The 141174-nt window shown below is 46.5% G+C and overlaps 5 protein-coding genes and 1 pseudogene across 5 annotated transcripts in view; 2 read left to right on the top strand and 4 right to left on the bottom strand.

The window, feature by feature from the left end:
* Positions 1–40375, top strand: part of DUOX2 (dual oxidase 2) — a 63971-nt gene extending 23596 nt beyond the window's left edge. The window contains exons 11-33 of the mRNA XM_060259975.1: positions 1103–1275; positions 3032–3198; positions 5502–5620; positions 8184–8321; positions 10673–10786; positions 11574–11776; positions 13591–13776; positions 15536–15761; positions 17830–17923; positions 19212–19387; positions 20452–20521; positions 23287–23367; positions 27375–27556; positions 28561–28791; positions 29571–29670; positions 31588–31637; positions 31759–31886; positions 35062–35215; positions 37049–37281; positions 38386–38544; positions 38708–38863; positions 39081–39209; positions 40243–40375. Of these exons, the coding sequence (XP_060115958.1) occupies positions 1103–1275; positions 3032–3198; positions 5502–5620; positions 8184–8321; positions 10673–10786; positions 11574–11776; positions 13591–13776; positions 15536–15761; positions 17830–17923; positions 19212–19387; positions 20452–20521; positions 23287–23367; positions 27375–27556; positions 28561–28791; positions 29571–29670; positions 31588–31637; positions 31759–31886; positions 35062–35215; positions 37049–37281; positions 38386–38544; positions 38708–38863; positions 39081–39209; positions 40243–40365 (3392 nt within the window). The 3' untranslated portion in view covers positions 40366–40375. The remainder of the gene's footprint in view (positions 1–1102; positions 1276–3031; positions 3199–5501; positions 5621–8183; positions 8322–10672; positions 10787–11573; positions 11777–13590; positions 13777–15535; positions 15762–17829; positions 17924–19211; positions 19388–20451; positions 20522–23286; positions 23368–27374; positions 27557–28560; positions 28792–29570; positions 29671–31587; positions 31638–31758; positions 31887–35061; positions 35216–37048; positions 37282–38385; positions 38545–38707; positions 38864–39080; positions 39210–40242) is intronic.
* A 2100-nt stretch (positions 40376–42475) lies between these two features.
* Positions 42476–42595, top strand: LOC132587986 (5S ribosomal RNA; annotated as a pseudogene).
* A 13917-nt stretch (positions 42596–56512) lies between these two features.
* Positions 56513–81919, bottom strand: SORD (sorbitol dehydrogenase). The gene is made up of 9 exons (XM_060260288.1): positions 81708–81919; positions 77146–77179; positions 71505–71669; positions 70140–70299; positions 64553–64671; positions 61761–61826; positions 59123–59298; positions 57323–57444; positions 56513–57023 (listed from the first exon to the last, which is right to left on the bottom strand). The coding sequence occupies exons 1-9, from the start codon at positions 81768–81770 to the stop codon at positions 56858–56860; spliced, it is 1071 nt and encodes a 356-aa protein (XP_060116271.1). The 5' UTR covers positions 81771–81919; the 3' UTR covers positions 56513–56857.
* Positions 81920–96682: 14763 nt separating this feature from the next.
* On the bottom strand, positions 96683–104223 carry TERB2 (telomere repeat binding bouquet formation protein 2). Its single transcript, XM_060260268.1, has 7 exons — positions 104128–104223; positions 101808–101889; positions 100713–100852; positions 100323–100384; positions 98858–98931; positions 97077–97165; positions 96683–96844 (listed from the first exon to the last, which is right to left on the bottom strand). Exons 1-7 carry the CDS (start codon positions 104189–104191, stop codon positions 96705–96707), a joined length of 651 nt encoding a protein of 216 aa, XP_060116251.1. The 5' UTR covers positions 104192–104223; the 3' UTR covers positions 96683–96704.
* A 1279-nt stretch (positions 104224–105502) lies between these two features.
* On the bottom strand, positions 105503–119934 carry TRIM69 (tripartite motif containing 69). The gene is made up of 8 exons (XM_060260019.1): positions 119800–119934; positions 117199–117294; positions 115604–116116; positions 114517–114612; positions 112979–113212; positions 112599–112621; positions 110894–111018; positions 105503–108478 (listed from the first exon to the last, which is right to left on the bottom strand). The coding sequence occupies exons 2-8, from the start codon at positions 117256–117258 to the stop codon at positions 107934–107936; spliced, it is 1596 nt and encodes a 531-aa protein (XP_060116002.1). The 5' UTR covers positions 117259–117294; positions 119800–119934; the 3' UTR covers positions 105503–107933.
* A 4990-nt stretch (positions 119935–124924) lies between these two features.
* On the bottom strand, positions 124925–134348 carry B2M (beta-2-microglobulin). The gene is made up of 4 exons (XM_060260160.1): positions 134037–134348; positions 128096–128371; positions 126068–126101; positions 124925–125809 (listed from the first exon to the last, which is right to left on the bottom strand). The coding sequence occupies exons 1-3, from the start codon at positions 134110–134112 to the stop codon at positions 126091–126093; spliced, it is 363 nt and encodes a 120-aa protein (XP_060116143.1). The 5' UTR covers positions 134113–134348; the 3' UTR covers positions 124925–125809; positions 126068–126090.
* Between the last annotated feature and the right edge of the window lie 6826 nt (positions 134349–141174).

Below are 141174 nucleotides of genomic sequence, written 5' to 3'. Positions count from 1 at the left end.
AATGAGTTTGACACCTCTGCTCTACAGGGTCACCCAAAGTTAGCTGTGACTTGATAGCATTTTACACACACACACAAATGCAAGATCTTTCTCACTGTACACGGAGAAAATGAGGTTTGCTCAGTCAGCAGCTGAAATTTTCTTCCAATGACTCACCCAATCATTCCCATCTTAAATTGCTTTAATAATCAAATGGTCCAGTGAGCCCAAACAACTCATCTAGAATTATATTCCACTTTTCCCTCCTGTTGGTGTTCAAAGTGCCTTAGAACATCATTTTCCCCTCCTCCGTTTTCTCATAATGACCCTGCGAAATATACCAAGCTGAAAGTTTGTGATGGGCCTGAGGTTACCCCGCCAGCTTTCATGGCAGAATTGGAATTTGAAAACAGGTCGCCTGGGGTCCTAGCCCACCACTCCATCCCCTACATCACGCTGCCTCATCTGCAGAATAGGCTGTGTTTGCTGTATGTGTTGCCCTGGGGTCGTCTGCTTCCAGTTAGCCTCTGATCATCTGCTGCGTTCCTGCACTGAATGTGATTAGATCAAGCCTGGTGCAGAGACATGGCAGAAGTATCCTTCCTCGGGGAAGGATGAGTCATCATTCTGGACTTGGAGACCATTTGGAACAGAAGTCCATGCAGAAAAATGCGGTGGTCTCCTCTGTGTTATAAGAAAGAGGCAAGCCTTCGATTTTAATTTAGAAAACAAGCTGTGTTGCAGTTGTTGAATTGTCAATATTATTTCAGCTAGCTTTTAACTGACACCTCCGAGATATTAAACTTAATTGGATGTCTGAATGCCGTCTGTAACTAAATGGAATTAGCACCAAATTGTTTAAACTGTTCTAATTTAATGTTTAATTGAATGGTTTTATTGTGACTTTACAGTGTATTGTGAGCCGCCCTGAACCTGCTTGAGCAGGATATAAATCGAATAATCTAAACTAAGTGCTGGACTTGCCATCGGCTAGCAATCCCGTCTCTTCAAAAAGAGAGAGTATTAACCTGGGGCCTGCTAAAATCATGAGCACCTTTTGCAGACAGAGAATGTTCCTGTCCCGTTGTGACAACCTCATGCCCCGTTTGTCTTTGTTCTGCAGATTACTGGTATGGGACAGTGAAGTACTCCCGCACCGACTTTGTGGCTAGCTGGATCCAGCGTGGGCGGGACCTTGGCTTATCCACCTATAAGAAAGCCAGAACATTCTTCCAATCTGACACTGCTAACGACTGGCAGAGAATCAATGCAGAAATCTTTCAGAAGAGCCAGACGGTACAGAGCTAGCACTCTAAGGAAGAGGGGGGGCTGGGGCCAAGGAGTACAAGGGTCCCTCAAAAGTGATTGAGGATGGAGGTTCTTCTCAAGGACAGCTTCTCCCTGGGTTCTGTCTTTGTTCTTGCCTCACTTGATGCACATGAATTGGGGGAATGGTGGGCAGAGGAGCTTGACAGCAATGGAAGGGGACCAGTGCCAGCATCAGCATACTAGAAGAGGGAGTGAGGTCCAAGTGATATCACCAGAGCCAGTTTGGTGTAGTGGTTAAGTATGCGGACTCTTATCTGGGAGAACCGGGTTTGATTTTCCGCTCCTCCGCTTGCAGCTGCTGGAATGGCCTTCGGTCAGCCATCGCTCTGGTAGAGGTTGTCCTTGAAAGGGCAGCTTTTGAGAGAGCCTCTCAGCCCCACCCACCTCACAGGGGGATCTGCTGTGGGGGGAGAAGATATAGGAGATTGTAAGCCGCTCTGAGTCTCTGATTCAGGGAGAAGGGCGGGGTATAAATCTGCAGTCTTCATCTTCTAAGAGAAGGACTCCAAGGCAGGTGGAAGGCCATGAGGATGGGTGGGAGGGAATGAGGGTGTGAAGAGGGACAGGTGATGGGCAGAGGAGGGGAGAAAGGCCCTGGGGCTTCTGAAAACTTGGAACCAGCACTGGAGGGGAGGGGACCACAGCCCTGGTCTAAAGCTGGTAGGCAGGGCTGCTGAGAGCCTCCAAAGCCTCCTAGAAAAAATATCCCTCCCTTGGTCCCTGTAAATTCCTCTCAGTGTGCATCTTTTAAAAGAAAGACATTTGCATAATGGGACAAAGAGAAGAAATTTCATGGGTCCTTGTTGGAACAAAGGAGCGAAATGTCTCTCCCGTAGCCCTTTTCCGAACTGGAAAAATGTAACAAGCTGTCTCTGGCTGCTTGCTGCGGGTTCAAGGCAAGCAAAGTATTAGTACTGATATTTACAGGTTGACTGCCTCTATACGTAGAGGTTCCCTTGAGTAATTTTGGCTGTAGGGTTGCCAAGCTCTGGGTGGTGGTTGGAGACCAGTTCACCTTATGGGTGCCAGACCTGACCCCACCCTCCGCCCAGTGGAGGCAGGTGTTCTCCAGCCTAACGGCTTTGCCTGCCAGCCACCAGTCAGCTGCCTGGCAGAGGAACTTAACTGGAGAAGGAGAAAAGCCCAGGCCATGTCACTGGTGCCACACAGGAATTGGCATAATCACACCAGCAACATCCAGGTGACACTCTGGTATTTGGGCAAAAACTTTATAGTGGAAGCTGGTTTGACCGTAGAGTTTTCACCCAAATATCAGAGCACCGCCTGAACATTACTTGATGTGATGACATCACTTCCTGTTTGGCGCCAGCAACAAGACCTTTCTCTTTCTCCTGGTAAGTCCCTCCCCATCCCCCAGGAGAGACCTGGCAACCTGGAGAAAATGGCTGCTTTGAAAGGTGGATTCTGTACCCCATTGAAGGCCCTCCCCTCTCTAAACCCCGCCCTCCTCAGGCTCCACCCCCAAAATCTCCAGGTATTTCCCAACCCAGAGCTGGCAACTCAAGCTGGTAGCCATTGATGGACCTCTCCTCTGTGAATGTGTCTAATCACCTCTGAAAAGCATCTACGCCAGCGGCTACCATTGGCAACCGATTCCACAACTGCATTGCTTTTGAGTGAAGAAGGACTTCCTTTTGTTCATTGTGAACATACTGCCTGAACAGCTTCCCACTAACCCTGCCCTTACGGTTTTGTTTTTTAGCTAATCGAGAGACTGGCGGCCCTCTACGGAAATGACACGGACCGCCTGGAGCTGCTGCCTGGGGCTTTGCTGGAAGCTGATAGAACCCTTTTCCACGCTATCGTGAAGGACCAGTTTGTTCGGCTGAGGGATGGAGACCGGTTCTGGTTTGAAAACACCAAGAATGGGTAAGGGCCAGTTGGCCTTGCAAGAACGCTCTCTAGAACAGGGGTGTCGAACATTTGTTATGAGGGCCGGATCTGACCTTAAATGAGACGATGTTGGGCTGGGCCGGGCCATGTCGGGCCGAGCCATGTGTGTATCTGGTGTGTATCTAATTAGGATTAGGTAGCAGAGATATAAACTTTTTAAAGGACACAGACAAACGTGACTTTAAAAAAACCCTTAAAATAAAACATGTTTAAAACATTAGCACTTGTTGGTCTTAAAGGTGCTTTCTTTGTATTTCTCCCGTGGGATCCAGGGAACTGGGCAAAAGAAGCTCTGGCTCTTTCCCTCCCTCCCTCCCCAGGGAAACAGGAGGGGGAGGAGCCTCAGCCAATGGAGAAAAATCGAGATTTTGCTCTGTAGCTCCTGTGCGATTGATCAAGCCTTGCAAAGTAAGTTGAGATGCAGAAGGAAGCAAAAGAGAAGGAGAAGGAAGCCGACAAGAGCCAGTTGCCCAGGGGTCTGATAGGAGCTCTCCGGGGGCCTGATTCAGCCCCCAGGCTGTATGTTTGACACTCCTGGGCTAGAACATAGTGTGTGGCAGCAGGCTAGTTCACAAAGACAGTGCAGGGATTCGTGCCCCTTGGTCTCTGTCCCTGGAAATTCCCACTTCCCAAGGTGAGCTTTGGTGCGTCCACATGATAATGAAAGGGCCATCAGCTAAGTCTCAGTTTTTGGCAGCCCCAGACTTCTTCCCTGTTCTTTGCTTGGAAGAGGCGTGTGTATATTAAATGCTATCAGGTCACTTCCGACTTACTATGACCCTCTGACAATGAATTCCAAAATTTCCTATCCATGATAGCCTTGCTCCGGTCTTGAGAACTTCCTTTATCGAGTTAATCTGTCTTGTGTTGGGTGTTCCTCTGGTGGGTAGGCAGAACGGAGCAGCAGTTGCCATTGAATTATGGCCAGGAGCTAAAATTCCATTCCAGAAGTAGTGTTGCTTTTAAAAGATGGGGATTCCCAAAGGGTGGCTGAGCCAGGATTGAAAGTAAAGAAGGCAAAACATGTTGGAGTGAGTGACTTAGCATGCCTGAACATTGGGGGTAGGGAGTACATCATTCTAAGGGTGTGTAGGTGTGTGATCTCCTTGAATGGAATGCCTCTCATTGTCTTAACCTGGGAGCAGCCCTCTGGCCTCTCCTCTCTCTCACTCACTTTGTCCTCTCGCTCACCTCACATGGCCTTCCATGGAGATCCATGTCTCCTGTAGAGACAGTGCCCTTATACTCCCATACACATGATGCCAGGCAAGCTGTCCATTTGTGAGAGGGAAAATACTCTTTAGATCAGGCTTCTTTCTCTCCTTTCAACTGCAACTTGAATGATCTACTTGAATAAATTTAAGCTTACCTTTTTTTAAAATATCCTTCTTGGGAGATTTATTTACTGCACTCAGTATCATGCTTCTGTGATTGGGGAAACTCTGCTATATTAACCAACTATCCCAATAAGGAGGACCTTTTCTTGGAGATGATAGGATAAAGGTGCGGCGGATGGACGGACGGACAGACAGACAGATCGACAGCACTGCCATAGGAGGTGGTGGCGGCTACAAGCATAGCCAGCTTCAAGAGCGGATTGGATAAAAACATGGAGCAGAGGTCCATCAGTGGCTATTAGCCACAGCATATTGTTGGAACTGTCTGGGGCAGTGATGCTCTGTATTCTTGGTGCTTGTGGGGGGCAAAGTGGAAGGGCTTCTAGCCCCACTTGTGAACCTCCTGATGACACTTGGGAGTGACACAGAGTGTTGGACTGAATGGGCCATTGGCCTGATCCAACATGGCTTCTCTTATGTTCTTAGTTCTAGCCTAACCCAGAAGCTTTTGCCCTTTACAGCCCAGAAAATTGTGTCTCCTTGGTGGCCCACCACATAGCATTATGTCAGATCTGAGGGCTGCAGGTTCTAGTCCCAAGAATTCCAGTGCTGAATTTGAGAGGTTTATCAGTAAACTTCCTCATGGGGAAGGGAGAAGACCTCAGGCTGGGACTTCATCAATGCATATTCCTGGCTCCTTCACAAGAGCATAAGAGAAGCCATGTTGAATCAGGTCATGGTCCATCCAGTCCAGCACTCTGTGTCGCGCAGTGGCCAAAACCCAGGGGCCATCAGGAGGTCTACCAGCAGGGTCAGAACTCCAGAAGCCCCCCCACTGTTGCTCCCCAAGCACCAAGAGTGCAGAGCATCATTGCCCCAGACAAAGTGTCCCATCTATACCTTGTGGCTAAGAGCCACTGATGCACATCTGCTCTCTCACAGGTTATTCTCTTCTGAAGAGATCGAGGCCATTAAACGCACATCGTTCCGTGATGTCCTTGTTGCTGTCACCTATGGGGAATCAACCCAAATCCAAGCAGAAGTGTTCCTCTGGAAAGATGGTGGGTATTTATCATTTGCAGTGTTTTGGATTGTTTCTGTTGGACCACTTTATTTGGACTAGTTTCCCAGGTTACAGTTTAAGTGGCCCAAGAACCTTTTGGGACCTTGAATGATGCTATTCAGCTTTTAAAGCTGTGGGGGTGAAACGATTTTGCTTTTACATTCGCTGCTTTGAGCCTTTTGAATGAGATGAGTGAGGGATTCCTTTCCTGAAAGGCTTGCAGTGGAGTCTGGATGGAAGATACGGGCAGCAAAAATCTGTTGTTGCTTCCGTGCTAGTTATTCCCTGCACCCTGCCCTGAGATTTATTTATTTATTTTATTTATTTATTTTGAGATTTATATCCCGCCCTTCCCACAAGTGGCTCAGGGCGGCTTCCAGTGATAGATCCAACAAAATTACAGTATTTAAACATATAAAGGGATCAGCATTTAAAACAGATAAAAACAGATAAAACCATGGTTATCAATAAATATTAATAAATATTTCAACTATATATAAAAGAAGTCCGGCAAGTTACATTAAAATTCTCAAGCTAGGTATAGGCTAGCTGGAAGAGGGTCGTCTTACAGGCCCTGCGGAACTGTACAAGGTCCCGCAGGGCCCTCACCTCTTCCGGCAGCTGATTCCACCATGTAGGGGCCATAACAGAGAAAGCCCTTTCTCTGGTGGATTTCAAACGGGCAATTGCTTTGGGGCAATGTTTCACTACATTCAGTCCATCTTGGGGTAAGAGGTTTATAAATTTATCAAATGGCAAAATCTTGTGAGTAACTGCAGTCATTTCCTGAATTACAACACATCACCTCTGCTTATCCATACCTGTAAATCCAGATCTGCTGAAATGCAGACCTTTCCTCTGCAGAGAGAGAGAGAGAGAGAGCACAAAGTGAAGCGCTAAAACCAGGGCTTGTTTTGTAGCAGGAACTCCTTTGTATATTAGGCCACACACACCCTGATGTAGCCAATCCTCCAAGAGCTTACAGGGTTCTTTTTACAGGGCCTACTGTCAGCTCTTGGAGGATTGGTTACATCAAGGGCGTGTGGCCCAATATGCAAAGGAGCTCCTGCTATGAAAAAAGCCCTGGCTAAAACACTAACTTGCTGGCTCTTCAGCAGCCAGCCATGATCAGGGTAGAAATTAGATAATAAGTGGAAGTTATGAAAGAATTGCATTACCAGAGCACTCAAGGCACGTTTACACAGCCAAATATGCATTAGCCGCCTGCTTGGGAAAATAAGGTCACATTGAGCATTTTTTGTACTTTAGCAAACTAGTAGGAGCCCGTAATTGTAAGGAACTCTCCTCTAGACAGGATGATGTAGAAAGACCATTCTAGGTTAGCTGGCTAAATGAGGAAGGAAGGAAGGAAGGAAGGAAGGAAGGAAGGAAGGAAGGAAGGAAGGAAGGAAGGAAGGAAGGAAGGAAGGAAGATAGATAGATAGATAGATAGATAGATAGATAGATAGATAGATAGATAGATAGATAGATAGATAGATAGATAGATAGATAGATAGATAGATAGATAGATAGATAGATAGATAGATAGATAGATTGATTATGGGGGAGTGACCCCATGATTTCAAGATGAAGACAGAAAGAAGGCGGTGACAGAAAGGGAGGGAGGGTTCTTTAATAGCAGGGTCCCCTACTTTTTTGAGCCTGATACTATATGGTAGGCACTAGGGCTTTTTTTGTAGCAGGAACTCCTTTGCATAGTAGGCCACACACCCCTGATGTAGCCAATCCTCCTGGAGCTTACGGTAGGCCCTTGTACTAAGAGCCCTGTAAGCTCTTGGAGGATTGGCTACATCAGGGGTGTGTGGCCTAATATGCAAAGGAGCCCTAGCTACAAAAAAAGCCCTGGTGGGCGCAACCACAAAATGGCTGCCACAGCTTACCTTCAGCCACACAGGGAAGATCTTTATGCTGTAGTGCCAGCTGCTGTCAAAGCAACGTTCTTAAAAATCTTCATAGCCTGTCAAATCTCCAGTGGTCAAACAGAAACCTTGCTGGGCACCTGTCCAATCCCACTTTATAAAAACACTTGGCGGGAACCAAATAAGGTGTTGGTAGGCAGGCATCGCGTTGGAGATTCCTGCCCAAGGTTATCTATTTCAGGGGTGGAATTCTTGCAGGAGCTCCTTTGCATATTAGGCCATGCATCACTGATATCGCCAATCCTCCAAGAGCTTACAAGACTCTTTTTTGTAAGCTCTTGGAGGATTGGCTACATCAAGGGGCATGGCCTAATATGCAAAGAAGCTCCTGCTAGAATTCCACCCCTGATCAATTTATACATCAGATAGCATCAGAGGTGTAGAAAGGAAGGGATTTGAAGGCCCTGACCTATCTATCACTCTGACTGTCTATCTTTCCCTATGAAGCCAAGAGACAGCACAAAGTCTCGCTTCCAACAAGTTACAGTTCGGGGAAAGTGGTAGGGGAGAGGACAGATGCTTGCTGGTTTGTGTGCAGTCTTCCAGTCTTTTAGGGAAATCTCAGGAGAACAATGAGACAAAAATAAGTTAATACTGCTGTCCATTCCCTCTTTTTCCCAGGAGATCTATGCCTCCAGCCTGAGCAGTTAACTACGCAACATCTGCCGCCCTGCAAGCCCCTGAGCACGCTGGATTACTTTGAAGGGAGCGTGGCCGGATTTGTGATTGTCATCATTGTGCTCTGCTGTTTACCTTTACGTATGTTCCAGGCCACTTTTTAAAAATTTTCCTGCAAAGCAGATGCTCTACTCCTAAGCCGTGGCCTTTCCTGAATGGGCCCTGCGCTCTCTATATTTGTTTGGTGTTGTGGTTAAGTGTGTGGACTCTTATCTGGGAGAACCAGGTTTGATTCCCCATTCCTCCACTTGCAGCTGCTGGAATGGCCTTGGGTCAGCCATAGCTCTGGCAGGAGTTGTCCTTGAAAGGGCAGCTTCTGGGAGAGCTGTCTCAGCCCCACCTACCTCACAGGGTGTCTGTTGTGAGGGAAGAAGATAAAGGAGATTGTGAGCTGCTCCGAGACTCTGATTCAGAGAGAAGGGTGGGGTATAAATTATGGTCTTCTTTGTATGAGGTCCTGTGTGGCCTTTGTAACTCCATCTTTGCAAGAGGCTAGTTGAACTTTTAGTTGTTTTTTGTGAGGATACGGCCGCCAGACCGCTCCCGAGAGAATATTTCTCTCTCTCATACTTGTTAGCCTTTATCTTCAAAGCCTGATTTGTTTCCTCTCACCACTAGATACCAGGTCTGGCTCAGCTCAGTGTTTGGGATTTCTTGACTGGGAGCCAGCAGTTAGGGTATAAGATGCTTAGTTTTAGCTGTGCATCTTGTCTCAAGGTCTGGTTAAGTTTTGCTGTGCGTGTGTGCACTCGAGACCCAGCGGATGGGAGCTTAAGCCTGCTATTTTGGCTTTGTATTTAGCAAGGTGAGTTTACCTAAAAAGAAGAAGAAGAAGATAGAAGAAGATATTGGATTTATATCCCACACTCCACTCCGAAGAGTCTCAGAGCGGCTCACAATCTCCTTTATCTCCCTCCACCACAACAGACACTCTGTGAGGTAGATGAAAATATTGGATTTATATCCCGCCCTCCACTCCAAAGAGTCTCAGAGCGGCTCACAATCTCCTTTACCTTCCTCCCCCACAACAGACACCCTGTGAGGTGGGAGGGGCTGAGAGAGCTCTCACAGCAGCTGCCCTTTCAAGGACAACCTCTGCCAGGGCTATGGCTGACCCAAGGCCATGCCAGCAGCTGCAAGTGGAGGAGTGGGGAATCAAACCCGGTTCTCCCAGATAAGAGTCCGCACACTTAACCACTACACCAAACCGGCTCTCCACCTAACTGCTCCAGCTAGTGCCTTTATTTATGAGAGCCAGTTTGGTGTAGTGGTTAAGTGTGAGGACTCCTATCCGGGAGAACCGGGTTTGATTCCCCGCTCCTCCACCTGCAGCTGCTGGAATGGCCTTGGGTCAACCATAGCTCTTGTAGGAGTTTGTCCTTGAAAGGGCAGCTGTGCTGTGAAAGCTCTCAGTCCCACCTACCTCACAGGGTATCTGTTGTGGGGGAGGAAGATAAAGGAGATTGTAAACTGCTCTGAGTCTTTGATTCAGAGAGAAGTGTCTGATTCATAAATCTGCAATTCTTCTCCTTCTTTTTCTTCTTCTAGCTTCATCATTGCTTATTAAAATTTCTTTGTAAGCGAACCTGGATCTTGCATATTTTCTCCTTGGGACTTCTGTGAACCTGGAACTCCTGGCCAGAGCCCCAAACAGATCCACAGAGAGTGGCCAGCTCTGGGTTGGGAAATACCTGGAGATTTGGGGGGGGGGGGGGTGGAGCCTGAAGGGGGCGGGGTTTGGAGAGGGGAGGGACCTCTGCAGGGCACAATGCCACAAAGTCTGTCCTCCAAAGCAGCCGTTTTCTCCAGGCAAACTGATCTCTGTCATCTGGAGATCAGATATAAAAGTGGGCGACCTCCAGAGCCAACCTGGAGACTGGCAACCCTAGATCCATAGCCGTGGTGCTACCCGGGCAGGGAAAACAAAGGCACTAGCTGGAGCAGTTATGTAAACTCACCTTTGCTAAATACAAAGCCCAAAATACGCCTCCCTTAAGAAAGGCCCAAATCTAGCTATTGCGACTTAACATGCCATGGAACTTGGCGCTTCAGGGCAACAGTGGGAGGGCTTCTGGAATTCTGGCCTTGCTGGTGGATCTCCTGATGGCTCCTGGGTTTTGGCCACTGTGTGAAACAGGGTGTTGGACTGGATGGGCCATTGGCCTGATCCAACATGGCCTCTGTTATGTTCTTATATCCATCAGTGGCTATTCACCACAAGGTATAGATGGAACTCCATGTCTGGGGCAGTGATGGTCTGTATTTTTGGTGCTTGGGATGTGTGGGAGGGCTTTTACATTTCTGGCCCTACTGGTGGACCTTCTGCTGGCACCTAGGTTTTGTCCATTCTGTGACACAAAGTGTTGGACTAGATGGGCCATTGGCCTGATCTTGTGTTCTTATAAAGGCTTATGGCATTCTTCTCTTTCCAGTGAGCTTGCTCATCGCTTGGATTGTCGCCTTCGCCCGAAGAAGAGACTTCAAGAAGCTGCAGAAGAGGCAAAGCCCCAGTGAGCGATCAGAAGCCTTTTCAGAGGGTATCTCAGGTGAGGCTCTGTTACTCAGATCATCAATACACAGGCAGCCCCTTTTATCTTCTCCCTTAGTAGCAGGTAGTTTGCTAGGGAAATGGGTTTAAACTGTGTCTGTACCAGTGTCCCTCTAAGCTGAGTTAGTGTGAGCAAGCTCACAGTTTTTTAGCCTCTGGCTCACACATTTTTGTCTTGACTCAGGAAAGGTGGCCCCAGAGCAAACTAATTTATGCAGCAGCTCATGACTTTGTATTTAATTGTTGGAAGTCGCCCTGAGCCCTGCCTAGTGGGGAAAGGAGTAGGATAGAATGAACAAATGTCTCTTTAATCTTGGTAGGGCTCTCTGTCTGTGAAATCAGAACCCCTTGTTTTTTGAGGTTCTCAATAGCATAGCGAGAGCCCTACATTATTTACTACTTACTCCATTTACATTCACTTACCTGGAAATTTTGGGGACCCAAAACAGCTTACATTGCTCACCTTTTCCTCCATTGTATCCTAACAACAGCCCTGTGAGGTAGGTAAGGCTGAGAGTGTGTGACTGGCTCAAGTTCACCCAGCAAGCTTCCATGGCAGAGCAGGGATTCAAACCTGGGTCTCCCAGATCCTGACACTCTAAGCACTGCACGACACTGCCTCTGGTAAAGATGGCTGTGCACTCGGTCTTTTTCTGACCCTTGGTTAATGTGTGCAGGTCGGGGCAGGGCCTGTCTTGCATGTTCATTGTCCCGCATTTGAGATGAAGGTCGCCCGAGGGCTCCTGTTGGAGAACTTTGAGCTTGAACAGGCTTTGTTCCCCCAGCTTTTGAATGGCAAGATCCCAAGACCGCCACTTCCCAAGTCTACCTTCAGTTGCACGAAGACAAGGTGATCCGAGTGCTGGACGGCAAGCTGGCCATGGTGCGGAGTATCAACCTGAAACACCAGCAGCAGGTGGAGACGATCCTGTCCAACAACAAAGGCAACAAGTCTTTGCTCCTGAAGATCCCCAAGGAGTACGACCTGGTAGGTGGCTTGTGCCATGCAGAGCAGTGATTCCCAAAGAGAGGAGTCAGGGGTGTTGGAGGCCCATTCAGGAGCTACATCACCTGATAAAGTGATGCTCTGTATTCTTGGTGCTTGGGAGGGCTTCTAGTGTCCTGGCCCCACTGGTGGACCTCTTGATGGCACCTGAGTTTTTTTGAACACTGTGTGACGCAGAGTGTTGGACTGGATGGGCCATTGGCCTGATCCAACATGGCTTCCCTTGTGTTCTTATGTACGCAAGCATTTGGGTGGACCTCAATTCTGCACCAATTTGCAGACCTTGGCAAAGATTCTGCATCTCCCTCTGTCTATAAAAAACAAATGACAGGTATGTGCTGCCTCAATTTGCCTTGGAGCCGTGTGGGAAAGAAAGGAGGTTTAACCTCGCAGTCCCTGTTCAGGTTGGGTAACTGAAACCAGCTCCCTTTCAGTACCAGGAGCGTTTCATTTTTTATTATTGGTGTGTATTTCACAAAATGTATGCAAATATGTATGTATGTATGTATGTATGTATGTATGTATTTATTTATTTATTTATTTATATTTAAAGCATTTATTAGCAGTTGTTCTTCCTCACAGACCCGAAGTTGGCTTACAGCAGAAATAAAATATGTAGAGCGCACAAAAAAATACATGAAACCAAAATTTAAAATCACAACTTAAGACTGCTAGTAAATGAATTAAATGCTGTCTTAAATTAAGCTGTCTTCGGCTGTCTGAGGGGCCAGGCACACCTTTATGGGGAAGTTGTTCCATAATTGTGGGGCTACCACTGAAAAGCCCTGATATGGTTAGGCCAGGCTAGCCTGATCTTGCCAGATAGTGGAAGCTAAGCAGGGTCAGCCCTGACTAGTACTTGGATGGGAGACCTCCACAGAATACCAGGGCTGTGATGTGGAGGCAGGCAATGGCAACTGCCTCCCCAAGTCTCTTCCCTTGAAAATCTTATACAGATGCCGTAAGAAGCTAAGCAGGATTGACCCTGCTTAGTGCTTGGATGGGACACCGCCAAGGAAGTCCAGGGTTGCTATGCAGAGGCAGGCAAATGGCAAACCACCTCTGTTTGCTTCTTTCCTTGAAAACTCTTCTCACGTTGCTGTAGGTTGGCTGCTATTTGACATTCAACCTTTTTGTTCCTGTTTGGTAATGATAATTGAAACTTATGGTTATTGCGGGGCTACCACTGAAAAGCCCTGACCTGGATAGCCCAGGCTAGCCTGAAGTCATCAGATCCCGAAACCTAAGCAGGGTCAGCACTGACTAGTATTTGGAGGGGAGCCCTCCATGGAACAGCAGGGTTACGACACGGAGGCAGGCAACAGCAAACCACCTCTGAACATCTCTTGCCTTGAAAACCCCACATAATATGGTTATGACCATCAAAACCCTTGCTGTCAGGGGTGGAATGCTAGCAAGAGCTCCTCTGCATATTAGGCCACACACCCCTGATGTAGCCAATCCTCTAAGAGCTTACAAAACTCTTTTTTGTAAGCTCCAGGAGGATTGGCTACAGGGGTGCATGGCCTAATATGCAAAGGAGCTCCTGCTAGAATTCCACTCCTGCTTGCCGTTGTTAGCATTTGAAACAGAGAGGGGAGAATGCATGCCTTTTAAAAACATGTCCTCTTCTCCCCTTTACAGTATCAAATAACAAAGCAGGGAAGCAAGTTTCAAATGCCCAAACCAAGTGGGGATAATATTTACGAGGCACCTGAGAAACCTACCTGCGGGTTTCCAGTCTGCAATGGCACCCCACCAGAGCTGAGAACCGCTCCATTGCCTTGTCTCCTTAGGTCTTGCAGTTCAGCAGCGAGGCAGAGCGCAGGGACTTCCTTGGGCAACTCAAGGGCTACCTGGAGAGGAACCAGCTGACTCTGCAGGCATCCGAGATGAAGGAGCAGCAGTTGCTGAAGAAAGCCGTCACCAAGGAGCAGAGGAAGAATATCCTGGACTTATTTTTCCGGCATTTATTCGCCCAGGTAGGCCACAGAAGCAAGACATTTTTCCTCCTTTTAAAACCAAAATAATGGAACAAGAAACAGTAAGAGCATTTAGCGCAGAGGCTTCAGAAACGACACGTGGCCTTTAAACGCTTTCTTCTGTCTTCTGTTTGCGCCCTTTTCCTTCTGTCTTTCATTCTGCCCTACAAAATGGCATCTGAAGGCATAGCTGAATGAAGCCTGCCAACTCTGGGGTGGGAAATTCCAGGAGATCTGTGGGTGGGGGCAGCCTGGGGAAGATGGGGATCGGGCAGGAGAGAGGTTTAAAAAAGAGACGATTAAGCGAGGATGGGGGGACACACGATAGAGGTTTATGAAACGATGCATGGGTTGGAGAGAACTTTTTCTCCCTCTCCCAAAATGTTAGAACTCAAGGGCATCCAATGAAGCCGATGGGCAGGAGGTTCAGGATGGACAAAAGGAAAGACTGCTTTATACAGAGACCGATTGAAATGTGGAATTTGCTGCCAGGGGATGTAGTGATGACCACAGGAATAAACAGCTTCCAAAGGGGATTAGATAGATTCATGGAGGAGAAGTCTATCAATGTCTATTAACCAGGGTGACTGAGGGGAACCTCCACATTCAGAGGCACTAATCCCCTGAATCCCAGAGCCAGGAGGCAACATTCTGCTTCAGCCTCTCTGCCCTGTTGTTGGCCCTCCAGAGAAACTGGTTGGCCGTTGTGTGAGACAGGATGTTGGGCTAGATGAATCTGAATCTAGCAGGGCTCTTCTGATGTTCTTACGAAGACCTTGGCCTCGGTGTCCTGTTGTTGGCTGCCCAGAGGAACTGGGCTGGCCACTGTGTGAGACAGGATGCTGGACTAGATGGACTATTGATCTGATCCAGCAGGGCTCTTTTTATGTTCTTAAATCAGGGATAAACCAAAGAGGTATAGGGACAGAACCAATGGAAAAAAAACATTCAGAAAAGCCCAGAAACATATTTTTCATGCTTCTTTCCAAAGATTGCACAAACAAGCTGTGTGCAAATCAGGCACAGATGCAGAGGACTACTGTAAGGCTGTTGGGGAAAAGACAATGTAAATGGGCTGAGAGAGTCAAAGTTCCAAAGCCAAATGGGGTTATGTTGCCAAAATATAGCATGAAAAGAACTTGGTCTTCAGCAAAACTATTCCTTACGTCTTCTATCATGGGAAATCAGTATTACCACCAGGGCTTTTTTTTTTTTAGCAGGAACGCCTGGCTTAGCGGCAGGGGGTGTGGCCTGATATGCAAATGAGTTCCTGCTGGGCGTTTCCCTATAAAAAGCCCTTTGTGAAACAATGGTGACATCAGAGGGTGTGGCCTAATATGCAAACGGTTCCTGCTGGGCTTTTTCTACAAAAAAACCCTGATTACCACACTTGTTTGTTGAAGACTAAGGTAGTATTGGCACGTCCTGAATTATCAAACAGAATCTTTAGGACTGTCACTATGTCAATAATCCCATCAATGTTCTATGCCGCTGAGAAATAAACAGAGCTCTTAATGAATCAGTGGTTCCCGCAACTAATATTTACAGGACAGGGCAAGGCAGCAAGAAGACCAAAGAGTTTTGCGTTGATTTCCTTGTCTCTATTGTAGAAGTGTGGAATAGTTCCTGGAATCTAATATTTGACTCTTGCCCTTTTAGATGTGTACCGGGGAAGTGTGCGTGTACACAAAAGCGTGTACCTCGAATAAAACTTTGTTGGTCATAAAGGTGTCACTGGACACAAACTTTGTTCTTTTAGGTCTTGGACATTGACAGATTGGATGCCGGGGAACTCAGCATGGAAACGTCTCAGAAAGTCAAGGAAGCTTTGAAGTGTGAGCTGAGCCGGGCCGAGTTTGCTGATGCCCTAGGGCTGAAGCCCCAATCGGTGTTTGTGGACTCCATGTTCTCGATGGCGGACAAAGACGGCAACGGCTATATCTCCTTCCGGGAGTTCCTCGACATCCTGGTGGTCTTCATGAAAGGTGACGCTTTTGTGACGCCGACTGGAAGGACAGGGTGGAAATGGTCCGACATCGGGACATTTGGAGCCCCTTACTAGAAAAACGTTCAAAATGTTTATTAGCAAAATCAAACACGTATTTTCCTATCTGACCACATAGCTCTACCTGCCAAGTAAGAGATAGCAGAGAACCCCTACATGTAGACTTGAACAAATGTGAACACACAGGAAGCTGCCTTATTCTGAATCAGACCAGGACATTTTTTTGTAGCAGGAATTCCTTTGCATATTAGGCCGCACACCCCCTGATGTAGCCAATACTCCAAGAGCTTACAGGGCTCCTGGTGCAAGGCCTACTGTTAACTCCAGGAGTACTGGCTACATCAGGGAGTGTGACCTAATATGCAAATGAGTTCCTGCAATAAAAAAACACTCTGCATCAGGCCATTGGTCCATCAAGATCAGACTGGCAGCGGCTCTCCACCTGCTACTCAATCCTTTGAACTTGAGATGCCGGGAATTGAACCTGGAACCTTCTGCATTCAAGGCAGAGGCTTTTTCACTGAGCCACAACCACTCCTTTATAAGTGCCGTCAGGTCTCTGCTGAGTTAAGGCGACCCCAGCAAGGGGCTTTCACAGCAAGCAAGAAGCAGAGGCTTTAATATAAGTACATTCTTAGCCTGATGTTTCTCCACTGAGCCCAAGGCAACATATACAGACCCTTCTTCCAGCATTTCATCCTCTCAGTAATGAACTGAAAGATTCATCCCAGGTGAGGGGTGGCCAAACAGCAGCTCGGGAGCCACATGTGGCTCTTTCACACATATTGTGTGGCTCTTGAAGCCACCACCACCTCGTTGGCCAGCTTGAAGAAGGCATTTGTCTTTTTAAGTCTCTTCTCCAAGCCAAACCAGCTGGCAGCTTGGAGAATGCATTTAAAGTTAAAGTTGCTGTCTTTCCATCTCTCTATTTTCTTTTCTTTCCTTCCTTCCTTCCTTCCTTCCTTCCTTCCTTCCTTCCTTCCTTCCTTCCTTCCTTCCTTCCTTCCTTCCTTCCTTCCTTCCTTCCTTCCTTCCTGCCTGCCTGCCTGCCTGACTTTCAGCTCAAACATCTGATGTTTATTCTATGTGGCTCTTATATTAAACAGGTTTGGCCACCCCTGTCTTAGGTCACATAGCAATTAAGGATTTGAACTCAGGTCCTCCCTGGTCTTAGTCCAAAACTTATTGGCTCTGATAGAGGACTGTACCCCTCTGCCTCTCTCTTCAAAGATCTCCACCTTATCCCCCAGAGTAAAGTTGTATATTGGCACTTCTCTGAAGCCTCATGAAGAATCTCTCGATCATATTTTATTCCAGAGAGCTCAGGGGGAAATGCACTGCTATCTGTGCCTTCATTTTATCCCTGTGAGTTTAGACTAAGCAAAAAGAAAAGGAGCCCAGTTCCCTCTCTGGAATCACCCACTGGAGAACAAAGGGGAAGCTGAGCTTTCTCTTTGCCATCTGAAATGATCAGAGAGGGAAGTAGGGACGCCAGCCTCCAGGGGGTACCAGGAGATCCCCTATTATTACAGTTTATTTCCAAGTGACCAAGCTCTCTGCTCACGACCTGAGTTTGATCCTGGTGGAAGCTGGGTTCAGGTAGCTGGCTCCAGGTTGACTCAGCCTTCCATCCTTCCGAAATCGGTCAAATGAGTACCCAACTTCTGGGGGGAAAGTGTAGATGACAGGGGGAAGCAATGGCAAACCACCCCGTAAAAAGTCTGTCGTGAAAACATCATGATGCGACGTCACCCCAGAGTCGGAAACAACTGGTGCTTTCACAGGGGATTACCTTTACCTTTTTAAGATAGTTACCCTGAAGAAAATGGCTGCTTCAGGTGGTGGACTCTATGGCATTATATTCTGCTGACATCCCCTCCCTTCTCCAAATCCCGCCCTTGCCAGGCTCCGCCCCCAAATCTCCAGGTGTTTTCCAACCCAGAAGAGGATAGAACTGGATTCAGAAGAACCCTCCAGGTTAACTGGTGTTCTGAGATGAGCAGCACTTATCCTGATGGTATTTTTGTTTCTCCCTTCATCTTTCCTAGGATCTCCACAAGAGAAGTCCAAACAGATGTTCACAATGTACGACATTGATGGAAACGGCTTCCTTTCCAAAGAAGAGTTCTACCGGATGCTGAGGTAATTCCCCTTGTCAACCACCTTAGGCATCGCTTTGTAAGCACTGCTATGTCACAGTTCCTGCCCCCCCCCATCCCCACGTTGCGATGCTGGAGAAAAGTCTGAGTGGGGGGGGGAAGCATATGCCCTATCACTCCAAACCACTCCCTCTGCCAAAGTTTTCTTACTGGTTTTCCAATTCTAGTTTTACATATTCGTAGTTTTGGTCCCAGGTGCCAAGGAAAGAGAGTGGTTCCTTTTCTCTGAGTTCTAGAAACAAAAGATGGACAGATTTAGCCTTGACCTGGATAGCCCAGGCAAGCCCGATCTCATCAGATCTCAGAGGCTAAGCAGGGTTGATTGTGGTTAGTACATGGATGGGAGACATCCTTGAAATACCCAGTTGAGAGGACAGGGGCAGGCCCTATTCAGTCACCTCTGAATATCCCCCAGGGTCAGTCACTAGAGGTCAACATGACTTCCAGTTGCAGACACGCACACACCTAAAAATATACCAATAAAAGGACAGATTTAGACTGTCAAGAAAAAAAGGTCTGTCTAGGGGGAAAAATGCTAGAATTGCCATCTTAGTGAGGTTAACGAGAGAAATAGAGATTTGAACCCTAAACACTATCAACGCTCATGAGGTGAGATGTAGAAAATATCCAAGCCTCCTGAAGGGGAAAGGGAAGGGGGCGCCATCTCCAAAATGGCCACACCACTTCAGGTACTCAGCTACTGAGCAGCTGGAGAAACCCAGAGCAAACTGGTGACGTCCAAGGCTTTCTGATTTAGATTTATACCCCACCCTTCATTCTGAATCAGAGTCTCAGAGCGGCTCACAGTCTCTTTTACCTTCCTCCCGCACAACAGTCACCCTGTGAGTTGGGTGGGGCTGAGAGGGCTCGCACAGCAGCTGCCCTTTCAAGGACAACTCCTGCCAGAGATATGGCTGACCCAAGGCCATTCCAGCAGCTGCAAGTGGAGGAGTGGGGAATCAAACCTGGTTCTCCCAGATAAGAGTCTGCACACCTAACCACTACACCCAACTGGAGTCCCCAACATGGCGTCCATGGGTGCCATGGTGCCCAACAGCTTTCCTGATACTCCCAAAGTGCTTTTAGAAAGTGGGAGGGGTCAGGTGGGGCTTTATGCCCAGCAAGGCTTCTGATTGGCTACGCAGAGTTGAAAGACATTGCTTTGGCAGCAGCTGCTGCAACAAGGATACTCCCTTGCATGACTCGAGTAGCTGTTTTGTGGCTGAACCTTTTGTCGGAGATGAGAGCATGCCGCCTCCCCTCTGTCCTAGGTCCTTCATCGAGATCTCTAACAACTGTCTCACGCGAGATCAGACCGAGCAGGTCATTGAATCGATGTTCAGGGAGTCGGGCTTCCAGGATAAAGTGGAGCTGACCTGCGAGGATTTTCATTACATGCTCCGTGACCATGACAATGAGCTCCGTCTCACCCAACTCTGCGTTAAGGGTCAGCAAAGCAGGGAGTCCCGGCTAAGCCTTGGATGGGTGGTGGTGGGGGGGTGTCTTTGCTTGGTAATGCCATGCTGTGGCAGCTGATGTTAGGCAAACGAGGTCTCGACTGTCCCTTTGTTCTGAGGAAAGTACATGTTTGCTGGGGAAACAGGTGGTGTGAAAATCTGTTGCAGCCTGACAGACAGCCATTGGCTTAGCTGCCGTGATGTCAGAGCAGCCTTGCGCTATGCAGCTAAGTTCTACGTTCCCTGTGTTCCTCAATTTTGTAACCCAATTAACACATGGTGCAAATTTTACTAATTTTATTGCACTGTTTTCTAACTGTAATGTGTCTCAAATAATCTGAGAGAGGCAGACTATAAATTCAGTACATAAAACAAAGGTTCAGCAACTGAGTTTCACCCTCTCAGAGCAGATAGAGCGGTCAATATCTTTTTTGCATCGCTGGTGCCTACCACTAATGTTTCTTTCAGAAATTAGGGTCAAATACCCTATCCTATGCCATTAACAGCAAGTGTCATTTATCAGTTTTCTTTCCTTCAGACAGTTCTCTAAATGTCTTTTAAAATCCCATGGCCTGGAGACAAAAAAGACAACATGAATTAATAAATGCATATACGGTATTTACTTTAAAGAAAGATAGGATGAACCTTGGAATTCCAGTTGTAAGTTATCCTTCTCCTGGAAAGCTGCTGTGACATCACGGCATCCAGGCCAATGGCTATCAGGCTGCAATAGCATTTCGTGCCGCAGCCCCATGTGACAGAAGAGATTGGTCACTTTGCCACCAGATGATACCCCAACCCCCATAGGCTGCGATCTACTTGATAACAACAAGTTAAAACTAGCCTGGGGAAGAAGCACATGGAATGGGGTAAAAATGTGTTCCACCCTTTGTGGGTGTTCTGAATAGTCCCTTACTAATCGTTAATTTAAAAAATTACATGGCTCTCTGAAAAACCAACTAAAGGGTTCAACCCCCCCATCATTTTCTTCTCCATTCCTGAGCCCTGAAGCATTTTTGACAACAGACTAAACTCCTTTTTCTGTCTCCCAAAGGAGTTCCAGAAAGATTCAAACAAAACTTGAACAATCGGGTCTCTTTCATAAACAAGGACAAAGAAACCAAGTAAGTTATCCGACCAGCCCCTGAGCTGCTGGTGTCCCTAAAACGTTCCACTTGCAGCTTGCGATGGTTGATTTAATTTCTTTGATTTCTAGCCAGCCCTTCCTGCGAACAGGCTCAGGGTGGGTTACAACATAGCCATAAACGGTAACATTTACATTTAAATATATTTTAAATTATCTCAATTAAAACTAATTGTGTCAGACTAATGGTTGTCAGCTGGGCTTTTTTTTGAGCAGGAGCGCAGTTCCGGCTGGCTTGGCATCAGGGGGTGTGGCCTGATATGCAAATGAGCTCCTGCTGGGCTTTTTCTACAACAAAGCCCTACATGAAACAATGGTGACATCAGGGGTGTGGCCTAATATGCAAATGAGTTCCCGGTGGGCTTCTACTACCAAAAAAGCCCTGGTTGTCAGGCCCGTACTTAGTGGATCCCTCAAAACAGAATTAAGTAACACAATCATTTCACCGGCCGTTGAACAAAGTTTGAGTCCAGTGGCCCCTTTAAGACCAACAAAGTTTCATTCAAGGTATGAGCTTTCATGTGCACGTACACTTCCTCAGATACGATGAAATGGAATTTAGCAGTCCATACATATAAGGCAGAGATAGAAGAGCAAATTAGTACACAGCATAATGATGATATTTAAACAGATGCAAACAGGAATAACAGGCTAAGTTTATAAGGTCACCATTGTTTGGATAAAATTCTGGGGGAAACAGTGAAGCAATCTCTCTGATTTTGACATATTTATTTGCTTCACTAGTTACCCCCGGAAGTCAATCCAAACAATGCTGATGTAAACTTAGCTTGTTATTCCAGGTTGCATCTGATAAAACATCTTTATAGTCTCGTAAGCTTGCTTGCTCTTCAATCTCTGCCATTATATGTCTCTCTCTCTCTCGGCTTGGCTTCGCGAATGAAGATTTAAGAAGGGTGCAATAGTCCACGTCTGCTGCAGGCTCGCTGGTGGCTGACAAGACCAATGCGGGACAGGCAGGTCCGGCCACAGTGGCTGCAGGGAAAAGTCTGATTTAGGGTTGGTGCTGTAGCAGTGCGATTCTTCCTCAATCTCCTTTTGTCCTCAAGACCAGCTATGCGTGCGTTCTATGTATGGACTGGTAAATTCCACTTCATTGTATCTGAGGAAGTGTGCTTGTACACGAAAGCTTATGCCTTGAATAACGCTTGGTTGGTCTTAAAAGGGCCCCTGGACTCAAAGTTTGTTCTGTTGCTTCAGACCAACACGGCTGCCCACCTGGATCTATTTCAGCAGTCGATAATTGAAATGAAATATTTGCACAGTGTTCTTCATTGCGCTTTGGTTTTGTACAGTGAACGGCAAAGCACTTTTCCAAAGCTTTATCAATGCAGAGAGGCTACTTCTGGACAACCTGTTCTCTTAGAATAAATCCCAGTGGGCCTGCAAACTCTTGATGCTGCAGCAAATGGTTTATCAATGCAGACTGGAGGAGGTTTTTTTGTAACAGGAATTCCTTTGCATATTAGGCCACACCCCCTTGGTGTATCCAATCCTCCAAGAGCTTCCAGTAGGCCCTGGAATAAGAGCTCTGTAAGCTCTTGGAGGATTGGCTACATCAGGGGTGTGCTACAAAAAAAAGCCCTGCAGACAGGGATTACTCTTAGGTTGCTTCCAGACATTCTTTCCTCTCAGGTCAGATCCTGAGAAGACTGCAAGTTCCTGACAATACAGCAAATTATTTGCCAGTGCAGACAGGCATTACTCTTTGAAGGCGTTTCCAAACCTTCTGTTCGGTTAAGACAGATGCTTCTGTGAGGCCTAGAAGCAGAATGGATAGACACCTAAAACCATGTTTTGTTGTCATCCATCCACTGGCATTAAGAAGTACATGGCCTCTGAGCATGAAGGCTCCACTTGGCTAATATCTGGTAGATTGATTTCCATGGATTTCTCTGATCCCCTTTTAAAATTGTCAAAGCCGGTGGCCATTGCAACAGCCTGTACCAGTGAGTTCCACAAGCAAAGCACGTGCAGTGCAAAAATAGGTGCTTTCTTTCACCTGGTCTGAATCTGTCATCCACTGGTTTCATTGGGTGCCTCTGACCTTCCAAGCATTACAAGGAATGGCAGAAAAATTCACCTTCGTTCTTCAGTGACTCCCCAGTGACACCCCATGAGAGAGGGTTCTCATGAAAAGGAGTTCTACCAGAAACGGAGGGAGCTCAAAGAAGTGGCCTCCCCTGGGGATGGGGGACACCATTTTTAGAGGGTACCCGTGGCCCTGTTCTGAATGCACTAGAGCGTGGGTGGCCAAACTTGCTTAACATAAGATCCACATAGAATAAACATCAGGTGTTTGAGAGCTTCAATGAATCATATGTTTGAGGGGAGGGAGGGAGGGGGGGAGGAAGGAAGGAAGGAAGGAAGGAAGGAAGGAAGGAAGGAAGGAAGGAAGGAAGGAAGGAAGGAAGGAAGGAAGGAAGGAAATAGATGCAGGGGGAGGAGGGAGGGAAAGAAAACAACTTTAAATGCATTCTCCAAGCTGCTGGCTGGCTTGGCTTGGAGAAGTGATTTAAAGAGAGAAAAGCCTTCTCTAACCTGGCCAATGGGATGGTGGGGGCTTCAAGAGCCACACAATATGTGTGAAAGAGCCACAGTTTGGCTACCTCTGCACTAGAGTGACCCATCTCTGGGGAGCATCTCACTCTTTAGAGAGCATCAAGAGATTCTGTCGTTCGTAGAGTAGTTTCTCTTTTGGATCAGCATGTCCTCCTCCCTTTGCAGCTTGCTCCTAAACCAAGACGGCCAAGCGGCACCACCGACAGAATCCACAGGGCCAGAACTGCGGAAGCGGCCGGGCAAGAAGTAAGTAGCCTTCCGCGGATACCGACACTGTTTTTTGATAGACCCCGATGCAGGGGGATGCCTCTCTGTGCTAAGCCTAGGATGAGTCGGAAGCAATGTGCAGCGCACATGTGCAGAGCGGCCTGCTGTGGAGTTTGGATCCGCTGGGTACATGGCCAGCCAGCAGCTCTCAGGCAGAGCCAGCTCTCTGCCAAAACCTGAGATTCTTTAATGGCCAGATCTAATGCTATGTCATCAGCAGTTCTGTATGCTAGATTCCAAAAGAAGAAGAAAACGACTGCAGATTTATACCCCGCCCTTCTCTCTGAATCAGAGACTCCGAGCGGCTTACAATCTCCTAGATCTTCTCCCCCCACAACAAATACCCTGTGAGGTGGGTGGGGCTGAGTGGGCTCTCAAAGCAGCTGCCCTTTCAAGGACAACCTCTGCCAAAGTTATGGCTGACCCAAGGCCATTCCAGCAGCTGTAAGTGGAGGAGTGGGGAATCAAACCTGGTTCTCCCAGATAAGAGTCCACATACTTAACCACTACACCAAACTACACCAAAAGGTAGCCCACTTTGCTAGACTTCGCCCGCGCAAGTTAATATGTATTGAAACAATCCCACATACCCTCTTTTATTGCCCTTGACGATTATCATGATTTGTTTTAAGTATCTTGACCCTGTTCTTGAAAATAAGGTGGAATTGCCTGATCATATTAATGTCCAATATATTTTGAGTTATGCTTTTCCCGGCACAACTGAGAAGGGTGCTGCATTTCTTCAGTGTGCCGTAAAGATCCGTCAAGATACAATGTGGTGATGATTATATTTAAATTTTCACTGGATAACTCTTTTTTTTCTTTCTCCACTTATTTGTGACAACACTGTACCTTGTCCTAGTTCACTCTGTCTGCCATTAAAGGATCGATGGATTTATTGATGGATTCTTTAATGGGAGATGCCAGGGCTTGAACCCTTCACCCTTGCGTGTGGAGACATCACGCCTGAAGCTGCTTACCCCCTCTGCAGCCCAGAAAGGAAACAAACCGCGGGGCTGTGTGCGTGTAAATAGCTGCAGGGCTGATTTGCACTTTTCTGATTTATATAATATAATAATATAATAACTTTTTATTTGTATCCCGCCCTCCCCTCAAGCAGGCTCAGGGCGGCTCACAACATGTCCACACCTGGGAACGCGGGGCCATTAGATTTTTGCATTACCCTGGGAACGCGGGCCATTAGATTTTTGCAGCGTTTCCCTGTTGCGGTAAGCACCTTCAGAGCTGACTGTCCCCGCCTGAGGTTCAGCGTTGTTCTTCCAAGGGCTTGTCGTTTGTTTCTGGGTGACTCAGCGGGAGACAAACACTTTGCTGACACGTTATTAACACTGACAGAGTCGGCTGGCTGCCAGCAGCTCTTTGGCTGGCTCCTGGCCACTGTTTGGCATGGGGTCAGCTTCTTAACCGCAGAGCAGGGCAGGCCGGTGGTGAACACCTGTGTATGTTGCTCTTTCCATGGCAATAAAGCCTGCCAGGGCAGAGGAAGCGTTCTAGCTGTATCACCTGCAGTTGTCTGACGCGTTGACATCTGAAGCTGTGCATGGATTAGGTCAGTAGGTGAGGAAGTGGCAACTCTCAAGCTGCTCCAGCTCTGATGCTTAAAGCAAGCGCCGGGATCGGAGGGCGGAGGGAGCGATCCTGGCGCTTGCTGGAAGAAGCTGGAGCCAGGCAGGCAGGCGCGGGGGAAGTGCCGGGATCAGAGGCGGAAGCAACGGATTCCCCCCCCCCCCCCCAGGAAGGTACCTTCGCTCCATAAGACGCACACACTTTCCTCCCCACTTTTTTTGGGGGGGAGGAAGTCCATCTTATGGTCCGAAAAATACGGTAATTAAAATAACGGCTGAAATAGGTGAAGAAAAGTGGTTGTCATGTAATCAATTATTAAAAATACAAAGTGGCAAAGTAGAATTGAAAACTGCTGAAGAGTTGAACAATAAATATGATTGGTTCCAAATGCAACAAATTAAGAGCTTGGTGGAGAATGATATTAAAACTGAAGGGATAAGAAAAGAACAAACGGAAATGGAAATAGTTCTGCTTGGAGATAATGAAAAATTAATTTCAAACATATATAAATTACTGTTAAAATGGTCTACGGAAGATGAAGTAGTGAAATCTCAAATGATTAAGTGGGCAATTAATGTAAATAAAGAAATACAGATGGAAACTTGGGAACACTTGTGGAAAAATTCTATGAAGCTTTTGACGTGTCATAGTATTAAAGAGAACTGTTTTAAAATGATGTATAGATGGTATATGACTCCTAAAAAATTGGCAAAGATGAACAATAAGATGCCAGACAGATGTTGGAAATGTAAAAAACATGAAGGTTCTTTCTGCCATATGCAGTGGACTTGTGAAAGAGCAAAAAAGTATTGGCAGATGAAGTGGAAAGTAAAAGGACATTGGACAATTTTTGATAATGATTAAGTTTTAGAAGAAGAAGAAGAATGTAAGTTTTTGTTTTAATAGTTAAGGGTACCTTTAAATATTAGCGTTATAAGTAAATATCACCGGTGGGGGTCAAGTAACGAGGGGAGGGGTGGGTAAAAAATAATATATGGGGTAGATAAAAGAAGTTGTTAAGATTTAAGAAATAATTTTGTTACCATATGTTACCAATAAAATTGTTTTAACCAAAAAGATTGGCTCTTGCCATGATGTATTCTGCAACCTTTACGCTTTGAACTGTTCTGCTCTGAACCTCTAGCTTGCCCTGTAGTAGCCTCCCAGTCTCATGACCACGACGACTGATGACTGCAGATTTATACCCTGCCCGTCTCTCTGAATCAGAGACTTAGAGCGGCTTACAATCTCCTTTACCTTCCTCCCCCACAACAGACACCCTGTGAGGTGGGTGGGACTGAGAGGGCTCTCCCAGAAGCTGCCCTTTCAAGGACAACTTCTGCCAGAGCTATGGCTGACCCAAGGCCATTCCAGCAGCTGCAAGTGGAGGAGTGGAGAATGAGGAGAGGGTTCTCCCAGAAAAGAGTCTGCACACTTAGCCACTACAGCAAACTGGCTCTCAGCTATGCATGCTATCTTTTGCATGCATGGCTGAGACTGGGAAATTACCACAGGGCAAACTAGAGGTTCAAAAGAGGTTGCCATGGCTCCCACTGCTGTGATTTATGCTATGACATTTGCCCTGTATGGGGACCCCAGTGGGCCCCTGGTGGATGCTAGCCCAGCGCTCAAGTCCCTTGCCAGTGGTGGAAAGTGTTATTAAGCTGTGGCCAACTTATGGCAACCTCTGTAGGGTTTTCAAGGAAAAAGACATTCAAAGGTGGTTTCCCATCGCCTGCCTCTGTGTACCAACCCTGGACTTACCCGGTGGTCTCCCATCCAAATACAAACCAGGGCTGATCCTATATCGCTTTCAAGATCTAATGAGATTGGGCTAGGCTGGGCCATCCATCTCAGAGTGCCCTGCTGTTGCACCAGCCAAGGGACGTTCAGAGGTGTTTTCCCATTGCCTCCCTCTGCATAGCAACCCTGCACTTCCCTGGTGGTCTCCTATCCAAGTACTAACCAGGGCTGGTCCTGCATAGCTTCCAAATTCTGATGAGATTGGGCTAGCCTGGGCCATCCACCTCAGGGCGTCCTGCTTTTGCACCAGCCAAGGGACATTCAGAGGTGGTTTGCCACTGTCTGCCTCTGCACAACAACCCTGTAATTACTCAGTGGCCTTCTATCCAAGCACTAACCAGGGCATCCCTGTAGGGTTTTCAAGACTATAGATGAACAGAGGCGGCTTAGGCATTGCCTGCCTCTGCTTAGCAACCCTGGACCTCCTTGCTGATCTCTCATTCAAGTACAGAACCAGGGCCAAGCCTGCTTCTCTCCCACGTTCTGATGAGATCAGGCTATCCTGGTCCATCCGGGTCAGATTCATATCTTTGCACCCCATTCATCTTCATTTTTGTCTCATCCAAAAAACTCCGTTCGTTCCCCGTTCATTCCAGATCGTCTTTACTAACTCAGCCGCATCTCTACACCGAGGCGCGAAGGGAGAAGTACCACCGGGGTCTAGTCCACCAGAAGATCCAGCAGTTCAAGCGCTTCATTGAGAACTACCGCCGCCACATCATTTGCGTGGTGATCTTCTCTGCCATCACGGCCGGCGTCTTTGCGGAGAGGGCTTACTGTGAGTTGCCGGGCGACCCATGGGCGCAGAGTCACCCGCTAGGCCCGGGACCTAGAGTGGCCAGCTGGGGCTCGAACTCCACATCCTCATCCAATGAGGAAGGAGGAATGCCTGTCTCCAGAGCAGGCAGCCCGTGGCAGCCACACCCGAGAGTGCCACGTACGTATCTGCTTGCGGCGCAGACTAACGCCAAAGTAGAACCGAGAAGCCTGCCTGCAAGTAGAGCTTTATTAATGGGTAACGAGGGAAGTTTGCCGACCAAACTTCCCGGTTCTGCTTTGTAGTGGCTGCTTTTGTGACTCAGGCCTGTAGAGACTGGCTTTGCGGGGCTAGAATTCTTCTTAGTCCAAATAGTGTTGCTGTAAAAGAGCGGGAAAAGTGACTCGCCTATTGCACTATAATCCAAACCCCACCCTATTCCGCAGTTCACCATTTATTATAGCTGCTTCAAGCCCTTGACGGTAGTTTTGCCAAGACGGTAACAAAGGTAAACAAGGCATGAAACCTTAAATCTCTTTAACCCAAGCATCCGGGGAGAGGATAGAAGCATGCAAAGCAGGGGTCCCCAACTGTTTTCACCCTGTAGAATTCTGACACAGGATAGATGGGCACAGCCACAAAATGGCCACTGCAGGAGGCGGAGCCGTCCACAAAATGTCTGCCACAGGAGGCGGAGCCACACACACAGAGGAAATTCGAGCACAGGGGAGAAGAGGGGTCATTAAAATATACTGGGAAAGAGGGATAAGAGAGAGAATAAAACCGACACTGTGGTGGGCAGCTGCCATTGAAACAATATTATTTTAATCTTCACGGCCAATCAGATCTTCACTTGCAAATCAGAAGGCCTATAGGACAAAGGCACCTGCTGGCCCCACCCATTTTCGAAGAACACTTGGTGGGCGCCAAGAAAGGTGTCAGTGAGCACCATGTTGGGGACCCCTGATGTAAGGAATCCTGGGTGTTATCGTTTCCGGGACCAACTGGTTTTCCTGTGTCCGCAGACTATGGGTTTGCAACCCCTCCCACCGGCATCGCTGACTCGACCTTTGTGGGCATCATGATCTCGCGGGGGGGAGGGGCCAGCATCTCGTTCATGTACTCCTTCATCCTGCTCACCATGTGCCGGAACCTCATCACCTTCCTGCGGGAAACGTTTTTCAACCGCTACATCCCCTTTGACTCCGCCGTGGACTTCCACCGTTGGATCGCTGCAGGGGCCCTGATCTTTTCAGGTAGATTTTGGGAGACACACACACACTTCAGCAGGGGGCTGGGGGTAGGTTTGCCAGATCCTGGTTGGGATGCTCCTAGAGATTTGGAGATGGAGCTCGGGGAGGGCAGAGACCTCAGCAGGGTACAAGGCCATAGAGTCCATGCTCCGAAAGCATCCATTTTCTCCAGGGGAACTGTAGTCTGGTCTGGAGATGAGGTGTAATCAGGGGAGGAATTCTAGCAGGAGCTGCTTTGCATATAAGGCCTCCCCCCCAATGTAGCCAATCTCCCAAGAGCTTACCAAAAAAAGCCTTGTAAGCTCTTGGAGGATTGGCTACAGCAGGGGTGTGTGGCCCAGGGGTGGAATTCTAGCAGGAGCTCCTTTGCATATTAAGCCACACACCCCTGATGGAGCCAATCCTCCAAGAGCTTACAAAAGAAAAGCCTTGTAAGCTCTTGGAAGATTGGCTACAGCAGGGGTGTGTGGCCTAATATGCAAAGGAGCTCCTGCTAGAATTCCATCCCTGGGTGTAATACTGGGGGATCTCCAGGTCCCACCTGGAGGCTGGCATCCCTCACACACACACTGTCATGGTTGACAGAAAGTAGCATTCGGTAGGCAGGCGTGGCTTCCCCCAAAGGAGCCTGGGAACTGTAGTTCTGTTGAGAGTGCAGATGATTCTTTGCTTAAAGTTGTAGCTCATCATAGCACTAGGTGTTCCGTGGCATTTGAAACTGCTTGTTTAAACATTAGCTGTAGAGACACAACTCTCTGTCTCTCTCTTCTGATATCCTGCAGTCCTTCATACACTGGGGCACATCGTCAACGTCTATATCTTCACAGTTACGCCCCTCAGCGTCCTGTCTTGCCTCTTCGCCGGAGTCTTTACGGATGACGGGTGAGTCGCAGGCCCCTTTTGGATCTTCTGACAGTGGCATCCTTGGGTTGCCAGCTCAGGGCTGGGGATTTCCTGGAGTTTTTTGGAGGGTGGGGCTTGAGGAGGGCAGGGTTTGGTGAGGGGAAGAGCCTCAGTGAGGTAGGATGCCATAGAGTCCTCCTTCCAAAGCTGCCATTTCCTCCAGGGCAACTGAACTCTGGAGTTTGGAGACTGGTTGTAATTCTAGAACTCACCTGGTGACATCCCTAAGAAGAAGAAGAAATTATTATTATTATTGTTATTATTATTATTATATTTATATCCCGCCCTGCACTCCAAGTCTCAGAGCAGCCTACAATTTTCTTTATCTCCCCCCCCCCACAACAGACATCCTCTGAGGTAGGTGGGGCTGAGAGAGCTCTCCCAGAAGCTGCCCTTTCAAGGACAACTCCTACGAGAGCTATGACTAACCCGAGGCCATTCCAGCAGCTGCAAGTGGAGGAGTGGGGAATCAAACCCAGTTCTCCCAGATAAGAGTCCATGCACTTAACCACCACACCCTTCTAAGCTAGGGCTACCAATCCTCAGGCTGGGGCAGGGGTCAGGGATCCCCTGGTTTGGAGGCCCTCCCTCCGCTTCAGGGTTATCAGAAAGCAGGAGGGGGAGGGAAATTCCACTGGGCACTTCATTATACCCTATGGAGACCAGTTCTCATAGGGTCTAATGGAGAATTGATCAGTGGGTATCTGGGGGGGGGGCTGTTTTTTCAGGCAGATGCACCAGATTTTCAGCATAGCATCTAGTGCCTCTCCTAACCCCCCTCCCGAAGTTTCAAAAAGATTGGGCCAGGGGATCCAGTTCTGTGATCCCCCCCTCCCCAAAAAAAGGTGCCTCTATCCATTATATTCAAATGGAGTGAAAGCATTTAAAAGGAGCATGGTCACTTTGAATGTGATGGCCAGAACTCCCTTTAGAGTTCGATTCTGCTTGTCACAACCTTGCTCCTGGCTCCACCCCCAAAGTCCCCAGATATTTCTTGCGTTGGACCTACAGATAGCCTATCCTAAGCCCAGTGACTTCAACAGACTTAGAAGATGTAACCCTGCTTAGAATGGCAGTAAATCTGATCTCCTTCAGGCATGCTCCATTGCTTCTCTCCAAGTAGGGAATTTCCCCCCATTGGTATTTGAAGGGAGACTTTGAACAGATTGCATTTCATCCGCCTTTCCCATCGTCAGGATTATTTGCTGCCCCATTCTAGGGGGGCGGAGTTCCTAATTTTTTTTTTTTTTAATGCAAGGCTGAAGGAGAGGGGTCCGCTTCTACACTGATATAACTCCACCCCAAACTTGCTCTTTTATTTATTTGTTTTAACGAAAGCTCAGACTCTGCCACAGAACCTTGCAGGGTGACCGCAGGCCTGTCGCACGCATTCAGTGTAACCAACCTCACAGGGCTGTTTGTTGTGTGAATAAAAGACAAGAGACCATTGTAATGAGGGTGGCAGCTTCCTGGTGGCACCTGGAGATCTCCCCATTACAGTTGACATCCAGACGATCAAGATCAGTTCCCTGGAGAAAATGGCTGATTTGGAAGATGGGCTCTATGGCATTGTACCCGTATTGGCAGCTCTGCTGTGCAGCTCACTGGCACCCTTGGGCAAAAGCCAGGGGTTGGTAGCATATTTGTTCCAGTGACAGCTCTGTCCTGCATTGTTTGTGCCAGGGCTTTTTTTGTAACAGGAACACCTTTGCATATTAGGCCCCACACCCCTGATGTAGCCAATCCTCTTCTTCCAGGGCCTACTATAAGCTCCAGGAGGATTGGCTACATCAGGGGTGTGGGGCCTAATATATAAAGGAGTTCTTGCTACAAAAAAAGCCCTGGTTTGTGCCAATCAAAACATTAAATTGTGTCTTTCCCCCTTCTTCTTTCCAGGTCCCAGATCCCCCCTAAGTACTATTGGTGGTTCTTTGAGACAGTCCCAGGTAAGATGGTGATGGAGGTTGCTGGCAAAGATGGATCATGCGGGACCAGCAGAAATGGACCGTGCTGGTTGGTCCTTAAACGTTGCCTGGAGTTTCACTTCTTCCTGTCTCTCTCCCTTAGGCATGACCGGGGTGCTGCTGCTGGTCATTCTCGCCATCATGTATGTCTTTGCCACTCACTACTTCCGACGCATCAGTTTCCAGGGCTTCTGGATCACTCACCACCTCTATGTGGTCCTCTATGTCTTGGTAAGACACTCCTGAGCCCTGCTTCCTCCCTGATAGAACTGCTGCAATTGTATGAACATGTGGAGAGCTCTCCGCTACGCATTTGGTCAGGCAAATGAGTCCGTTTGGCCTGTGTGTGTGTAAAGAGCTGTCAAGTTGCAGCCGACTTGTGACAACCCAACCAGGGGCTTTCAAGGCTTTCAAGTGAGAAGCAGAGGGGGTTGGCCATTGCCTGCCTCTCCAGTCTTCCTTGGTGTTCTCTCTTCCAAGTACTGACCCTGCTTAGCTTCTCCCAGCAAGGGGCTTTCAAGGCAGGTGAGATGCAGAGGTTGCCTTCCACTGCAGAGCCTTCCTTGGTGCTCTCCTTCCCAAATATTAGCTCTGCTTAGCTTCCCCCAACAAGGGTCTTTCAAGGCAGGTGAGAAGCAGAGGTGGTTGGCCATTGCCTTCCTCTGCAGAGCCTTCCTTGGTGGTCTCCCACCCAAATAATAACTCTGCTTAGCTTCCCCCAACAAGGGTCTTTCCAGGCAGGTGAGAAGCAGAGGTTGCCTTCCTCCGCAGAGCCTTCCTTGGCGCTCTCTCTCCCAAATACTAGCCCTGCTTAGTTTCTTCTAGCAAGAGGCTTTTCAGGGCAAGTGAGCAGTAGAGGTGGTTTTCCATTGCCTTCCTTCCCCTCCAGAGTCTTCCTTGGTGGTCTCCCATCCAAGCACCAACCCTGCTTAGATTCTCCCAGCAAGGGGCTTACAAGGCAAGTGAGAAGCAGAGGTGGCTAGCCATTGCCTTCCTCAACAGTGCCTTCCTTGGTGGTCTCCCATCCAAGTACTAACCCTGCTTAGATTCTCCCAGCAAGGGCCTTTCAAGGCAAGTGAGAAGCAGAGGTGGTTGGCCATTGCCTTCCTCTGCAGAGCCTTCCTTGGTGGTCTCCCATCCAAGTACTAAACCTGCTTAGCTTCTCCCAGCAAGGGGCTTTCAAGGCAAGTGAGAAGCAGAGGTGGCTGGCCATTGTTTTCCTTTGCAGAGCCTTCCTTGGTGGTCTCCCATCCAAGTACCAACCAAGCTTAATTTCTGAGATCTGACAAGATCGAGCTATACCATGCCACCTTCCCTCCCCTGTTTGACCTACCTGTTTAATTTTTTTTCTCTCAGTAGCAAAGTATAGGTTGGGGGTGGAGGAATTCTAAAATTGGTTGCATGATTTTTAGGTCACATGTTTAGTAAAGGAATGAAAGAACAAGGCTTAGGAAACATTAAGGAGACCAAGGGAGGAATAGGAAGGAATAGTTCAATTAGTAGGGATGCCAGCCTCCAGGTGGGACCTGGGGATCCCCTGGAATCCAGGCTAATCTCCAGACTACAGAGATCAGTTCCCTTCAATAAAATGGATGCCTTGGAGGGTGGACTCTGTGGTCTTGCACCCTCATGAGCTCCCAAAGAGTGCTTGTGAATGGTTCCTCATCCTCTTGGAGAGGAGTGACAAGTGGAGTGCCTCAAGGATCTGTCCTGCGACCTGTTCTGTTCAACATCTTTATGATTAGGATGAAGGAATAGAGGGAATGCTTATTAAATTTGCAGATGATACTAAATTGGGAGGGGTTGCAAATACAGTAGAAAACAGAAACAGGATACAGGATGACCTTGACAGGCTGGAAAATTGGGCTAAAATCAATAAAATGAATTTTAACAGGGATAAATGTAAAGTTCTGCATTTAGGAAGGAAAAATCCTATGCATGATTATAGGATGGGGGAGACTTGTCTTAGCAGTAGTATGTGCAAAAAGGATCTAGGAGTCTTAGTGAATCATACGCTGAACATGAGTCAACAGTGTGATGCAGTGGCTAAAAAGGCAAATGCAATTTTGGGCTGTATCAACAGAAGCATAGTGTCCAGATCACGTGATGTGATGGTATCGCTTTACTTTGTTCTGGTAAGACCTCATCTGGAGTATTGTGTTCAGTTCTGGGCACCACATTTTAAGAAGGATATAGACAAGCTGGAACAGGTCCAGAAGAGGGCGGCGAAGATGGTGAGCGGTCTGGAGACCAATTCTTATGAGGAAAGGTTGAAGGAGCTGGGGATGTTTAGCCTGAAGAGGAGGCGGCTGAGAGGTGATATGATCAACCATCTTCAAGTACTTGAAGGGCTATCCTAGAGAAGATGGGGTGGAATTGTTTTCTGTGGCCCCAGAAGGTAGGACCAGAACCAATGGGTTGAAATTAAATCAAAAGAGTTTCCAGCTCAACATTAGGAAGAACTTCCTGACCGTTAGAGCGATTCCTCAGTGGAACAGGCTTCCTTGGGAGGTGGTGGGCTCTCCTTCTTTGGAGGTTTTTAAACAGAGGCTAGATGGCCATCTGACAGTAATGAAGATCCTGTAAATTTTGGGGGAGGTGTTTGTGAGTTTCCTGCATTGTGCAGGGGGTTGGACTAGATGACCCTAGAGGTCCCTTCCAACTCTGTGATTCTATTCCCTGTCCTCCCCAGGCTCCATCCCCAGATCTCCGGGAGTTCCCTAACCTGCATCTGACAACCTTACCCCCCATCCCCTGTGGGTGGCCAGAAGGGACTGGACAACCCTCTCCAGGGCACATTTTGTAGCAGGAGTTCCTTTGCATATTAGGCCACACCCCCTGATGCAGCCAATCATCCTGGAGCTTACCGTAGGCCCTGTAAGAAGAGCCCTGTAAGCTCTTGGAGGATTGGCTACATCAGGGGTGTGTGGTCTAATATGCAAAGAGTTCCTGCTACAAAATGAGCCCTGACCCTAACAGTCATATACAGGGCTTTTTTTGTAGCAGGAACTCCTTTACATTATTAGGCCACACCCCCTGATGTAGCCAATCCTCCAAGAGCTTACGGTAGACCCTGTAATAAGAGCCCTGTAAGCTCTTGGAGGATTGGCTACATCAGGAGTGTGTGGCTTAATAAGCAAAGGAGTTCCTGCTACAAAAAAAGCCCTGGTCATATATATAAACATTTGGAATTCTTTTATACCAAGGCAAACTATTGGGAGTGACTGTGGTTCAGTGGCAGACCTCTTTGCTTTCAGGTTCAGTCCCTGGCATCTCCAATTTTTTAAGAAAAGGATCAGGTAGTGGATATTGTGAAAGACCTCTAGTTCGGACCCTGGTTGCCAGGATCTTTGTTTTAAAAGATGCAGTATAACGACTGCTGTGTTGGGCGTTGTGTCCTTCCCAGGTTATCGTCCACGGCAGCTTTGCTCTGATCCAGCAACCCCGTTTCCATATTTATTTCCTCGTCCCGGCTCTCATCTACGGGGCAGACAAACTCGTCAGCCTGAGCAGGAAGAAGGTGGAAATCAGCGTGGTGAAGGCCGAACTCCTCCCTTCAGGTAGCGTGGGGCCATTAGCCCTTCTGACTGAACTTCCGTGGGGGATTGGTTCCTGGCAGAGAGAAATACTGCTGGTCTTTGTGCCCTGGGTTTTTCCTCACCCTGCATAGCTTGGCCTGTTCCTTGCTTTTGCTTCTGTGACTACTTCATCCCTTGGTGTTAGATTCCTCTTGACAAAATGTGTTTTGCACCCCTGGTTGGGGGGGGAGGGCAGCTGTGGCTCAGTGGCAGAGCATCTGCTTGGCACATAAAAGGTCCCAGGTTCAATCCCCGGCATCCCCAGTTGAAAGGATCACATAGCAGGTGATGTGAAAGACCCTGACCTGAGACCTTGGAAGTTCTAGGGATGCCAGCCTCCAGGTGGGACCTGGGGATCCTCTGGAATCACAGCTCATCTCCAGACTACATAGATGATTTTGCCTGGAGAAGATGGAGGCTTTGGAGGGTAGCTTCTATGGCATTTTATCTCACTGAGGTCTCTGCCCTCCCCAGACTCCATTCTCAAATCACCAAGAGTTTCCCAACTTGGATTTGACAATCTTACCCGCCCCCTCCATCCCCTTCCGGTGACCAGGGGGGACCTAACAACCTTAGTAGAGAGCCACTGCCAATCTGAATGGACAATCCTGACAATGGACGTGCAGATCTCCAGCCACAACCTGAAGGCTGGCAACCCTAGAGTTGGCAGTCTTGCCCAGGTCTCTTTTTTTATGCCCATTTCTGTATCACTGCAGTGAAAGTGCATAGGTGCATCCACAACCCAAAGAGCACCCAATTCTGCCTCCCGTCCTAATGCATTGAATATATTGCTTCAACTGTGCTTTCCCACTAGATGCAGTCCCAATTGCCCAGCACCCATTCCTGCGAAACCACTGGCCCGATTTTTCTCCCGTTACATTTTTATCTCCCCCTCCTCTGAGCAGCATATATGCTTCTTTCCCCATTCCATTCTCATAACAATTCTGCAGCAGATTAGGTTGATAAAATAATATTAGCTTAAGGTCACCCAGTAAACTTCATGGCTGAGTGGGGACTTGAACCCAGGTCTTCCAAATCCAAGCCTGATACTCCACCACTACACCGCACTGGTTCCCACACTTTTGGAAACGCTTTACTAAAAATTCAGTGGCCTGAGCTACTAGAGTGTGTTGGGGGGGGAGGTAGTTGTAAATTTCCTGCATTGTGCAGGGGGTTGAACTAGATGACCCTGGAGGTCCCTTCTAACTCTGATTCCGTGTTTAGCTGCCTCTCGGTTGGGGTGGATCAACAATACTGCAAGTAGCTTTTCTCCAGCTTAAGGAGTCTTCTTCCAATTTAAGCTGCTTTTCCTCCCATGGAAAAGCCATTTAACCTGGAAGAAGAGCAAGATTCGAATCCTGAAGCACCTTAAAGGCTGATAAGATTTTCCAGGGTCTGAGCTTTCAGGAGTCAAAGCTCCCTTTGTCAGATAACTGGAGGAACAGCTGTGGTGTCATGGTTAAGAGCGGTGGGCTCTAATCTGGAGAACCAGCTTCAATTCCCCACTCCTCCACTTGAAGCCAGCTGGGTGACCTTGGGCCAGTCACAATTCTTTCAGCCCAAAAACAGACCTAGCTTGCCACAAAAAGAACTAGAATTTCAGGCTGCTATACAGTCTTCAGATCTCCTGGCTATGCTACATCCACTGTTGTACAAGAATGGTTAGTTATTCTTTTGATAAATCAACTTTGCTCAGTGGAGTAGTAGGCTAAGGTAAGATCTGCACCAGTGTCTTTAGAAGGTACATTTCCACATAGCTTGTGCCTTGATGGAAGATCCTCAGGAAGCCTCTTTCTCCCCCTTCCCCTGGTGTAGGGGTCACTCACCTTCAGTTCCAGAGGCCTGAAGACTTTGACTACCGGTCTGGGCAGTGGGTGCGAATTGCTTGTCTGTCTCTCGGCACCACCGAGTACCACCCCTTCACTCTGACCTCCGCTCCCCATGAGGACACGCTGAGCTTGCACATCCGAGCAGCTGGACCCTGGACGACCCGACTTCGAGAGCTCTACTCCCCGGAAAGCGTGGCGGAGATTGGCAAGTATCCCAAGGTAAGACTACGAGGTTTTCATCTCTCCCTGCCTAGAGCTTAATTCAGGGGAAGGAGACTAAACAGAAACAGGCTGTTTGCTCTATTTATGTAATTAATTTTCTTAAAACATTCATTAGCCGACTTTCTCCCTTGGGGAACTCAAGGCGGCTTACAATGTAAATAAAACATTATTAAAAACACAATTAAAACAGCAATGATTAAAAAAAATATTAAAAGTCACAAATTTTAAAACTCCAATCTGAACTGCCAATAAATAAATAAAGAAGAAGAAGATGATATTGGATTTATATTCCATCCTACACTTGGAATTTCAGAGTCTCAGAGTGGCTCACAATCTCCTTTATCTTCCTCCCCCACAACAGACACCCTGTGAGGTGGGTGGCGCTGAGAAAGCTCTCACAGAAGCTGTCGTTTTCAGGGACAACTCCTGTGAGAGCTATGGCTGACCCAAGGCCATTCAAACAACTGCAAGTGGAGAAGTGGGGAATCAAACCCGGTTCTCCCAGATAAGAGTCTGTGACTTTAACCACTATACCAAACTGGCTCAGATGCAATCCTAAATAAAACAGTCTTCAAATGCCTCCTGAAGATTATCAATGAGGAGGCCAGGTGCACCTTCCTAGAGAGGCTGTTCCATAATTATGGGGCTACCACAGAAAAGGCCTTATCTTGTGTGCCCACAAGACCAGCATCTTTGATTGGTGGAACAGCCAGGCGGCCTCTTCCTTGCCTTGGCAGGCTAATCTGCACATGTGTTGATTATCTCATATTTAGTCAAGAACCAATTACCTTTCTAGATAGTAATCATATGATAAAATTAGCTTCTACCATAGAGTTTTTGCCCAACAACTAGAGCATCACCCTGATGTGCCTATGTCACTTCCAGGTCATGTTGGAAGTCTCATAGGCACGCCCCTAAAATGTCAGCTAGACCCTCTTTAGGGGGGCCAGTTCCCCCTGCTGGCCAGCTGAGTGGCAGCAGAAATGTAGGAGCTGGTAGTGGGGGACCCCTGCCTCCACCCAGCCCCACAAGTCAGCCAACCCTCACACTGTGTTGTCGGAATGAGGAAGCAGTTGAGGTTTTTTCTTTGCCTCTTTGCAGCTCTACCTAGACGGGCCTTTCGGGGAAGGACACCAAGAGTGGAATAAGTTCGAAGTGTCTGTGCTGGTGGGAGGTGGCATCGGGGTGACCCCGTTTGCCTCCATCCTCAAAGACCTGGTCTTCAAGTCATTGGTCGGCTCCAAGATCCCCTGTAAGAAGGTGAGGTCAGCTGGACGGGAGATGTTCAGATTGGTGAACAGTAGAGTGCCGCTCCCAGAGAAGGCGGTGTGCCTCCCACATTAGGCACAGATCAGCCAAGTTTGTGGTCTTGGTTCCTTGAGGGCTCCAGCAATCACCATGCCCGTCTTCTCCTCCTTCCCAGATCTATTTCATTTGGGTGACCCGGACGCAGAGGCAGTTTGAGTGGGTGGCCGACATAATCCGCGAGCTGGAGGAGAAGGACCAGCGTGAGCTGGTGTCCGTCCACATCTACATCACCCAACTGGCGGAGAAATTTGACCTGCGCACTACTATGCTGGTGAGTCTGAATCTGAGCTTGGGGGCCCTGGATGCTTCTCTGGGGAGGGTACACATCTAATTCCCTCTAGGAAGAGGCCACAGCAGTTCATCCTGACGAGGCCTAATTCCACTCTGGTTTTCTGCGACCTCATGGAGATGTAAACGGTGGCAGATTCCAGGGCAAGAGATGGCGTTATGCTCTGCATTCTGACTCTCTCTCCCCCTTTTCTTTCCAGTACATCTGTGAGAGGCACTTTCAGAAGGTCCTGAACCGGAGTCTGTTCACAGGCCTGCGATCCATCACGCATTTTGGACGGCCCCCTTTCCTCCCCTTCTTCTGCTCCTTGCAAGAGGTGCATCCAGAGGTCAGTGGCAAAAACAGGCAGAAGCGTCTGGAGGGTGGAAGCAGACAAAGAGGCGGAGCCTTTGTAAGGGATTTTGCAAGAGGCCTCAACCATAAATGGATAGGATTAGGGGCTGCCAGCCTCTGGGGGGAACTAGGAATCCCCTGGAATTACAGCACATCACCCAACTGCAGAGATCAGTTCCCCTGGAGAAAATGACTGCTTTGGAGGGTGGACTCTATGGCACTGCGCCCCACTGAGGCTCCTGTCCTCCCCAAGCTTCGTCTCCAAATCTCCAGGAGTTTCCAGCTGCCCTGAGCCTGCTTAGGCGGGGGAGGGCGGGATACAAATAAAATTTTACTTACTTACTTTCCCAACCTGGATCTGGCCACCCTACACCCCCATTCCCATTGAGGTTGCCAGCCTCCAGGTGATGGCTGGAGACCTGCTATTACAGCTGACCTCTAGGCAACAGAGATCAGTTCACAAGGAGAAGAGGGCCACTTCGGAAGGTGGACTGTAGAGCATTGTACCCCACTGAAATCCCTCCCTTCTTCAAATCCAGGGCTTTTTTTGTAGCAAGAATTCATTTGCATAATAGGCCATGCCCCTCCCCCCAATGTAGCCAATCCTCCAAGAGCTTCCAGGGCTCTTCTTACAGGGCCTACTGTAAGCTCTTGGAGGATTGGCTACATCAAGGGTGTGTGGCCTAATATGCAAAGGAGTTCCTGCTACAAAAAAAGCCCTGATGGAGACAATGAACACATAACGCTTCCTTATACCGTGTCAGACCCTGAGTCCATTCAAGTCAGTATTGCCTACTCTGACCGGCAGCAGCTTTCCAGGTTCTCAGGCAGAGGACTGTCCCAACACCTTTTCCTTCTAAGTGGAGATTCTGAGGATTGAACTCGGGTCCCTTCTTGCCTGCCAGAACAGATGCTTTTTCACCACGGCTTCTCCTAAGTTTCGAGCCCCTCTTAGGGCTGGATGTGAGTTTTGCTGCTGACTCTCCTCTCACAGCTCCCTCCTTCTGAGCTCTTTTCCTCACTTTCAGGTGAAGAAGATCGGGGTGTTCAGCTGCGGCCCCCCGGGCATGACCAAGAACGTAGAGAAAGCCTGCAAGAAGATCAACAAGCGGGACCAGACCTATTTTGTCCATCACTACGAGAACTTTTAGGCCTTCGACTGACTCATGTCCTGATGTCTTTCTTGGGGAGTGGCTGCCATGCAACTGTTTCTTGTAAACACCACCCCCCACCCACCCCCCACTCCATCTATTTTTGTAACAGACACAGCCTGTCACGTTTCCCAGATGGTCTCCCATCCAAATACTAACCAGGCCCAACCCTGCTTCAATCCCTGGCATCTCCAAAAAAGGGTCCAGGCAAATAGGTGTGAAAAACCTCAGCTTGAGACCCTGGAGAGCCACTGCCAGTCTGAGAAGACAATACTGACTTTGATGGACCAAGGGTCTGATTCAGTATAAGGCAGCTTTATATGTTTCCAGCAAGAGAGGGTTTGTGGGGGCTGATGTTCCCATCTTTAGTGCCTTGAAGACAAGGGTACTTCCGTCCAGTGTTCCCTCTAAGCTGAGTGAGTGTGAGCTAGCTCAATTTTGTAGCCTCTGTCTCACACATTTTTGTCTTAGCTCAGGAAGGAGGACCCCCAGAGCACACTAATGGATGGAGTAGCCCAATTGCTTGCTCACAACTTTAATGCCAGTAGCTCAAAAAGTAGAATTTTTGCTCACAAGACTCCACAGCGTAGAGGGAGTATTGCTTCCATCCCTACCAAAAATGTCAGTTTTGAGTACTTGGCTAGAAAATTTAGGCCCAGAATCTCTCTTTGAGAACGCTTAGATCCCTGCCAGGCTTAGACCGTTCGAACAGATGGTAATAGGAGTCACCTCTAAAATATTTGGTAGACATTTTTTTGAATAAACACTCTATTTACCTGAAAAGAGGACTTGTCTTTTTCCCGTGTGTCATCAAGAAAAAAAGGGCTTTATCTTAACTTCACATGCAAGTTACAGTCACATACAGTAATTAAAACCTTTTACATATAAGCTTTATTTTTAAGGGGATTGTCATAGATTCTGGGTCATCTTGCTTTTGGGTCAATACAGTATCCTAATGCTATAAAATTTAGATGAATTAACACCAGGCCAAAAAGGCTATGTTATATGGTTATTGATTGCAGATATAAGCTGACTTGATTCTCTAGACCAAGGGTGGCCAAACTTGCTTAATGTAAGAGCCACACAGATTATTTATTTATTACGTTAAGCTTATATCCCGCCCTCTCTGCAAGCGGACTCAGGGCGGCTCACAACATCACATTAATGCCATTAAAAACCAATAAAACATATAAAACATAATTACAATTAAATTATTTAAAACATTTCATGGTGCTGTATTAATACGGTACAGTATAGCGGTTCTGAAAATTCGATGGTGACCATCGGTACTCTGCATGGAGCTCTATATAATGTCCAGTGGCAGCTCTCTCTCAGTTAAATGTCAAAGGCCTGCCGGAACAATTCGGTCTTACAGGCCCTGCGGAATGTAGACAAATCCCGCAGGGCCCTTATGGCCTCCGGGAGAGACAGAATAAACGTCAGATGTTTAAGAGCCAGAAGATGTTTGAGGGAGGGAAGGAAGATGGGGAGGGAGGGAGAGGTGGAAAGAAAGCAACTAGCTTTAAATGCATTCTCCAAGCCATGGCTGGCTTTACTTGGACAAGTGATTTAAAGAGAGAAATGCCTTCTCCAAGCTGGCCGATGGGGGCTTCAAGAGCCGCACAATATGTGGGAAAGAGCCGCATGTGGCTCCCAAGCCTCAGTTTGGCCACCCCTGCTCTAGACAAAGCCTTCTGCTTTCTGACTTTGGTTGGATTTTTATAGTTCTTTTTAAGGTTTAGCAGGTCCCTCCCTTAACATGGTGATAGTATTTATTCCTCTTAAACTTTTGATGTTCCGACTGCTGGAGCTGCCTCTTAAGTGATCTGCCCTCTCTATGCAGCCATACGTTTCGATTGGCCTGCATACTCTGACCCATGCCACCATATCTGACCCATGGAGAGGGACGGTGGCTCAGTAGTAGAGCATCTGCTTGGGAAGCAGAAGGTCCCAGGTTCAATCTCTGGCATCTCCAAAAAAGGGTCCAGGCAAATAGGTGTGAAAAACCTCAGCTTGAGACCTGGAGAGCCGCTGCCAGTCTGAGAAGACAATACTGACATTGATGGACCAAGGGTCTGATTCAGTATAAGGCAGCTTCATGTGTTCATATCCATGCAGACCATCCCACCCTGAATATGCCCAGTCTCATCTGATTTTGGAAGCTAAGCAGGGTTGGGCTTGGTTAGTATTTGGATGGGAGACCACCTGGGAATATCAGGTGCTGCAGCCTAAAACCTAGAACAGTCTTGTTTGCCCGCTGCACCAAAGGGGATAGTTAAATTGTCTGAGACAATCACAAAACGTCTCTGTTACAAACCTAAACTAGTTTGAAAGTGGTTTCGCTCTCTGCCAAGGAACCCAGACAATGACAGTGTTGTGAAGGCACCAGCAGTTGTGGAAGAACAACCCATAACCAGGGGTCGTTTCATAGAAAAAGAGGTGCCAGAGCTCATTAGCACAGCTCATTTGCATATGCCACACACCCCTGACATCATCAGAAGGTGTACTAAGTTATATCAGCTCAGCATCTACCTTAAAATGCTTCTTGAATTATAATTATCATAATAAAACCTTACTCCCATCATACTTTTTAAATTACTTTCTCCTCTGTAGCTACAAGTGGCTTGATGAAGATTTCCATCTGCCTGCTGTATATGTTTTGTTATTTCCCCATTTTTTTGTGGGGGAAAATATTAGAAAATTTGTCAAATTTGCTCAGCAAAATTCTCAAAGGGGGTATGAACAATGGAGCCCAGAAGCAAGTATTTGGTGGGTGAGATAAGAAAGCACAATAAAATTTTGAGATTCCAGAGCTCTGCTCCTGTGAGCTCCTGTCCAAAATGAAGTCTGCCCATAACCCCCGTTTCCTACAACTTACAGCTGCCAGAGCCCCTAAGTCAGTAGCTAGGATAGCTGAACAGCTTTAACTGGTTCACCTTTATGGTGGGGTCATGACTGCTGTCTAGAATTATGCCTTCGGCATTATAGGGAAGTCTAGCAAACCTAGGAATACCAACCCATAGGAGAGCTAGTTTGGTGTAGTGGTTAAGTGTGCGGACTCTTATCTGGGAGAACCAGGTTTGATTCCCCACTCCTCCATTTGCACCTGCTAGCATGGCCTTGGCTGGGTCAGCCATAGCTCTGGCAGAGGTTGTCCTTGAAAGGGCAGCTGCTGTGAGAGCCCTCTCCAGCCCCACCCCCCTCGCAGGGTGTCTGTTGTGGGGAAGGAAGGTAAAGGAGATTGTGAGCTGCTCTGAGACTCTTCAGAGTGGAGGGCGGGATATAAATCCAATATCTTCTTCTTCTTCTTATAAAAGCTAGTTTTACAATGAAGAAAAGCCATTATAGCTCTTGTTAAAATTTGCACAAGCATATACCAGTTAAGTAGGAGGCTTTAGCCTGCCAAGCACAACATGTTCTCTTGTCTGTGTTGAATTTAATAGATGACTTTTCCTGCCAGTTTCATAGCCAAAGTAAGCAGGTTGATTTCCTTTTAAAAAAAACCTCTGGGTTTTCCTCCTAGGGATAAGAACTTTAAAAAAACTGAAACACTATTCTAGTTTAAGTGTCATATCTTTTAAATACAGATCTTCCCCAGTACTGCTGAGTGTGGAACTTGTTTGTTTTGGGGTTTTTTTGCTATTTTAGTTTACTGTAAATGGATTAAAAGAACCCATTAAAATGGTGTTTCCTTCTAACAGTGCTTGAGAGCTTTTGTAAATTATTTCTACTGTAGAACATACTTATGTCTTGCCTTAAGTATCCTCAAAACATCAAGGCCTTGGTAACACCCAGGTGGGAGAGAGACGGCATGGTGTAGTCAAATCTTGTCAGATCTTGGAAGCTAAGCAGGGCTGGTACTTGGAAGGGAGGCAGAGGAAAACAATGGCCAGCCGCCTCTGCTTCTCACTTGCCTTGAAAGGCCCTTGCTAGGAGAATCTAAGCAGGGTTAGTATTTGTATGGGAGACCACCAAGGAAGGCTCTGCAGAGGAAGGCAATGGCCAGCCACCTCTGCTTCTCACTTGCCTTGAAAGCCCCTTGCTGGGAGCAGCTGGGCAGGGTTAGTACTTGGGTGGGAGGCCACCAAGGAAGGCTCTGCAGAGGAAGGCAATGGCCAGCCACCTCTGCTTCTCATTTGCCTTCAAAGCCCTTTGCTGGGAGAAGCTGGGCAGGGTTAGTATTTGTATGGGAGACCACCAAGGAAGGCTCTGCAGAGGAAGGCAATGGCCAGCCACCTCTGCTTCTCATTTGCCTTCAAAGCCCTTTGCTGGGAGAAGCTGGGCAGGGTTAGTATTTGTATGGGAGACCACCAAGGAAGGCTCTGCAGAGGAAGGCAATGGCCAACCACCTCTGCTTCTCATTTGCCTTCAAAGCCCCTTGCTGGGAGAAGCTGGGCAGGGTTAGTACTTGGGTGGGAGACCACCAAGGAAGGCTCTGCAGAGGAAGGCATTGGCCAACCACCTCTGCTTCTCACTTGCCTTGTAAGCCCCTTGCTGGGAGAAGCTAAGCAGGGTTAGTACTTGGATGGGAGACCACCAAGGAAGGCTCTGCAGAGGAAGGCAATGGCCAGCCACCTGTGCTTCTCAGTTGCCTGGAAAGTTTCTTGCTGGGAGAAGCTAAGCAGGGTCAGTTCTTGGATGGGAGACTATCAAGGAAGACTCTGCAGAAGAAGGCAATGGCCAACCACCTCTGCTTCTAGCTTACCTTGAAAGGCTGTTGCTGAGGTTGCCGTAAATTGGTTGTGACTTGACATCCCTTTATACACACACAGCTTCTGTGGCGCATTTGACCTGACTCTTCTCTTGTGGCTGACTTTTTCAACTCTCCCTCACACTGTGATGACACATACCATAGATTTGATTTTCAAGTAGCTTATTTCTCTACCTTGCTGGAGAAGGTGGAGGAAGGGAAAGAACAGAAGGACATGGGACAGAACCTGCACCTAAGTCTGAAAGTTTCATTTTAGGTGGGTGAGATAAGAAAAGGCACAATAAAATTTAGAGATTCCAGAGCTTTGAAAGTTTCATTTTAGGCTCCAAAATGTGTCCTGTACACTCCACAATTAAAGCTCTTCTGTCTTTCTTGACCTCCCCACAAAATCCTGAAGACCCTGGCCAGGGGCAGCTACTGTAGAGTTGCCAACTCCAGGTTGGGAAATACCTGGAGATTTGGGGGTGGAGCCTGAGGTGGGCAGGGTTTGGGGAAGGGATGGGCTTCGATGGGGGTATAATACCATAAAGTCCACCTTCCAAAGCAGCCATTTTCTGCAGTGGAATTTATCTCTGTCACCTGGAGAATAATTGTGATCCCAGGAGATACCACCTGAAGGTTGACACCCCGAAGCTACTGGCTTATGGGGTGGGGGGATTTGATTGGAATGAATCTCTACTTGGGCTGAAGATTAGTAAACTCCAGGACTTTCCCCAAGCTGGCAGGGCTATAATTATTGGTTAGAGACAGGCCCAAGGGCGTGTTCTGTCCCAGAGCTTCCCTCTTGATTCTGAGCTGCTATGGGGCTTACCGGTTAAGTCCAGCGAGCTATCTGGAAAAACCCAGAATTGGCAATTTAATCCCCTGCAGCCCCTGGGGCTCAAAAATGGACTGCGAAGGTCAGGTGAGGTTGAACCGTTCAGATTGAGGATGTTTTCTCACACGAGGCTTAAAGCGGTTCTGCTCCAGTTAGCAAAAGCGACCCAGACGACTGTTCATTTGCACAACAGGCCTCTCGTTTCTGCTTAGGGAAAAGAGGTGAGATGTTTGTTGCTCAGGTGAACAGTCTGTTGTGTTACAGAACAAATTCTAAGTTCAGAGGCACCTTTAAAACCAACAAAGATTTTTTTTTCAAGGTAGAAGCTTGATAGTGATAAATTCACCTGGAGAAAATGGCCTCTTTGAAAGGTGGGCTCTATGTCGTTTATACCCAACTGCAGTTCTTCCTCTCCCCTCCCCCAATGCCAACCCTCCTCAGGCTCTAACCCCCAAATCTCCAGGTATTCCTGAACTGGCAACTCTATTTCCTAACTGGTTGGTGTGAAACCACTTTAACTGGGGGTTGCCAACTCTGGGTTGGGAAATACCTGAAGATTTGGGAGGGGCCTGGGGAGGGCAGGGTTGGGGGAGGGGAGGGTACGATGCCACAGAGCCCACCCCCCAAAGCAGCCATTTTCTCCAGGGGAACTCAACTTGGTCATCTGAAGATCAATTGTAATGGGGGTGGGGGTTCTCCAAGTACCACCTGGAGATAGGCAACTAGCTTTAACCTTCACATGGGAATATATCCTGCATCTTCTGCCTGAAGTGAAACTCCATTTCCTCACACTAAACATTTCTTGGCGATGGGCCCCTCATAACCATCGAGTTCCCTCACTTTGTTTGTTTGATAAGAGCCAGTCAAGAGAATTTCCAACTAACTCCATTCTCTGCTTCGATGACAAACACTCAAGCCTTCTGGGGCAGCTCTCAGATTTGGACAGAAGAGGTTGAGAAAACCCGCCTCTGATAGCAAAGAGAAACCCAGAAACCAGGAGGCAAATAAAATCAGGGCAACCTTCTTTGCTCATGATTTCTATGGTTTCTAAGGGTATCTTGAGTCTTCAGGAGAAAATCTGAAGTGTTTGGTTTGGGTCTCCTCAGCTAGCTCATGGAAATTACCACAGCGATGCAATTTGGGGTTTTTTTTTCCTTTTAAATTAGCACTGGAAGTTGAGCTGAGTTTCTTATACTGTATGAAGACGGTTGCCAACTCTGGGTTGGGAAATACCTGGCGATTTGGGGATGGAGCCTGAGAAAGATGGGGTTTGGGGAGGAGCAGGACTTAAATGGAGTATAAACACCATAGAGTCCACCTTCCAAAGCAGCCATTTTCTTCAGGTGAACTGATCTCGGTCGCCTGGAGATCTGTTGTAATCCCAGGAGATCTCTGGTCATCGCCTGGAGGTTGGCAGCCCTATGCATTAATTAAGGAGCTTATGCCACACACCTAAGGTGGAGCTGTTGTCATTAAATTTACATCACTGACTATTCCTTCATGCTTGTCGTATTAGCATATTTGAACCTCTTTAGGGTTTAAATTTTAGCCCCCTTGCACCTTAGAGAGCAACAAGATGGCTTCTCTTATGTTCTTATAGAAAGAAGTACTTTTCTCCCTTTCTCACAATACAAGAACTTGTGGGCACTCAATTAAATTGCTGAGCTGTAAGGTTAGAATGGATAAAAGGAAGTACTTCTTCATTCAAAGAGTGATTAGTCCCATTGCACCTTAGAGAGCAACAAGATGGCTTCTCTTATGTTCTTACAGAAAGAAGTACTTTTCTCCCTTTCTCACAATACAAGAACTTGTGGGCACTCAATTAAATTGCTGAGGTGTGATTAGAATTCACTGCCACAGGAGGTGGGTGGCAGCTACAAGCACAGATGGCTTCAAGAGGGGATTGGACAAACATGGAGCAGAGGTCCATCAGTGGCTATTAGCCACAGGGTATAGATGGAACTCTCTGTCTGGGGCAAGTGATGCTCTGTATTCTTGGTGCTTGGGAGACAACAGTGTGTGTGTGTGTGTGGGGGGTGTTTCTAGTGTCCTGGCCCCACTGGTGGACCTCCTGATGGCACCTGGTTCCTATGAGGTATAATGGAGAATTGATCCATGGATATCTGGGGCTCTGGGGTGTGGGGTTTTTTTTTTAGGTAGAAGTCCCAAATTTTCAGCATAGCATCTGGTGCCTCTCCTCAAATCACTCCCAAGTTTCAAAAAGATTGGACCAAGGGGTGCAATTCTATGAGCCCCAAAAGGAGGCATCCCCATCTTCCAAGTGCATTTGTCACTTGGATTTTATGAGGTTTCATTAGGGCCCCTACAAGGTTTTTATATGTTTTTGTAATAAACACATGCACTTTTGTCTGTAACGATTGATGTTTTTAACCTTTGGGCCCTTATTCCAAACTTCCTTTGGAGGTTTCCACCCCTACCCCACAGCTCATTTTTTAATACTAAGGTGCAACGCGTATATAAGGTTGCCAGCTCTGGGTTGCAAAATACCTGAAGATTTGGGGGATGACAAGTAGGGCAGGATTTGAGGAAGGGAGGCACTTCAATGGGGTATAATACTACTGAGCAGGGGTTGTTTTGTAGAAATATAGGTGGCAGAGCTCATAAGCATAACTCTTTAGCATATACTGCCCCACCACCACCACCAGCCAAAAGCAACCTGATGCAAGAAAGGAGAGCCCTGGGCAAGCAAGGCCTGCCTGGGCTGGCTAGAGATTCAGCCAGCCCAAGCAGGCCTCACTCACCCGGGGCTCTCCTGGGCTGCCCCCCCCTCCAGTCCAGCAAGCCACTCACCGCCCAAAATCATATACGAAGAGGAGAAAGGGTAGCGCGGGTTTCTCCAGGGGTTAATGAGGGCTACTGGGGGAGTGGCAAAGCCCCTGGTGGCTGGCTGGCTGCCCGGTCTCCTAATCCAGGGTTAGTTATGCAACTGCACCTACTATTCAATAGACAAGGTAAGTGGGGAGGAAGAGGGGGAACCCTCAGAAAGGTTCAAGAGCTGCGCTCCTGTGAACTCCTGCTGAATCTGAGGCCTGCTACTGAGCCCACCTTCCAAAGTGACCATGTCCTCCAAGGGGATATATCTGTCTCCTAGAGAGCAGCTGTAATCCCAGGAGATCGCCAGGCACCACTTGGAGGTTGGCACCCTGTTAAGCTACAGATGATGTGCCACCGACTAGGAAATTTTGTTTCTCCCTTCCTGAACGCCCCCACCCCACCCCAGTCACAAAGATTCCAGTTTACGACCCTGACCTCTGAACGGTTTTTCTCAATGGGTCCTTGCGGAAGACCCCCGTGCCGTGTTTACAGATGACGACAGAAGGGAAAGCTATCAAAGGTGATGTGAGGGTTTCCTGGCAGCCACCTGTAAGGTGAGCCAAGCTGGGGAGGGTGTTGCCGATGGCGGCCCCTTGTTGCCCAACTTCACGAGAAGCAGAATTTCCCACTTGCATTTTCAGAGCCCTGGTTCCCTGTGGCCATTCGGTGCTTGTGGGACGAGTGGGGAAAGTAAACACTGGAGCAAGGGCTAGGCCGCTTTGAACTTGTATACCTTGGGTTCTTTGCTCAGCTGTGCAAAGAAAAAGAGCTTCCCTTGCGGCTGCAAATGCCACCCTTGCGATTGGATTTGTCAATCAGGAAATCCCTTGTTGGCCTTCTGCCATCGGTTTGCATCAGAAGAGCTCGGCTTTCATGACACCCCTCCCCCTTGTCAGCCCATTGACACCCAGCTGCGGAAGCCACAGCCTGGGTTGCATCCTTCGCTTCTGGAACTCCTGAACATGTGCAGAGTCAGAGCGCTTTTCCCTTACCATCGAAGGAGGCACAACCTCCACCCATGCATCTAGAGTTGCCAGCTCCAGAATGGGAAACTCCTGGAGATCTGGGGACGGAGCCTGGGGAGGACAGGGCCCTCAGTGGGGCACAGTGCCAGAGAGCCCACCCTCCAAAAGATCAATTTTCTCCAGGGGAACTGATCTCTGAGTCTGGAGGTGAGCTGGAACTCCAGATGCCCAGGCCCCGCCTGGAAGCTGGCATCCCTACATTCCCCCCTGCCTACAGCCCAGGCTAGCCCGATCTCATCAGATCTCAGAAGTTAAGCAAAGTCAGCCCTGGCCAGTGTTTGGAAGGTAGACCACCAAGGAATACCAGGGCTGGGACACAGAGGCAGGCAATCGCAAACCACCTCTGTTCGTCTCTTGCCTTGGAAACCCCAGACGGTCGCCCTAAGTCAGCTGTGACTTAACAGGACATTCCACAGCCACCACAGATTGCTGGTTTTTCCCCAAAAGCCTCAGTTTCTTTCATCTGGAATATCCCCCCCCTCACCTGCCAATCCCCAGTTGGGTTGAACAACACAAATAGCTGGTGAAAAAGTCTTAAAAGACCACTAAGATCCTTTGCACATCAAATTCTATTATATTCATAGAACACACAAAAAAGAGCATATTATGCCTCTCATCTATTAAATCATTGCATTTGAAACATGAATTCTTATCAAAGTTCTTAAAACTTACAGTCCCATACATGTGCATTTAGTGTATCCTGCAGTCATCACTCCACACTCTGAATACCCAGCACAAAATCCAGTTGCCAACTTTTCCTCTCTGATGGGTGATGTTGTCAGGATACACTAAAGGCACATGCATGGGACCGTAACTTTAAGAACTTTGATAAGAATTCATGTTTCAAATGCAATGCTATGAATGATGTATGTAAAAGATGAGAGGCATAATATGCTCTTTTGATGTGTTCTATGAATTTAATACTTTGATGTGCAAAGGATTTAAGTGGTCTTTTTTCACCAGCTTTTTGTGTTCAATCCATCTGCGGTGGTTTCCTGCGTGTGTACACTCCCCAGTTAGGGGCAGGGGATCCCCTGGTTTGGAGGCCCTTCCCCCACTTCAGGGTTAGCAGAAAGCAGGGGTGGGGAGGTGGGGTTTGAGTGTCCACTGGGAACTCCATGGGCAACCCTAAAAGGCGGCCTACAAATAACGTAAATTAAATAAATACATAAAAGTGGAGGTGGGAAGAAAGGCAGTCCCCTGTGCAAGCACTTGTCATTTCCAAATCTGGGGTGACGGTGCTTTCACAGCATTTTCATGGCAGACTTTTTTTTTGCGGGGTGGTTTGCCATTGCCTTCCCCAGTCATCTACACTCCCCCCCTCACCGCGCAAGCTGGGAACTCATTTCACCGACCTCGGAAGGATGGAAGCCTGAGTCAACCTCGAGCCGGCTACCTGAACCCAGCTTCCTCTGGGATGAAACTCATGTTGTGAGCAGAGCTTAGGACTGCAGTACTGCAGCTTTACCACTCTGCACCACAGGGCTCTTATAAAAGTGGAAGGCAGCAGGAAAAGAGATAGATAGACTCCATCCAGGAAGCTGTGACCTGAGCAGGGCTGTTAACAGTAGGGCATTTGGAAAAGATATTCATTTCATAGGGTCACCATGAGTCGAAAGTGACTTGTCATAACTTGAAACGCACACACATTTTTTTTAAATAACATCTTCAATTCACTGCCTTAATGAGAGGCACCTTTTAAAATCAAAATACTTTCCAGCAATTGAACTGATTGTCCAACCAGGTGTACTCTGCTGCATTACCATCACTCGCTTTTCCAACCTACTTACTTTATTTACAACTGGTCTCTCTCACATTCAGGGCCGATACAGTGTTTCGGGGTGCGTTTTTTAAAAAGCAAGGCTCGCTCAAAACCACACTCCGTGTTATTAGGACCCACCCTGAGCTGTCAAGGGAAGGCAAGAGCCGCTGACTGGGCCGTCCTCGCAGAATTGCACCTTTTAAAACCGAATGACTTAGAAGAGTGTAACCCTGCTTAGGATGGGACTGTGAAATGCACAGAATTCTTTGACTAACCTTATTAAAGATGCACGTGTTTCCTTTAATTGCTTCCTCGCAGAGTGGGAGAATAAAGCTGTGCTCGCCTATTTTTGTTTTTTTTAAGCAGCAGCCCAAGGACACTGGAGTTCATCGGCAGCCATAAATACTTGGAATGGCTATGTTATTGTTTAATGCAGGGGTGTCAAACATTTATTATGAGGGCCAGATTTGACATCAATGAGACCTTGTCAGGCCGGGCCGTGTGTGTCGTAAAATGTAATGCCAGAAAGCAGAGATACAAACTTTATAAAGGGCACAGATAAACACAATGAAAGATTGGAGAGTGAGAGGTGTAAACAAACTGTATATAGTGGTTTTAACACTGCTGTGTACAGCCTTCATTCTTTGCGTCGCTAAAGACCACCCTCTTAAGCTCGGGCGCATCAACAGAAGCCTCTCTGCCACTGTAGCTTCAAAGGGATGCTGCACCTGTTGAATTTCAATCTGCTACTAAAGTTGCCAACCTCCAAGTGATTAATGGAGATCTCCTGGGATTACAACTGATCTCCAGGTGACGGAGATCAGTTCCCCTGGAGAAAATGGCTGCTTTGGAAGGTGAACTCAGTGCCAGTATTCCCCATTGAAGTCCTTCCCCTCCTCAAACCCCACCTTTTTCAGGCTCCACCGCCAAAATCTCCAGGAATTTCCCAGCCCAGTGCTGGCAACCCTGAGCTATACAGTTGTCTAAGTCACAACACATCGCACCCTGCCTCCAGCAATGAAGAATAAATGTAAAATGCAACTGTAGAGTTAGAACTGTAAGCACAAACCTTCTGCCTTGGTCTGGATTTTGCATGGTTTGCCTACATGAAAGATTTCCAGGTGTGTTGTTATATATATGATAAGCCATTTCCAAGCCTGAACTGTGCAAAAAGATCAGTGCGGTTAGATGTACACCTAGCTCTTTCATTCACAGGACATAATCTTAACTGAAACTTCTATAAAAACAATTTTAATGGGTTGTGGATAGTGGAAGTCTAATTTATCTGTCCTTTTTAAGTGAGGGTTTGGTTTGTGTATATATTGTATGTTGATGACTTTCTCTACAGTATCAGAAGAGCTTTACAGAGAATCAGGGTTGTATGGCTGTAAATCCATTTTATGGCCTTGCATTTGAGGACATTAGCTTGAGTTGTGTAGCAATAGCAGTTTGCTAACATGCAAATAACTTTGATGATTCAAAAGGGGGGAAATCTGGAGAATTCAAAGAAGGAAATCTTGACTGAAGTGGAAAGCAAGGTCCAGGGTAAATCTCAGTTGTGAATCATGTGGATTCTGAAGAACCAGTGAAACTGGAGCGGCGCTCGCTCACTTATAGCTAGTGATCAAATTGGGGCTGCTGGTAGAAAGGGAAAGCTTGACTTGACAACAACCCCCGCCCCCCAACACAAACAGACCGGTTTCGCACTACACCTTTAATCCTAGTTTAGCCCTGTCCCCAAACTGACATTCTACACTAAAATCATAGAATCATAGAGTTGATTTCTCTGATTCTAGTGTAGAATGTCAGTTTGGGGACAGGGCTAAACCAGGATTAAAGGTCTAGTGCAAAATGGGTCATAGTTTTAAATGCTGCCCCTCTTCTGCAACAACAGTGCAACCTGCTGGTCCCTTCCCAGAACTGCATCAAAGGTTCCTGAAACTCAGCAGGGTACCCATAAGACAGGGATGCGGGGAGGGGTGACCTTGGAATATCCTGGAATTCCAGCTCATCTCCAGACTACAGAGATCAGCTCCCACAGAGAAAAGGGATGTTTCAGAATCTATGGTATTGCACCCCACTGAGGTCCCTGCCCTTCCCAGGCTCCATCCCCAAATTTCCAGGAGTTCCCCAACCTGGGGACCCTATCTTCTGTCCCCCAATGGTGGTCGGGGGATGCCAGCTTCCAGGTGGATCCTCCAGAATCACATCTCATCTCCAGGCTACAGAGATCAGTTCCCCTGGAGGAAACGGATGTTTTGGAAGGTGGACTCTATGGCATTGCACTACACTGAAGTCCCTGTCCTCCCCACTCCACCCCGAAATCTCCAAGAGTTTCCCTACCTGGAGCTGGCAACCCTGCCTCCTGACGGTGGCCAGAAGGGGACCTGACTAGCTGCAAAGTTCTGCTGGCAAACCATTCAGGACAGTAAGGACTGCTGGCTGCACAAGAGGATCTTGACAAACCTGGGCATCAATAGAACTTGCTCCCCTTATGCATGCAGGATGCAATGGAAAGCTTTCTCGATGAAGGGAGAGCCAATTCGGTGTAGTGGCTAAGTGTGCGGACTCTTATCTGGGAGAACCGGGTTTGATTCCCCACTCAGAGTTTGATTCCCCACTCCTCCACTTGCAGCTGCTGGAATGGCCTTGGGTCAGCCATAGCTCTCGTAGGAGTTGTCCTTGAAAGGGCAGCTTCTGGGAGAGCTCTAACCTCACAGGGTGTCTGTTGTGGAGGAGGAAGATAAAGGAAATTGTGAGCCACTCTGAGACTCTGAAATTTGGAGTGTAGGGCGGGATATAAATCCAATATCCTTCTTCTTCATCTGGGGAGCTTTCTGCATTCTCCAATTTGCCACAGCAACCAAATGGAGAGCTGGGCAAACAAGAGTTTGGCTCTGTCTGAGAGCATTCTCAGGCACATTTTAGAAGCCCAGAACAAGATACTGGATGATCACTTTCGGTGATGGATACGCTGAGCAAGTCAGGACTCTGAGCTCAGGGAAACAGGGCTCAGTCTGGGGGTTGCCCCTCCCTTCCTCCCTCCCTTCCGGGCTCTGACCTATTTATTGGAACTATTTTTGCCCTTTTCTAATCCCAAAACAAGGAAGGGGGTATCACCATTAAATACCAGTGCTAAATGTTATCCAATCATTGCATTCATGCCCTATTTACTTTAAATAGTTGCACTAACAAACACTCATTCAACAAGATGTCAGGGATGAGCACCAATTACAACAGGAGCTGCCGTTCTCTGGCACATGGATGAACAGAGACACCCATCTTTCTCCCTCGCGCCAACAGCATGCACTAGCTGAGAGGCAGGAATTCCACAGAGCTGCGTTGTCAGAAAGGATGGAGTTCCACAATAGAATTATTTTTTGTGACCGTCAGCTAGAAACAACCAGGCACATAAATCCAAGGCGTGCTATCTATGGCAACTACAGCCAATGTATTTCCACTTAATTTCCATTAGTTTTTTTTAAACTTGATTTATTACCCCACCTTTCTGCTTTTGTTCTGCAGGAGGTCTGGAGTGGAGCCAGAGTGTGATTAAAGTGTTGAATTCACTGCCGTAGGAAGTGTGATGGCCACAAAAATAAACAGCTTTAATTAAACAGATTAAATAGGTTCATGGAGGAGAAGTCTATCAGTGGCTCTTAGCCATGGTGACTGAGAACTTCCACGTTCATAGACACTAAAGCTATGAATCCAGGGCAACGTCAGAGGAAGATCTCAGCCTCTATGCCCTGCTGCTGGCCCTCCAGAGGAACTGGTGTCAGATGGGACTCTGGACTAGATGGTCCGCTGGTCTGATCCAGCAGGGCTCTTCTGATGTTCTTATCACCCATGGTATCTAATACCTAATTGAAGATGCTGGAAGAGACCATCGGGACATCTGGCCTGCAGTGCCACGAGGGCTTTTTTGTAGCAGGAACTCCTTTATATATTAGGCCAGACACCCCTGATGTAGCCAATCCTCCTGGAGCTTACAGAAGGCCATGTACTAACAGCCCTGTAAGCTCTTGGAGGATTTGCTACATCGAGGGGGTGTGGCCTCAGGGGTGGAATTCTAGCAGGAGCTCCTTTGCATATTAGGCCACACGCCCCTGATGCAGCCAATCCTCCTGGAGCTTACAGAAGACCCTGTACTAAGAGCCCTGGAAGCTCTTTGAGGATTGGCTACATCAGGGGTGTGTGGCTTAATATGCAAATCAGTTCCTGCTGTAAAAAAAGCCCTGAGTGTCACCAATATGCAGCTGATACCCAGCTCTACTTTTTAATTCCCTCCTAACTCCCAAGGATGCTGTCGATGTTCTGAACATGTGCTTGGAATCAGTACTGGGCTGGATGAAGGTGACCAAGCTGGAACTTAATCCTGACAAGACAGAGGCTCTCTCAATAAGCAGAAAGGCAGACCAGGCCTCACACAGTGGCCGACCAGTTCCCCTGGAGTGCCAACAGCAGAGCAGAAGGGCAGAAGCCTTCCCCTGAGGTGGCCTCCTGGTTCTGGGATTCAGAGGATCAGTGTCTCTGAACATGGAGGTTCCCCTCAGTCACCAGGGCTAGCAGCCATTGATAGACTTCTCCTCCATGAATCTATCTAATTTGGTGTAGTGGTTAAGAGCCAGTTTGGTGTAGTGGTTAAGTGTGTGGACTCTTTTCTGGGAGAACCGGGTTTGATTCCCCACTCCTCCACTTACACTGCTGGCATGGCCTTGGGTCAGCCATAGCTCTGGCAGAGGTTGCCCTTGAAAGGGCAGCTGCTGTGAGAGCCCTCTCCAGCCCCAAAAAGGTCTGATTTGGTATAAGGCATCTTCATGTGTGTTCAAGGCACAGCTGTTAGTGGGTGAACTATTGCAAACCGCAGGCAGGGGTTGTGTATTTTAGCACTTTAAAAAATACCTCCTTGGATGTACAAAACTAACAACATGACTTATCAAGAAACTGCCTCCCTGCTGCTAATCCGGTCCAGACCACACAAACACAGAAAAATATTTGTTTGGTACATGCCAGGGTACATGTCTGTTATTTTGAGGGATGCTCACACCGATTGCTGCTCCCCACACCACCTGAAGTGGTACAGCCCAGCAAGAGTTGAATCGAGCAATTCTTCGATGTATTTCTGTTCCATGTCGGTCATTGTTAAGTACCTTCTACTGATTTCAACATCCACTCAAGACTAAAAAGTTTGAAAATTTGGACTGATTACCTCCCATATAATTTTTCACATTTCTGGCAATTTTAAGGTGGGGAAAAGCCCTTAAACAGTAAAGTCTCGCCTTTGGTGTACTCTGTCCTTGTAAGAACAGACAGGGACCGGGACGTTGCCTTCTGATTTTTCAAGGATTCTGGTCACTGGGGTCGCACTTCAGCATGACTTTTATCCCGATGCACTTTTTGGTGGTCTCAAAAGCTTCCAGAGCCTTTTCCAAAGGGAAACGATGAGTCACCAATGGCTGGACGTTCACTTTCTTAGACGCAAGCATGGCGATTGCCATAGGCCACCTGTCAAGAAAATTGAAAGAATGATTTGCAGAAGTCTGACATTCTGAGTAGCCTGTCCTGATAAGCCCAGATAGACAGCAGGACTGCCGCAGTGAACAAAATAAAACAGCTGTCCGATCACTACCATTCTGTCACTTCCGACACTGACCATTTTGTTTGCATCCATTTTATTCATTTCATGACATTCAGTAGACATAGTGAAAACACTCTGTAGCTGGGGTTACTTCTCCCTAACAATTTCAAACTCTGGTTCTTACTTGGTTTTGCTTGCATCTTTAGATCGCCTGATAAATACTCACGTGTTGCAGTATCGAAAGATCCCTTTGATGTCCACTTCCCGCACAGCTGCGCTCACCAGGGGCACAGTGACCATTTCGGGACCCATCCCGACCAGAACCACTGTCCCTCCAGAACGGGTTGCCTGGAAGAGAAATGAAAGAGACAAACCAAATTGCATATCTCTGACCAAGGGGACGGGAAATAGAGAGTGATGCAAGAGGCATGTAGGCTGCCCAGGTCTGCAGACCAAGACAAATGCTAAAGATACCACAGAGGGTCACCAGGTCCCTCCTGGCAAACAGCGAGTGATTTGGGGGGTTAACAGGAGAAAGAGGAAGGTCCAAGCCATGTTGGACTGCAACATCCAGGCAACAGTCTGGTATTTGGGCAAAAATTCTATTGTAAAAACAGCTTTCACCTTGGAGTTTTTGCCCAAATACCAGAGAGTGAACTGCACATTGCAGAATGATGACAACACTTCCACAGGATGTGGCCTGGCCATGTGGCCTAAGGCCTTCCTTTTTTTACTGGAAAGTCTCCTGCTGGCCAGCTGATAGGGGGCTGAGGGGCAGGGCCTGGAAGCAAAGGAGCCCTACCTCCATGGGAGGGTCTGGCAACCCTAACACATAGGGCTGCCAAGCCCCCGGTCCGGGCGGGGAATCTCCCCCGCATCGCTGGCATGATGATGTCACTTGGAAGTGATGTCATCAAAATGGCAGCAGCCCTGTGGTGCCGCTCTAGGCATTTCCAGGAAAACTCTATGGTTTTCCTCAGACACTCTAGCCATGTGGGACATAAAACTCTATGGTACAATAGGTACATAGAGTTTTCCTGGAAACGCCTAGAGTGGCCTCGCATGGGTGCTGCCATTTTTATGACATCACTTCTTAATGACGTCATTTCATTGCATGCGCGCGCATCATGCACGCAAATGTCCCCTGGCAGAGGATGAAGAGGACTTGGCAACCATACTAACACCAGAGATCTTTCGTTGAAGAAAGCAATCTTGTGAATAGTAGCAAGAGCCACAGGCAGCCAACTGACCAGCATGCCAACACTAGGCATATGTGAAGGTCTTTGTGGAATGTGTGAGTCAGTTTGGACTCAGACAGTAGTGTTGTTTTTCCATTTGTGGATCTCCAAATGTTGAGCTTTCATGAGCCAAGAATCTCTTTCATTCTCTTCTGGTTTTAATGTTAACTACTAAAAAGTAGGGTGGGTGGAGAGCAGTGTTCCCTCTAAGCTGCGTCAGCATGAGCTAGCTCACAGATTTTTAGCTTCCAGCTCACACCTTTTTGTCTTAGCTCAGGAAGGATGACCCCAGAGAACACCAATTTATGCAGGCGCTCACAACTTTAATGCTTGTAGCTCACAAGGTAGAATTTTTGTTCACAAGACTCTGCAGCTTAGAGGGAACATTGGTGCAGAGGTTCAGGTTCACCTGAATAGCTCAAGAGATCACAGTCTCATCAGATCCTGGAAGTTAAGCAGGGGAGATCCTGGTCACTACCTGGATGGGAGACCACCAAGGAAACCCACAGTTGCTATGCAGAGGCTGGCAATGGCAAACCATCTCTGTTTGTCTCCTACCTTAAAAGCCCCATGGGGGTCACCAAAAGTCAACTGCAACTTGATAGCACCTTCCACCACCACCACCACCACCACCGAGGTTCCAGTGCTGGACTGGGGTCGGGGAGACTCGAGTTCTAATCCCCACAGAGTGACAGGTCCACAGCATACAACTTGGTTTGATGTTAACCTTTTTGGTTCATGAGAGCAACAGCCAGCCCAGGTCTACCCAGGAACTGAGAGAGACTCACATATATCGCTGCCTGAATGGAGGGCTCAGCCCCGCTGCACTCCATCGTTATCTCAGGCATGCAACCAAGCATGTCTTTCACCTTATCTGCCAACTCTCGAGGGCTCTCATTCTGAACCTTGACAGTGCAGTCGGCCCCGAGTTCCTTAGCCTTTTCCAGGCGGGAAGCAGATAAATCTGTGTGAGAAAAATACAAGCGTCAAAAGCTGTAGAAACCAATCAGAACAGAAGTGATATCGTATCCAGCGCCTGGGGTGGAATTCTAGCAGGAGCTCCTTTGCATATTAGGCCACACGCCCCTAATGTAGCCAATCCTCCAAGAGCTTACAAGGCTCTTTTTGGTAAGCTCTTGGAGGATTGGTTGCATCAGGAGCGTGTGGTCTAATATGCAAAGGAGCTCCTGCTAGAATTTCACCCCTGTCCAGCGCTCCCTGCAAACATCTTTTGCAGAATGCATGGGGAACGATGCCACAATCCCCATCCAAAAACACTACTTTCTCATCATGCAATTTAAATCTGAGGGCATTAAATCCTGTGTCTGGGCTCTACCACTGCTGACTGTCAATAAGGCTCAGGTGGTTGAATGTTTATTCTCCATATTCAAAACATCCTCTGCATAGAAAACGATATATTTGTAAGGCATGTCTCCAACATGGTGCCACAGGAAACAAAGACAAAAGCTTTCACTTCGAACTTCTGCTGAAAGTTGGGATATGAAACCCCACAGCTCATAGGCTGGGACACTGCAATTATGAACTTGAAGGAGTCAAGTTCATAATTGCAGCTACAAAAAAAAAAAGGTAAGTTGTGCTGTATGAGTCACTCTTGAGACTTCAGCTGGAGGCCCCCTTAAGGCCCTGCAGATTGGGACTCAAAGGTAGAAGCCAAGCTACACATTCCAGGGTCAGAAAGCCCTTTAGGAGTGAGAGTAAAGGGCACTTCAGGGGGAGAGTAAGAACAGTATGAAAGATTCCCATCTATGTAGAGCTCTCCTACATAAAAAGGGCCAAACTTTCTCTCGTAGTTTTCTATATGGTGGTTGGCTGCAAATCAGCTCCTAGAGCTCCTGAGTTTGTGGGCATTTTGGAAATAGCTTTTTCTGGTGTCCGCCAGGTGTTTTTAGACAAGTGAGTGAGGCTAGAAGAAGAAGACTGCAGATTTACACCCTGCCCTTCTCCCTGAATCAGAGTCTTAGAGCAATTTACAATCTCTTCACCCCACAACAGACACCCTGTGAGGTGGGTGGGGTGAGAGACCTCTCACAGAAGTTGCCCTTTCAAGGACAGCTCTGTGAGAGCTATGGCTGAACCAAGGCCCTGCCAGCAGCTGCAAGTGGAGGAGTGGGGAATCAAACCCGGTTCTCCCAGATAAGTTCACACACTTAACCACTGCACCAAACTGGCTGTCTCTAGGTAAAGCTTTTTGCCCAGCAAGGCTCCTGATAAGCCATTGGAAATTTCAAATTTTTGAAAATGCTGCTCTGGCAGTAACTGCCACCACAGCACAAAGATCTTAACTATATGACTGAAGGTAAGCTGTGACAGCTGTGCGGTGGCTGGCTGCACCTCCCAGCGCAGCCATTTTGTGGTTTGGCCCGCCATGCTGTACTAGAATTCTAAAAGTGCTCGCAAGCTCAAAAGGTTGGGGACCCCTGTTTTAAGGAGGCATATTCTACCCTAGTTGTCACACCTTATGCACTGGACGAAACAGGCCACACAGCTCTTTGTTGTCTGTTTTGACGAAGAACAAGAACTGAAGCTAAGTATTATATTATTTTGAAATCATTCAGGAATTAACATGGTTCAATCTGCAGGAAAACAGTATCAATGTTATGCTAAAATCAAATGTTTATGTTTGAAGATGATTGAATTATTACTATTAATGTACTATATTTTTAATGAACAGGGTTTAAAGTGTATGGGTGTAATGAAACAGAATTAAAATATGTTTTATTTCATTTTATTTTTATCTCCCTCTCCATTTCTGCTGTAGGGATGACTACAGAATTGTAATACATAGGTTGAGAAAGTTTTTGAACACGCTTTATATCTACCATAAATGCTCTACGTATTTATACATCACTTATAGTTTTGAATGTCCTTAATAGTAAATATTTTAGAATCTTTTAAGTAACTTTGCCATTTCCTTTTTCCTCTTTCCGTATCCCTAATTTTAAAAAAAACCCAATAAAATAATAATACAAATTTTAAAAAGATCTGAAAGTACTTGGGTCACCCACCAAGAATGATCAGGGATTTGTCCTGGCATTGACACAAAACTAGTGGCGCAGAGCAATCTGAAGAGAAATGGAAATCAGCATCCAATATATAGCTTAGAAGTTATTCTCCTGGGAGGAAATTTCTCACACATTTCTGGGATGGGCCATAAAAGTGCCTTACTCCAGTGATCTGCATGCACAGAAATTCTTGGAGTAACCCCCCCGCCCCCCAGTATTTCTTCCTTAACTGCTTCTCCTTTTTCCAAAGGAACCAGAAACCAACTTCAGCAGCTGTTCAGCACGTTAAGACTTTCTCTGTGTGTTGCGGCAGCTTCTCAAATGCCCCGAGAACACAAGTACTTATTCTCATGTAAACCTGCAGAACAGACACAGGGACCGAAAAGCCAGAAGGCCAGCTTACCGGTGATCACCGCTTGTGAAGCTCCCATGACTTTAGCGATAAGCAAAGTCACAAGTCCAATCGGTCCTGAAAGAAAAGCAGGAAAATAATAAATAATAAAAACACCCAAGGACAGGGGTGTCAAACGTGCAGCCCGAGGGACGCATCAGGCCCTTGGAGGGTCCCTATCAGACCCGCAAGCAAGTCTGCTTCCTTCTCCCTCTCTCTTGCTTCCTTCTATGTCACAGCCTGCTTTGCCAGGCTTGCTCAATCACATGGGAGCTACAGAGCAAAACCTCCATTTTCTCCATTGGCTGAGGCTCCTCCCTTGCGAGGGGAGGATAGTTTGCTTTGCCAGGTTTTCGCCATTGCACAGCAGAGATACTGAGCCAAGCCTTTTTTCATTCTATAGGCCGAGGCCCCACCCCCTCCTCATCCCCTGGGGAGGGAGGGAAAGAGCCAGAGCTTCCTTTGCCCAGTTCCCTCAATCACACAGGAGAAATACAAAATCTTTAACTGTGTTTGTCTGTGTCCTTTATAAAGTTTATATCTCAGCTACCTGGCACTACATTTAATGACATATGTGGCCCAGCCTGACAAGATTTCATTTATGTCAGATCTGGCCCTCATAACAAATGAGTTCAACATTATTTGCCCTAGGAGGCAATCTGTGATGTATGAATAGGCAAGAGGCCCGAAAATGAGAGGAAAAGAGGAGGGAGGTAAATTTTAGCCTAGCAAGGAAAGATCCAGCTGTGGTGGCAGCTGGAAGATCACTTGGGAACACTGACTCAAATGTCACACTATTGTGGGATGCATGGGTCTTGATACACTTTTATATTAGTTAGAGAATGGATTAGAACATAGAATTAGAAGAAGAAGACATTGGATTTATATCCTGCCCTCCACTCCGAAGAGTCTCAGAGCGGCTCACAATCTCCTCTACCTTCCTCCCCCACAATAGACACCCTGTGAGGTGGGTGGGGCTGGAGAGGGCTCTCACAACAGCTGCCCTTTCAAGGACAACCTCTGCCAGAGCTATGGCTGACCCAAGGCCATGCTAGCAGGTGCAAGTGGAGGAGTGGGGAATCAAACCCGGTTCTCCCAGATAAGAGTCCGCACACTTAACCACTACACCAAACTGGCTCTCCATGTATTCCTTGCATGTATTACATGTATTCTTTGCATTTAATATTTACTCCTGTATCTCTCTGCTGCCTGAAATCGAAAGTTATTTCTGCCAAGGTCTCTTGTTTCAGAGACAGCTCCAAACAGCTTCACCCAGCATAACAGTTGCAACACCCCCGCTCACTTGGAGCAATTAGGGCACACGGCAGAACAGTACATAACATTCACATGACGAACCTCAAGAATGGCAACTAGATCCTTGAGAAAGGACATGCGTTTAGAACAAGGATGGTTTTAATTGCACAAGAAATGACGTATCTTTTGAAACGTAAACTGTTGCTAATCTTCTGTAATGCATCCCAATTTACTGAATTCACCAATGTAGACTTGCCATCTCATGCATTCTGCTATCTGTCATCCAATGATGCATGTTTTAACTCACTCTTGCTTATGTCACAAAGGGTACAAGACCCCTTGGTCAATTTTGTATTCTCTGAAGACTCTTGGCTTGCTGGAGCCCTTCTGCTCTACGGACCAAATCTTCCTTATCAGGGCTTTTTTTGTAGCAGGCACTCCTTTGCATATTAAGCCACACACCCCTGGTGTAGCCAATCCTCCAGGAGCTTACAGGGCTCTTCGTATAGGACATACTGTAAGCTCCAGGAGGACTGGCTACATCAGGGGTGTGTGGCCTAATATGCAAAAGAATTCCCTCTACAAAAAAAAAAAGCCCTGATCCTTATTAATAAAACCTTTTTTTAAAAAAAGTTTCTCTCAACAGGACCTGTCGTGTGTTCCTTAATTGGGTCAAGGGACATATCAGGCTACATGTTATGTGGAAGACTATGCAGTTATGGGCATAGAGCGGTTAGTTACCTATGCCAATATCATGGGGGCCTCTTGCAAGCATCATACCAAGCACAGGGATATCACCCATCACAAGCAACTGCTGTTCCAGCTAAACAGTTTGGAACTGCACACAACAAGAACTGAGTAATGAACGTGTGGAATTCACTGCTGTAGAAAGTGGCAGAGGTTACAAGCATAGGCAGCTTCAAGTGGGGACTGGATAAACATATGGAGCAGAAGTCCATGTGTGGCTATAAGCCATAAGGTATAAATGGAACAGTCTGTCTGGGGCAGTGATGCTCTATATTCTTGGTGCTTGGGGGGCAAGAGCGGGAGGGCTTCTGGGGTTCTGGCCCTGCTGGTGGACCTCCTGATGGCACCTGGGTTTTGGTCAGTGTTTGATGCAGAGTGTTGGACTGGATGGGTCATTGGCCTGATCCAACAGGGTTTGTCTTATGTTCTTATGGCCCCGCTGGTGGACCTCCTGATTGCACCTAGGCTTTGGCCCCTGTGTGACAGAGTGTTGGACTGGATGGGCCACTGGCCTGATTCAACAGAGCTTCTCTTCTGTTCTTATTGCCGCCATGTGTCTCTATCCCATCCATAACAGACCCTCTATTCTGTCTACATCAGAATCTGGGTAGCACAGTGGAGCATGGATGCAGCGGTCCACACAAGAAGCATTATGTGCAAAACAGGAACTGCTTTCCCCAAGAAAGCCATTTCCAGCATCCCCTCCAGAGAGAGGTATTTGGACCATCCATTGGCCTGAAAGGCAGACATCTGGCTTGGGGTGGAGGGCGGGCTCAAAAGCACACAAAGCAATGGCTTCATACCAGCACCACAAATGAAGACTTTGCTTCCAAGGGTCACCCCAGCTCTTCTGCAGGCATGGATTCCCACGGACAGAGGCTCAATCAGAGCGCCCTCCTCAAAGGTGACATTTTCTGGAAGCCTACAGTGAAGAAAGAGAACACGGAGCAAAGTCAACACACAGGCATGATGGCAATGCTTATGGACATATGGACATATGAAGCTGCCTTATACTGAATCAGACCCTTGGTCCATCAAAGTCAGTATTGTCTTCTCAGACTGGCAGTGGCTCTCCAGGGTCTCAAACTGAGGTTTTTCACACCTATTTGCCTGGACCCTTTTTTGGAGATGCCAGGGATTGAACCTGGGACCTTCTGCTTACCAAGCAGATGCTCTACCACTGAGCCACAGTCCCTCCCCTTAGGAGTAGTTACACTACACTCCAGTGCATAATAGCATAACTACTTCTATAGCTGGATGGCAAATAATTCCAAACTGACATCGTTAATTCCTCTCCCTCTACTACAAGGGATGGATAGAAATGTAAATCTAAATAGCATCTTTTAATTGCAATCCTGGAAGATTTCGAATGGACCATTTTTTAAAATTCTCGTGTCTTTTGAATGAATAGCTCTCGAGTTAAATAAGAAACACCTCAGGTCAGGCAGACATTTAAGTATTTGTTATCCCCCCCTCCCCACTTTTCCATTCATATTTGGTCAAAATTCCAATCTCTGCACTGAAATGCGGCCCCACATTTTGTGTGTCTGTGTCAGGTGCCATCAGGACTTTTTTTGAGCAGGAACGGACAGGAACACAGTTCCGGCTGACTTGGTGTCAGGGGATGTGGCCTAATGTGCAAATGAATTCCTGCCGGGCTTTTTCTACCAAAAAAAGCCCAGTGCGAAATAATGGTGAGGTCAGGGGTGTGGCCTAATATGCAAATGAGTTCCTGCTGGGGCTTTCCCTACAAAAAAGTCCTTCGTGAAACAGTGGTGGCATCTGGAGATGTGGCCTAATATGCAAATGAGTTCCTGCTGGACTTTTTCTACAACAAAAGCCCTGGGTGCCATCAAGCTGCTTCTGACCTAAGGTGCTCCTATGAATTAACAACCTCCAAAACGTCGTCTCCTTAACAGCCTTGCTCAGGTCCTGCAAACTGAGGGCCCTTGTGGCTTCCTTGACTCAGTCAATCCACCTCATGTTGGGTGGATCTTCCTCTCTCCCTGTTGTCCTCAACTTCATGATTGCCTTTTCCAGTGTCTCTTGTCTTCTCATAACACAACCAAAGTACAACAGTCTCTGCTTAGTCGTTTTCAGCTTCTAGGGAAAGTTCAGGTGGCACATTACACTTCACTTAACATAGACTGGAACTGATTAATCTTAAAACCAGGCAAGTTATCGAATTGTTGAAGTGTGACGACCATATGTCTAAGACAGCCAGGAAGTGTTCTTAATGTTAATCTTAAAGACCCAATGCAACCTGCTCGATATCTCCCTTGTTAACGTTAGCTGCTGTAATCTACTTCTTGGTCCAACAATCTGACTCAGCTTTCTTTTTAGAGAGGAGGTTCTTCCCACGTTAACTAATGCTGGGTGTTTCTCAGTAAGCAGATGAGAAAACCTCAAGGCAATGATCCACCATCCTGTCATTCATTTCCAGCAATTAGAGGTTTAGTAACACCTTGTGAGTGAGAATGACTCTCATGCCCAGTGGCCTAATCCTTTCTAAACCTACGTCCACCGTTACTCTTCAGAACCGCTTGCCACAGTAAACTCCACCAGCTAATTCAGTACAGTGACAAAACTACTTCCTTGGTTCCAAATTGGCCAGTAATTTTCACAGAGATCTGTCTGCTGTACCTGCACCTTCTGACATAAGAACCGAAGAGAAGCCGTGCTGGATCAGGCCAATGGCCCATCCATTGCAACACTCTGTGGCACGCAGCTTTATCTGACACTGAACAGTCCTAGGAGTTTAAGGGGGGTAAGCCAAAATAAGAATCTTGTGGCACCTTGAATATGAATATACTGTAGTATGAGCCTTCATTTATTTATATAATCTTCTGTGGACTGGAGACTACTTCCAGGTTGCAGGCCACTGTTCTCAGTGATTTCCTGAACAATACAACTGCAAGGATTTTTCTGAACCACCCAAGCAATTTACAATTTAATGGGGGAATCAGGAAAATGGGCAGGAACTCTTGTATACCATCCGTAAGAGCAAAAACCAATTGAAAAATGAGCTAGAAGAAGAAGAAGAATTGCAGATTTATACTCTGCCCTTCTCTCTGAATCAGAGACTCAGAGCGGCTTACAATCTCCTTTATCTTCTCCCCCCCACAACAGACACCCTGTGAGGTGGGTGGGGCTGAGAGGGCTCTCACAGCAGCTGCCCTTTCAAGGACAACCTCTGCCAGAGCTATGGCTGACCCAAGGCCATTCCAGCAGATGCAAGTGGAGGAGTGGGGAATCAAACCTGGTTCTCCCAGATAAGAGTCCATGCACTTAACCACTACACCAAACTGGCTATAGATGCCAGTTTTCAGGAGGGACCTGGGGATCCCCCAGAACTGCAGCTCCTCTTCATGCCACAGAGATCAGTTCCCTTGGAGAAAATGGATGCTTGGGAGGATGGACTCTAGGACACTGTACCCCACTGAGGGTCCCTGCTCTCCACAGGTTCTATCCCCAGATGTCCAGGAGTTTTCTGACAACTCTACTCCCCCCCTCCTCTGCCAGTGGTTGGGGGGGGGGGTTGCCCTGTCAACCCCAAAATAAGCATAGAAACATGGGGAAATGAAATTTCCAAATTTCAGCTGTTGGTAAACATGTTAGAGGTAACTCACTAGTCACTGCAGAGACATTAACATACGTAGGAGAAAAACAGTGCAACCCCACAAAAAGCTTTGCTCTCCTAAATCCATTGTCTTAGAAGGGGATGACTCTGTTTAGGATTGCACTGTTAACTGTTTAGGATTGCACTGTTAACTGTTTAGGATTGCACTGTTAAGTACCAAGATCTGGTTCAAAATACTCACGGGTAAAATAACTGCTGTACTTAGGTCTACAATGGGGAAAGTACTGTCATGTATTAGTTCTTTGAAAATTTATTTGTACACGATGAAATCCACATGCACAGTTTGTTCACAGTGTGGCATGAAAGCCAGAGCCAGATAATGCAGATTTACACGGACAGCTTTTGATATTAGCCTCTGAATACACTTTTCCTATCAACTGCTTTTAATTCGATAGTTGTGCCAGGCACGACATCTCAGGCTGGAATACTGGCCTGGTCTGTACTTAATATTTTTGTACTGTATATGTGTCTCTGCTAAATCTAATTTCTAAAAAGTAAAAATATAAAGTTCCATTAATTTATTTACATATTACTTTATTTATATCCCACGTTTCTCCTCAGTGGGGACTCAAAGCAGCTTACATCGTTCTCATCGCCTCCATTTTACCCTCACAACAACCCTGTAAGGTAGGGTGCGTGAGTGGCCCAAGGTCACCTAATAAGCTGTCATGGCAGAACAGCGATTCAAACCTTTATATGCTACAGTACTCTGACTCTTCATGTTTTTTGGTTAAAACAATTCTATTGGTAACATATGGTAACAAAATTATTTCTTAAATCTTAATAACTTCTTTTATCTACCCCATTACTTTTTACCCACCCCTCCCCCCATTACTTGACCCCCTCCGGTGTTATTTACTTATAATGCTAATATTTAAAGGTACCCTTAAGTATTAAAACAAAAACTTATATTCTTCTTCTAAAACTTAATCATTATCAAACATTGTCCAATGTCCTTTTACTTTCCACTCTTTTTACTCTGACTCTTCATGTTTTAAAATGTAACATTATTTCCCAACTGGTTTGTCAAATTAGGTGAGATCCTGCACCATACAGCTTCATGATAGCAAGTGTGGTGATATCCTAACTAACAGAGGAGGGCAGCCCAAGATGAAAAGGGGGTTGGAGCTCCTTCCCTAGGAGGAAAGGCTGAAGAGTCCAGATCTTAAAAGGGGGGGATACGGGACTAAGGGGGGATATGATTACTGAACCCTTTATTAGGCATTTGACTAAAGGGGTGAGGAGGGATATGATAGAGGTTTATAAAATCATTGTATGGGGTAGAGGAAAGGAAAGGAAAGGTCCCCTGTGCAAGCACCAGTCGTTTCCGACTCTGGGGTGACGTCGCTTTCACAATGTTTTCACGGCAGACTTTTTACGGGGTGGTTTGCCAATGCCTTCCCCAGTCACCTACACTTTCCCCCCAGCAAGCTGGGTACTCATTTGACCGACCTCGGAAGGATGGAAGGCTGAGTCAACCTCGAGCCAGCTACCTGAAAGCCCAGCTTCCACCGGGGATCGAACTCAGGTCGTGAGCAGAGCTTAGGACTGCAGTACTGCAGCTTTAACACTCTGCACCACGGGGCTCTTATGGGGTAGAGAGAGCTGACAAATTTTTCTCTCTCTCCCAAAAGACTAGAACTCGAGGGCATGCAGTGCAGCAGATGGGAAGCAGGTTCAGGACGGACAAAAGGAAATACTTCTTTACGCAGATTGAGTCCAGTGGCACCTTTAAGACCTGCAAAGTTTTATCTATGCTTTAAACACAGAGTGACTAAAAGGTGGCATTTGCTGCCCAATGATGTAGTGATGGCCACAGGAACAAACAGCTTTCAGAGCAGATTAGATAGATTTATGGAGGATTAGTTTATCAGTGGGTGACAGAGGGGAGCTTCTACATTCAGAGGTCCTAAGCCTCTGAATCCCAGAGCTAGGAGGCCATAGTAGGGGAAGGCATTGGCCTCTGTCCCGCTGTTGGCTGTCCAGAGGAACTGGTTGGCCACTGTGTGAGACGGGATGCTGGACAAGATGGACCACTGGTCTGATCCAGCAGGGCTCTTCTGATGTTCTTATGAAGGCCTCAGCCTCTATGCTCTGTTATTGGCCCTCCAGAGGAACTGGTTGGCCACTGTGTGAGACAGGATGCTGGACAAGATGGACCACTGGTCTGATCCAGCAGGGCTCTTCTGATGTTCTTATGAAGGCCTCAGCCTCTATGCTCTGTTGTTGGCCCTCCAGAGGAACTGGTTGACCCCTGTGTGAAACAGGATGCTGGACTGGATGGACCACTGGTCTGATCCAGCAAGGCTCTTCTGAAGTGAATGTCTCATCCTCTATGCTCTGTTGTTGGCCCTCCAAAGGAACTGGTTGGCCACTGTGGGAGAGGGGATGCTGGACTAGATGAACCACTGGTCTGATCCAGCTGGGCTCTTCTGATGTTCTTATGAAGGCCTCAGCCTCTAAGCCCTGTTGTTGGCCCTCCAGAGGAACTGGCTGGCCACTGTGTGAGAGGGGATGGTGGACTAGATGGACCACTGGTCTGATCCAGCAGGGCTCTTCTGATGTTCTTATGAAGGCCTCAGCCTCTATGCCCTGTTATTGGCCCTCCAGAGGAACTGGTTGGCCACTGTGTGAGACAGGATGCTGGACAAGATGGACCACTGGCTCTTCTTAACTACCCATGGGAGAAATTCAGTTCGGCTAGCTCCTCTCCACACAAAAGCACCCGCCAACAGACACTTGCAACTCACTTGTAGCAAAAGTTGGCATCGTGCGTGTAATAACGGCACAAGTTCCCATCATCGGGGGGAGTTGCGCAGAAAAAGATGGATGGAGACAGGTTGTACCGCCCAGTTTTGCAAAACTCGTCTTTTTCTCGGGGAACCCCAGGCTCTATGGCTACTCGGTCACCTGGGAGGAAAAAAAGATCATGAATGTAGCAAGATCAATGACTGGGCAAACTGGGATGTAAAAAGCATTTATGTGCAGTTCCAAGGAAGGTGAAGAAGCAGGGTGCTGAAGCCAGAAACCACGGCACAACATGCACCCAGCACTTCAGACAAACAGAGACTGGTGGAATACAATTTGAACTCAAACTACATGTTAATTTAAGAGCTCTGTGACTGGAACTCTGCATGTGTTATTGTGCACAAAAATGCAGCTATGTCCTTGTGCCGTTTCTCCAATGGAAAATGGATCTCTATTAAGCGAGAGCTGGGAAATAAGGCAGGTATGCATACTATGCCTTTCTTATAGAACCAGGACTGAAGAAAGCCAGGGGATGGGAGAGATGCATTTCTGATTGGAGAAACAGTGCAACGACAGGGTGGGAGAATTTTAAAAGCCCTTTCCCAGCCCCATGTCTCCAGTCCATATCAAAGCTGCCTGACTCTGCATTCTCAGGGCCAAATCTGGAATCCTAAGTACAGATCAACAGTTTGACCCTTGGTGTTTTAACATACTTCTATTAAAATTCAATTAAAAGCATGTAAATGCAGAGCACTAGAAGGAGGACCAATATTGTTATTAGGGGTATGCCAGATGAAACCAAAAGGCCTTCACCTGCTGGCAAAAGACACCAATAGAGGAAGACGGACAAATCGCCTTGGAAGGGAGTTCCAAAGTTTTGGTGCCATGACAAAGAAGGCCCTTTCTCAGCTTGCCATCTCTCTGGCAACCAAAGCAGGACCTCTGAGGATGAGCTGAGTGAATGGGTCAGTTTGTACAGGAGAAGGCGGTCCTTAAGGTATGTTGGTCTCAGGTCATACAGGGCTTTAAAGGTGTCAATATGTGAAGGCTTGCCTTTGCGATGGACTCTTAAATCAACTGGGAGCCGGCGTGGTGTAGTGATTAAGAGCGGCAGACTCTGATGTGGAGAACTGGATGCCATTCCCCACTCTTCCACACAAAGTCAGCTGGATGACCTTGGGTCAGTCACAGCTCTTAAAGAGCTCTCTCGCCCCTGAAATGGGTCTCGCTCACCGCAAAAAAGCTAGAACTTCCAGACCATTTTCAGATCTTCTGGCTATACTACACACAATGCCATATGATAATGAATTACATAGCTAGCTGCAGAACTGTTGTGGGGTCCCAGCCCATTCCTGGCCTCAACACACCTTTCTTCAGCGTGGTTACAGAAGAGCCCACTTTGACAACGGTTCCTGACGCCTCGTGGCCCACCACCATTGGGCTCTTCACCACAAAGTCCCCGATCCGCCCACGCTGCCAATAGTGTACATCGGAACCGCAGATTCCGACAGAATGCATCTTCAAAAGCACCTCTGGCAGAAAAGAAACAGAGCAGAAAGCGTTATTTCCCACAGGGCAAAACCTGGAACCTGCAACTATAAGGACTTCAGAGAATGCAGGGTATTTAAATAGGTTACATTTAAATATGCCAAATGAATATTTTTCTGACAGTTTTGGTAGGAAAAGCCCAGCAGGAATTCATTTGCATATTAGGCCACACCTCTGACATCAGCATTGTTTCACACAGGGCTTTTTAGTACAAAAAGCTCAGCAGGAATTCATTTGCATATTAGGCCACACCCCCTGATGCCAAGCCAGCTGGAACTGGGTTCCTGTCCGTTCCTGCTTTAAAAAAAAAAAAACTTGACAGTTTCCCTTTGCCTTCTAGAACATTTCAGAGATAGGATATCCAATTTCAGCATATCTGAAGCTTTAGCTAAATCCTATCAAGATTCCTGGTCCTTTGGCTCATGGTCACGGCAAGCCCCGGCAGGTTACCTGCCAAGTTACAACTGCAATTAAGTTTACCTGCTCGCTATCTTTGAGCTTGCAGTCAGTGTAACCACATAGCTACAGGCAAGCCCTGTCTTTACACTTGTGGCTACGGCTGATGCATTCTGTAGGCAAGATCTATTCCTTTTGAAATTACTGAAGGAAGCACCTGCACACCTCCCCTCCACAACTGTCAAGCACTGCACTGATCAAGGTGAGAAGAAAGCTGATGAGGGAAAGAGAGCGAGAGAGCAGTTCTGTCCTGGGCAACCACAATACTTACAGTCAGGCATGCTCAACACGGTGCCCATGGGCACCATGATGCCCACCGACATTTTCTAGTGCCCATCAAATGTTTTAAGAAGTAGGGGGGCAGGTAGGGCTTTTTGCCCAGCAAGGCTTCTGATTGGCTGTACAATTTTTTTAAAATGTTGCTTTGGCAGCAGCTGCCACCACAGCACAAGAATCTATACTGTGTTACTGCAGTGAAGCTGTGGCAATCGTTTTGTGGCTGGCTCCTGGGATTACAGTCGATCTCCCGACGACAGAGGATCAGTTCCCCAGGAGGAAACGGCAGCTCTGGAAGGTGGACTCTATGGCATTGTACCCCATTGAGGGTCCCTCTCCTCCACAAACCCTGCCCTTCTCAGACCCTACCCCCGACATCTCCAGGTATTTCCCAACATGGAGCTGGCAACCCTATGTGGCAGATATTTTGTCGCTACGCCCACCAAAGCCATGTCAGAATTCCAAGTGTGCCCACAGGCTCAAGGAGTTTGAGAACCCTTGACTTACTCATAAGCCTGTCTAATGATTACAGAGGCACCGAAATCACCAGCACATTGCATACCGCATGCATTCATTGCTTTGGTCAATGTATGTGTGTGTGCACGCGCACACGTGCGTGTACACATACACACACCTCCTTCATTGCACGATCCAGTTTTGTAACCCAGTTTAGTGCATTTTTCACTGAATGATTTCCACCACGCATTATTTTTAACGGTGTGATCTGCTGCAAGTTGCAGGAAGGAAGGAAGGAAGGAAGAAGACATTGGATTTATATTCCCCCCTCCACTGAAGAGTCTCAGAGCGGCTCACAATCTCCTTTACCTTCTTCCCCAACAACAAACACCCTGTGAGGTGGGTGGGGCTGAGAGAGTTCTCCCAGAAGCTGCCCTTTCAAGGACAAGCTCTGTGATAACGATGGCTGACCCAAGGCCATTCCAGCAGCAGCAAGTGGAGGAGTGGGGAAATCAAACCCAGTTCACCCAGATAAGAGTCTGCACACTTAACCACTATACCAAACTGGCAAAGGAAGGAAGGAAGGAAGGAAGGAAGGAAGGAAGGAAGGAAGGAAGGAAGGAAGGAAGGAAGGAAGGAAGGAAGGAAGGAAGGAAGGAAGGAAGGAAGGAAGGAAGGAAGGAAGGAAGGAAGGAAGGAAGGAAGGAAGGAAGGAGAGAGCTGGAAAGCAAGCAACTTTAACTTTAAATGTATTCTCCAAGTCTCTGGCAAAACATGGCATAGCCATTTTGGCTGCAGGAGAAGCTCGGTTTGAGTCCAGTAGTACCTGAGAGACCAACCAGATCAGGCCGGGGGGATAGGTTTTGGGGAGTCCAAGTCAAAAGATGAAGGGAATTCTGACTCTTTGAAAGTTTGTACTTCAAATATATTGTTGGTCTCTAAGGTACAACTGCACTCAAATCTGAAACTGCAAGGACCTTGTAACTCTCTCTGTTCTCTCTCTTCAACATGTGGCAATGCAAACCTGTCACTCTTTTACTTCCATTGATCACCTTACTTGGCGTCCTGCCCTACGCCTAAACCCATCTCTGTTGACTTCTGAAACATATCACATCTGGCTCTCTCTTCCTTTGCTCTCTGCAGAATCACTGGAGTTTGAACCTTCTCAAAGAGAAAGTAAGCAAGCACTTCTGAGCCCTGCCCTGTCATAAAACTACCATTTCCCTAGTTCATAACACACACATATAGCCAGGGGTGGAATTCTAGCAGGAGCTCCTTTGCATATTAGGCCATACCCCCTGATGTAGCCAATCCTCCAAGAGCTTACAAGGCTCTTTTTTGTAAGCTCTTGGAGGACTGGCTACATCAGGGGTGTTTGGCCTAATATGAAAAGGATCCCCTGCTAGAATTCCACCCCTGCATATAACTCACTGCTCCTTCCATCACTGGAGACCCAATGCAAACGTTACCAAAGCCAGAAAAGCCTCTTTAGTTAACTGCTCATGTGTGGAGTTGTCCACCTCTAGGTGAGGCCTGGAGATTTCCCAGAATTATCACTGATCACTAGACAGTGGAGATTTGTCCACTTGGAGAAAAAAGGCTACTGTGGATGCTATATAGTATTCTACACTTCAGAGGTCCTTCCTCTCACCAAACTCTGCCCTCCCCAAGCTCCACCCCCTCCCCACAAAATCTTCAAGTATTTCTCAGATAGGACTTGGCGACCCTAGCACAGGTGAGTGGTCAGTGGTCTGCTCCTATACACAGTGCAAGTTCCAAAGCGGAGAGACCTAGACGATGGCTGCGATTACCTTCTGTGCCTATGAAAGCAACAAGATACTGTTTATTTGGTCATGGAGTAAGGTAGCCAACTTTAGCCTGGCAAATTCCTGGAGATTTTTTTTTGGTGGGGAGGGTAGCTGGGGAGTGTGAAGTTTGGGGAGATTCCATTCTGTCCTGAAAGAGTTAACTTCTGGGAAGGAAATGCCCATATTTTGACCCAGGCTTATTAGCAATAGAATAATTAACAGACATTCTCACATTCTGACATGTTACTTTTTTATTGGTTTCTCAAGCTAATGCAACCCAGATCAAAGGTTTTCTGAATTTGTTAATTTTACTGTTCTGCTATTGGATTTTAACTTTGCACCGCTTTGCATTCTAAACCCCACAAGCTATATGTAGCTCTGCTTACTGCACCTCATTCCTCATCTGAAGAAGTGTGCACGCACACGAAAGCTTACATTTTGAATAAAAGTTTGTTGGTCTTAAAAGTGATGCTTGACTCCTGCTTTGTTTTCATTTGTTTATGTATGCTAATGCTAGTGAGCTAGCTTGGAACCAATCAGGTGTCAGGCACAGTTTTTACCACCAATAAGGTGAGGGCTTTAGGGTAAACTTTATCTCCTTTGTTTTCACACACCTACATGTGTTTGCTCAGACCAAGAACCAAGATGGAGCTTAGATAGTTGGGATGTTATTATTTTCAGTCTATGTAACCCTTCCCTATTTTTAGTAAACGCAAGCTAAACAAACTTATGTGCTGTGCTGCTTTTGACTCTGCTAAGTATACAACAGGAGGAAACTCAGCAAAGATGGGGTTCGATAAGAGCAGGGGTCCATCAGTGGCTATTAGCCAGTGTATCGTTGGAACTCTCTGTCTGGGGCAGGATGCTCTGTATTCCTGGTGGTTGGGGAGGGCACAGTGGAGGGCTTCTAGTGTCCTGGCCCCACTGGTGGACCTCCTGATGGCCCCTGGGTTTTGGCCACTGTGTGACACAGGGTGTTGGACTGGATGGGCCATTGGTCTGATCCAACATGGCTTCTCTTATGTTCTTCGGTTCTTAGTCCACACTCTGAAGTTGCCATTTCTCCAGCGGAACAGACCTCTGGAGTCTGGAGACCACTTGTAATTCTGGGAGCACTCCCCGTCCCCCACCTGGTGGTTGGCAAGCCTCTCGCGGGGGCAGCCAGATAGAGATTCTATGGGACCTCATGATGCTAATGTATACACAAAGAAGCAGAAAAACTTTCCAAATGCAACATCAGCACAGTCTCTGACAAGGAAATTTCCCTTGAAAAATATGCCTGCATAAGAAATTTAGTGCCTCAGGGAGGGAATGGAAAACTCAAGAATTGAAATGATTCACGCGTATGGCTTTCATTGACTCATTCATGCTGATAGAACAGTAAATGCTATAGGAGAGCCAGTAGTGCAAGGGTGTCAAACATGTGGCCCAGGGGCCAAATCAGGCCGCCGGAGGGCTCCTATCAGGCCCCTGAGCAACTGGCTGTCATCTGTTTCCTTCTCCCTCTCTTCCTTCTGCATCACAGCTTGCTTTGCCAGGCTTGCTCAATCGCACAGGAGCTGCAGAGCAAAGCCTTTATTTTCTCCATTGGCCGAGGCTCCTCCCTTGGGGGGGGAGGGATAGCTTGCTTTGCCAGGCTCTCTCAATCGCACAGTAGAGCTACTGAGCCGAGCCTCTCTTCCTTCTCTTCTGGTCCCAGAGGGAAGGAAGGAAAGACCCAGAGCTTCCTTTGCCCAGTTCCCTGGATACAAAGAAAGCACCTTAAAGACCAATGAGTGCTAATGTTTTAAGCATGCTTTATTTTAAGCTTTTAAATTTGTCTGTGTCCTTTATAAAGTTGATATCTCTGCTAGCTGGCATTCCATTTTACGACAGACATGGCCCGGCCCAACAAGGTCTCATTTATGTCAGATCTGGCCCTCATAACAAATGAGTTCGACACCCCTGGTGTAGTGGTTAAGAGAGTTGGACTAGTATCAGGGGACTTGGACTAGTATTAGGGCTTTTTTTTTTTAGCAAGAACACAGTTCTGGCTGGTCTGGATATGCAAATTAGTTCCTGCTGGTCTTTTTCTGCAAAAAAAGCCCTGTGTGAACTGGTGGCATCAGGGGGTGTGGCCTAATATGCAAACGAGTTTTTTGCTGGGCTTTTTCTACAAAAAAAGCCCTGCGAATCCCCATTCCTGCCATGGAAGCTCGCTGGGTGACTCTCAGCCTCCCTGGCTTCGCAGGGTTGTGATGAGGGTAAAATGGAGGGGAGGAGGGCAAGCCACTTTGGGTCCCCACTGGGGAGAAAGGCAAGGTACGAATGAATTAAGCAAATGAGTTTTGAGTAAGGGGACAGAGTATGAAGCGAATCTGAATGATTTGGGAGCCTGCCTTCACAATGACTCACGTAACCATAAACGTAAAACGCATTCAAAGGATCCACAAACTGAAAGAGCAACTAATCCACACAGACCTACCGTTGGGACCTGGTTCAGGTACCGGCCGGTTTTCCTGTAAGGAAACAGAAGGGACAAGATTCAGCTTGTGTGAAAGCTGACACAGGGACTATCACTGGCCTTTATGTTTCCAAAGGGAGGAGTGCAACCAGGGGACGTTTTGTAGAAGAATAGGTGAGGGAGCTCATTAGCATAACTTATTAACATATGTGTGTGTGTGTGTATATATATATATATTTGGCCGCTGTGTGACACAGAATGTTGGACTGGATGGGCCATTGGCCTGATCTAACATGGCTTCTCTTATGTTCTTATGCCACCACCACCACAGTCTAAAGCAACCTGATGCAAGAAAGGAGAGCCCCGGGCGAGGGAGGCCTGCTTGGGCTGGCTAGAGATCCTTGGCTACCCCCCAGCTCCCAGAGTCAAAAGGCCAGCAATCCACCCGCTGCCCAAAATCACATAAGAAGTGGAGAAAGGGCGGTGTGGCCTTCTCCAGGGGTTAATGAGGGTTGCTGGCGGTGCAGCAAGGCTCCTGGTGGCTGGTTGGCTGCCTGCTCTCCTAATCCAGGGATTGTTATGTAGCTGCACCTAAAATTCAATGGACAAGGTAGGTGGGGAGGAAGAGGGGGAACCCTCAGAATGGTTCAGGAGCCGTGCTCCTGTGAGCTCCTGCTGAATCTGAGGCCTGGGTGCAACCCAACACAAGCACCATTTTAAATCTGTATTCCTCCTCAGCATTTGACATGGGATGCCAGACTGAGTCTTAAGATCATGGTCCGAGACATCCACTCCCTCTCTCCATCCTTAGAATAAAATAAATGTTTGTAACATCCAACCTGGCGCATAGTTCTGGCGAGCTCAAAAGCTTGCACACTGTCACAAGGGACCCCACTGGGTTTTCAAGGCAACAAATAAGCAGAGTGGTTTGCTATTGCCTGCCTCCGCATAGTGCCACTGACCATCCTCCGTGGTCTCCCATCCAAGTACTAACCCAGAGCCAACCCTGCTTAGCTTCCAGGATCTGACAAAACTGGCCTCACCTGGGCCATTCAGGTCAGGGTTATCTAGGAAGTTTTCAAGGCAAGAGGCCATTCAGAGGTAGTTCTGCATTGCCTACATCTGCTTAGCGACCCTGGGGATAGCCTGATCTTGTCAGATCTTGCAAGTTAAGCAGGGTTGGCCCTGGGTAGTATTCATCCATCCCACTGCTGACACCATGTAGTGTCTGGCACCCAAGAACCACTAACAACATCGCCAAGTTGTTGTTTACAGAACAGCTTTATGAGCAAAGACGAAACACCACAAAGGAGAGCCGACAACAAACTACGTGCAGCCAGAGAGTGCTGTAACCATCCCACTCTAAACAAGTTATATACATAACAGTGGAATGAAGACCCTCCTATTTAAAGACACACACATCAGAGATGGGAGACCACCAAGGAATGCCAGGGTTGTGAAGCAGAAGCGGGCAATGACAACCACTTCTGAATATCTCTTGCCTTGAAAACCCCATGGAGTTGCCATAAGTCAACAGTGAGTTGGTGGCACTTTCTACCACCAGCTGATGGGGGGGGGGGAGCTTAAATTATAGAAAGCTCTTATCTGAATTTGGATGCCTAGACAAATTTATAACACGCAGGGCTTTTTTTTTTTTTAGCAGGAACGCACAGGAACACTGTTCCTGCTGGTTAGGCATCACAGGGTGTGGCCTAAGATGCAAATGAGTTCCTGTTGGGCTTTTTCTACCCAAAAAGGCCTGATAACATGAACAGAAAGGGGCTGGTGTGTGGGTGTGCGTGTGTCGAGAACAATCCTTTGACTGTGCTCCTACTTCAGTTGTGGGGGGAGGAAATCCCATTTTGACAAAGCTAGAAAAGCAAACACCCTTAGCCAATCCAGTCAAATGACTCACCCTGACCTCTGTTCTAACCACCATTTACTTTTGAATCCTCTCTAAACAATTTCCAAATTCAAAAACTTCACAAAAAGGCACACTCGGTTTAGCAATCCTCACCCTGCAGGAGAGAAACAATTTACAGATATTGAAAAGTGAAGTGCTTGCTACAGGTTAAGGGCAAGTTTCAAACGCTTTGGGAGGTATGGTATTGGCTACAAGAGCTTGTTGTTAGTTAATTTTTAAAAATTATATATAACAACAAAAAACAAAGTTTGGGAGCAATCCTAAACAGGTGTACACTAAGCAAGTCCCATCCTATTCAAAGGGACTTAATCCCAGGAAAATATCTTTACCATTGTAACCTTTGAAGCATTGCAACCTTTGTCCCTTGGAAACATACCTATGGCTGCATGCAGCCAGTGTTCACATTTCCCACACAAAATGTAAAAAAGGGTCATGCACATTATCCAGCCCATGCTTTTTACTAGGAAACATGACTCCTGGTTGCCCACAGGTTTGCCAATTCAACAGAAAAAGAACCACCACCACCACCCACCTGGCTTTTGCACAGATCTTAAATCACCAAGTTGTCCAAGGAGTAAGCTTTTGTGAATCAGTGGCTCACATTTTCAGATTTGAGTGAGCGCTGACTCACGAACGTTTATTATACCCTGGAAAAAATTGTGTTTGTCTTTCAGGTGCTACTGGGCTTGATTTGAGTTCTACCTGCTACAGCCTCACAGGGCTACCCAGCCTGAAACTTCTATTAGCAGGTGGAATTTTCCATGCCATGGAAGAAATGTGTGTGTATGTGGGGAAGGGGGGGTTTGAGGTTAGCAACCCATTTCCTCAACCTAATAAACAGGGTTGCCAGCCTCCAGATGGGCCCTGAACCCCTGGAATTACAACTGGTCTCCAGACTGCGGGGATCAATTCTGGAGAAAATGGCTGTTTCGGAGGGTGGACTCCATGCTAGAGTTACTAATTCCGAGGTAGGACTCGGAGATCTCTCAGCATTGTATATGATCTCCAAAATACATACATCAGTTTCCCTGGGAAGAAATGGAAATTTTGGAGTGCAGATTCTATGACATAACATAGATTCTAAGAGAAACAAAAATCCATTCCCAAGGTTCTGCAACTCAAATCTCCAAGAATTTCTCAAACCAGAGTTGGCAAAACTATGATTGCCAACTGGCCAGGAGGAAAAACTGTCCCTTTAGGGGGAGCTTTAATGTGTGGAAATGGGCAGCTGAAACGTTTTCCTGGTGTGAAGGTAAATAATATCACTTGGCAATTGCTGCAGATCCAAATGATGGCTGGAGATCTCCTGGGATTACAACTGAGATCAGTTCACCTGGAAAAAGGGCTGCCAGAGAAGGTGGACTCTATGACATAATATCCCACTGGTAAAAGTTTTATCTATGGTTTTTAATCACTTCTTTTCTTAATGGTAATTTTATTTTCTGTACTTAGCATTTTGACTGTATATCTGAACTGTAGTATTCTGTCCTACTGGACTACTGAATTTGTTTGCTTATGACCTGTAGGTCTGGGAGCATAAAGTATAGAATAAAATTGGAAATGGAAATAAATAACTACTCCATTGAAGCCTCTCCTCTTACCAAACCCCACCCGCTTTAGGCTCCACTCCAAACCTCCAGGTATTTCCCAACCTGGAGTTTGGCAACCTTAATCACAACACTTATCTAACCCCCCCACCAAAAAAAAACCCTTGCCCTCCTCAGCAGTCTTTCCTCTAAGCTGAGTTAACATGAGCTAGCTCACAATTTTTTTTGCCTCCAGCTCACATTTTTGTCTTAGCTCAGGCAGGAAGGCCTCATAGCATGCTGATTTATGCAGGCGCTCACAACTTTAATGCCAGTAGCTCACAAAGCAGAATTTTTGCTCACAACACTCTGCAGCTTAGAGGGAACACTGCTCCTCAGGCTCTGCCCCCACATCTCCAGCAACCTCCCCACCTGGAGTTGGCAACCTTATGCAGCTAGGGTTGCCAATCCCCAGGTGGGGGCAGAGGATCCCCCAATTTGGAGGCCCTCCCCTGCTTCAGGGTCATCAGATGGGAGGGAAGGAATGAAATGTCTGCTGGGCACTCCATTATTCCCTATGGACTTATTCCCATAGGAAATAATGGAGAATTGATCCGTGGGTATCTGGGGCTTTGGGGGGAGCTGTTTTTTTTAGGTAGAGGCGCCATATTTTCATTATTGCATCCAGTGCCTCTCCCCAAAATACTCCCCCAGTTTCAAAAAGATTGGACCAGGGGGTCCAATTCTATGAGCCCCAAAAGAAGGTGCCCCTATCCTTCATTATTTCCTATGGAAGGAAGGCATTTAAAAGGTGTGTGGCCCCTTTCAATGTGATGGCCAGAACTCCCTTTGGAGTTCAATGATGCTTGTCACACCCTTGCCCCTGGCTCCACACACACACACACACGCACCCCATGTCTCCTGGTTCCACCTCCAAAGTCCCCAGATATTTCTTTAATTGGACTTGGCAACCCTATGCAGCAGCCCCGTTTCACGACTTCACAGCCCGCTTTCTATTTGCCTCCGCTCAGCCCCGCTCCCCCAGCCCGGGTAGCCCCCTCAGGGCCGCCCTCTGCTTCCCTCTCCCGCGCCGCTTTCCTGAGGCGAGCCTGCGGGGCGGCGCCGAGCCTCACCAAGCGCAAGTCGCCGGCTTTGTGCACCACCACCGACAGGTTGCTCTCCTCGGCCGCCGCCATTGCTCCTTTGCGACTCTCAGCGCTGCTGCCCAACCCGGCCTTCAGCGCCCCGCCGCCGCCACCGCCGCTCTCTCGCCGCCCTCCGCCTCGGCGGGGAACTTTAGCCCCGAGGCCGGAGTCCAGGTGCCGCCCGAGGAGGGGAGGTCTCGACCCCCACCTCCGCCCATCCCCGCAGGGTCTCAAGTCCACACGCGCCCCTCCCTGGCGGGCCTCCTGCCTGGCCTTGGCTGGGATGACGTAGGCTCAGGTTAGGGTAGCCAGGGAGGGTTGCCAGGCTCAGGTAGGGGGACCAGGTAGGGTTGCCAGGTTCAGGTAGGGGGGCCAGGTAGGGTTTCTAGGCTCAGGTATGGTTTCCAGGCTCAGGTAGTAGGGTAGCCAGGTAGGGTTGCCAGGCTCAGGTAGGGGGGCCAGGTTCAGGTAGGGGGGCCAGGTAGGGTTGCCAGGCTCAGGTAGGGGAGCCAGGTAGGGTTTCTAGGCTCAGGTATGGTTTCCAGGCTCAGGTAGTAGGGTAGCCAGGTAGGGTTGCCAGGCTCAGGTAGGGGGGGCCAGGTAGGGTTGCCAGGCTCAGGTAGGGGAGCTAGATAGGGTTGCCAGGTTCAGATAGGGGAGCCAGGTAGGGTTTCCAGGCTCAGGTAGGGGAGCCAGGTAGGGTTGCCAGGTTCAGGTAGGGGAGCCAGGTAGGGTTTCCAGGCTCAGGTAGGGGGGCCAGGTAGGGTTGCCAGGCTCAGGTAGGGGAGCCAGGTAGGGTTTCCAGGCTCAGGTAGGGGAGCCAGATAGGGTTTCTAGGCTCAGGTAGGGTTTCCAGGCTCAGGTAGTAGGGTAGCCAGGAAGGGTTGTCAGATCCAAAAGGTCCCAGCCTGGAGATTTGGGGATGGAGCCTGGGGAGGGCAGGGGTCCCGGTGGGGCCCAATATCACAGAGTTCACCCTCCAAAGTATTCATTTTCTCCAGGGGAACTCATCTCTGTAGCCTGGAGATGAGCTGCAATTCCCGGCTCCGCAGCTCCCACCTGGAGGCCTTTGCTCATGTTATGGTTGAACACAAGTAGTTTGTATTTATCTTACTTGATTCATTTATACTCCACCTTTATATGTAGAACAAAGTTTGAGTCCAGTGGCACCTTTAAGCCAACAAAGGTTTATTCAGGATATAAGCTTTTGTGTGCACTCGGCAAACAGAAAATTAACGTAGCAAAGCAAAGCAGTCTTCCCCTTTCCCTTGTCTGTTGTGCACTGTTGTGCACCTTGTTTGTTGTGTACCTTTTTGGTCAATCAAAGTTGGTATTTTCTACTCAGACTGGAAGCAGCTCTCCAAGGGTCTCAGGCAGAGGTTTTTCACATCACTTGCTGCTTGGTTCTTTGAACTGGAGATGGCAGGGACTGAACCTGGGATCTTCCGCATGCCAAGCAGATGTTCTACCACTGAGCCACACCTGGTTTTTTGTTTGCAAGGAATTTTAACAGTATTCTACCATCTTATGAGTATATTCATATTAAAATATGAATATACTCAGCCATCATCTGATTTTTAAAAGTCTCGTAATTACAGTGAGAGTCCTCACCTGGATAGCCCAGGCTAGCCTGATCTCATCAGATCTCGGAAGCTAAGAAAGGTCAGCCTTGGCTACTATTTGAATGGGAGACCTCCAAGGAATACCATATCCGTGATGCTGAGGTAGGCAATGGCAAACCACCTCTGAAATGTCTCTTGCCTTAAAAACAAGTCTAGCTCGCCACCTAGTGGTTCATAACACTAAAAGAACTAGAACTTCTAGCTGCCAAACAACGTTTGGATCTTCTGATTACATTACACACAATACCATCCAATATCATCATCATCATGAAAAGAGACATTAAAACACCATAAACCAGGGGTGTCAAACTAATTTGTTATGAGGGCTGGATCTAACATAAATGAGACCTTGTTGGGCCAGGCCATGTCAGACTGGGCCATGTTGGCCTGGGGCGTACCTATTTAAGACTAGGTAGCAAAGATAGAAACTTTATGAAGGACACAAACACAATTGAAGATTTAAAAAAAAACTCTTAAAATAAAACATGTTTATTACATCAGCACTCATTGGTCTTAAAGGTGCTTACTTTGTATTTCTCCCATGAGATCTAGGGAAGTGGGCAAAGGAAGCCCACTTGGTTAAATTGTAAATTGGTTAAATTGTAAAAATGTATGTTGTTAGCCGCCCTGAGTCTGCTTGCGGAGAGGGTGGGATAGAAATTTAAAGTAATAAATAAATAAATAAGCTCTGGCACTTTCCTTCCTTCCCCAGAGGACCAGGAGGGAGGGAGCCTCAACCAACAGAAGGAAGAGAGGCTTGACTCAGTAGCTGTACTGTGCAATTGAGAGGCAAAGCAAGCTCTGCCTACCCCCCCTCCTTCCCAAGAGAGGAGCCTCAGCCAATGGAGTAAATAGAGGTTTTGCTCTGTAGCGCCTGTGTGATTGAGCAAGCCTTGAAAAGCAAGCTGTTATGCAGAAGGAAGCAAGAGAGAGGGAGAAGGAAGCAGAGAAGAGCCAGTTGCTCAGGGGCCTGATAGGAGCCCTCCAGGGACCTGATTCAGCATCTGGGCCACATGTTTGACACCCCTGCCATAAACTAAGTGGTCTAACCCAGCCTGGAAACTGGAGGCTAATGATATGGGGGCATGATCAGAAATAACAATGACATCTGTATCACTGGCACTAATTAGGAGTATCAGAGAGGCTGAGACAAGAAAGTAGTCTAATCAGATACAATTAGGATGCGCAGGAGAAATAAAAGAAACCCCGTGAACTAAAGAAGGAGAGATTAAAACAATTTGTCAGATGGTACAAATCTTTGCCTCAGATAATGTTTCCGAGAGTATGAAGCATATAACGGAACAGATTATTTGTAAGGTAAGGTTAGGATCCTGATTTAATCACTGACTTCTAAGAGACGCGTGCATGAACAGCCAGGCAAAGAATCCCTCTCTAAATCTGAAAAGATGGGTGCTCAGTTAAGTAATAGGAAGCTGGTTAAAGAGGAGATGCAAAAGGGATTTGCTAAAAGGTAAATGTACAAATTGAAATGAAGCAACCAGTGAAGTTTCTTATGACTTAGACTCTATACCCAACTATTTAGGGCTTTGTTTTGCATTGACTAATTGGGAAGGTGAGCCCAGGGCAAGCTTTAATGACACATTCCGTTTTGCTCCCAAGATGGCTTGGTGATGACTTACAGAAAGGCTCTGGGGTCTCGTCAACGTGATGCGAAGCTCACTTAAGTCCTATGAAACCAGTGGCTTTTAAGACTACAAGCCTATGGGTTTGGGCTTATCTCTGTACTTAACTCTCTGTTGGGTTGTGTGTCTTGGCACCTTAGATTCTTGACAAACCTGCTGCTCCAGAGGTTTCAGAAAAGCATTGATCCCTTTCTGTATCTGATAAAGAAGCTTAACAATGGCTTTTCATTCCAGTAGCAGAGGTGCCCAACATAATGCCTGTAGGCTTAATGGCACCTGCTGACACCTTTCCTTGCACCCACCAAGTGCTTTTAGAAAGTAGGTGGAACTAGGTGAGGGTTTTGCCCAGCAGGGCTTCTGGTTGGCTGTGTAGATTAAAAGGCATCCTGTTAAACAGAGCTTCTGCCTGAAACTTTGAAATTTCCATTGGAGCTTAATATAAACTCGATCCCTGGCATTTTGTGGTTAGCCTCGCCTGCTGTGACTGGCTCCGCCTCCTGTGGCAGCCATTTTGTGATTGTGCCCTTTGTCAGAATTCCAGAATTGCCCACAGGCACTAAAATATTGGTGACCTTTGGTCTAAAGCTAGCTGATGGTTTCGTTTTTACATTGTGAGACAACACAGCTTTCTTTCCAGGAGTTTCTAAATTTCTAACCCCAGGCACTGGTGATATTCACTTCATCAGTGTACCATGTACACCTGTATCTTCTAAAATACTGATGGATCTTGATTTTCTTTAACTTTTTTAGAAATATAAACACAAGACTCCAGAACAAACTGGTATCAATACCAAGGAAGTAAAACAATTTACAATTTATCAAAACCTGTCAAGTTTGACTTGATTTTCAGGTTCTCTTCCCCCTCTTTCTGTCTATTGGGGGAAATCCATGTTTAAACACGCTGGTCTGTTGCCTCAGGTCTAGCCTAAGAAGGCATTTTGAAGACTGTGAGTCTTCATTATTTTTAGGTTGTCCAACTTCCAGGTGATGGCTGGAGGTCTGCTATTGCAACTGGTCTCCAGGTGACAGATTTCAGTTAATCTGGAGAAAATAACCAGTTTGGAAGGTGGATTGCATAGCATTATACTCTGTTGAAGTCTCTCTTCCTCAGGTTCCACCTCCAAAATATCCCACCCCAGAGCTAGAAACCCTAAGGGTGGTCCTTCGCTCACTGGACAGACCCAATCATCAAAGAGTTCGATTCAGTCATTCCTGCTAAGGGAGAAAGGAGGATCCTACCAAAACTTCTTTCCATAGGAAGAAGGCTCTTTACCTTGCATTTTGGAGTTGCCAACTCCAGCTTAGGAAATTCCTGCAGATTTGGGGGATGCCGTTTTCTCCAGGGGAACTGATCTCGGTAGACTGGGCATCAGTTGTAATTCCAGGAGATCTCCAGGTGCCATTTATACGTTGGCAATTCTATTGCAAATGGAAGTCTTTGGGCCCAACCCTTCAGACTCAATCAAGGAATTGTATTTATTTATGTAGAACATCTTTATGCCTCATTTCAACCCAACAGAGTCCCCAAGATGGATTTATTTAGTTTTCTTTTTTGCATTTGTGTATATGTATGTACACATGGCCAGCCCTAGACGATGTGGTGCCCTAAGCAAGGCTGGTGCCCCCTCAATGATACCCACATGGGGGGGGCCCAGTTCGGTGCAACCAGAAGGCCAGCTCCCTAGGCAATCACCTAGTTTGCCTCGTGGCAGGGCTGTCCCTGTGTGTACATGTGTGTGCGTTTGCATGTCCTGGAAGTCATGGCAACCTCTGGTGACTGCTACATAGTCCGGGCAAGTCCAAGATGGATTTCTGATTAATTTCTAGAATATTCCCCGTGAAGAATCCTAAACGGCAATCAAACATCACTGGACTAGAAGTACATTCTCCATTTTAAACAGGATGTTAAACTTAACACCGAGTCACAAACGTATTGTTCATTTAAGCCCAACATTTGACAGTTATTTATTAGTCATTCCAGTCAATCAGTTACATCTTCTCTCAGTGAGGCACTCCGTTAATTATCACCATAGCCAATCTACCACAAATCCTATCCGTGCAATCTAACAATTAGTCACGCATTACCCGTTAATATAGAATAACAAAGAAGAGGGATGGGGGGGGGGGCTAATGTAGGAGAATTGCAGGTGAAAAAATAAATTTCTTCACGTGTAACTGTGAGCAAAACCCACCTAAAGCTGTTGCAAATAGTGAAATCAACACAAGCAGGTTGTCTCAAGTTGTGCTCAAGAGCTATGCCTTGGTTACTTTGGTGTTGCTCTTTGGCACTGCTTCAGCCATGCTGCCCTGGCAGGGCTGGTTCCAGATTTTCAGGGGCCCGAGACAGAGAGCTCCCAAGGGCTCCCTCCCCTCTTGTAGATTGAGATATTTGATTAATGTAGCCGAGTTTGCCCAGTCACAGAAATGTGATACTGAGTGCAGTAAATAAATCCCCCAAGAAGTATATTGCAAAAATGATAAACTTAATTTTATTCATGTAGATCCAGTTCACATTCAGGTTGCAGCTGAAGAGAGAGAGAGGCCTAATTTAAGAGTATATTCCCTACCACAAATGGCCAGCTTTCCCAGTGTGTGTGGGAGGATGAGGACTCTGTATTTACAAATAATGCACATATAATGGTATGCTTGGGGGGCTGTCGCTTGGATGTAACACCTGCTTCATATGCAGAAATCCCCGGGTCCATTCCCTGGCATCTCCAAGTGCAGCAAGGAGACCTTTCTCTGCTTTCTGCAGGAGCTGGAGAACCATAAGCTGCTAGAGACCCCGGAGAGCCCCCACTGCCTCCTTAGAATAAACAATACTGAGCTTGATAGGCCAGTGGTTGAATATAAGAAGAGCCCTGCTGGGCTCAGGCCAGAGGTCCATCCAGTTCAGCATCTCACCTCTCACAGTGGTCAATCAGTTCCTCTGGAGGGCCAACAACAGGGCATAGAGGCCGAGGCCTTCTTAAGAACACCAGAAGAGCCCTGCTGGATCAGACCAGTGGTCCATCCAGTCCACCATCCTGTCTCATACAGTGGCCAATCAGTTCCTCTGGATGACCAACAACAGGCCATGGAGGCTATGCCCTTCCCTAATGTTGCCTCCTGCCTCTGGGATTCAGAGGTTCCCTTAGTCTCCATGGCTAGTAGGCAATACTACACCCATCCTCCATGAATCTATCCAATCCCCTTTTAAAGTCGCCTATGCCTTGTGGCTATCACTCCATCCTCTGGCAGCAGATTCCACATTTTAATCCCTCTCTGTATAAAGAAGTACTTCTTTTTGTCTGTCCTGAACATTGGCCCATTCTGGCTTCAAAGAGAGATTTCAGCTATATTTCAGTTTCAAGTATTGCATGGGAGCGACTGCCCAAAATTTGGTGCAGTGGTTAAGAGCAAAGGACTCGAATCTGGAGAACCAGGTTTGATTCCCCACTCGTTCACATAAAGCCAGCTGGGTGACCTTGGGTCAGTCACAGTTCTCTCAGAGCTCTCTCAGTCCCACCTACCTCACAGGGTGTCTGTTGTGGGGAGAGGAAGGGAAGGAGATTGTAAGCTGCTCTGAGACTCCAATTGAAGGGTGGAGTGTAAATACAATATCTTCTTTTTCTTTCCGACATCTGCAAAAGCTACTAGGGAAGCTGAAGCTATTTGTTTTTGGAGCACAGCAGGTTAAGAGCAAAAGCCTTGAGTAGTGCGACATTCATACTAACTGGGATGGTGACAGATGTATGTGTTTAACTGCCCCCATCTCAAAAAGAATGAGGGAAGAGCTTTTTTAAACATCAAAAGTGTAGAGAAGTACAGAATCTTTCCTTCACCTGCAGCTTACTGCCATACAGCCTGTCTTCCTCAAGGCATTTTTCTTCAATGCAGAAAGTGCTCAGCCAGGAGAGAAGTCCCTGGAGAGAGAGACTACAGGTAGATAAACCATAAGGGGGCATAGTTCTGTAGGAGAGCCCCATGGCACTGTACTGCAGTCCAAGCTCTGTTCATGACCTGATTTCGACTCCGGCAGAAGCTGGGTTCAGGTAGCCAGCTCTAGGTTGACTCAGCCTTCCACCCCTCCAAGGTCGGTAAAATAAGTACCCAGCTTGCTGGAGGGAAAGTGTAGATGACTGGGGAAGCCAATGGCAAACCGCCCTGTAAAAAAAATCTGCTGTGAAAACATCATGATACAACATCACCCAGAGTTGGAAACGACTGGTGCTTGCACAGGGGACTACCTTTACCTATTATAATTCTGCACTCACATGCACATTCGCAATAGGTACACAATCATGCATGCGCACACCACACTACTTTGAACATCAAGAGCACTGATCTGTACTAAAGCATGGTTTCGGTGCATCTAATTTGTCCCTTTCATAATTGTGACAAACCTGTTTGCTTTTCAAAGGATGGCTTAACCCCAAAAACAGCTGGCATGGACAGTGTTCACACAGAATGAAGATCAGTGTACACCTTTGAAACCAGCATTTTCAGCAACATGGAAGGGCTCTGGGCTTGATTTCAGAGTGGAAGAAGACAAGGATGCCTAACCTTACCCAAGCTACATTAGTATTTAAAAAAGATTAAACCCAGATTGCTAAACAGGATGAAAAATAGAGGTCACACCAAAGGGTGCTGAATTATTCAAAATCTCTGTTTTGCATTATGTTTACATGTATTTTTTCCCTTGAATCAAAGTTACATTGAAAAGACCATCGGTGAACAGCTCTCATTCTGGTCAATATTTTCATTGGAAAGCTTAGAGAAGAACACAGTGATGAAACGTACTAATGAAGGAAGGCATTGTTTGTAACCATCAGGACAGGGAAGTTGGGCACAAGGAATGAGGTGATTCATGAAATGAAGGAACAGAAATAGAAAGGAATTTCATATTAGGAAACCAAAAGGGAAGGTCAATACATTCTCAAGGCTAATAATAAGTATTCCAGCTGTTTTCTGGAAACTCTGGTCTGTGAAGCAAATAAGAGGAAGAAATAAACCTGGGCAGGGGGTTGGTTGATAACATTGTAGGGTTTTCAAGGCTAAAGATGAACAGAGGTGGTTCACCATTGCCTGCCTCTGCGTAGCAACCCTGGGTTTCCTTGATGGCCTCTCATCTAAGGACTAGCCAGGGCTGATCCTGCTGAGCTTTTAGGGAATTGCTGTAGGGTTCTCAAGGCTGGAGATGAAGCAACCGTGGCCTTCCTTGGTGGCCTCCCCTCTAAGTACTAAACAGGCCAGACCCTACTTAGCTTCTGAGATCTGACGAGATCAGGCTAGCCTGAGCCATCCAGGTTAGGTGATGTCGGGGGCAAGATATCACACTCTAGGGATATCTCAACCAAATGAGGGGTGCTTGCTAACCTTTGCATGCCAGTGATAAAAGTCTCTAAAGTACAGTAAACAACGTTACTAGACAATCATGAATATTTCATCTGGGAGACGCTCAGATGGTTTTTTAAAAATGAGATCTAACCAAGGACCACATTCAGGGGCAGAAAATTAATTCTCCTGGTCAGATTTGCAGATGTGATTTCCTTCCCCACCTGTTTGCCAGCTGGCTCACGTGTCTTTCCTAATGCAGTAATTGGGTTGGATCCTTCTGGACTAATTTGGCAGTTTCCAATGATTCCCCCTTCCCATTGCAGGGCATTGACCCCTCACGTCACTCCTCTGGATCCCCTGTTCCCTCAGGATCAGCATTTTGTGCTGTTCAATGAGCTGCAGTGGGAGATGGGAGGCAGGGAAGTTCCATTCTGCCATTAGAAAATGTAGCATGGATCTAGTGTATTGTATTTTGCATGTTGCGTCTTGTTTCTTCATCTGCTTTCTTGGAGTGAAGCAGAATTTAGAAGGCATGAGTTTATTCTGTTAGAAAGTTAACCCATGTTTTGGGGGAAGAGCAAAACACATTCCGCTGCATTCCACAAATTAGAACTGGTCATTTTTTCCTGATACATTGAGTTCACTTTCAGATTTCTGGACTTCTATTACAGGGGTGGCGAACAGTAGCTCTCCAGATGTTTTTTGCCTACAACTCCCATCAGCCCCAGCCATTGACCATGCTGGCTGGGGCTGATGGGAGGTGTAGGCAAAAACCATCTGGAGAGCTACCATTGAACATATATGAAGCTGCCTTATACTGAATCAGACCCTTGGTCCATCAAAGTTAGCCACCCCTGTTCTATTATGTTACGCATTCGGAACCTGCAATATGTGCTTTGGATTTTCTCTTTGAGAAGGGTCTGCACTTCTTCAACTCAACCACCTTGAAAACTATATCTTGGAGAACAAGCTTGGTGCCATGGCTAGAGTTTTGGTTTAGGACAAGGAAGTCCTGGGTTCTGATCCTCATTTAGCCATGATGTGACCATGGACCAATTGCTCTGTCACAGGCATATAGTAAGGATAAGGGGTGGGCTGAGCATCATATACCATCCTGAACTCATTAGAGGAAAAGTGAAATAAAAATGTCATTGATAGGATTCTCAGTAGCGGTAGTACACGTACTCAGTTTACTTTTCTGACAGGTTCTGTCTTTATTATTCCTGCTTGTTAATGTGCTGAAACCTAGATTTTATTTTTAAAAATGCATTGTAAGCAACATTTTCAGGGAAACACTGGCATGAATCCTGGCAAGGATTAATTCCATCAGGATTTCATGACCTTTGTGGTGGTTTTTTCTAGAAGCCTACTTCTACGATGTGTACGTGCTTAACGTGAGTAGTGGCTCATATTATTGTAATTGGGCAATAATTACAAAAGGTAACCCTTATGACAATAAGGAAATTGAGGTATGGCTTTCTAACAATAGTTCATGGGTTTCCATTTCCATCTCTCTTTGCGATGGACCGAAGGCCAAAAATGTTACAGGAAACAGGTAGGTTGCCAATTGCCAGGTGAGGTCAGGGGATCCCCTGGCTTGGAGGCCCTCCCCATGCTTCAGGGTCATCAGAAAGCGGGGGGGAGGAATATCTGCTGGGCATTCCATTATTCCCTATGGAGACCCTAAACCCTCTCTGGATGTGAGTCCAGAGGGACCCCACCTGTCCTGCCTGGGCAATTCAGGACAATGAGGTAGTGTTTTGGCATCATGAGCCTTGGGTTCCAATCACACCCTGAATAGACATTGCCAGGCAGAATTATGCTGGCAGGCCTCTTGAAGAGCGTTTATTCTCCATCTTGTTATGAGGCTGTCAGCTAAGTGCTAAAGTAGAACTGGGCCATCATGTTTCCAGTTGCCCAGACTTAGTTATCAGCGTCTTTCCCACAGAGGTTTTCCTTTGGTACTGAACCATAGCATTTCTTCCTCCAAGCTTCTGCATAACACTGTTGTCCATAAGCCTGTCTTCCCATAGTTTCCTCACCTTTCCTCCCTCCTTTCTCAAAATTGGATCAAAGGTGGTTTGAGAAAGCCCTGAGACATGATGAGGAAACCACAGAAAGGTAAAAATGTTGTAAGGGAGCTTGGAAAAAAACCTCCATGCGTTTGGCACGGCATCCAAGCCACAGGAAAATTACTATGACTCCCTTCCCCCAGTGTAGCAAAGAGCTTCCAATCAGTTCCACTATTGTCATTATGACTGCATTACCAAGAGGAACATAAAGGCAGAACCCTTTTCAGACCTGCACAGACAGAAGGGTTAGGAGGTCAACGATTTATCACTAGATATGACAGGTGCCAGTAAGCGGAAGGTGAACACATTGAGGCAAAAGGCTCCAAAACACTACAGGTGTCTGGGTATCTCAGTCCGCCCGTTGCTGAGTCATAGGTTTTGACTCGGTCCATTCAGAAAATTTGCCACACTGTCTGCACCCAAGGGCAGGGAGGTCCCATCCTCTTGGTTTCATCTTCTCTGTTAGACTTCCCTGTCCAGTAGTATAAGCTGAAACTATTGCTTGGAAGGTGTTTCCCAATGAAACATCAAGAGCCAGTGAATGACCCAAGAGGAATTTTCAATGGCACCTAAAGAATTCATAGGTTTTTGCGTTTCCTTCTTGCATACTCAAAAGCAGATGTCACAGATTTGGGATTATTCCACTTCAGCATTTAAAGTGAAAGCATTTTATAAGGCCTCTGCGACATGTAATCCATTAATTAATTGGTTAAAATAATGGATGGAAAGACTTTTGGTCAACTAAAAAGGTTTGCCAATGAATTGTTTGGCAGATTTTAAAAATATATTGTTTTTAAAGACATGGACAAAGCTGTAGACCCAACATTTTTGGATCTGTGGGCACCTTTGTGATTCTGGCATAGCATGGTAGGTACAGCCACATAATGGCTGCATCAGGAGGCGGACCCAGCCACAAATATGGCTACTGCACCTTGTCTTCACACACTGAAGACCATTCTGCTGTGGCGGCAGCTGCTATCAAAGCAATGTTTTCAAAGATCTGCACAGCCAATCAAATCTCCAGTGGCCAATCAGAAGTCTTGATGGACAAAAGCCCTACTTGGCTCCACCCACTTCTAAAAACACTTGGCAGGAAGCAGGGTGGTGTCAGCAGGCACCATGGCGCCCATGGGCATGTGAACATACGAAGTTGCCTTATACTGAATCAGACCCTCGGTCCATCAAAGCCAGTATTGTCTACTGAGCCTGGCAGTGGCTCTCCAGAGTCACAAGCTGAGTTTTTTCCTACCTATTTGCCTCGACCCTTTTTAGTTGGAAATCCCAGGGATTGAACCTGGGACCTTCTGCTTACCAATCAGATGCTCTACCATTGATCCACCATCCCTCCCCACCACATTGGGGATCCCTGCTACAGATAGCAAATGTCATCATAAAAGAGATAAGACTTGGGCATGGAGCAGGGATCATTGGTGTGGGGGGGAGGTATTTGTGAATTCCCTGCATTGTTCAGGGGGTTGGACTAGATGAACCTGGAGGTCCCTTCCAACTTTGTGATTCTATGATTCAATGTTCTCCTTTTCCTTCCTCACTTAGAGACCTGAGGCGTTAGCATTACACACAAGTAGTGTTGTCAAAAATATATATTGCTGCAAGAGGGAAGGACTGCTAAGTTTTGCCGTTTGACACCAAAACGTTGTGTCACAGAGATTTCTATTCTTGGCTGTTTCCTCTTCAGGTTTTTCTGAAGAAGTTCCCACTTTCTTGCTTTTATCAGTTTCCTCCTTGCCCAACCCCTCTTTCTCTAGAAAGGTGTTGGTGGCCTGGAGTAATACATCAAAATTACACTCCTTGACTCCTGATGTGAACTGGAGCTTCCAGGGAACAGGAAATGACTTCCCTTTAAAAAAAAATCTGCCACTTAAACAGACTACTTCATGTTGCATTATGGTACGGTTAACCTTAAACTCAAAGCTGCGTTTTAAGATCCCCTTTTTCCAGCACAGAAATTTCGTTCTGAAGAAGAAGAAGAATGTAGATTTATACCCTGCCCTTCTCTCTGAATCAGAGTCTCAATCTCCTTTACCTTCCCCCCACCCCACAATAGACACCTTGTGAGGTAGGTGGGGCTGAGAGAACTCTCACAGAAGCTGTCCTTTCAAGGACAGCTCTGTGAGAGCTATCGCTGACCCAAGGCCATTCCAGCAGCTGCAAGTGGAGGAGTGGGGAATCAAAACTGGTTCTCTCAGATGTCCGCGCACTTAACCACTACACCAAATTAGATCTGTCAAGAGAAACCAAACCCAGAAGGGGCCTATGAAGTTTGGAATATATTTGTTATCATTAGTACATAAATCAGGAGGCTGCTTTACCTTGCAACAAGGCACTGAAAAATTAACATGCTTTTTTGTTCTGTGTGGATTTTAATCTATGTGATCTGCAATCTTTGCACATTCCTCCTGAGTAATCTGTAGAATCTTTGCAAATTCTTCCTGAATAATCCATAGGGATAATTTAGTTATGAATAAAGTTTCATGTGCATGCTTCTGTATCAGTCCAAAACCACTTTCATGAAAAGAAAGGTCTTCATATGCAGTCCTTTTAGATTCAGCACAGAGATGAGGCCAGCCAAAATTGTGGAGGTCTGCTTGGAACAAGCCCTTAGTAGGGCATCTAGTTCATAGTTCCCAATGAAAGTGGAACTGATTTTCCTACTGTCGAGGCCGGCCCTGCCACTAGCCAAACTAGGCAACAGCCTAGGGCGCCAGCCTTTTGGGGGTACTGAATTGGGCACCCCCATGTGACTTGTTGATGTTATCAGTGCAGGGGGTGCACCAGAAATTAGCCTTCGCTAGGGTGCCAGACAGTCTAGGACTGGCCCTGCCAACAGTGGAAATAAAAGTTATGCCAATTGCAAACAGCAGCCTAACTCACCATCAAAGACAATGAGTTCTCTCAGAAACAGTTGTATGTATTAAGACAAACGATGATTTCCCACTTTCCTACACCCGCTGCTCCCCAAATGTAATTTTAGCAATCAAACTATTTTCTTGTTGATTTCTCTTGCATCTTAATTTCTTGGATGGATGACAATCATGGACAAGGATTCCTTTGTTCTTTCATTGCCATAGAGGATGACAGCTTATTGCTTAACAAGAAAGAACTATTTAAAAAAAAATCAGAACCAACATATTTCCCATGGGACTAAAGTCCTTCTTAGAAAGGCTTTAGAACAGGGGTCCCCAACAGAGTGCCTATGGGTGCCACGACCCTCACCAACCTCTACTGGCATACATCTGCACTTTGCTCCCCCCCCCCGCCCCCCAACTCCCAAGATTCAAATTAGGAACAATTGAATTTCTGCTTTAAAATGGCCCTCTTTCACTTCTTTGTAACACGTAAAATTCCAGTGTGACTTTGTAAAAATCCTGAAGTTATCCTGCCCATAATCACACTTTTTTCTTTTACTTTATCAAAGGGTGCCATCTAGAGGCCGTGGTTATGACTTGACTTTGGGAACTCTGGGTGCTTTCACACACACTAAATAGTGCACATTCAATCCACTTTCAATGCACTCGGCAAACGGCCACAGAAGTGGGTGGAAGCTGCATTATTTAGCATGTGTGAAAGTGCTCTCTGGCAGAAAGCTCAAGAAAATGGCTTAATGGCTCAGACTTTTGGTCCTGTCCTTCTTTTAGATTACTTGCTGTCTTGATCAGAGAAGGTCTTTTCTTTGTAAATAGTCAGCAATCCTGAAATCAATTTATAATCCTGTACCTGGATGAGTAGTCAAGAAGCAGTACTGAAATGAGGGATATCAGCCTCAGGTGGGACCTGGGGATCTCCCAGAATTACCGCTCATCTCTAGGCTACAGAGATCAGCTCCCCTGGAGAAAAGGGATGCTTTGGAGGATGGACTCTATGGCACTGTACCCCACTGAGGTCCTTGTCCACCCCAAGCTCCATCCCCAGATCTCCGGGAGTTTCACAACCTGGATCTGGCAACCCTACCCTGTATCCCCTACTGGTGGCTAGCGGGGACCTGGGGACTCTAACTCAAACTGTCGTTTGGCTTAGAATGTTCCAAGATCCAAACTTCCAGTTATAAAGCAGAAGCCAGTCCAAACACACTGAAGCACAATTGTGTGTAATGAGATCTTTGATAGTTAGACTTTTGAAGAATATTGACATATAGGGAATATCACAAATTGGTTGGATACAGAGCAAAAGCAGTCCAAAACTAATGTTCATTTGGCAGCCCTTCCAGTAGCAAAATTCAGAGGCAAAGAAAACTTGGCGGAATGAGAGCACGAACTACAAGGAAGAATATTTAGGAGCAGAGTGTGTTCTTCATGTGAAATTAAATATTATTTATAACTTTCGCTTCAAGTTTGGTTTGGAGAAAAAACTCATCTCACTCTGTATACAGTACACCAAGTATCCAGAGCGTCCAGGAATGAAATCCCGTATCTCCCCAAGATATTTCTTCATCTCTTTAGCAGAGTCATAACCTGTTAGGTAAACACAAAGAAGTATACCTTTGACAACCACAATACCACGCAGTTTATGTTTCAAAGCTGTTATTTTTAAAAAAATATTTCACTGGATTTAGACTAGAGTAACTCTGTGTAGGATTGGAGTATCAGTCAAGCTAGAACAAAACCCATACTTTTCACATAACGAATTAGATTTCATTACATTAAACAGTAGTAATTCCCTTTTTTAAAAAAACCCTCTTTTTACCTGTCATCATGTTACTTGCTGGATAATCCTGCAGTGGAACGTAGGCCAACTTTGTTCCTTCTGGTGTTCTTGGTGTTTGATGGTCTTCACTGTAATGGAAATGCTGGGAATTAAAGCTAGGACCTTTTGCATGCCAAGCAGATGCTCCACCTGTGAGCCACAGCCTCTTCCCTAACTCCCCTAGCAGGATGCAACTCTGTTTAGAATTATACACATCACTGGACAGAATACGATGCATACATAACATTATGAACAATGCAAATGCATATGTGTCAGCGTCAAGCATCAAGTATAACAGGATAAGATGTTAAAAATCAAGGTAAAGTTTTATTGTGGGAATAAACAGCAAACCAGCCAAAATTCCATTTTGATCAGTTTGACCCAGGGGCATAGCTGTATTAGTCTGTTGTAGCAAAACAAAACAGAAGTCTGCCCAGTAGCACCTAAAAGACTCTGTAAAGTCACTTTTGACATGGCAACCCTAAAAATTAGTCCTCCACAATGTCCTGTCACTAACAGCTTTGCTCACATTGCGCAAACTTGAGGTCTGCGGCTTCCCTTGTGGAGTCCATCCATCTCATGTCGGGTCTTCCTCTTTTCCTGCTACCTTCCACTTTCCCTACATTATCTTTTCTAGTGGCTCTTATCTTCTGATGATGTGACCAAAGTACGATAGCTTCAGTTTAGTTGGTTTTGCTTCTAGGGAGGGTTCAGAATTGATTTGTTCTAGAACCCACTGATTTGTCTTTTTGGTGGTCCATACCAGGAGTGGCCGAACTGCGGCTTGGAAACCACATGTGGCTCTTTCACACATACTGTGTAGCTCTCGAAGCCACCATTGCCCTGTCAGCCAGCTTGGAGAAAGCATTTGTCTCTTTACATCACTTCTCCAAGTCAAGACAGTCAGCAACTTAGAGAATATATTGAATGCTGAAGTTGCTTTCTTTCCACCTCTCACTCCCTTCCATCTATTGGCTGGCTTGCCTGCCTGCCTGCCTCCCTTCCTCTCAAACATGGCTCTCAAACATCTGACATTTATTCTATGTGGCTCTTACATAAAACAAGTTTGGCCATCCCTGGTCCATACTATCCGTAAAATACTTCTCCAACATCACATTTCAAAGGAATCAACTTTCACCCTGTCAGCTTCCTTCATTGTCCAACTTTCACACTCATACATAGTAATAGAGAGAATATTATGGCATGAATTAACTGATCTTGGTCACCAGTGACATATCCTTACACTTAAGAATCTTGTCTAGCTCCTTCATGGCTGCTCTTCCCAGACTCAATCTCCTTCTGATTTCTCAGTTGCAGTCTTTCTTTTGATTGATGACAAAGCCAAGGAATTTCTGAGACAGAGCTCACCAAATCGGAGAAACAAACCCCTTTAACCACAGTTATACAGAAAATTACATAAACTCATGAAGGAAAAGATGTTGTTAGTCTTTAAGGTGCCACTTGATGGACTTCGGTTTGGTTCTGTTCAGATTTTTGCCTCAGAGATGGAACCAACAATCGGAATTCATCCATAAAGATTTTCTGGATCAAAGTGCAGTGCACTGCCTAGCCTTAATATAGCTCTGAGGTTATCAAACTGAGAAAATAATTTTTGCCCCAGGTCTCTTGTCCATGTGTGTTTTCTTGATTTTATAATGCTGCCCTTCTCCAGGGAGATCAGGGCAGCGTACAGAAGTCTCCTCACGTGATAACTGAAGCCATGACTCTACCAGTACCCAATCCAAGAGTCAACCAGCAATCTCAATTGAAGGAAAACATACCTTCTCTCCAACCCTCTTGAGTTGTTTATCTCTTGGTCAGTCCTGCCATGGCTTGTTTCAGCAGGTGCACTGGGCTGTGGATATCAATTAATTATCCTTAAAACTCTGCACAACACTCATGATGTGATTTTATAAGAAAACTGAGAAATCAGATTCCTAAATATTCATTTTTACCCTTGACCAGGGCCTTTTTTTTGGTAGCAGGAACTCATTTGCATATTAGGCCACACACCCCTGATGTAGCCAATCCTCCTGGAGCTTACAGTAGGCCCTGTACTAAGAACCCTGTAAGCTCTTGGAGGATTGGCTATATCAGGGAGGTGTGGCCTAATATGCAAAGGAGTTCCTGCTACAGAAAAAGCCCTGCCCTCAACTAATGACTATACCACTATTAAATCCATAGATTATTGCCTGTTACAACAGTGGAGTCTTTTACCACGGGGTGGGAGAATCATTGCCCTGACCTGGATAGCCCAGGCTACCCCAATCTTGCCAGATCTCAGAAGCTGAGCACCATTTCTGAAGATCTTTCACCTTGAAAACCCCATGGGGTAGCGATGATTCAGCTTTGACCTGACAGCCAAATAAAATTGGGAGGGGGGGATTGCTGTGCCATGGCTTGTTCTGTGCAAAAATGCAGTTTTGTATGTGTGTTGAACCATGCAGCTTTATAAAGCTAAGCAGTCAGAGGATGGGGTGGATGGAAATAGCCAATACTCAGTATTTATATACCATTCTCAGTGTTCAGATACCTTCACAAGCAAACTTAATGTTGCTGTAATTCTTACAATAATTGATTCTCTGCTATGGATGGAAATCGAAGGACAGAGACTCTAGAGCCATAGATTGTTTGTGGCAGAGGCAGAATTTGAACCAGGGACCTCAGAGACCACAGCTCATTCTCTTTACCACTACAGCAGGGGTCCCCAATGTGCCTGCCAACACCATTCCTGGTACCTACCAAGTGATTTTTAGACAGTGGGTAGGACTAGGCAAAGGTCTTGACCAGCAGAGCTTTCGATTGGCCGTTGGAGATCTGATTGGCTGCACAGATTAAACTAATATCTTGAGGGCAGTTGTAGCATTGGTTTTATTCTCTCTCGCACTGCTCTTTCCCAATGTATTTTATTTTATCTACCCAATTTAAGCCCAATTGCTTGGGCTTCCTTTTTGTATGTGTGGCTTCGCCTCTGGCCTTGCATCCTTTTAGAGTTGCACCCCCCACCAAGGTCAGAATTTCAAAGATGCCCACAGTCTCAAAGAGACTGGGGGGAACTCTTGCTCCACAATTATATCTGTAAGGAAAGAAAGGAAGAAAATGCAATCATAATGATTTCAAATCAGGCAGTCTTCCAAATTGCATACACAAACATCAAAATCCAAATGGTAGAATTAACAAACCAAAATAGAGAAAATCTTAAAGTGCACATTTAAAAACGGCTTACATGCAAAGTATTCTGCTTACCTGAAGCCTCAGAGGTTCAGCTATTTGCTCCCATATAAAACTGCCAATTTTCGCTCTAATTTCTGTATCGAATGTAAAAACATTAATTAGTGGTATTTTACACTGTCCCCCCTCCCCTTCAAGAAAAAATTAGCAGTTACACTGTAGACAGCGTTAAAAATAAATCTTTTTCTTCCAGTTCCTAATTTATTAGCTCCCATTGGTAGGTATGATGACAGTGCAGTTACATCTATATTTTCTCACAGCGTACATGTTTCCAAGTAAAATCTTCCATATACCACATCACAGAAAAAATCTTTAGGCCCTTGGGTATATTGAACCACTGACAGCACGTAACTTTTTAGACTATTAATTTCCACACAGAGAGAGATACCCCCACCCCATGCTAACCTTCTTGTAAGCAGGCAGGTGGGAGGAGGAAGTGGCCCAGCGGCACTGTGGTTTTAATTTCAGAGTTGACACTTGAACTGAGGTAACAGGAATGAAAAACTTCAATTCTGTCTTCTAGATAATCTAAGCTCTCGTGTATTCTGGAGAAGGAAGAAGGGGAGAAATATAATTTTAAGAACAAAGCGAAAACAACTTAATGCAGTTTTTTCCATTGTTGTTTTAAATTAACATACAAGCACTTGACTTCCAACACAGGTGCCTGCCTATGGTTTGGCAATCTCCCAGAATTACAATTGATCTCCAGGTTATAGAGATCATTTCTCCTGGACAAAATGGATGCCTTGGAACAGGGGAGGCCAAACTTGTTTAGCATAAGAGCCACATAGAATAAACATCAGATGCCTGAGAGCTGCAAGACAGGAACATCAAATGCTTGAGAGCTGCAGGAAGGAAGGAAGGAAGGAAGGAAGGAAGGAAGGAAGGAAGGAATCTAATAGGAAACTTGCATGTGAGAAAGAAAGCTAAACTAGAAATCTTATCTTTTTATTTTCTATATGCAAAGCATTTTAAATATATATATATATTTGCTTGCAGAAGTATTTCGTTAAAACAGAATGAATTTGATGAATTCCCATGCTAGCCTTATGAGAGAACATGAACTTTGCCCTTTCCTTTTACAGGTTACCTACATGATTACAAGCAGGACTTTTTTTGGTACAAAAAGCCCAGCAGGAACTCATTTGCACATTAGGCTACACCCCCTGACATCACCACTGTTTTACATGGGGCTTTTTTTTAGAAAAAGCCCAGCAGGAACTAATTTACGTATTAGGCCAGGCCCCCTAACACTACGCCAGTCAGAACGGCGTTCCTGTGTGTTCCTGCTCAGAAAAAGCCCTGATTACGAGTCTGTTTTATCTTGTAAACACTGGACTTTGGACAGTCTTTTCCTCATGTTTCAGTTTAACAAAAACATTATCACAGGTTGCTTTCCCTGGCTGGATTGATATTTATCTGTGGAATTTTTTCCTTCTTCTGGTGGGAAGAAAGAATATATTGATAAAAGCTGAACTAAACAGGCAGGGTAAAACATACCTTTTTGTATCAGGGTGGGAAGCATCACTGCTGAATAGGTAATCGGCATCCTTGTGGTTTGTGATCACTCCTCCTTCGGCAACTGGGGGGAAATGCCACAGTCTCCATTGAAAACCCTATAGGGTTGCTATAAGTCAGCTGTGACTTAATAGCACTTTACATGCACTCACACAGTCTAGCCCAGGGGAGGCCAAACTTGCTTAACATAAGAGTCACATAGAATAAACATCAGATGCCTGAGAGCTGCAAGACAGGAACATCAAATGCTTGAGAGCCGCCTGACAGGAAGGAAGGAAGGAACGCAGGCAGGCAGGCAAGCAGGCAAATAGATGGAGGAGAGGAGATGGAGAGAGAGATGGAAAGAAAGCAACTTTAAATGTATTCTCCAAGCTGCTGGCTGACTTGGCTTGAGAAGTTATTTGAAGAAACAAATACCTTCTCCAAGCTGGTCAATGGGGTAGTGGGGTCTTTGAGAGCCACACAATATGTGTGAAAGAGCCACATGTGGCTCCCGAGCTGCAGTTTGGCCACTCCTATCCTGAAGTTACAAAAATAGACATTGTAAGATCCACTCTATCCAGAAGGAGGCAGTATCTGCATAGGAAATTAAGCTAGTTTTAAAGAAGTATTTCCAGTGATTTCTGCTATAGAGATTTATACATCTGTAACTTCCTATTGTATCTGCAAACGTGACACTAGATTTGATGTTAATCTTACTTTATTTGCTCACCTACTTCATTTATACTCCACTCGTCTCCCCAGCAAGGACCATTTTCTCCTCACAACAACCGTATGAGGTACTTTGTCTATCTAAAATAATTTGGAGGTGGCTGAGGCAGCCAGTCCAGTTTAAGAATCTCAGTTACTGGATGGAAATAATCCTTTGTTAAGGCATCCTTACTTGGATGTCAACTCAAATTGGAATTCACTGAAGGCCGGTTTGTTCATGACATCTGAATTCAGCCTGTGTCATCATTCAAATCTAGGGTTACCAGAATCAGTTTGGTGGAGTGATTAAGTGTGTGTACTCTTATCTGGGAGAACCGGGTTTGATTCCCTACTGCTCCACTTGCAGCTGATGGAATGGCCTTGGGTCAGCCATAACTCTCGCAGAGCTGTCCTTGAAACTGCAGTTTCCGTGAGAGCTCTCTCAGCTCCATCTACCTCACAGGGTGTCAGTTGTGGAAGAGGAAAGTGTAAAGGAGATTGTAAGCTGCTCTGAGACTCAGAGTGGAGGGTGGGATATAAATCCTGTATCTTCTTCTACTGACCAGAAAAAGAAACAGCCTGACTTCTTGTTGTGGGTGAACTACAGTAATCTGCAGTTGAAATTTCTTACTGTATAATGATAAACATTCACCTCTACTAAAAGCTGTACACTGATTTGTTGCTTAAGGTATCATTACAAAGGCCAGTTGTAATGTTAGCAGCATTAGAAAGCCACCTAAGAAAGCCATCTAGTTTTTACTATTTATTCTGATTTTAAAGGTAAAAGGTAAAGGTAGTCCCCTGTGCAAGCACCGAGTAATTACTGACCCATGGGGTGACATCACATCATGACGTTTTCGTTTCACGCCATGGTTTGCCATTGCCTTCCCCAGTCACCTGTGGCAAAAGGATATGCACACAGCTGGCTTTGTTGGATGGAAGAGTGGCCCTCCGATAAAACTAGCTGCTGACCAGGATTTAAAGATTGTTTGCTCTACATTGTTCTTTCCAGAAGTAATGGAGGTTTAACTAAATTGTATTGCAACACCTTATTTTCAACTCTCTCATTTTTCTCTCACCATTCTGCCAAGAGGCTCAGAGCAGAATATCTGGCACCATACTGTTTTACCTTCATAATAACCTTGTCAGGTAGGTTAGACTATGACTGGCCCCAAGGTCATCCAGTGAGCTTCAAGGGGCCTCTCCAGTACTAGCCTGACACACTAACCACTACACAACACTGTTAACTACAGCCTGCTGGCAGACCAAAAATATATGCTTTCCATAATATATACTAGTATTTCTATAATATTATGTATTACTATTCTACTAATCTTTTCAGGAATTCTTTGCTTCATTACTTGAACATTGTACTAATAATCTGAAATGTCATGCCAATCATGTGCTTTAACTCTAGTGCATTAACTCTGTTTTTTTTGCCTTGAATAGCCCCCCCCCCCTCTCTATATATGCATGTATATAAAAGCGGTTATATGAGAAATAACAGTGTTTCCCCCTCCATTTCTCTCTCCCAGTGCCCCCGCAAACACTGGGGTCAGTCTTGCTGAGGGAAATCTGCAGCTCCCTTCCTCAGCGGCCTGGCTTCCCTCACCCCAAAGGTCACAGAGCTCTCGAGCGACGCTTTGGGAGAACCAGGCCTGGCGGCCAGTGAACATTTTGCTCTGAGGATGCCTCTGTTTTCCCGCCTTTTCTTTGGAGGGGCATCGCTCCACCCACTTTCTCACATGGAGCCTTTCCCTCCCCTCATGTGTGACCATCACTGCTTTACTTACACTGATAGTACACAATGAAGTCAAAGGCAATATTTCCCACACAAAACACAAGCATTTCTAAGGTTGCCAAGCTCCAGGTGGTGGCTGGAGATGATTACAACTGATCTCCAGGCAACAGAGATCAGTTCACCTGGAGAAAATGGCCTCTTTGGAAGATGGACTTTATGGCATTATACCTCATTGAAGTCCCTCCCTCCTCCCAACCCCACCCTTCTCAGGCTTCACCCCAAAGTCTCCAGATATTTCCCAACCTGGAGCTGGCGAGGAAGAAAATGGCCTGACCTATTCCCAGGCTTTTGGATCTGACAGTGAAGCTTTTCATGGCAATGAGTTAAAGGTTCGGCTTGATGGCCTGGATACCTGCCAAGTGTGAACTATTTATTTTACTTTATTTCTACCCTGCCATTCCCTGCAGCGGGGACCCAAAGCAGCTGACACCCTCCTCTTCACCTTTATTTTGTCCTACAACTCTGTGAGGTAGCTCAGGCAGAGAGCACATGACTGGCCCAAGGTCACCCAGTGAGCTTCCAAGGCACAAGTGGGGATTCAAACCTGGGTCTCTCAGACCCTAGCCTGACACTTTTAGCCACTACACTCCTCTGGTTCTCAACATCAAGCTGTTGGGAAAGGGACGGCTATGGGGACAGTTTGAAATGTTGGCAGTCCTCTATGTGGAGGCCAAAAGGTCTCCCAGACAGGCCCTGTGGGGTTTTTGGCCTGCTTAGTTAGTGCAGGGGTGGCCAAACTGCAGCTCGGGAGCCACGTGACTTTTCCCCACATAATGTGTGGCTCTTGAAGCCACCACCCCATTGGCCAGCTTGGAGCAGGCTTTTATTTCTTCAAATAACTTTTCAAGTCAAGCCAGCCAAAAGCTTGGAGAATATATTTAAAGTTGCTTTCTTTCCCCCCTCTATTTGCTTTTCCCCCACCTTTCTTTCCTGTCTTGTGGCTCTCAGACCTCTGACATTTATTCTCTGTAGTTCTTATGTTAAGCAAGTTTGGCCACCCGAGTTAGTTTATGACAGTGCAGTGTGACTTATCTGTCTGTCAGTCTATCTGTGTGTACATTGGTCTGTCTGACTGCTAATCTAGCTACATATGCACGTATCTATGTACACATTTGTCTCTCTGTCTCTGTACATACAGGGTGATGGTGAAATTTAGGACTTCATTTAAAGAATGCACAACAATAAATAAATCCAAATCAATCCTTTATTTAATATAAAAGTGGGATAAGACAAAGAACATACATAAATATTTGCCCCTCAGGTGCTGACCAACATAAATGTAAAACTGAGATAACTGTTCATTTCTTGGATTTGATCAAAGCAAAACAAAAGATGTATGAAAGCTTTAGCTTTTTAAAAATTTGGGAATGCCAAAAAGTTATTAGACTGTTTATAGATAACAAGCTGCAAGTTATGAGTCCTTATAAGAACAAGGGGGGAAAATGGAGGACAAATTCCAATCACAAGCTGTATGCATCCATTTAAAAGGGAGGGGGGGGACCCAGGACAGACCAAGTATGCAGAACAAATTAAAACTGATGACCCTCCTTTTCCAAGGGGCATTGAAAATGATTGGCCTATCTTTTACTCACCAAAAAGGCATGAAGCCTTAGAAACAGATATAGAACAAGACCTAACAACTTAGTCTTCTTTAGATAACCATCTTCAGGGACAACTCTCTTAAAACTATTTGATGGAGGAAAAACTAGCCCAACAGGGCAACAATGAGAAACATAAACTGGACTTAGACCATTTAAAAGACTATTTGCTGAAATTCGTTAGAGATCAGTTTACTGACTTCACAAACAGTAAATGAGATCTTTCAACAACTGAACTACATTTTGGCACAACTAAAACAGCTCAATCAATGTCCCAAAGCTCCTATTCAGGAGGCTCTAAGTTCTGCCTCTTCAAAAGGCTTATAGGGTAATATAGCCAATGATTCAGAGGTTGCAGTCTACTAAGCCTATAGATTAGAAGAAACTTAAGCAGATGTCTACCTGTGAAATGACATATCAATTGCAAAACAACCAGATAGCAATATATGTCCTAGAAAATGACCTAAACTATGGTCACTGGCAAAACAGGCACAATATCAAATATTCAATTTTGAGAACAGTTTCCTTATAAATCTTATCAATGTTGAAAAGCTGGCAAATTTGCAGTCAGGAGTGAGACTGCTTCTCACCTTATTCCAACCAACCATTCCACAGATGTTATTAACAATGTGTAAATTTCTCACGCAGTTTGGAATAACAGGATGACGTTTGAGTCCAGTGGCACCTTTAAGACCGTTTTATTTGTGATATAAGCGTACTTATGCAAGAAAGCTTATATCATGAATAAAACTTTGTTGGTCATAAAAGTGCCACTGGACTCAAACTCTGGTTTGGAATAACAGTCACCAGAGTCTTTATTGATGAGACTATCTGCCCATTAATATGAAAAAAGAGAAAATGGGATATTTACTGGTGATGGCTTCAGAATAGTTTCTCTTAATACAATGCTTAATAATGTTTCAAGATCTTCAAGACTACTCCATGAACTGCCTCATAAAACTGAAAAAGAAGCAATAAAATCAAAACCGGCCCCTATCACAGCCCAACTAGGAGAATGGTCAATGACACAAGAACAGTAAAAAGAATGGCTCAAACTTGCTTTTCTTCTTTGACAAAAAACATCTCCCAAAAGACAGAGCATCAGCAGACCACTGATGACACTAGCCAAATACAGCAAGTCTTCACAAAGAACCAATAGTATTCCTGGTACCAGGTGATTCAGGGGACTGGATTGCTTTTTTTTGGCGAAATAAAATCTGAACTATCCTCCTGGTTAGCATCAAGGAGAAATGCAAGTTGCTGATATTGTGCTGGTTATCATCAAAGCAACGAATAACTGCTATTCAGCATCCTGTTCTACATACTGTCAAAAATTTCCAGAGAATGAGATGGGACCACAATGCTCAGATCTTTGTAATGCTTCCAGATAGTTAAAATATGGCTGCAGATGAATTTGTTTACTGGCCAAATAAAGAGGAGCCTATCAATTATGAGTGCTATAAAGGCAGCCTGATTTCAGAAGAAAACAAGTGTTTATCCCATTAAGAGATGTTTATAATCCCATACTTTATTTTAGAAGTTACTGAGGATTACTGTTTTAAAAGTGAGGCATTTTCAGTGTCCTAGGTGGTAAAATCCAGATAGCCCAATTAGTAAAATATCTGAACTTCTGTCATTAAAAAAAAAAAACTTTTAATAGACAAGAACGCATGATGTGTATTTTGTTATATTGGAACAAATCTGATGAAATTTAATGTATTTTTTAAGACTCAAATTGTTGTCTCTTATTTTCTGGCTTTATTTTAACTTACATTTTATCATAACTGTAGCCACTAGGAGTCACCAACAACAAACATGTAATTTTTTTTAAAATAACCACCTTAATTGCTGTTATTCATAACATTTCTTGCATTTGCTACAAATATATCTTTTTACTATAGTAGGGTGTAAATACAATACTGTTAACTGTAATTCAACATTTTTAAGATCTGATAAAGTTTAAACATTTTTAAGATCTGATAAAGTTTAAAAATTTAAAGAAGCTTGATCACAGCCCATTTACATGCTAAAAGTCACAATTCTCAGCGGAGCTTTGTTTTCCCCAGAGTCGTTCAGACACGGACAGAAGTAAGGGTAAAGCTTCTCCGCAAAAGTGTCCATGAAAGTGTAGATGTGAGTCAGATTTTCTGCATCGTAAAAGGACACCTGACCTCCCTCATAATCCAGGTACACCCCAATTCGAGAAAGTGTGCCAGACAGGGTGAGGCAGTGGGGAGGCACATCCACAGCCTTTAACTTGTCCTTGTACCTTAGCTTGATAAGCCAGTGGCCGGCTTTAGGTGACAAGGAATAGTTGCCTTTACGGTTAATGCTCTCTTTGACGACTCCCAGAGTCCACTTGGTCTTCTTCTCCACCTTCACCTCCCAGTAGTGCTTCCCAGAAGCAAACCCTTTTGATCCCAGGATGGAAACGCTGCAGTCAAATCTCTCGGGGGTGTCTGGCAGCGATTGCTTTGAATCGTCGTGTCTTACGCAAGTCAGGCCTTCAGAAAGAACCAGGTTTGGGTGTGCCGTCGCAGGGTCGAGAGCCAAGACAGAAATATCTGGTTAAAAAAGAAGACAAAAAAATAAGGGATCCCCAACATGGTGCTTGTGGGTGCTACTGTGCCTGCCAAAACCTTTCCTGGTGCCCTCTATGTGTTTTTAGAAAATGGATAGGGCCAGGTTGGACACATGCCCAGCAGGTAGGGTTGCCAATCCCCAGGTGGGGGCAGGGGATCCCCCAGTTTGGAGGCCCTCCTCCCGCTTCAGGGTCATCAGAAAGCGGGGGAGGAGGGAGGGAAGGGAAATGTCTTCTGGGAACTCTGTTATTCCCTAAGGAGATTTATTCCCATAGAAAATCATGGAGAATTGATCCGCGGGTATCTGGGGGGGCTGTTTTTTGGGGTAGAGGCACCAAATTTTCAGTATAGCATCTAGTGCCTCTCCCCAAAATACCCCCCAAGTTTCAAAAAGATTGGACCAGGGGTCCAATTCTATGAGCCCCAAAAGAAGATGCTTCATTATTTCCTATGGAAGGAAGGAATTGAAAAGGTGTGCCGTCCCTTTAAATGCGATGGCCCAAACTCCCTTTGGAGTTCAATTATGCTTGTCACAGCCTTGACCTTGGCTCCACCCCTAATGTCTCCTGGCTCCACCCCCAAAGTCTCCTGGCTTCACCCCCAAAGTCCCCATATTTCTTCACCCCCAAAGTCCCCATATTTCTTGAATTGGACTTGGCAACCCTACCAGCAGTGCTTCTGACTGGACACCAGAAATCCAATTGGCTGGGCAGATTAAAAGAACATTGTTTTAGTGGCACCTGCCACCACAGGGATGCCTTTCGCTCCTTTCCCAGTGTGTTTTAAAAAAATAATCTTGCTTCTCCACTTTACTTTGGCTTCCTTGAGGTGTCTCGTTTTCGCCTCCTCTGGCAGCCACTGTGTGGTTGCGCCTACCACCCTATATCAGAATTCCAAAGGTGCTCATAGGCAAGAAAATGTTGGGAACACTTGGATTAAAGCATAGGAAAGCAACTGTAAAAGTGTGAATCAGGACTTGTTGAAAAGGGCCTCTGCACAAACATGGTATACCAAGCCTCTGTTGAGCATTGGAGCATTGGTTAAAGTGTAGACTAGGACTAGGGAGACATGGATTCAAATCCCACTCAGCCAAAAAACTTACAGTGAGACCAGTGCTCCCTCTAAGCTGAGTTAGCATGAGCTAGCTCACAGATTTTTAGCCTCCAGCTCACACATTTTTGTCTTAGCTCATGAAAAATGGCCCCAGAGCACAATAATTTGTGAAGTAGCTCACAATTTTCATTCCAGTAGCTCAAAAGTGGAATTGTAGCTCACAAGACTCTGAAGCTTAGAGGGAACACTGAGACCTAGGGCTAGTTACTCTCAGCCTAACCTACCTCACAGGGTTGTTGTGAGGATAAAATGGAGCAGGGGAGAGCTATGTATGTTACAGTGAGTTCCACATAAATGGTTTAAAATGCAAGACATAATAATTAATGTAGATTAAATTATATTTCTTTACTGGCTTAAGCTCACCACCTGCCATCCATCCAAAAAGGTGCCACTTGACTTAAACTTTGATCTGTTGCTTCAGACCAACACAGCTACCACCTGAATCTATCTACCGGGATCAATTCTTGAGATCAATTTGCAGATCTCCCAACATCTCACCAAGACTGGCTGTCACTCTCTAAAATTAGCACTCATTGATTTGGGTGCCTCCTTATTTCCTTTAACAGAAAGAAAGCTTTCTTCTCCGTAATACAAACACAAATATTTCAAGTAACAAACTTATTGCTCAAATAGAACGACTGCTCCAAAAAGCACAGGTATCTTTCCTCCGAAGCTTCCTTTTCAAAGTTAAATGAGTGGGGTTGATTGAAATTCAGTTTTCTTAATGAACAGGAAGAATCCCGGTAGATAGATTTAGGTGGGTGGCTGTGTTGGTCTGAAGCAATAGATCAAAGTTTAAGTCAAGTGGCACCTTTAAGACCAACAAAGTTTAATTCTGGGTATAAGCTTTCATCTACATGCACACTTCTTATAGCAGGGGTGGGGAACCTTTTTTCTGCCAAGGGCCATTTGGATATTTATAACATCATTCACGGGCCATACAAAATCATCAACTTTAAAAAGTGCTCCACCGAGGGAGAATGATTCAGGCCGGCAAAATTAATACAATAATCGTTTTTCTATTTGAAATCTTGTGGGGAGAGTCTAATTTGGCACACACATCCCTAGCCCACCACCCTAGGCAAATGCCTAGGTCCAGGGCTTTTTTTTTGTAGAGGCCAACACATGGCTTGGCTCAGCCCAACAATCCTCGAGGGCCAGACCAAGTGATCTTGAGAGTCATAAATGGCCCTCGGGATGGATGTTCCCCACCCGTCTTATATAACATGACTTTGCCTTTAATCCACTATGGCTTGATTAACTATGGATATCCAGGATCCTTACCTGGGTTAAGGATGGACTTCATTTCCTTCCACACCATGTATTGCATTGGCCCTTTATACTCCCCTGGGTCCAGAAATCTCAAGACCAGCTGGCTCAGAGAGAAGTGTTCTGTTTTCTTCTCCACCCTGTGCAGACCATTAATGCATGCTACCATTAGCAAGATGTGATAGTGCCGGGTGGGGGAAGGGGGTTGTTCTCTAGAAAATACTCATGGCAGTGATTCAAATATTATTACTTAAAGGGAAATTTATGTCATTCAAGTATGCACCAGAGTGTTGTGAAATTGCTGTCTGTATTTTGAATGGGTTTCTTGTCTGTGTATAGAAGCAGAGACTGATAATAAACGAACAGTGATTTTTTGTCAGCAGAAGTCAGAAACAGGATACAAGATGACCTTGACAGGCTGGAAAACTGGGCTAAAATCAATAAAATGAATTTTAACAGGAATAATTGTAAATTCTGCATTTAGATAGGAAAAATCCAATGCATGGTTATAGGATGGGGGAGACTTGTCTTGGCAGTAGTATGTGCGAAAAGGATCTAGGGGTCTTAGTGGATCATACGCTGAACATGAGTCAAGAGTGTGATGTTGTGGCTAAAAAGGCAAATGCAATTTTGGGCTGTATCAACAGAAGTTATAGTGTCCAGATCACATGAAGTGATGATATCGCTTTACTCTGCTCTAATAAGACCTCACCTGGAGTATTGTGTTCAGTTTTGGGCACCACATTTTAAGACAAGCTGGAATGGGTCCAGAGGAGGGCGACGAAGATGGTGAGAGGTCTGGAGACCGTCTTATGAAGAAAGTTGAAGGAGCTGGGCATGTTTAGCCTGGAGAAGAGGCGGCTGAAAGGTGATATGATCGCCATCTTCAAGTACTTGAAGGACTGTCATATAGAGGATGGTGTGGAATTGTTTTCTGTGGCCCCAGAAGGTAGGACCAGAACCAATGGGTTGAAATAAAATCAAAAGTATTAGGAAGAACTTAGAGTGGTTCCTCAGTGGAACAGGCTTCCTCAGGAGGTGGTGGGCCCTCCTTCCTTGGAGGTTTTTAAACAGAGGCTAGATGGCCATCTGACAGCAATGAAGATCCTGTGAATTTCGGGGGAGATATTGTGAGTTTCCTGCATTGTGCAGGGGGTTGGACTAGATGACACTGGAGATCCCTTCCAACTCTATGATTCTAGGTGAATGTTAGGAAGCAATCCCCTGATAGCTGTGTTAAATATCCATGGGACAGCTAGGAAAAGGTGAGCTCTTTCTCTGTGAGGTCTGAAGAGAAGAGGCCAGTGCTTGAATGTGTGAATAAACAGCAGGTTGAGTCTGTAATGGGAATAGTCAAAAGAGAGAAATGGACATATCCAGTGGGGGTGGACTGGCAGAACCAAACATCTGAACAAAGCTATCTGACTGGAATCATAACGCTCAGCAGTGCCAATTAATTGCTAGAGATATCACACCCTTAACCTGACTGAATGGCTTTAACCAAGAAGCCATCAGTCATTGCTGTGAGTGTTGGCAGAAGCAATCGGTGCAGTCTCTCTGTAGGGATCTGATGGAAGGGGGAAGCCATCCAAATAAGTCTTAGCTTTTTGAACTTCTCATCAGTTGAAGAAGTGGGTGAGCACAAAGGTATAAATGGCATTAAAGCAACGTAAGGGTAGAATATGATCATTTAAAACACCCGCTATAGACATGCACTTACCAATCCACAAAGACTTCTATTTCCTGTAAGACAAAAAGGAGAGAGGGGAAAGAAACCTGTTCACTAACTGACATTCTTTAAAGCATATTGTGTGCGTAACTCAGCAAACAAAGTGGCTGGTTTTTAGAGTGCAAAAAAATGCAGTGGTTCCTCAAAACCCAAAATGAAGGTAAATGGCCTTCCCTGTTGTTGTCCTCTCCCAGCCAACAGCGACTGCTATTCAGTGGTACACTGCCTCCAGACAAGGAGGTTCTGTTTGGCAAACAGCCACTGAAAGAGGCAACTGTATCCCCCCCTTTATAGTTTGCTTGGACAGTCTGTGAACACTCCAAGGAACAATACTTGAGACAAAAGCGTGCTGTCAAGTCCGGGTTCCTTACTTTTAGGAAGTCAGCAGAATTCTGCTGGTACAACCGGGTCTGAATGTGCCCCAGGGTATTCTTAGCATTCTGAGATCGGTCCTGGAGTAGGTTTAAATTTGCCTCCATTTCATGGACAAGGACTTCATCCTCTTCCTTTAACTGCTGGATGAGCTTTTTCTCCTTGCTGTGAAGAAACTGGTGCAGTTTTAGGAATTCCAAGGAGACGTGGTACTGAAGCTGCAACTTGTTCTCCTGGAAAAGCACATTAGAAAACTTATTAGGCATGAAATATATTTACAGGGGTGGCCCGACACCCCATGGCGCCCTAGGCAGACTTGCTGCCTGGCACCCCTCCCAGCTCCCCCGCTCCTCCCCCCTCGTGCCTCCTCCTCCCTCCCTTCGGACCCTTCCCCCCCCTGTCATTTTCAACGCTAGGCAGACTTGCTGCCTGGCACCTCTCCCAGCTCCCCCGCTCCTCCCCCCTCGCGCCTCCTCCTCCCTCCCTTCAGACCCTTCCCCCCCCCCATGTCATTTTCAACGCAGGAACCAGCTCTAGCGCTGCATTCCGGCTCTTTAAATCCCCCCCTCCCCGGCTGAACACTCGAAACGCGGCTAAAACCGCGCCGCGGGGGCGGGGCGCACTCACCGGCTCTGAGGAAGAGCGTGCTGAAAGGGCGACCCCCGCTGCTACTGACTCCTCTCTCCCATCCAGGAGAACCCTCCAGGTGGGGCGGGGGGCTTTAAAGAGCCGGTTCCAGCATTGAAAATGACACAGGGAGGGGGGAAAGGGTCCGAACTCCGAAGGGAGGGAGGAGGCGCGGCTGGGAGGGCGGGGGTAGGCGCAGAGCCGCAGGGGAGGCAAAGGGAATGGAGGGGCGGGCGGTGGCAGCGATGGTGGCGGGCGGCAGTAGCAGCGGGGGAGGCAGGCAGGCAAACTAGATGCTTGCCTGGGGCACCGGGAGGGGGGGTGGGGGAGCCCAATTTGCTGCCCCCACCCTCCCAGCGCCCTAGGCAACCGCCTAGTTTGCCTAGCGGGAGAGACGGACCTGTATATTTAGTGAACAGAGCAACACACATCTTTCCTTTTTAATAAACAATGTTACCTGTCTTGTAGGCATTCTAAAGGCAAAGGTAGTCCCCTGTGCAAGCACCAGTCATTTCCGACTCTGGGGTGACTTTGCTTTCACGTTTTCACAGCAGACTTTTTACGGGGTGGTTTCCCATTGCCTTCCCCAGTCATCTACACTTTCGCCCCAGCAAGCTGGGTACTCATTTGACTGACCTCGGAAGGATGGAAGGCTGAGTCAGAGTCGGCTACCTGAACCAGATTCTGCTGGGATTGAACTCAGGTCGTGAGCAGAGGGCTCCGACTGCAGTACTGCAGCTTTACCACTCTGCGCCACGGGGCTCTTGTAGGCATTCTAAGACGGCAAAATTTGCTATGTGCTTTGTATGTGATTTAGGTATATCGAGACTCTGAAAACAGACTAAAAGCAGTGATCTTTTTATCATATTGATTCAAAAGTGACATGAGCTCCTGTATTGATGTTACCCACTTTATGGTTAGAAATCTTCTCTTCCTGAGTGTTCTTCAACAACTCTAGCTCCACTAAGATGGACCGCAGCTGAATTCTCTTGGTGATCAGTTTTCCCTGCAGAGAGAATGCCACAAGGGTTATTCTGGTAAGTTCCCATGAGAGGGCAGACATTTGCACCTGTGAAATATTGCAATAGAGGGTTTGCACCCCACTTGGTACTTTCAAAAGAGACCAACACCTGGAGACTTTTCATCTGTATTCCTGTGTACAAGGAGTGGGATCTTGCCCTGTGCTTGGAAACACAATGTACATTGGCAGGCCTACAAAATACAATCCAAGCATCTGCTCAGCCATTTGTGAGGCTTAACGCTTGGCAATGGACAAGTCAGTAGAAGTGGCCTCTCTGGACTGAGCTGAGGGTAAATTGTGATCTACGCTAGGAAAGGCTGCAATTTCTCCAAATGCTAAGATTTTACTTGGGACAGCTACCCAGAAAGGTATCACTACACATTACTGATGAGCACTACCACAAAAAAAAAAAGCTCACAGAGCCCATTAATTCAGTTAAAAATGAACAGGGCACAATGGAACTTTCCCGCATTCCCTCTTCCACTGAAGCAGGGCTGGTTCCAGGTGTTGGAGGGGCTCCATCTGCCCACTATCAGGGCCTCATGACCCCCACACCAGTATGCCTCTCACCTGCCTGTGCATCCTCCTACTTGCAAGACTTCCCAGTGCCCATGCTCAGTTGCCTGCCTGCACTGCCTGACACTGCCATCAGGGGTGCTACCACCAAGCACCACCCACACGCCCTTCCTTATAATCCTGGGCCGTTGGAAGCAAAAGAGGCATATGGGTGGGGGTTAGCAACAGGGATCCCCACCAGAACTCCTGGACCCTGGCAGCTGCCCCACCTCAGGGTAAGCTGATGCCAGCCTTGCACTGAAGCCCACTGATCACCACAAAATGCTGCTGCTGGGGGGATAGGAGACCCTGGGGAATGACAGATGAGGTGGGCAAAGAGCAACAGAGGAATTGGTGGAAACTGCTACTCTGGCCTGGATCCACTCCAAGTATCTGAGCTGCCCTTTGTGTTACTAGTTACCGTATAGATCTGCACAGCGTCTGGGATGAGGAGGAACTGGGTGCTTTGGTCTTGGGGCTTCTGATCTTCTCTGCAGCTGAAGCAGGCAAGTTTCTTCTGTGTCTTCCAGTAAAGCGTCACTGGTTCGTTGTGCTCCAAGCACTTCTGCTGGGTGCTCCCCACATGATAGCTCTTGAGCTTCTTCTCCACCATCTTCTGCAGCACGGGGTTCTCGATGTACTTTTTCTCCAAATGCTTCGTTCGGCATTCTGGGCAGGTGAAGGCCCCCCTTTTAAGCCATATGTTCTCGATGCACGATTTGCAGAAGTTGTGGCTGCACGGCAGGATCATGGGCTCTCGGAAGAATTCCAGGCACAGCATGCAGGTGAGCTCCTTAGTGTAATCTTCCGTATCTACCTCCCATTTTGTCTCAGATGAGCTTTGGAAGACTGGGCTTGGTTCTTCTTCGGTGCCAGAAGTTACTGAGGAACTAGAAGGATCTCTGCTGGTAGAAGAGGATGGAGTTATATCATCCTGCCGGAAGAAAAAGCATGGGAATGTGGTTTCCATTCTTGCCTTGAGGCACACATCTCAAAACATTATAAAGGTGGTGCTATAGCTCCATGTCACTGTACAGTAACTGGCTCCCATCAGAAGGACAAATAGGGATGCCAGCCTCTAGGTGGAGCCTGGGGAACTCCTAGGATTACAGCTTACCTCCAGACTATAGAAACCAGTTCCCCTTTAAAAAAAAAACTGATGCTTTGAAGAGTGGACTCTATGGCAGGGGTGGCCAACGGTAGCTCTCCAGATGCCTACAACTCCCATCAGCCCCAGCCAGCATGGCCAATGGCTGGGGTTGATGGGAGTTGTAGGCAAAAAAAAAACATCTGGAGAGCTACCGTTGGCCACCCCTGCTCTATGGCATTATACCTCCCCCAACCCTGCTCTCCTTAAACTCTACCCCCTAAATCTCCAGGAACTTCCTAACTTGGAGTCAGCAACACTGTTGCCCCTTACACTTTATAATAGACTTTTTACATTTGTCAAAGGAAGGAATGTGGCACATCTTCTGGGAACAATGGCAAGAAATACTGGCTTTATAGGACTTCAAAACCTGGTTCATTCATTAGAGTTCTATCCTGCTTTTCTTCGCAGTGGGAACCCTAAGTGCCTTATGACACTATTTGCCCTCCTCTTTCTCCTCAAAGCAACAACCCTGTGAGAAGTGTTTCCTCTAAGCTGAGTTAGTGTGAGCGAGCTCACAGATTTTTGGCCTCCGGCTCACACATATTTGTCTTAGCTCAGGAAACATAAGCCCCAGAGCAAACTAGTTTATGCAGTAATTCACAACTTTAATGCCAGTAGCTCACAAAGTAGAATTTTTGCTCAGAAGACTCCATGACTTAAACAGAACATTGCCTGTGAGGTAGATTAGGCTGAGAGAGTGACTGGCCCAAGGTCACACTGCAAGCTTTCATGGCAGAATTGGGATTCCAGCCTGTGATTCCCAGATCCTGCTCTGACACTCAAACCCCCAGATGCTTCCCACTGCCATCTGTTTCCAGAATGGCCTAATGATTGTTTGTGTTCTTGACTGATTCTTACTCACTAACCTCAGTTATTGAATCCGTGGATTTCGAACCAGCCCTCTTGCTCTTTCCAGTACACCACATTGTCCAGCCTTGGAGACCGAAGCTAGGAATTTCTTGCTGGGGGTGGGGCAAATTTTTTGTTAATTGGACAGTTTAGCACAGCAGAGCAGCCCATTATCTGTCTGTACAGAACTGCCATGCTTATACTTCTAAATAATTAAGTCACATGCAGTATCACACAAAAATATGTCAGGTTTATTAAAAAAATAAATGTAGAACATATTGAGCACTCTTAACAAGTAAGAGACAACATGCATTTTCATCATCACTTCTCCGTTCCACCTGTTTTAATTTTACAAACCTCAGTGAGTCAAGTAGAATACAAATATATTAAAATTCATTTCCTATACATATAGCTCAGTGAGACGAGTTGACCACAAGCAAACCTGTACCACTACATAGTTTAATGAGACAAACGGACCATAAATGCCTAATAACCAACTATTAGATTCCCTAAATTTTGATTTTCCTAAAGCATGCTAAACATTAGAGGACTGGGTTACCAATCAACCCTTTTCCACCTCCTGAACAATTAAAGTAGAAGTCGATGTGATTGGGAATAAAATTTATCTACGGAAACATCCATATTTACGTTATTTGTGATTTCTCATAACCCAGCAACACTAGACAGTTTTTCCAAAGAAACAACATTGATAGCAACTCTCCAGGGTGTTAGGTAGAGGTCTCTCACATCACCTACTACCTGATCCTTTAACTGGAGATGCTGGGGACTGAACCTGAGATTTTCTGCATACTAAACTGATGCTCTCCCACTGAGGTGTTGGTGAGGGGTGGGATGGGATGGGGGAGTGAAAGACGTTTCACCTCCCTTGGAAAAGGCTCCTGGGCTCAGAGCAGAACCCAGAGGATTGCTGCTACTCAGCAAGGAAGCCTCACTACGCCCCACGGGGCTTGCTTTCAGGACCACCTCTCGAGAAGCACAGTCCTGCAGAGGGGCTCCCTCCGGGCCAGCTCATATGGAGGCAGAAATGGGGTTGCCAATTCCAATTCAAGAAATATCTGGGGACTTTGGGGGTGGCGCTGGGAGCAAGGTTGTGCCAAGCACAACTGAACTTCAAAGGAAGTTCTGGCCATCACATTTAAGGGGACTACACACCTTTTAAATGCCTTGCCTCCATTGGAAATAATGAAGGATGGGGCACCTTCTTTTGGGGCTCATAGAATTGGACCTCTTGGTCCAATCCTTTTGAAACTTGGCTGGTACTTTATGGAGAGGCACTGGATGCTATGCTGCAAATTTGGTGCCTCTTCCTCAAAATAACAGGGCTCCCCAAGCCCCAGATACCCATGGATCAATTATCCATTATGGGAATCAGTCTCTATAGAGAATGGAGTGCCCAGCAGACATTTCCCCCTAGGATTGCCAATTCCCAGGGGGCAGGGGAATCACCCGGTTTGAAGGCCCTCCCTCCGCTTCAGGGTCATCAGAAAGCGGGGGGAGGGAAGTGTCTGCTGGGCACTCCATTATTCCCTATGGAGACCAATTCCCATAGGGTATAACGGAGAACTGATCTGCAGATATCTGGGGCTCTGCAGAGGGCTGTTTTTTGAGGTAGAGACACCAAATTTTCAGTATAGCATCTAGTGCCTCTCCCCAAAATACCCTCCCAGTTTCAAAAAGACTGGACCTGGGGGTCCAATTCTATGAACCCAAAAAGAAAGTGCCCCTATCCTGCATTATTTCCAAAGGAGGGAAGGCATTTAAAAAGTGTGCAGTCCCTTTTTAAATGTGATGACCAGAATTCCCTTTGGAGCTCAATTATGCTTGGCACAACCTTGCTCCTGGCTCCACCCCCAAAGTCCCCAGATATTTGTTGAATTGGACTTGGCAACCCTATCCCCCCCTGCTTTCTGATTACCTTGAAGCGGGGGGAGGGCCTAGGGTTGCCAATCCCCAAGTGGGGGCAGGGGATCCCCAGGTTTGGAGGCCCTCCCCCTGCTTCAGGTCATCAGAAAGCGGGGGGAGGGGAATGTCTGCTGGGCACTCCATTATTCCCTATGGAGATGTATTCCCATAGGAAATAATGGAGAATGGGTCCACGGGTATCTGGGGAGGCTGTCTTTTGAGGTAGAGTCCCCAAATTCACAGCGTAGCATCTGGTGCCTCTCTCCAAAATACCCTCCAAGTTTCAAAAAGATTGGATGGGGGTCCAATTCTATGTGCCCCAAAAGAAGTTGCCCCTATTTTTCATTAGTTCCTATGGAAGGAAGGCATTGAAAAGGTGTGCGGTCCCTTTAAATGTGATGGCCAGAACTCTCTTTGGAGTTCAATTATGCTTGTCACACCCTTGCTCCTGGCTCCACCCCCAAAGTCCCCAGATATTTCTTGAATTGGACTTGGCAACCCTAGGAGGGCCTCCAAACCGGGGGATCTCCTGCCCCACCCTAGGGAAGGAGGGAGGCACAGAGAAGCAGAGACGTCCAGGCAAGGAGCAGGAGGGAGAGCGACGCGGAGCGGCCTAAAGGGCAGCCTGCGGAGAGAGAAGCATGTCCTCCCCTAATCTGCCAAGCCGCCCCCGTCCGCCTCGCCCTCTCCCTCACTTTTTTGTGAGTGATCGATGACGATGCGAGCCGAGCTGGCCCTTCTAGCGCTCGGGAGCCGCGCCGAAACACCGTTCCGAGGAGACGGAGACCTCGCGGTTGAGGCACCCGAGCCGAGCCCGCCAAAACGTTCTTCCGCCAATCAGAGCCGGCCCTGGCGTGACGCTGCCGCAAGCGCGGGCGTCCGAGCCTGCGCAGTGGAGTCCGTCCCAACTGCCGTCGGTTGCCAACGGCTTCCTTCGCTTCTGGGCGCCGCTCTCCTGCGTTGTGGCGGCAAAAGACGTTGTTCACCCGCCTCCTGCGCTGTGGACCTGATGGCGCCTGGGGTTTTTTGGCCACTGTGTGACAAAGTGTTGGACTGGCTGGGCTCTTGGCCTGATCCAACATGGCTTCCCTTATGTTCTTAGAACCAAAATGGCCACCAGGTAGGGATGCCAACCTCCAGGTGGGACTTGGGGATCTCCCGGGTTGAGGATTCATCTCCAGCCTCATCATTCTCTCGTCTGACTGAAGTGGTAGAGGGAGGTAATACCAAACTCTGAGAATTGCGGAGTGCAACAGTGAAGACTGAGTGATGGTAAATGTGGGGGTAAGAGGAGTCCAGAAGGAAACAGTGAAGCAACTGCTGCGCTGAGTTACTGCCTGCCTGTCAAATTGACTTCAAGAGTACTTTGAAACTGCTTCATATTGGTGGAGAGCCTTCCACTGGCTTAAATCCACGCTGTCCTGCCTCCCTCTAGTGGAGAAGCCAGGAGATGTTCCCCTCTCCCCATCCGCCTTTTTTGAGATGCAGACAGCAAGTCAGCTTTAAGTCTGGTCTCTGAATTCCGGAGTATGATGTAGGGCAGGGGTGTCAAACTCATTTATTATGTGGATCAGATCTGACATAAATGAGACCTCGCTGGGTCAGGCCATGTGTGTCATAAAACGTAATGCCAGATAACAGAGATACAAACTTTATAAGGCACAAACACAACTAAAGGGGTTTTTTTAAACTTAAAGCCTGCTTAAAACATTAACATTTTTGCAGCATTTTGTTTAACGGTCTCTGATAACTGACACCTTTTGCTCTGAATTATTGCATCAAAATCTGGAGACAATGTCTGTGCAGTAGCAATCTTGACTATGCTGTTAAGGTGCGTATCTGTAAATTGCAAGCCTAGTTTTGATTTATTGACATTCACTACAGAAATGTCATATGCAAAGCTCTGTGCCTTAGGACCCAGGGAAAAACATGAACTAACTGGGCATTGTGAGTTTTTGAATGTAAGTTGCTTTGTGTGCTGGTCAAGAACATGTGAAGGCACCAGGACATAAACTGAGGGCTATGTGATTATAAAACTATTATCTTCCAAAAAAAAAACCTGCAACTCCTATGAGGCAGTGCAAGAATACAGGGACAGAATGGTCACTATCAGCCTACTATCTGGGAAGTCTAGGTTCAAAATCCCCAGTTTACACAGGAAATGTGCTACACACACACTCTCAGCCTAATCCACCTCACTGTGGATTGTGGTTATTCTTCATCTAAATAGTTCCCGTTACTTTCCTATTGAGAAAGACTGGATCAGGGCATGAATACAGTGAAAAGCAGAAGGGAACTCAGTTGCATCCAGGAGAGCCCTGACAGAATGAGCTTAACTAAACACACACATACACATGCACAGAATAGCAAGGCAAAAAGCTCATACCTTGAATGAAACAGTGTTAAAGGATTTTTTTGCATTTCTCCAGTAGGATTGAGGCAGCAAAGCCAAGCAGCTTCTGCTCTTTCCCTCTTCCCCGAGGAGGAGCCTCAGCCAATGGAAGAGCTAGGCTCTGTAGCTCTACTGTTTAATTAAGAGAGCCAGGCTCTATCAATCACACAGCAGAACTACAGAGCCAAGCCCCTCCATTAGCTGAGGCTCCTCCTCCCTTGGGGAAAAGGAAGGGGGAAGAGGGAAAGAGCAAGAGGCTGCTTGGCTTGGCTGCATTGCAGGAAGAAATGCAAAAATGGTGACCAAAGAAAGGAGAATAAAGCAGACAGCCATTTGCTGCTGGGTCTGATTGGAGTCTTCTGGGAGCTGAATTAGGCCTGAGGGCAGCACATTTGACACCCCTGATGTAAGAGGTCATCTTTTGCTGAATTTTGAATACATTCATGGCCCCCTTCTGTTTTAGACTTGTGGTTTGTTTGACATAGTATAGTGTCTGTCTGTGACGTGCTCTTGAAGAATTTCTGCTCTCTCATATCCCTGGAGGATGGGATAGTGTAGTATATTTCTTTTTTTGACATAGTATAGTGTCTGTCTGTGACGTGCTCTTGAAGAATTTCTGCTCTCTCATACCCCTGGAGGATGGGATAGTGTGGTATATTTATTTTTTTGTTTGTATTTCTGTGTATTTATCTCATCATTCTGCCAAGAAGCTCAGGGCAGTATATCTGGTTCACTCTCACAGCAACCTTGTGAGGTAGGTTAGATTGACCCCAAGGTCATCCAAAGAGGTTTAAGGGGCCACTTGAGTACTAGTCTGATATGCTAACCACTGCATCACACTGTTAGCCACAACATGCTATGCTTTCCATACTGATATATACTGCCAGATTGGCCTTTTGCCATCTTTGTTTGGGTCAGGCAGTTGGTTCCCTACCTCTCCTCCTGCAACTTGACAACAGTGATCCATGCAATAGTCACTTCCAAAGAAAGCTGGACAAACACTTGTCAGGGATGCTGTGATCCTACACTGAGCAGGGGTTTGGACTAGGTTGCCTGTATGGCCCCTTGTGCCCTGCTAGACTCACACAATTTTCCCTTCCCTGTTTAAAAACAAAAAGTACCTGCAGCTTGGATTCATGTACACGCCTTGCAATAAAAATGTAGAAAAATGGAAACACCACAGCTGGCTGCTGCTTGAGAGCAGTTCCCGCCCCCTTCCACTTCCTGCCCGTTACCACAAAAAGACCTCCCAGAATGTGATGAGACTTTTCCTTTTCATGAAAACATTTGTTTCCTCAATTCAGCAGCACCTTAAAGACTTAACGTTTGATGAACTTCAATGAATCACCAGTCACTTTTTCAGATATTAGCCCTATATTTAAGGGAAAAGCAGAATATAAATCAAATAAACAAATAAATATGTATGCAAATTAAACCAAGAACCCTTCTTTTGGGGGCACCCTGTAAGGTTGCCAGCTCTAAGTGGAGAAAGACCTTGAGATTTTGGGTGTGGAGCTTGGGGAGGGTGGGATTTGGAGAAGGGAGGGACCCCAGTGAAGTACAATGTCAGAGTCCACTTTCCGAAGCAGCCATTTTCACCAGGGGAACTGATCTCTTTAGTCCAACAGTAGGAGATCTCCGGGTCTCACCTGGGGATTGGCAACCCTAAAAGATGTTTATCATGACTCTTTCAAGCTTAGATTCATGATGTGGGGGGGGGGAGACCAGGTAGATAAGAGTCCTATCATAAAACTTGGAAGTATAACTTCTCTGTAAGTCTGAAGCAGAATTCCTGCTACTGCAGGGTAGGTTGGTGCATGGAGGATCTCAATTCTTCCAGCAGCAATAAGTTTTCCTTCCCTGTACTGGCCCCCAGCAGGGGCATCAAGAGACTTCATCAAGGAAGGGAGGGAGGTGTGTGCTACAGCTGCTATAATCAAGTCACAAGAAGACTACTGGACTACAATGGGAACTAGCAGTATCAGCACCAGAATGACAATGCGGTTCTAAACAGATTTACATCCTTCAAAATCCACTGAAGTCAACAGGCTTAGAAGGGTATACTCTCCTTAGGTGTAACTCTGCTCAGCTATGTATGGCTTTGCTCACTGTGCTGGATTCCTTGTCTGATGAAGTGTACTTAAGAGCACACGAAAGCTTACGTTCTAACTAAATAAAAATTGGTCTTAAAGGTGCAACTTGACTCCTGCTTTGTTCATCTCCTTAGGACTGCAGATGCAGGATTCAAATGTAATACTTTTGTAATTGCTTTCTCAAGCAATACTTTTTACCCAGAGGGAGAACAAAAAGCAAATTCTGCTCCAGCATCTCCACAGCTACCAAAAAGAAAGGTCAGGTAGCCTGTCCCCCCCTCAAAAAAAAGTGGAAAATGGGAAAGGAATTGTTTCTCTGATCTATCCTACAAGCAGGTTCCTATGCCTTGCCTCCAGTTTAATCAACACACCACCAACACATACACCAGGCTGAGGAGAGGGGTCCCTTTGAGGTGGGCATGAAGCTCAGTGGTGGAACATCTGCTTTGCACACATAAGGTCCCAGGTTCAGTCTCCAGCAGTAGGCCTGAGATCCTGGAGAGCTGCTGGTGGTCAAGAGGGGATACCAACCCTGACAGCTTCATGTCTTCACTGGTAGCCCAAGCCTTGCACAAATTAGAGCGAGTGTACCACTTTAGGGCATAATTCTCCTTTGGGCCCTCCCAGCTGTTAAGACCTAAGGGATGGGTGGGGGATTTTCAGTCCCTTCACCTGAGAAGGAAAACTGGTAGGAACCCAAAATTGTTTTCCTTCTTTGTTAGGGCATAGAGATTAAGGCAGCAAGGAATCTGTCTCAGGCTTCTCTTGCACATATTAAACAATATTTGATAAACTGTTTGATACCAGGACTTCTGAACTGTCATAGGTATTAGTTGAACCCATTTAAAATGCCTTATTGTGACTCAGCTAATTGTAAAAATACATTTTGCATAATTGCTTATTTGATATGGTTTTTTTGTGTATGTCACCTAAAGTCTTTCAATTAATAGAAGTGGTAATTACCGGTAAATGGTGAATATAATCAATAGTCACTAGGCCTGCTGGGCAGAAGCTGAAAGAAGTAAAAGGGGGCAGGCTTTTGTTATCTCTTGTGCCATCTTGTATGATGGGGAAATGTAAATTGGACTCCGTGTGGGCTTATGGGTGCAATTCTAAGTAGGTTTACTCAGAATTAAAAGTAATTTTATTTAGTGGGACTTACTCCTCGGAAAGTGCTTTTAGGACTGCCACCTGTGTGAACTGAATTGGCTCCTTGTGACTGAAACTGTGAGTGTGGACATCCACTGCCGGTTGTCCTAAGGGTATCATCAGATTATTTCATTGACTAATCTGCCAAATAATGCCCCCAAATCAATAGACATAACAAAGAAAATATTAAAGATCAGTAGGTGTACTTTATTGAAAGAAGGCAATGATCTTTAAAGTTATGTTTCCTACAAGCCAGATAAGAAAGTAGTTTGTATCCAAACACATCTTAGAATATTTCCCTTCACCACTATAATCAAAACAAACATCCAGAAGATTTTAATAAAGAAACTTTAAAAAAAAGCAACACAAGGCTGAATTACTATTGTGCTTCGAATTGCAAAATCTATACGTTACAATAAATTCAAAGTAGCTGTTGTTTTCTGAGTGCTCAATTCTGTGCTTGCACTAGATGTATAGAGGAAAAGCTCAATTTCTGCCATCAGTTAAGTTATAACCAACACCTGTGATTGACTGAAGAGATGCTCCCAATTCTTTGGGCAGTTCCTTTTTTAAATCATCATTTTTAATCAAGACTTCACAAACACTGGGAGAATATAGCAAGCTATTTATTCTATGACCACTGATATGCCAATAAAGGTCTATGAATGAATGAATATGGTAAGCCTTCTCTTAGAAGAGGCATTGCCTCTTCTCTCATGACAAAAGAATGCCTCTTCTAAAATGGAACTTCCTGCAACATATATGGGCAATACTCTTTTAAACAGGAAAATGATTTCTTTCTCTAGGGCACTGTTTCTTTCATGTGCTAATTTGAGATCTTCTTCTTCTAATTGACTGACATTTCCTTAACTAGGTGACAGTCTTTCTAAATCCACACGCCTCGAAATCTCAAGCTTTGCACAGCAACAGGCCTCAGGAGACACCCGGCACACTTAATTTGGTGTTTGCGCAGACTTAAAAATGGTTTTCCAGAGCAGTCATTTCAAAGTGGGGACAGCACAGGAAGAACGGTTCAGGACAGCATGGCTGGAAATCTCAATGTCTTCCAATCTGGAGAGAGGGAAAAGGTAAGTTTTACATATTTCAATCACTGATAGCCCATCTGCATCCCACAGATTTATAGCAGATGACTAAACCAATTCACAGGCATGTACATCTACTGGGCAAACTGTGACACTGTGAGTCTTGTGGAATGAAGCCTGAACCTTGCTGTAAGCCCTCCCCTCCCATTTTATGTTCTTCATCTCCAGTTTTCCTCAACATACAATTCACATTAGCCACAATTGTTATGAAATATCTGTACTTTACCTTCTTTTCCTGAGAACATCTGCTCAGTACACTTCTGTAGAAGAAAACACAGTCATTATTACTTTGAGGACAGATCTTTCCCCTGTAGCAGAAAAAATAATACAGCACTATCTAATTCTACACAACTGCGACCAATGGCAACTTTTCTTATAAAGAAGGATGCCCGCTAAGCTCAGATGTCCGTAATTTCCTGGATGCCTGCTTACCTTCTTTCATAGAATATATTTAGAAGATACAACATTCATATAACCAGAAGATATGGGTTACAGGCCACAGTTCTTTTTAGGTGAAGGGAATAGCTACACATGACATGTGACTGGGCATGTATTTATTTCTACATCTTCTCCATTTATATACTATGGACCTTCTAGAGGGACATCCTCAGTGTCTTCTACGGTAGGCTGAGATTCACCCAGACTCAGTCCTCATTAAGATTCCCTTTACTGCCAGTCCAAACAGGTCTTCCACATAATTGTGGCTGCTTGCTCCACCTCCTCTGTCCCTTTAAAACCTTAGGGGGCTGAGCTGTGCCTCTGCCATGGGTCAGTTCCTCCAGAGCTGTTTCTGCCATCCCAAGTGGTACCCCGCCCTGTCTTGGAGCAGTTCCTGCCATTTTCCTGCCATTATCAGCCTCCACTGCCACCTCTGGGCCAGTCTTATAAAGCAGGCAATGGGCCTATTTTGACTCAATAAAGTGTGAGTTAAAGGTGCTGATGGGGGCTCCTGCAACAGTGGAATTAAACAGGACTGGCAAGGGCTGAGTGGAAAAAAAATATAACGAATGTATGTAAACAATAGACAACTACATGGTGCTCCACCAAACAGTAACTGAATTGTTCCAATAAACCCTGTATCTAGTTGTAAAGACTTCCTATATTGAAATAGAAGTGTGCCCCACGGGATATTTTCAGTGCAGTTCTAAGCAGACAGTTCCAGAGAGTAGCCTTGCTGGTCTGCAGTCGCACCTTAGAGACCAACAAGATGTTCAGGGTATGAACTTTTGAGAGTCAACTCTCCCTACAAAGGGAACACTAACTCTCAAAAGCTCATAGCTCCAAAGTCTTGTTGGTCTCTTAAGGTGCTACTGGACTCCTATCTAGTTGTCTTTGGATGTCCAAGGCAACCAGTGAGCTGGGAAGGGCGTGACTCGCTTACAATCACACAGTGATTATTAATTTATTTACAAGATTTACATCCTGCCTCTCAGCCCAGCCAGGACCACCAAAGTGGGTAACGACTAAACGCAAAACAGTATAAAAACACATCATGAAATGAGTTAAAAATACAACTAAAGTAATGTGTGTAGATGGAAAAATAGATAAACATCCATTGTAAACAGGGCAGGAAGGAGGGTCACTAGCTTAGGAAAAAAAACTATAAAGAGTGATTTATTCCCATGATTAAAAAGTTGCATGATACTTTTTTTTTTTAACTGGAAAAACCCATCACATGCTGGAAAATCCCTGAAATCCTTCCCTGACAACACTCTTATCAATGTACATCTTCTAAAGCAGAGGAACTGGTTAACAGTGGCCGCTTCTCTATTTTGATCCATGAAGATGCATTGATAACAGTTTTTCTCTATTTCAGGGGTGGCCAATGGTAGCTCTCCAGATGTTTTTTGCCTACAACTCCCATCAGCCCCAGCCAGCATGGCCAATGGCTGGGGCTGATGTGAGTTGTAGGCAAAAAAAAAACATCTGAAGAGCTACCGTTGGCCACCCCTGCTCTATTTTACTCCAGGAAGATGCACTGATAATCATGCAGCCGTGAGCTATATTCAGTTCACCATTATTCACAGCCACTGTGAATGAGTATGTGTGTGTGTTTGGTCGTTGTTAACAGGAGGAACAACAAGATTCATTTGAAGCTGAACAGCTAAAATGTTTTTCATTGTGAGTTGTGTACTGGTGTTCGGAGGGAAGACTTTTGTCAGCCAGGAGACTTGTTTGGTTGGGCCACCTTTCAAGGAGCTGAGACAAAAGGAAAAGGGGACACAGATGGGATCGAAGCAGGAAAAGTCCTCACCGAGTTTGAAGATTTTGGGCTCAGAAAAGGTTTCATGTTCCACCCTGAAGGCATACTCATCCTTCTCATCGATAGTGACATTGGCGTGGAAAAGCTGAAAGAAGGCCCAGTTTGAGTGAAAAGAAAGATCACTTTGCTGGCAGTCCATTTTCTTGCCATTCTTCAGAAGCGTGACGCTGATTTTGGGAGGATGGAATCCATCAACATAGCACTGCAAGATGTTCTCCTTGCCAAACTCCACGGGATAGCGAGTGAACACCTGCACAGAAGGTGTTCCTGGAGAAATTGGGAAAGCCAGAGGATCCAAGATCAACGGAGGTGAACACACATACTAAACACATAAATTGACCTGTTCAGGTCAGTCTTGTCTACTCTGACCAGTGATGGCTCTTCAGGGTTCCAGGGGCTGAGGTCTTTCACATCAACGACTCCCTGATCACTGCTACCTGGAAATGCCAAGGACTAACCTGAGATTCCTTCCCCACAGAGGATCCTCCACTATGTAGCCTCCTATTGGGCAAATTCTCTTCATAAATGTCTCTTCCACATAAGAAAACAGCTCCAAAAGTTCCAGAGCCCGGACTGTGAGTGGGAAATGATGCTAAGCAGGTGCAGACATGGGTGCAACTGCACAGATGGATGAGAAAGCCAAGGAGAGCCCCAGGAAGACCACAATTTTTGTTTCAGTCTAGTATTTTTAAAATCTATACCCCAACCCTTTGGTTCAGGGCAGCCAACTAATGAAGAACTAGTAACATGGTCACTGTATTTAATAATAACTGTGCAGGCCAGTTACAGAAATAGCAAAACCACATCACCTCTCCAGATAAGAAGATACTGGATTTATATCCCGCCCTATACTCTGAATCTCAGAGTCTAAGAGTAGTTACAATCTCCTTTACCTTCCACCCCCCACAACAGACACCCTGTGAGGTAGGTGAGGCTGAGAGAGCTCTCACAGAAGCTGCCCTTTTCAAGGACAACTCCTACAAGAGCTATGGCTGACCCAAGGCCATTCCAGCAGCTGCAAGTGGAGGAGTGGGGAATCAAATCCGGTTCTCCCAGATAAGAGTCCGCACACTTAACCATTACACCAAACTGGTTTCCCAGTTTGGGACCCCCCCACTGGGGAGGAAGGCAAGATATAAATTAAATAAATAAAATATCCAGGTGGGTAAGACATAGCACCCTGACTTGGATGGCCCAACATGAAGCTATGTTTTTTTTCCGCATGCGTGAAAAAGCAGCTTTTCATTTCCCACCACTGTTTTAAGGACATGCTGCCAAATGCTGCTTTCTCAAAAACTGCCACTTCCAAAATTGCTTATTATTTAGCAAACGAATAAAAGTGGGCTTTGTTTTGTGTATTTATATGCTTAAATCCCCTCCCCCTTTTCTTTCTTTTCATATAATATCTAGGATTATGAAGCACTGTGAGGTGGCCAGGCTGAGAATGTGCCTGGCCCAAGGCCACCCGGCTAGCTTCCAAGGCTGAGTGAGGACTTGAACCTGGCTCTCTCACATCTTAGGCCAACAATGTAACCACTCCACCATTCTGGTCAACAGACTGGTCAGGCATCAGGGGTGTGTGGCCTAAAATGCAAAGGAGTTCCTGCTACCAAAAAAGCCCTGCCTGCATGAATACGTCGTGTCAGATGTGCTTCTATTTTTGCAAGTAAAATTTGTTTCGCTTGCTACCATTGGTACAGCATTTTTCCCCTTTCACCTGGAAATCGCAAGGATTAGGGATACTGTATAAAGCTTCTTTGGATGAAGGAATAGTGGGAATGCTTATTAAATTTGCAGATGATACTAAATTGGGAGGGGTTGCAAACACAGAAAAAGACAGAAACAGGGTACAGGATGACCTTGTCAGGCTGGAAAACTGGGCTAAAATCAATAAAATGAATTTTAACAGGGATAAATGTAAAATTCTGCATTTGGGTAGGAAAAATACAATGCATGGTTATAGGATGGGGGAGACCTGTCTTAGCAGTAGTATGTGCGAAAGGATCTAGGGGTCTTAGTGGATCATACGCTGAACATGAGTCAACAGTGTGATGCGGTGGCTAAAAAGGCAAATGCAATTTTGGGCTGTATCAACAGAAGTATAGTGTCCAGATCATGTGATGTGATGGTATCACTTTACTCTGCTCTGGTAAGACCTCACCTGGAGTATTGTGTTCAGTTTTGGGCACCACATTTTAAGAAGGATATAGACAAGCTGGAACAGGTCCAGAGGAGGGCGACAAAGATGGTGAGGAGTCTGGAGACCAAATCCTATGAGGAAAAGTTGAAGGAGCTGGGGATGTTTAGCCTGGAGAGGAGACAAAGTCCTATGAGGAAAGGTTGAAGGAGCTGGGGATGTTTAGCCTGGAGAGGAGGCGGCTGCGAGGTGATAGGATCACCATCTTCAAGTACTTGAAGGGCTGTCATATAGAGGATGGTGTGGAATTGTTTTCTGTGGCCCCAGAAGGTAGGACCAGAACCAATGTGTTGAAATTAAATCAGAAGAGTTTCCGGCTCAACATTAGGAAGAACTTCCTCAGTGGAACAGGCTTCCTCGGGAGGTGGTGGGCTCTCCTTCCATGGAGGTTTTTAAACAGAGGCTAGATGGCCATCTGACAGCAATGAAGATCCTGTGAATTTTGGGGGAGGTGTTTATGAGTTTCCTGCATTGTGCAGGGGGTTAAACTAGATGACCCTAGAGGTCCCTTCCAACTCTACGATTCTATAATTCTGTGTTTCCAAGGCAAATGACATATTTTTAACATTTAACCCAATACTAAGTGAGCTTAATTAGCAGGCCCAGATGGACCTGTTGTTGAGTATCTGCCAGTGTGGAAGGTACCCAGCACCTGTTGTAAATCAAGGAATGGTGCAGAACAGTGAAGTAGTTTGGGAAACAGCATAGCTTCAGCTGAAACAGACTAGAAAATTCTCTTAAGATGCTCTCTGTCTCAACACAGATATATTTATACTTGGGTGGGGGAGTGTAATGACCATGTTTGATTTGTATGTCTACTATGCGCCCATCTCGGTCTTTCCGAAGCCATTTACAACTATTATGAAACTGAAACTGGGCACACATCTGGGATGGAAATCCCCCAGAAATATAAATATGCAACACAAAGCCCACTTTTATTTGTTTGCTAAATAAAAAGCAGTTTTGGAAGTGGCAGCTTTTGAGAAGTGGCAGCATGTGCCCTTTCTCAAATGACTGTTTTGACCCTTGTGAAATTTTTCCTCACCTCCCCATGGGACAATAGAGTCCTATCTCCAAGGGAGGGAAGCAGGATGAAGGTATGTGTTTCGGCATGCGTGGCTTTAAGCATAATGGGTAATTTACACTTATAGACCGATCAGTGTATATGAGAAATAACACAGTGCCACAAGGAGTACACATCTGGACGGGCTGCTGGAACATTCTTCAGTCATCATAGACTCTACCACCTTTTACACCTGTCTCCCTCCCTCCCACACACGCACTTTCTTTTCATATAATATCTAAGGTTATGAAGAATTTTGAGGATGTCAAAAGCACATTTACTTCTTTGTGAACTACTGGCGGCCCTAAGAAAAGTACCAGTCTAATGTGAGTTGCCCTGACTTGAACGGCCGAGGCAAGCCCAACTTCATCATATCTCAGAAGTGAAGCAAAGTCAGCCCTGGTTAGTGCTTGGATGGGAGACCACCACAGAAGTCCAGGGTCACTATGCAGAGGCAGGCAGTGGCAAACCACCTCTGTCTGTCTCTTCCTTGGAAAACCCCACAGGGCAGAGCTGACCTATGCATTACAGGCCTGTAGCTACAGGGGGCCTATGGGGGCCCTGCCCCCTGACTTCCTGTTGGGTGACCCAATTCAGGTGGCCCTGACCTTCCTTCCCTCCCCCTGCTTCTGAGGGCTGCCCCCCTCCCCCATGATTTAAATTACACAGGAGGGGTACCTAGGAGCAGCCAATGCTTCTCTCAGCCCTTTAAATGATGTCCGAGGGCCAGCAGCTGCTCCTAAGTACCCCTCCCATGCAATTTAAATTGCAGAAGAGGGAAGTGGGACCCCCTGGCTCTCAGCTTTCACCTCTGTGCCCCCCCATAAACGGTGGTGAGAGCCAGTTTGGTGTAGTGGTTAAGTGTGCGGACTCTTATCTGGGAGAACCGGGTTTGATTCCCCACTCCTCCATTTGCACCTGCTGGAATGGCCTTGGGTCAGCCATAGCTCTGACAGAGGTTGTCCTTGAAAGGGCAGCTGCTGTGAGAGCCCTCTCCAGCCCCACCCACCTCACAGGGTGTCTGTTGTGGGGGAGGAAGGTAAAGGAGATTGTGAGCCGCTCTGAGACTCTTCGGAGTGGAGGGCGGGATATAAATCCAATATCTTCTTATCTTCTTCTGGTGGCAGCAGTGGGGGGGCAGGAGGGAAGGTCTTGAGCCCTGAGTCACAACGGCAGCCGTTAAATGCCCCCTGACTTTTTTACATGCCCCCCCTCCCGACTTTTAAAATTCCGGCTATGGGCCTGATTATGTATAGTTCCTAAGCCCCACAATACTTATAGGGGCCCACAAATTTTTTACAATTTCTTTTAAAATCAGAAGGAAAACATGAGATTTTAGGGTCGAATAACTTACAAAAAGAATTCTCACCATCCAGGCTCCCCCCCCCCCCGAAAAAAATGTTTAGGGCCCACTAAAAGCTATTATATTTTCCTTAACCCAGAAAAAAATGTTGATTTAAAGTTATATCAAAAACCATTTTAATATTGATATTATTATGGTGGGTGGTGCCCGCGAAAGTCATAATGCAGCCCTGCTCCTGGAATGCCACATGCAGATAAGCAGGGTCAGCCCTGGTTAATGCTTCGTTAGGAGAACAACAAGGAAGTCCAGGGTTGTGCCGCAGAGGCAGACAATGTCTTCTCTCGAAAACCCCATGGGGTCGCCATAAATCAAGCTGCGACGTGATGGAAAAAGGAAAGTAACTTTGTACAGGAAGCACGTACTTAATGTAAAATCTGTACAGCCCTTTGCAAAACAACGAAACCCTCTTGCTCCCTTGTAAAGTATAACTGGCCACCCCCAAAATAAACAGGAGTCCTGCAGCTTCTCAAAGACAAGCAAGTTCTCCCTTCAGCATAATAGCATTTCTGGACTAGCTGACATCAGTGTTCCCTCTAAGTTGAGTTAGCGTGAGCTCAGCTAGCTCACAGAGTTTTAGCCTTCAGCTCACACATTTTTGTGTTAGTTCAGGAAGGATGTCCCCAGAGCACAGTAATTTATACTGTAGCCCACTAATACCAGTAGCTCACAAAGTAGAATTTTTGCTCACAAGATTCCGGAGCTTAAAGGAACATTGGTTGACACCCAGGCTTGTCAGATGCTCTCGCAGTGAGTCTTGGTGGCGCAGGCTCTAATCCACCCACAGGTTATGCTAGAGGGGAAGCGTGCTACTTTTGGGAGGGGACACACAAGCCTATCACGAGTATTCCTCCTGGAACCCCAGTCCTTCCACAATGTTCCACAATCCTTTTTGCCTTCAAACTGCCGGGGAGGGAGAGAGAGAAAAGAAAACAGGAAGACGGAAGGGAGGGGGGAGAGAGAGAGAAAGGAAGATCCTTTCTCACACCCACTCGCCTCTTGCATCTGTGCCAAACGTCGAAACTGCTAGTTAATCCGGGTTATTCCCCCCCCCCCCCGGATCTTTAACACTACGCAACAGAATCAGAATCCCAAAGTTATCAACTAGGAAAATGCTAGTGGAAAATTGGGAGGGGGGAGTTTTTTTCTCACACGCCCTTCCCGATAGATAACTCCAGAAAGCGGATCGTGAGAACGCGCCCTCTGGTCTTGACCCGTTACAGCCCCCCGAGACGGATCCGAGCACGCCCCAAACTTCTGCTCGCCCCGTGAAGAAGAGATCCGAGGAGGAAAGGAGGCGAGCACGACTTACGTTTTTCGGTTTTCACCGTATAGATGCAAAAGGCTACCAGGACGCACCAGAGCGCAACTTCCTTCGCCTTGGCCATCGCGCCCCACGACTTGCTCTGACTCCGAGTTCCTCGGACTGCGAAAATGCCCCGAAAGGGGTGGGGAACGGGTAGACTCGGATCTTTCGGACCAATCACAACCAAGGATGGGGGCTTCGTCACTAGTAGCCAGGCAGATGTCTGATCGCAAGCCGGGAGAAGGGCCGCGGGGCTTTCCGGCTCATGCGCGCTCCTGGCCTCGCGCTTTCAGTTTCCCTTTCGCGGAAGGCGCGTGGATTCCGAGAAGCGTCCGAAATGCAAGCTTGCCGCAGCAAAAAGAATCAGAAGCTGCTTGGTCCTGACAAGGCTTGGCAAATTAACGAGCGTGCTGGGAGGGAAAATTAAATGTCCATATATATTTGTTTGCTTAGTTACTAGGTTTCTGTAATGCTTTTCTGTAATGTGAGGACTTCTAGTGTCCTGGCCCCACTGATGGACCTCCTGATGGCACCTGGGGGTTTTGGCCACTGTTGGACTGGATGGGCCATTGGCCTGATCCAACATGGCTTCTCTTGTGTTCCAAAGGACATATATATTTGGAAGTGATGCACAACAAAATATTTTAAGGGCAACCATCAAATCTAAACACACAAATAAAAGAAGGCAGCTTAAGGATCATACAGATGCGTTTACCTTGTTTATTTTCTTCACTTCCTGATCTGGGTAGCCCAGGCTAGGCCAATCTCATCATATCTCAGAAGCTAAGCAGGGTCAGCCCTGGCTAGTGTTTGTGTGGGAATCTTCCAAGAAATACCTGGGACATGAGATGGAGGCAGGTAATGACAAACCACCTCTGAACCCCTCTTGCCTTGAAAACCCTACAGGGGTCACCATGGCTTGATAGCTCTTTCTGCCTCATTTACTTAAGTGTATCATTCTCCTTTCTCAATGAGACTTCTTATCACAGGTTACATATGGTTAAAGTGTCCTCTTTTTAGAGTGCGTGTCTTCTTTTTTGGTGTCTGTCCTCTGTGGGGCTCTTTTTAAAAAAACTGATGAAAATGTCTTCAGAAGAGAACAAAGTTGGAGTCCAGTGGATTTTAACTATGTACTATTTTGCATGGTTAACCACTGTCCACCCCGCTATATGTAGCACTGCTCACTGTACCCCTGTTTCATTGTGTGATGAAGTGTGCACGAATACGAAAGCTTACATTCTGAATAAAACTTTGTTGGTCTTAAAGGTGCTACTGGACTCCAACTTTGTTCTTTTGCTTCAGGCCAACACAGCTGCCCACCTGGATCTATTTCTTTGGAAGATTAGGAATATTCCTATTTAGTAGCAATTATCACAGCCTAAGTAGGGTATTTAAAAGGAGATTTGTCATAGTGATCACTTGTTTGGAGCAGTTAGGAAATATGTCCTCTGTTTTGCTTTTTGAAGCAGGGTAACTCTAAGATTGCCTCATTAAAAATTATGCAATATACAGCAATGTAATAAAACTGGGTTGCAGAATTAGCGAATGCACTCCGAAAGGCATATTTTTAAAAGGAATTTAAAAATATGTGCTTTATAGAATTGCTGAGTATCAGATGAACAGCAAGTAGAATCATTTTTGTTCATCCTTAATTTACTACTGGCCTGTTGACTAATGTAGCCTGCCAAAGGATGTTCAAGTCTCCAGGTTGTCTTGTAGGACCCAAACTGGCCTCTTATTCAATTGGGAATTGTAGCAAGTCTGCTTTGCCTGATTTTAAACCTCTTTGAGTTTCATCCAGTTTCTTACGAAGATCAGAAGTTACTCTGCAGTGTATTACACGAAGGAAGCTTTGACTCTCGAAAGCTTATACCACAAAAAAATCTTGTCGGTCCCTTAGGTGCTAGCTGTTCTACTGCAGACTGACACAGCTACCCTCCGAAACGTGTTTGATCTTCTTCGTGGTCTCTGTGCAGTCCCACACATGGGTTTTCCCGTCAGGACGAACCCTACCTCGGAGATTTTAAAAGCTAGCCTAGGCGTTATTTTTGGCGCGCACTCCCTTCCGTCCTGGGGAGCAGGCATCCACTGCGCATGCCTGGAACGGGAGGGAGGCGCCCCACCCAGCCAGTTTTCTTTCCAACCGTCGCCCGGGATAGTCTTACCTCGTTGCGCTCCTCTTTTACCTCAGATCCTAGCCTTCGCTTCTTCGTCGTTTCCTCTCTTTTATTCCATTTTCCTCTTTATATTCTTATACTCTTCATTACTCTTCAAAAAAAAAAAAAAAAAATATCTTTCCTGCTTTTACCTCAGACCTCCCTTCCCCTACCCCCCCTCCCCCCCCGGGCGTATGGAAGGAAGGGATAGTAGAATAACCTTCAAAAGGTGTTCGCGTTGTAGGGCAAAAATCCCTACATCGGACGGACATTCACTTTGTTTATTTTGCCTGGGAGAAGCCCATAAAGTAGACGCCTGTGCGCATTGCCTTCAATTCGGCAAACAGGCGCGGAAAAACAGGGCCGCTAGACTGAGAAGTCATCTTATGGAGTCTGTGCTTCACCCTGAAATGTCGCAATCCTCTACTACAAGTAAGTCGCCTCCCCTTCTGTCTCCCCAAGGGGACGGCGCAAGGTCGGCAGCTTCAGTGGCCACTGTTCCCAGCAAGCATAAGCCCGGCGATGCCGCGAAAACCGGCGACGGCGCGAAGACGTCACAACAAACGGTCGCGCCTATTAAATTGAAAACTGGGAAGCACACCAAGAAACACAAGCACTCCGAGCCGAAGGGCCCGAAGGATTCGAGAAAACCTACCGACCCGAAGGAACCGAAAAAATCTACCGACCCGAAGGACTCGAAAAAACCTACCGCTCCGAACAAACCTTTGGAACAACACGAGTCTGACATACGTTGTGACCCGTCCACACCCGGATCCGATACCCAGGAAGCGGCCACTCCGCTTACGGACTCACCGCATCAGCAGACGGAGGAAGTTATCCCGGTTCCGTCCCGATCCCCTTCTTTGCAAGGATCCATACCAGACCCTTCGCTGGAGAAGATCCGAGACCCGCTGCAGTGGACTCAACAACACATCAACCCCAGATCGTTCCGCGATATGTCGAATCCCATCCAATATAGACACGATGCTCATCGCTACTTTGATACTCATCGATTCCCAGCCAGATCTCCGAGCATCGAGAGACATCGGTACCATCATACACGTTTCCCGGAGAGATCCCCTAGCAGGGGGAGGGACCGCTATCGCTACAACCCGAGATCTCGGTCTCCATCCATGTCCCCGAGAAGACGCTACTACACCTCGAGGTCTCCATCAATGGATTCCCATCAATGCTGCGGTTACCACCACTCTCGGTACCGTGCAGATCACCACAGGAACCAATCCAAGGAAGCAACTCCCGTCCAACGGAGTAAGCAGCCAACGAAACAGCCATCTCCGACTCCTTCCACTTCGACCTCTAAACCTAAGAACGCGAGTCCAACCAGACCGGACCCGCAAGCACCCGAACCTGACAACTCCGATGTCGAATCCGACGCGTCATCGGACTCGATGCAATCAATGTCCTCTCCTGGATCCCCAGCTTCAGATATTGCAAAGCCTGCAGATTTGTCACCATCCGACGGAGCCAAAACATATCTGGACTTGGTTGCAAACATGGCTTCTGCTCTTAATGTAAAGCTGACATCGGACGCGCCCAAGGTCACGGATGTAGTTCACGATTTGGTCCATTCGGACCTACCTGCCGGTTCCTTTCTGCCAATGCTTCCGGTGCATCTAGATGCCATTAAAGAAGCCTGGGACAAGCCGGCATCTATTCCTCCCACGTCAAAGCGCATCGAATCCCTATACAAGATCCAAGCTACGGAGTCGAAGTTTCTTTTCAGTCACCCGGCTCCGAACTCGATGATAGTCCACTCTTCCTCCAAATCGAAGCAGACTCGTCATCCTGTACCCCCGGAGAAGGAGGGCAGGAAATTAGACACACTGGGAAGGAAGATGTATTCCATCTCCACAGCAAACGCCAAAATCAACAATTATTTGGCATATTTTGCTGCTTACTCCCACAATCTGTCCTCCCAACTGGGCACGCTTGTCTCGGCTCTACCAGAACCTGCTCAAAAACAGGCATGCACATTATTACAGGAGCTCAATAGAGTCTCCAAACAACAGATAAATACCATTCGTCACTCCGTGGGATGCACCTCCAAGGCGATGGCTGCCTCCATTGCCTTGAGAAGGCACGCCTGGCTTCGCTCCTCTTCCCTACAACCCGACATTAAATTCAAAATCGAAGATCTCCCTTTCGACGGCCAAGGCCTTTTTAATGCCACGACAGACGACATACTCACCACAGTCGACGACAGCCGCAAACGGGCAAAAAGACTTGGTGTGATCCAACAGCAACAGCAGGGCTACAAAGCCAGACCATGGAAGCCAATGCCATTCAAACGCTCCAGGTCCCCTCGACAATCGGAATACTGGAAGCGTAAGGCTCCACCGTCTAAGCAACCTTTCAACCAGCGGCAGCAAAGACCACAACAACCTAAAAAGACTGCAACTGCATCCAAGCAGTCTCTTTGACTCTCCACCTCTGCCACCTCACAACACTTCCAGACTCCTACCGTTCTACGAGAACTGGAAGTTAATTACCACAGACAAATGGGTCCTGAATATCATTTTAAGAGGTTATTCAATAGAGTTTCATTCTCCCCCTGCAAGACACCACTTTGTTGCAACCCCTCCATCCCCTCCCCTCCAAGAAGAGATCATCACTCTTATGGCCAAGGCGGCCATAGAACCTGTCCCAGATCAGTACCATCGGACAGGCTTCTACTCCCGGTACTTTCTAGTCCCCAAGAGGGATGGAGGTCAGCGCCCGATTTTGGACCTCAGGGCTCTCAACAAGTTCATCCACCACAGAAAATTCAGGATGGTCACCCTCCAATCCATCTTGCCCCTAATCCCTCAAAATGCTTGGATGGCGCTGGTAGACTTACAGGATGCCTATTTTCACCTAACAATCCATCAAGGCCACAGAAAGTTCCTGAGATTTGCCGTGGGAAACAGACATTATCAGTTTCGAGCGCTTCCGTTCGGACTCTCCACAGCACCCAGGACTTTTACAAAGTGTATGGCGGTGGTCGCTGCATACCTCAGACAGCGCGGAATTGCAACTTACCCATACATAGACGATTGGCTCCTTGTGGGGCCTTCAAGGCCACAACTGGAAAAAGACATTGCTATAACCCTTGCACTCTTAGCAGACCTGGGTCTCCAAGTCAACCAGCAAAAATCGAATTTAATCCCCTCACAGGACATTCAATTCATAGGGGCTCGCCTCTGCACCACGGACCACAGGGCGTACCTCCCAACAGACAGAATAGCCTCTATTCACACACTAGCCACAGAAATCATGCAACAGCCAAAACAGACAGCTTTCACCATTCAACGCATGTTAGGACTCATGGCAGCGACAACGGCGGTTCTACCACATGCAAGACTCCGTATGAGGCCCCTACAAATCTGGTTTGTTCGTGCATATCGTCCCCAACGCCAATCTCAACAAACCCTCCTAACTGTCCCAAACAACATCCTTCCCTCTCTGGGATGGTGGACAGTTCGAAATCATTTGCTGACAGGCATGCCATTCTTAAGACCAAGCCCGTCAGCGGTAGTCACAACAGATGCATCAAGGTGGGGCTGGGGAGCCCATCTAAACACCCTCTCAGTCCAGGGGCAATGGACGCCATACGAACAGTCGCTCCATATCAACTGCCTGGAGCTCTTAGCCGTCCACAGAGCTCTGAAATCATTCCTGCCAACTCTTCACGGCCGTCACGTTCAAATAGCGTCCGACAACGTGGCGACTGTGTTCTATATAAACAGGCAAGGAGGGACTGCATCTACCCGTCTTTGCAAGCGAGCAATGCACCTCTGGCACTGGAGTATCGCGCATCAGATCCATCTCACTGCAGTACATCTCCCCGGTGCCCAGAACACACAAGCGGACACATTGAGCAGGTACCTCATCAACGACCACGAGTGGTCACTCCACAGGCAATACCTTCTACCAGTGTTCCAGAAATTCGGAACACCATCAATAGATGTGTTTGCTGCACCAGACAATGCACAATGTGCTCTCTTTTTTATGAGAGGTCCGCCCTCACCACAATCTGCAGGGGATGCCTTCATTCAGAGATGGACAGGTCCATTACATTTCCTCTTCCCACCGTTTCCACTGATAACACGATCAATACAGAAAATTCAACTGGACAATACAAATTGTATTCTAATCACACCGTGGTGGCCTCGCCAACCATGGTTCACAACGCTCCTTTTCCTATCGGACAATACTTACCATCACTTCCCCCGGGCCAAGAATCTCCTCTCGCAACAGAACGGCAGGGTTCTTCATCACGACCCGGACAGACTCCGCTTGACAGCTTGGAGGATACTTTCTCAGAATTCCCTGAGGGAGTGAGAAACGTCCTATTAAATGCACGAAAACCATCAACGAGAAAGTCATATTCCATGAAATGGAAAAGATTTTCCATCTACGCAACCAAGCATAACTTTAAACCTTTGTCTGCCTCTATGCCTCAAATCTTGGCCTATACATTGTCATTATCTGAAAAGGGGCTAACTCATTCGTCTTTAAAGGTGCACCTGGCAGCAATCTCAGCTTTTCACCCTCACATACAAGGACGGTCTGTATTCTCACACCCCGCTGCGAAATCCTTCTTGAAAGGAATTTTACACCTGCATCCACTATCACGACAACTGTACCCCAGTTGGAGTTTATCTCTAGTATTAAGCCAGCTAATGAAACCACCTTTTGAACCCATGGCTTCAATCCCTTTGCATCTCCTCTCGTGGAAAACGGCGCTGCTAGTCGCACTTACCTCCGCTAAAAGAGCCAGCGATATTTGTGCGTTTAGAGCAGACACGCCTTACACCATTTTTCATCACGATAGGGTAGTGTTACGACCAGATCCTACCTTCTTGCCTAAGGTAGTATCCACGTTTCACCTCCACAGGGTCACAACTCTACCCGCTTTCTTTCAACGTCCTACGGATAAGGGCCAAGAAGCCCTACACTGCCTAGATGTTAGACGGGCACTCGCCTAT

The sequence above is a fragment of the Heteronotia binoei genome, chromosome 19 (assembly GCF_032191835.1).
Source record: "Heteronotia binoei isolate CCM8104 ecotype False Entrance Well chromosome 19, APGP_CSIRO_Hbin_v1, whole genome shotgun sequence".
Taxonomy (NCBI): Eukaryota; Metazoa; Chordata; class Lepidosauria; order Squamata; family Gekkonidae; genus Heteronotia; species Heteronotia binoei.
Note: the sequence above shows the minus strand (reverse complement) of the source record. Positions and strands in the feature narration are given on the sequence as shown.

Bases quoted from the DNA above. Each gene is read 5' to 3' on its own strand.
- SORD (XM_060260288.1), bottom strand. From the start codon at position 81,770: ATGGCGGCGGCCGAGGAGAGCAACCTGTCGGTGGTGGTGCACAAAGCC. The intron at 61,827-64,552 runs GTATGAAGCCAT...CTTTTCTTTCAG, and splicing joins AGTCTTCATTTGTGGTGCTG to GACCGATTGGACTTGTGACT. The intron at 57,445-59,122 runs GTGAGTCTCTCT...TTTCTCTTCCAG, and splicing joins CCATTCAGGCAGCGATATAT to GCAACCCGTTCTGGAGGGAC.
- TERB2 (XM_060260268.1), bottom strand. From the start codon at position 104,191: ATGTTCACTGGCCGCCAGGCCTGGTTCTCCCAAAGCGTCGCTCGAGAG. The intron at 100,853-101,807 runs GTATGTTTTACC...TTCCTTCTCCAG, and splicing joins TCCCACCCTGATACAAAAAG to AATACACGAGAGCTTAGATT. The intron at 96,845-97,076 runs GTAAAAAGAGGG...TTTACCTAACAG, and splicing joins AGCAAGTAACATGATGACAG to GTTATGACTCTGCTAAAGAG.
- TRIM69 (XM_060260019.1), bottom strand. From the start codon at position 117,258: ATGTGGTGTACTGGAAAGAGCAAGAGGGCTGGTTCGAAATCCACGGAT. The intron at 112,622-112,978 runs GTAAGGAACCCG...TTTGTCTTACAG, and splicing joins ATTCTGCTGACTTCCTAAAA to GAAATAGAAGTCTTTGTGGA. The intron at 111,019-112,598 runs GTAAGTGCATGT...TGGTCTGCACAG, and splicing joins ATAGAAGTCTTTGTGGATTG to GGTGGAGAAGAAAACAGAAC.
- B2M (XM_060260160.1), bottom strand. From the start codon at position 134,112: ATGGCCAAGGCGAAGGAAGTTGCGCTCTGGTGCGTCCTGGTAGCCTTT. The intron at 128,372-134,036 runs GTAAGTCGTGCT...CAATTTCTCCAG, and splicing joins TACGGTGAAAACCGAAAAAC to GAACACCTTCTGTGCAGGTG.